Raw genomic sequence first — 144,179 nt, 5'->3', positions numbered from 1 at the left:
GCAGGAGACAGGAGAAACCATAAACCCAAGGAATTTGCATTTCAATCCCAGTTTGCACACTGGCTTTCTTACAATTTTGGCACACCAGTCCATTCTGACCTCTCACCACCTTTCAGAAGTCCCTGTGTGCACCACAGGCAGATTCCAGAGCAGGAAATGCATCGGGGCTCTGGCTGGAAAGGCAGTGTGCTTTCTTATGGCAGATCTCTGGACTGGCTTGTGAGATCAGCAGGTATTCTATTGCCATCTGTTGGAGGTTGGGAAGTTTTCTTATCTCTTCCAAGAACAATGTCTCCCTCCAGGAAGATCTCTTCTGTTAATGGGCCATGGAATGACTCACTGCATGACTGGTAAAGTTCCATCATCCCCTTGTGAGATCCTCCACCCAGAGGGAGGAGCCAAGCATTCCTACCTGCATAAAATCAGCATTTTTGGGACACCAGGGCAGCCCTTTGCTGGATACCCAGAGGAGCAGCTTCTTCTCTACTGGATCCCCAGAAGAAGACAAGGCCCATCTACTCCATCTCCAGACCTTCAGAGGAAACTCCACCCTTCTCCAGATCCCCGCTCCAGCAGCATTTCACCTGCCACTTCAGGAGGAGCAGCCACCATTTCACTGGACTATTATCAACACCCTGACTCCTCAGGGTGTCAGCTTTCTGACTCCATCACTAGTCTTGTTTGTACTAATTACATTTTTTAAATTTTTTATTCAGTTTTTTCTTAGTAAAGAACTGTTATTCCCATTCCCATATCTTTGCCTGAGAGCCTTTTAATTTTAAAATTGTGGTAATTTGGAGGGAGGAGGTTTACCTTTTCCATTTCACAGGAGGCTCCTGCCTTCCTTCACAGACTCCTGTCTTTTCAAACCAAGACAATCTCTTTGTAGCCTTTGACATTCAGGGCTGACAAGTGATTTTGGAGCAGATGAGGCTTCACTTGGCTCAGTCTGCTGGTTCTGCTGTTTGGCTCTTTATCCCAGTGACTTCCAGCTGATCTTTTCCCGAGGGTGAGTAGAAATCCCCTCTGCTCTCTGCTGGAGCAGAGCGCTGGGCTCTGCCTTCTAAGGGCACTTCGGTGTGTGCAGGAAACTTCCCGAGATGAGGAAATTCTAAAGACACTCCCAGGATCTCTCACAGCAGGAAAAGCAAGCACTGATAGCCTATGATTTATCACAGGACAAGAAATGACCTTTGAATATTGGTCTCATTAGGTACAGGCTTGTTGTTATGGAAATATTATCGTCCCAGCTGATGCAGAAAACTGAATAGGGTCACAGAGCAGTAATTAGAAGACATGTCAGAATGAAAGAATTGGGTAAGAAATAGCCTTTCAGGAAGGGGTTGTTGGCAGGTTTCCCAGGAATCTTCCAACACGGAGTTGCCTGATCCACCCAACTACTTGATGCAGTCCACACAGCACAGCAATAATGTGTAATAATAATAATAATAAATAAAATAAATATATAAGGTGGTCTTTAAAATTATAATACATTTTATATTGAATTTTATACATTTATACATAAATAAAACTAATAAAAGTAAAATTATTAATTAAAACATTGCCTGCTTTCTTGAAGGAGGATCTTGGGATCAAGAGCATTCACTAAATCCTGAATGCACCACATTCAGCTAGGAAAATCTTTTCTCTACCTGTCCCATTTAGGAACAGGTAGACTTTATTCTGCAGGCTCTTGAGGCTCTAATTATGATAAAGAAACCTTTCAAAATGTTCAGAGTTTATGAATGAGGTGGTCATACTGCGTGTATTGAGTTTTTAATGCATGCAGAAAGATGGTTGCAAAAGGGAAGATTTCAAAGTTTGTGCTTTTGAAAAGCTTAACAGAAGGCATTGAAAAGCAAAAAATAGTTTTTAAAGAGATGGAAGATTAGGGTTGTTAGCACAGGGAAAATCCTTTGCTATGCTAAGAGCTTTGTTAAACGAAGTAATTTCTTAACCTCATTTAATGAGCAAAGAGAGTGTTTAATTAAAACAACAAGATTTAATTGTTGAGAGTAAAATTTATCTGGAAGTTAAATAATATCAGTGGGCTGAAACTTGCTGAATGGTCTTGCTCCAGCCCATTTATGAGCTGATTTATCTGCTGTTGCAAGAGGCTGTAATGGAATCAGATCTCAGAGTTGTGTGAGAGTTTGGAGAGCATTACAGGTACTCGTTTCAAAGGCAGAGGTGAAGAAGCATTTCATGGTTGTGAGGATATCTCATAAAGCTCAGTGCATTAGTTTTGAAAGTCTACAGCTGGATCCTGGTTAGGTTTGTAGGTAGCCAAAATTAAGAAGCAGCATCCCATTTTCTTCCTGTCCCATTCAGCCTTTCTTCCTTAGAGCAGGCACAAGCAGCATTCACAGCTTTTGCAAAGGGCTAAGTAATAAAATATTTTCCTGACCTTCAGTGAACAAGGAAAATACTTCTACAATTTAAAACCGGACTTAGGACTTTCTTCTTAGGCTAAAAGAGCATCATGCCTTGTCTTTCATGCCATTCAAAAGACACAATGATTTACAATGAGAACTGTTGTGGCAAGCACATTTCTCTCCCTCTCAAGATTTTTTTATAGAGATGCACAGAGAGAAATGAAAGAGAAAACAATTTTTATTTCTGCTCTTTGTTTTTCTCATGTGGAATGTATTTGGAGAATTGTTTACCTGGGGTGATGCTTGGTTGGATTCAGGTGAGGATTGTTTGAGCCTGGTGGCCAATCCAACCCACCTGGGACTGGGCTCTCAGAGAGGGTCACAAGTTGTGTTAGAGTCAGAGAAAGTAGTATGTAGTTTTAGTATCCTCCTTTTATATAGTATATTGATGTATTTTAGCATAGTTGTAATAAAGAAATAATTCAGCCTTCTGAACTGAGTCAGACATTGTCATTTCTTCCCATTGGGTTTGCCTGCATTTACAATAAGCTGGTACAGCAATTTTGGTGCTCTTAACTGACTGTTTCCTCATTCCCTTAAAAATACCTTCACAAAACTCTTATGTGAGGAATCCAAGTAGGAGAACTTCTGTGTTGCCACTGTCCCTTTTCCAAGCTTTCCTTATGACACAGGATGTTTAAAATGAAATTTTTAGGCCCCTGTAGTCCCAGACTGATTGAGTCATTGGTACCTATGCAACTTCTATTTCAATTAGCAGTGCTTAAATATGTATAGAACACCTGTCATTGGTGTGCAAGGTACAGGTATTTATCTACAAAGAACCATTTTTTTTCAGTTCAAGAGCACTCAGAATATGTTTATTCTCATAAATTAAACAGTGCCAGGGAACTTTAGTCTTTATCAGAATATTATTTTTTCTATTGTCACAATTTTCAAAAGGTGTCTACTCCCGTTTGGCCTGAGCTCAGTGACAATTTCCCAAACAGGAGCTAGGCAGGATTCAGGCATCAGTGTTGGTCAGGAGCCTTCCCAATCTGCCATCTGAATGGAGCCTGGCTGGCAGGGAAGGGAGTTTATTAGTGTGACATGAGCCATTCCATGCCAGGTGGCCTGAGGGCCAACCAGCAGGCATATTAATTTATTAGCATAAAAAAGACACACATAAAGGTTTTTTCATTTTCTTTTCTTCTTCTTCTTCTTCTTCTTCTTCTTCTTCTTCTTCTTTTTTTTTTTTTTTTTTTTGTAAAATTAATTGTAATGAAATTCAGTTCCAAATTTTCATTAAAAAAAATGTCAATGCCTTCAGTTTCAAAATGCCAAAATTAGATGTTCTGGCATTAATACACAGCAGCTGTCTGTTCTTTGATAAAATCACTCAAAAATTCATTTGTGTGTAAATAAAAACTCATTTTCTCTGAAATGGTTTGGAAAAAAGTTTTAGTGCTCAAAATTCTTCCGAAGTGTGGAAGTGCTTTGGCTCCCACAATTCTTCATGTTCATAATTTGTTGTATGGAGCAAGGAAAAGAACAGAACTTTTTTTGATTTTCTGTGACATTGATCCTTAGTAAAATGAGAAATTCAGAAAGATATTAAATGGTGAAAATGTTGCAGGGGGGAGCAGAAAACCCAGGTCTACTGAAAGAACACGACAGAGACAGAGCCTGCACGTGGTTAAAGCAATGTCAGTGAGGGGGAATGACTTGAAAAGCCTGGAATTCTGCCAGCCCCTCTCAGGATGCCCAGGGATGGAGTCAGTGTGTGCTCTTATCTGTCAGCCAGGGGTTGACAGAAAGATGTGATGGGTTAGGTAAGGTGAAACTCATTCATTTACATCTTTTATTACAACAGCCAGGGAGTCCCTTTGCTCTTAGAATTTGAGGATCTTTAGTGAGCCAGATCCTAAAGTGTGGCAGAGCCTCCCTCTCCAGGGAGCAGAGCAGAGTCCTAAATATAGCTGAGTCTGGAAAGTGTTTGGATGTCACTGGGGTAGGGAATGTTTTATGAGTTTTCCATGTATAAATAAAAGATGAATGCAATTAGTCCTCACCATAGGATATTTCCTTCTATGTGACCCATATTTATTTTTTTCCATGTCTTTCAGCAGGAGATGTGCCATCAAATGCCTTTTGAATATCAAAAGGTTTGAAAGAGCTGCCATAAGCAGCTCCATAACCTTTCACAAGCATCTTGGTGCAGAAAAATTTTCCATTTGAAATCCATATTGGCCATTCTCTTTCAGGTTATTACTTCAAACATGTTTTGTAACTCTCTCCTAATTAGTGATTTGTGATTTTTTGGTAAGCTGCAGATGAACAGTGCTATTTTGGTCCCTCCATGTCAGGGCTGTAGGCACATTACAAACACTGTGGCCTCATCTTTTGGACTCTCCACACTTGATTTGTGCCAGTGATGTTCTCATGGGGATTGCCACAGCCTCTGAATTCACCCTGGCTTGAATCTCGACCATCAGGTTAATTCAGAGCCCAAGATTTTCATTAAGCTCCTGGTAGCCAGATCTGCTCAATCCCTCCAGTGTCCACACCTCATTTTCTCCAAAACTAGAATAGGATCAGCAGAGTTTTTAACATTATTAAACTACTCATGTGAATTCCTACTTTTACTGCTGTTTAATAATGAAATCAATGGCATTAATTAGAATTGCTAAAGTCCATGTGCAAGCCCAATATTTTCTCTAGGAGGTAACAATTTGAATGAACACTGAGGGATAATGAGAGCAGTTTGGGACAGGTTCTTACAATTGTGTTCCTCTGTAACCAATCTGTTTTAGTAAAATTGTGCACCATCACCCTTCCAGAAGTTCCAAAAGCCCCACTCGTGTTATTATTGTGCATGAAGTAAAGGACAGCTGTTGGTACCAGCAGGGACACTGACTTCCCTGAAAAGAGCTGGCCTTCCCACCCAATTGCAGAGCTTTGAAATCCATCTTTCTTTGCAATTTCTCTCTTCCTGATCCTAATTCCTTACTAGAAACAATCGTTGCCTGTTTCTCGTATTGCCATCTCTGAAGCCTTAAGTAATTATGAGAAGGAAATAAAGAGGCAAGGGAGCGTCATATTAAGGAATATTTTTTTTCCTCTGGATTTATATTTCCCTATAACAGATTGAAGACAGAAATAGCAAGTCAAAACTCAAGCTATCACACGAAAAATAAAGTGGGACATGAATGATTAAGATCCAAAATTCTAGACATTTCAGTGAAAGAATGTTCGGAATGAGAGCTTTGAAGGAAAATGATGCTGGGTACTGCTGACCCTAGGTGTGGGTTTTGGAATGCCATTATTCAATTTTACAGAGGAAACACAGAGTTTTATACTATTTTTTGGTAAGAAGCAATCTCCATAGAAGCATTCCTTGGTTGTGCAGTGCAATAGAAATGCACCACACTGTTTCAGATTTGCAGTAATTGTGCTGCAGCAGTGGAGCAGCTCAGTCTTCATGTCTGTAAATAGTGTTGTCCAGTTAATAATCTCAGTAGCTGTGATCCTCCAAAATCCCTCAGGCTGATGGAGAACCAAGCAGAAAAGAATTCCCCCTGTAGTGCTGAATAAAAGAGACTTAAATGGAGGAAATGAAAAAGACTTTACATAAGTGGATTCATCATCAAGTGCAGAAAGAACATTTGTCACAATGGAAAAATTTGTATGTGCTGAAGCTTTCAGCCTCTTTCACTCATTGTGTCTCACCAGTGCTGCAAACCCTTAGATACTGCTGAGTAAATTATGAAATTTTATTTGATTTTGCATTTGCATACCATGCTTTACATTCTATATCTCAGTCACAACAATAAAAGTGTTTCTGAGTATCCACTGGGTTTTTTGAGAAAAGGCAAGAGAGTGGTAGGTTGACACCACTGAACACAGATGAAAAACTCCAAGTATTTAGACAGAGTGTAAATCAGATCAGGACATGCCTTGTGCTTTTTGTGAAGAAAAAGAGGAGAAACTGATTATGCAGTCTATGACTTGCTGAGACAAACTAGTGCTTGTTGTAGAAATAAACAACAAATAAGCCTAAAAACATGGAAATTGGAGGTTTCTTTAGAAGTAAAATCAATTTCCTTTACATAATAACAGTGCTAGCTTGAAAGTACTTGTAGATGACTGAATTTCAATTATCTAATAGAGTAGCAAAATATTTGTATCTTGATTTTTCATAAGTAAAATGGTGCTATATTGAGACAGAAATTCTCAGCTGAGTGAGATTTTAGCTCAACTTTGGAGCATAAAGTGTTAAAGGTTCCACAATCACTTATTATCTTCATAGAATGTCATATAAATAATTTCATTTGATTTATCCAATTTATATGTATCATCATATGTGCTATGGTCCTGTCACAGCGGTGCTTAAAATTCTGTTTTGTTTCATTAGAACATTTTGGCAGCCTTTGAGAAAAGATTTATTTGGAGCAAAGGGAAAGCTTTTTCTTTTTTTGACAAATATTTTGTGAATACATTCAGGCATTGGCTCTTCACTCTCTTGTGGATGAAGCTGGAATTTTGCACAAGTGATTCTCACTGTCTTTGTTTTCCCTTTTTTAAAATAAGTGTAAAGCATTAAATACTTGGAAGCTTCTGGCTTTTTAGATAAGCTGCTGATTCAAAACTAATTTCTGCTTCCCTGCTTTAGGTTCAGATTTTGGATTTCCCTTTGACTCTAATAGAGAGATTGCTTTTGCATTTGACTCTGCTTGTAAATCTGTGTCCAGAGGTGAGTAGGACTCCCAGCATTTTCACAGATGTCTGTAATCATTGTATGTTTATGGTAGTCCTTGCAAAATAACCCACCATCAAAACAAAAATAATTTTACATGAGAAGTTCATGTATTTTCCCTTTTGGATTTTGAACTGAGTGATTGTAATAAAGCTTACTTTGCAGTGCTAAAATTTGTGTTATCATTCCAGTCATTAAAAATGCCATTCCAGCTATTAGGAATTTGATGTTTATTTCAGGGCAGAACAAGTGAAAGCTTTAGTACTGTTTGACAAGCAGAGATCCAGGCAGGCTGGATGATACAGTGCCGTGAGCTCTCTTATGGCTTTCAGGACTTCCTCTAAAGAACCACCAAGATGGGTATGGGGATGCTCTTAAAATGTAAATTTTAAGGAATTTAGAGATTTTAGAGGAGCTAAGATTTTAGTTAGAGATAAGCCTTACTAGAGTTAATTAAAGTAAATGAGTAGGCCTTGATGAAGTTAAGAGTTAGTAGTTAACTAATAATTGATTGCTTGTCAGCACAATGTTTAGTTAGCTGGGTTTATAATGAAGAATACACAAACTGACGAAGAGCTTTAGGAACATAAGACAATTGTGGGCCTCCTCTGTTCTGAAACCAATTGAAGACAAGGAATGGGAGTTCTACCAAGAGTTCATTTGTCACATTTGCATTGAAAAGGTAGAAAGGTCAGAAGGAGGAAGACTTCATTGACTTCCTCATCTTGGGACCCCTCCCCATGAGAGGGACACCGACCCATGTCAAGGAACAAACCACGCATGCTGAATGGCTTTTGGAGTGATTAGCATATAAACTAAGGAATGGGATGTACCAAAATTATGAATATGTATTTGTATTTTGGGTATTCAATACTTGTATGGATAAAAAGACTCTGTAATCACCTGGAAGCTGCGGTGTGGATTTGGGAGCGATCCCGCACACAATAAACACACACTTTCTAACTTTATATTCTTAGAGAGTTTTTGTCCATCACAGCTGGGTATCAGTACTAGATCAATATCCATATTTTTTAATAAATCACTCTGAACATCCCTGTCCCTGTGTGCTTCCAGCATCCCACGGAGATCTCTGGAGTGAGCTGGGAGCATGAGGCTGGATGGTGCAGCTGAAGTGGCATTTGAGATGCTGATTTGGAACTGCAGCAATCTGGTGCACTTCTGCAAGTTTGCAAGTGGCTTCCCAAATTCAATTCCCATCCCACATAAACCCCACAGTCTCTTTACAGAATAATTTTTTGGTGAGATTTTAAGAGAACTACTCCTCAGCAGCATTAAACTCTATTCCCATTTTTATTTAAATTAATCCTGATAAATCTAGCTATAATTCCTTCCTGCATCAAGGGGTTTTTTTTCCATTCAATTTATGGCAATTGCAAATTTATATAATTATCTCTATTTCTCTCCCTTAAGACTGTATTGGTGTTATTGCTGCATTGTAGTCAAATAATTTTGTAGTGTTTTAAGTACAAGTCAGCAAGAACTGAACATCCTTGATTTCCCCTATTTTTTAAAAAAATTTGCTTTCTCATTTGCTCTTTCACTACTTTTAAATTTGGGAAGATTCATCACTACCATCATGAGGTACCTGCCTTGATTTTTTTTTTTTTTTCAGTAAAAAGTTCCAGAATAATTTGCTAGTTGATGAGCAAGCTGTGTGTGTTACATGCATTAATTTTTCTGAGCAATGGTGTGACCATTCTCATTTTGCAAGGTAATGTGCAGTAGAATTCTTGCAGTGAGAGATGATTCTGTGTTTGACTGTTTGATGCAATCCTGCACATCTGGTCCCTGCAGAGCAGCTTTCTAAGCAATCTGGAAAACCTTTTTAAACCATTTTCCAACACAGGATTTCTACTGCTGGATCACACTACTGACCTTGAACTCGTAGATTGAATGATGTAAATGGGAAAACTGAAACACAGTGAGATAAATAAACTGCTATGATAGATATATATATGACACATATCTTAGATATATTACCAAAGCACTGTGTTTTTTCATCTGGCATGAATCTGCCACTGCCTTTGCTTTCCTGTACTATTTCTAGTATCCACTGCAGCTAATATGCCTTCCATACCACTAGATTCCACCAGTGCTCCTCCACTTCTGCCACAAAAAAAAAAAAAAAAAAAAAAACGAACAGAAGGAGAGCTCTAAGAATCAAAAATAAAATTAACTAAAATTCATGTAAATTAAAAAAGTTAGAAAGGTTCTTAATAACCTTCATATAAGAGGCAGAAACAAATGTCTTAAATTCTGTTCACCAGCGAGAACAGGAACGTAGTCAGCATTTCCCTGTTCTAGCTGTTCTTGAGGCTGTCATAAATTAAGGGGCTTTTTTTGGTCTTTTAAGTGTATATTTAAAAAAAAGACAGAGGAGGTTTTGCTAGTTAAGTAACAGAAACACTGCTAGCTGTAAAAATTCTGGCACAGAACCTCCCAGGGATTTCAGAGACAGAGGGGCTGTGAAAACAGAGTCCGACCAAATATTTGAGTTATAAATTCGCAGATTTTGGGGCACAAAATCAATAGCTTGAAGGGCTGAGGTGTGGTCAGAACAGTTGCACAGAAATCACAGATAAGCAGCTTCATCTGTGAAATTCTTGACAGCTCCATCATAGCTGGCAGTATCCATTTGTCCATAAACCTTCTTGCTGGGCATTGTTCTTCAGCATGGAACCCAAACCCAGCCACACAGTTTACACAGAAGAGTTTGTTTCAAGTCATTTTAATGCCAAAGATGATCTGTGAAGTAATTGGAGAGTACACATGGAAGATCTTATTTGCCATAAACAGAAAAATTGAAATGATTGGAGGCTGCATTCTGCTTTTATCGAGAGCAACAGAGGAAAAAGGCTAAAATTAAAGGGTTCTGTGAAAAACCAATGAGCACGTGCCTGTGTGAGTTAGTCTCTGCCTGTGCACATCCCTTGAGATAACATGCCTCTGGGCACAAAAGAATAGCTGCCTTTGTGGCAGGGTCCTGAGAAAAGATTTCCCATTTAAAAATTCATCAGCTGAAAGTAATAGAACATTACATAATCAGATTATTTTCATAAACTATTGATATTTTAGAGATTATTTAGCTTTTAATGCTGGCTGGCTTTTGTTTACCAAAAACCTGTTAGAAATGCATAGTTCACACCAACTTCTTTAGTGGCCACAATGATTTACCCTATGTATATTCTGTCTCAATGATGATTAGTAAATGTATTCTCAGTAATGAGCCTCTGCTGAGGATTGAGATATCACAGAATAATCTTCTGCAATTCTGGATGATGATCTCAGCATTTTCAGAGCTGTGAATTCCTTGTCTTTCCCTGCACAACTGTGCTATCATCTCTGTTCTGGTGAGATAAGGGGAAAAATCAAAGAACATGTCGATGAAGAGACAGGAAAACTGCAAGCTAACAAGTTTCTTCCCATGGGCCTTTTACCTCAAGCCCCCTTTTCCAGCTGACTTCCCCAACACTCACCTGCATCCCTGAGTCCAGGGCTCTGAGATGCTGCACGCATCTGTTTGCACATTATCCCACAAGGAGAAGGTGCAGGTTGGCAAATTTTATGTCATTTGCTGAGAACTTCATGGTGGCTAAGCATGAACCTGTGCAAAACATTGTTAGCATTCAGGAACACACATAATCACAGCATATGATTATATGCAGGTGTTTTTATTGAGACCTCTGGGAATCAGGGGTTCAGACCCAAATCTGAATCCAACATGGCTTTTGAGCTGAATGTATTTTATATTCTATCGTTATATAACTTAACATATTAATTATTAAAATCATATTGTTCTATTGTATACATTGACATGAGTTTCTCATTATCTTTCTTAGGTCCCTGACCACAGTCTCTCATTATTATTCTTACAATTAAACAGTAATTATATTTAGTTACTAAACAATCATCACATCTAACAATTATATCGTTTATCATGTACTAGCTACACAGGTGCAGTTCTAGCAAGGTACAAAGTCTTCCTGTACTTAGGGTATTTATTTTCTTTTCAGTGCCTACTAAACTTAATTTTCCTTTTAACCCTAAATCCCCATGATTTAAAACCCTTTTACTATCAACATCCCCACTGGTCATGTTGGCATCACTGACAGACTGCTCTGGACACATGAGGTCTTCTGGGGGAATGGATACAAGGGCAGGTGTGCTGCTGCAATCACTCAAAAACTGATCAGGCTTTTTTTGTGGGTGGCCAGAGCAAAGAGAGCAGTGGTATTTCCACTGCCTGAGCTTGGCTCTGTGTTGCAGAAAACAGGTAATTAAATTCTGGGACTGTTCAGCACTCTGGGTTTCTCAGTTGCCCTGGAAGAGATTGGTAGCAGATTGCTATTAGGAGACTTGCTCCTAAAAATCAATTAGCTGGCCACTGAAAGTGATAGTAAGAGAAAGTGAGCTTTCTTTTCCCAAAGGCTGTGGATGAAAAGGCTTGGGAATGGCTGTGTTTCTGCAGGTGTCTATCTGGGGAAAACTAAGGGAAATTGAATTTGGAATTGAGTGCAGGAAACAAGGTCTGGGGTTCAATGTGGTTTCTGAGTATTTTGCAGAAAAGCTAACAAAGAGTGGCTTTTAGAGACCTTCCTGAGATCAGATGGAAGGTGACAGCTGTGGTTAGGAGGTGTGATAGATGGTGCCTGGGGAGCTGGAGCCTTGGCACCTTCAGAGAACACTGAGGTTTTTGTTCCACACATGCCTGTGAAGTCTAAGGCAGCTGTAGCTGGGATTGCAGACCTCTCCTAGACGTGGTCTGAGCTCCACCAGAGTTGCAGGAGTGGCTGAAGTGAGCCAAACCTATGTGACTGAGAAAAGTGATATCTGAAATAATAAAGTGCTCTCCAAAAGTGCTCGTGGGTAGATAATGAAGCCAACACAGCCAATTCCTCTGGAATACTTCTTGCACTTGATGGGAATTTATATCAGATACTCCAGGCATAAATGAACAGATGATTTTGATTCCAAATTTAAAGAATGCTTTATTTAATGACTGGAATTCATATGGCCTCTCAATATTTTGGAGGCTATAAAAATGCTGGGATATTCAGCTTTACAAGTACTACTGAACCTGTTGCAATCAATAGCAATGATTTTTGGCTTGGTGTTTGTTGTCCCTGTCTAAATGTGCTAAAAGTGAAAATTATATTAGAATTCCAAAATCTCTGCCAAAAATATGCCTCTAAATGTTTAATTTGCATTTGTTGCTGTGTTGTCTCTTTCTGTACATAATTTGCTACGGATTTCCTTAAAAACAAAATTTAAAAATAAATTACCTTTATGTCAGAAAGGTTTTGGGGACTAAATCTCATAAGATAGTTGAAAGTTAGTTCTACAGAAAGGTCTTTTATGGGTATTAGCCTTGTATTTGGGAAATCAGTGCCTGTATTTGGGAAATCAGTGCCTGGGACTGGGACCCCAAAAGCAATTTTTATCATTTAGAAATAACTCTGGTAAACAGTAGTGGCTGTCAGAAAAAGAGGCTGGGCAGGGCTTGGGGAAGGAAGTATGCACAGGAGCTGTGTGCCAGGAATGTTCAGCTTGGTCTCTTCCCTAGGCTGGCTTTATATTTCTACTAGAACAGAGACTTCTGTGTCAGAAATAAATTTCACAAAATAAATAAAATTATAAAACGAATCTTATAAGATGCTAAACTTTTTTTTTTTTGGGCAGCTGAACAAACATTTTGTAATGCATGTTTTCAGTGTGGTCAGACTCTCCTGGAACTTTTGTTGGATCAGGACTAACCAGCACCTTCTAGGATCAGCCCCTGAGTTTGCACAGGGAATTCCTGAGCAACTAAAGCAACAAAAACACTGATGCCAGCCTGCAGCAAGTAAATTAATAATACCCATAAAACAGTCACATCTATTCATATGTCATGTCTTCTAAAGGTTTCTGGTACTATTGATGACAAAGTGACTGGGACAAGAGAATGAGAGCCGTGCCCACGTGAATCCTGAACTCCTGGTGTGCTGCAGACTTTAATGCTGCAGCTCTGAATCATGGTGTAAAAAAATCCACTTTCAAGAAGACAGTGAGGTACTTGCAGTCTCCTGTTCCTGTAGCCTCTTCCCCTCTGTGAAAGCACTTAGAAAATGACCCTATGAAGGGTTGTGAGGTGCTCAGAAACCATTGTAATAAGGGTTATCTAAGCACACCCCCCTGAAAACATTCCAGATCAAAACCATGTGGAATATGGGGATGATTTAGATACCCACACAAAAAGTTTCATATTGATGCAATATGACCTGAAGGGTCCATGTTTTGGCTGGCTCAAAACTGCTGTGTGCTCTGAAGTTTTCTCTAGTTTGTGTTTTATCTACTTAGAGGCTGATAAGATCTTTCCATCCTCTGGACCATGAGGGTTCATACACAGCCCTGCCTTTTGTTGCTGAATTTACAGACCAAAATCTGCTTTATGAAATCTTGTTGTGAGGGAGCATGTGGATGGAAACAGTGAGAAATTAATCAAATGGGAAGCTTATTTTAAAGATAAGGGAATGTGTACCTGACTAAATGCGTAGAGTAAATAATTAATGCTATATCCATAGAATAAACAATACTAATGTACATCAGACTGAGCCTGCCTGGGGGTCCTGTAAGAGCTGTGCTCTGTGTGTGTGCCCCATGGGAGCAGTAAACCAGGAGAGGTTCTGCATTTCATTAGAGCTTTTTAACAATTGAGTAGACCTCAGGCCTGCTGGGATAAGAGATTGGCCTTACATGACTTTCTCAGACGAGATGTAGTGTAAACACGTTTCTTTGGCTGGAGTTTTCTCAATGTTTTCCATGATACTGGCTGTTCCTGTGCGGATGAGCAGGCAGCTGGAAACTCGTGTGTGCTTTGAGCAAATGCACTGTCAGGCATCCTCAGCCCTGCTGTAAACTGATATAGGTCAGGTGTAACAATGGGTCTGGGGCTGAACAGCCAGGTGTCTGCTAAGGAAGGCAGGAGCCTCCCTTGAAATGGAAAATGCAAACCCCCTCCCCCTGAATTATTATCATTTTGAAATTAAGGGATTCTCAGGTAAAGATATGGGAGTAGGAATAACAGTTCCTTACTAGGAAAAACAAAAAAAAATAATTAAAATAAAATAAAAATGCAGTAATAAAAACAACCCTGACAGAGTCAGGTCCTGTCCCCCTGTGTGTCAGGGAGGTGGCTCAGCCCCATCCCAGGGTGGCTCAGCCCTCCTGTAGTGCCAGCTGTGCTTCTGCTGGAGCAGGATCCTGCACAAGGGGGGAGTTTTCCTCTGGAGCTCCAGGGCTGGGAGAGATGGGCCTGGGCTCCTCTGGGAATGCAGTGGGAAGAAAGCTGCTCCCCTGGGAATGCAGGGGGAAGAAAGCTGCTCCTCTGGGAATGCAGGGGGAAGAAAGCTGTTCCTCTGGGAATTCAGTGGGGAGAAAGCTGCTCTTCTTGGAATGCAGTGGGCAAAGGCTGCTGTGCTGTTCCCAGGTCAGATTGGATCCAGGTAGGAATGCTTGGCTCCTCTCCTGGGCAGAGCATCTCCCCATGGGATGATGGAATTTTCTCAGCCATGCAGGGACACTCACTGGCCATGAACAGGAGATAATTAATAATTAATGGCCCATGAACAACAGAGATCTCCTGGAGGGGGATTGGCTGTGGGACAGATAAAGAAAACTGCCCCATGAACAGCAGAGAACTGCCCCAGCTCTGACAGATAGGAATAGAACACACACTCCGGCCACATCTTGCATTTGAAACCTAAGACACAATGGTAATATTCTGAGGGAAGTGGATGGAAACTTTATTTTTTGTTTGTTTTGTTTATTTCTATCCGCCCAAAATGCTACAGAGATTATGCCCTGCATTTAGGCAGTTGATGAAATATTTAATTTAATACATGTTCTGAAAACCTGTCAAGCATTGCAGGATCCAGAATCTGGTGCCCTCCTTTTGCTCTTTAACTTACCTGTATATCTAATCACTATAACTTTAATTTTTCATTGTCCTGTGTTAGCAGGACCTGCTGTGCTAAGAAGAGCTGAGCAAGATCAGAAACTCAGGATTAGTTTAGCTAATTTCTCTAGTTATTTCATATAGGAATCAAAACAATTATTTTTTTTTTTTCCCAGCAGCAAGAGGAATACAGTGTCAACTCCTATCAGAATTTCATTTTAGTATCAGACAGATGTAGAGGAAACTTTGCTATAGCTGCTGAACATGTTTAAGCTGAAATCTTTGGTTATCTTTTATTTTAGTTTTCACTCACTCAAAGCCATGTAGTGAATGTTTCCACCACTGAGGATGTCCACAGTGTTAAAGTATTCAGCACTGAATAAAGCTAAAATCTTCTTTATGTCTCTCCTTTAGGTGTCTGTAACTGCTTTGCTCATTCTGAGGGAAAGATTCTGTGATTATGAAATAATTTTTTCATTCTGCTTGTACACTGTCTTTGGGTTTCCTATTCCTCAAAAGTATGGAATTATTCTGTAGTGTTTTTAAATTATTGTATCATCCTTCTTTTTTTTAAAAGAGATGGTAATAGAGGAATAATTTAAAATGCATTCATATATATAAATAACACCATTTTAGGTGTTACAACACTCCTTTAAACTTTCTACCAGTGACATACATGTTGGCTTTATTGCTCTGCTTCCTTCCTATATGAATTCCCTACGCTTTCAAGGTTCAGAGGGTGGAATTATGCACTAACAGTGCTCAAGGGATCCCTGCTAGTCTTTGATTATGTTCTTTTCTGGGTCAGATTAATAATTCATACAATATTTCTCTTGAAAAAAGTATGTTGCCTGTCATCTCCCGTCACCTTTTTAAGGTTTGTTTCAAGCCTCTAACAGGGCTGAGGCTGGTGTAAGTTCACTACAGGATTAAATTTCATGAAAAGGATAAATTCTATGTTATACAAGCACCAAGTAAAGAACATTCTTAAGTTGGATGTGCTTTCTTGATCCTCAGCTATCAGACTGCAAAGCATCTTCTCATGGAATATCCATTACATGAGGCACTTAAAATGCAATTGATAACTTCTGATGAGAAAAAAAAATATCACTGCAGGGAATAAATTTGCCCAGTGAAAGAGCTGTAGAGACAAATAAAATTTGCAACATATTTGAGGGAAGCAATGAATTTTTCATGCATCTTTTATCTGGCTGCTTTAGGCCATTTCATTACGCATAAGATCTTGTTCATGTTCTTTGGGGTACAAAAGTAATTTGATGTAGATTCTGTATGTTTTAGTTTTAAAAGATGGTGTTTGATTTAAGGAAAAAAAAAAAAAAGAATCAGTTTACCCCAAATTGTAACTAAGTGAGGACATCTATTTTCAGGAGAGAAATTAATGTCATAAGCAAGGATTTGAACTGAACACTTTAAATCAAAAAATGATGCCCAGGGATCCTGATTAGCTTTACATTGGCTCATGGTGCTTTTGGGGTTTTGGGGTTTTTTTGATTTTTTCCCCCAGTTAAGCTCAGTTTGCTTGTAGTACCTGGGACAGAGTGTTTGCTGTGCCCTTGCCTGTTCCTTCTTCCTCAATGTCATGGTTTGACACTGGCACAATGCCAGTGCCCCCATGAAAATGCAACCTCTCAATTGAATGCTGTGAAACGCAATCGAGACCAGAGCAAAACAGGCCCAAGCTTAATAACAAGGGAAAAAACTTTTTTAAGCTACTACTACACTACTATAAAAGAAAAAAAGAAAGAAAAAAACACACACAAAATTCAAAATGAAAACCTTTCAAAACATTCTCCTCCCACAGCCCAACTCCAACAAACCACAGTGAGACACAACCTGGACCCCAGTCAGGTTCCCACCCTCCAGAAAATCAATACTCAGCCCATTGAGGGAGAGAGGAGTCTCTCCTGTGCCACAGACCCCCCATGAAACACAGATGCCACTTCTTGTGTTTCCATGTCACACATGGATCTGCCCAGAGAAAATCTGCCAGTGTGACACTTTCCATGGACAGTGCTCTCACCACCAATGCATGGACGGACAGACTGCTCTTAGGATTTTTCCTGTCAAGGGTGCTCTGCCAAGAGGGAAAAATAACAGTTCAGTTTTTTTCATTTTTGGGACCACAGTCCCCCCAATTTTCCCCTGGGGCTGAGGGTCCAAGAACAGAGATCTTCTTCTCTTCTTCTTCTCTGAAGACAGGGGGCACCACCACAAACGTCCCCGACTTTTCTCTGTTCGCTCCACTCCTGTCTTTTCTCAGCTGCTGAAGCAGGTCTCTTGGCTCACCGGCATCCTCCTAAAATACAGTCTATCCTGGAGGTGAAAAATCAGTTCAGACTGTAGCTAACAAGAAAAAGTCCAGGCAAAAAGTCACTCCATCATCTCCTCCCACCTAGAATTTCTCCTTCTAACATTCCAGGTCCCAGGCTGTCTCTCTTCCTCTCTTTCAAACTGAGGAGGAGTAAAATTTCACAAAGCTTTAATTTCTCAAGGAAGGGTTAAAAGTCCCGACTCCCAGGATGGCTCACTGCCCGGATTGCCAGCTCCCACGGCTGGGCACCTTGTGGCCTTGTGGCCCCCCCCGCTCTTCTCCTTCCCCGCGGCGTACTGCTGATAAACCACCGCTGTCTCTTTCTCTCTCTCGACTTTGGGGGAGAAGGCAGACATCCCAGATTTCTCCACCCTTCCATCTGCAGGGGGCCAGCCTGGTTCCAGTCCCTCCACCCTTGGGCCTACCTCAAGCTGGGCTGCATGGGTCCCCTCCATCCAGCCGTGGGCCGGGCAGGAGAGAGTCCTGCACTGAACCCTGACTGGAACCAAAGAGCGAGAGTTCTCCTGGGAATTCTGCCTTTAACCCCTCTGTGTTCTCAGAGGCGTGTCCACTTTCAATTGGTCAATATCCAAACTGACCTCTTCCTTCCGAAAAAATTCTTTTTCCGTGTCAAACCACGACACTCAAGCAAAAGAGGCCAAGCGTGGCTTGGCAGTTTCATTGGGCTCCTTATGCTCTGAGGTGATGCTCAAAGGATGAGATAATCTTGTGTAGATAAAATCCATGGCTGGGGCAGCCATTCCTGCAGGGAACAGAGGAAAGGAGAGGGTTGTCCAACCCCAGATGTGGCAATGCTTGCTGAAATCCTCGTCAAATGATGGAATTTGGTATGACTCTGGTAAAGTCACCACTGTTTTATATCCCTGCCGATGTGCTACAGTCGGAGGAGAAGCCTGTTAACCTGATTAATAGCACCTAAAAACCTGTTAATCTATTTATAGCACGTAAAAACATAAAGAAATAAAAGATTCAAAATAATATCAAGCAAAAACCTCCATACCAAAATAGACAGATGTTAAAATAACTAATGATCCTATGAGAAGTCTAAGCAGAAAAAAAAGTGATGAAAACCCTATATTTAAAAAAAAAAAAAAAATATCTTTATTCCCAGAGATATAGTATTAAATACAAATAATAAACAAATAAAATAATTGACCTTTAAACAACTCATCTTTAAAACAATACCCCATAAGTTAACCCATCGACACAACTATGAGTAAAACTTATAAAAAATAAGAAAAACTTCACAATTACAATTTTCCCTCAAAAAACTACTATTCATAAAAAATTAAAAACCACAAGAAAACTATTTTTTTCCTTGTAGGGAAGTGTCCATAACATTAGCAAGAGAGATTTCTCTTCCTCAGTAAACTGAAGAAAAACTATTCTAAAATAGTAAACTAACTAAAATTTTAAGTTTTGTTTCATTGCATTATCATTAAGAAAAAAAATTATCAAGAGAAAAAAGTATTCTAAAAATTTTAATCTGATTCTTATTACTCTGTCTTTTAGTTACTCTTAATAAAATTTTCTTTATACCCTTTCAAAATTTTAAACGTATTTTATCTTTCTCCCAATCCTACCTCACAGCAAAAAATAAATACACTAATAATTAACCAACACTAAACCCACCACATTCTTAAACACATTAACCAAAAAAATAACAAAATTAATGAAATCTCAATTTAACAAACCAAAACCACTACAACTCTCTGGTAGAAAAATTGGACTGTATGTGTTCTTCTTCTCCTAGAACCATGGCCCTGGCATGGAAAGAGGCTTCTGCTTCACTCTTTAGCCAAAGAATATGGTAATTTAGCTTCACCTTAAACCTCAGTACCCAAGTCTAAAATTATTTGGAGCTCTTTACATTAAATTGAATCAAATGACTGGAGTATGAAGAATATTGCAGTACCAAGATAAAGTCTTGATGCCTCTTGTTTAAAGACAAATGAATGTATGGAGGGTAATAATATTTTCTGCATAGGTAGTTGATGGGAACTGTGCTTTTCTTTTACATTCAAACAGCCTGGGAGAGATTAATTCCTAAAATATCAGCAGGGATTGCAGCATAAAAAATACTGACCTAGGAGGGGCATAGAATTCCTCTCTTTTTGAACAGTATGGATATGGTTAAATTGCAGATGAGGGACTGAAACATTTTAACTAGCAGTGAGAAAAGGCAGATAGGGCAAAATTATTCTTTGACGCTCTGATTTCACACAATCACACTGGGAGAATGGCAGTAGAACTTGCAAGGAAAGTATTAAGCACAAAGAAATTTCAGTGGAAATAGAAAGTATTTGATCTGTGACAGAGCTTGAGACAGCTTAGACTGCATCTGGAAGAAAAGGAAGTGACTTTGAGATTATTTGTGTTACATTTTCTAAGGAGAACCCAGGACTTTTTTTTTTTTTTTTTTTTTTTTGAGCACTAAAAGCAGGAACTGGAATTAAAGGTATCCTTAACCACAGCCTCTAAAGAATTGATCTGGGGAGAACTGCCAGTGTTTGCTGTGATCCTGGCTCCAAATGCTTCACCCTGCTCTTAAATTCTCACTGTGCTGGGAGGGTGAGGAACAGCTGCCAAGAGATTTGCTCTGCCAGTGTTGGATCCTCTGAGGATCACTCTGGGCTGGGAGAATTCCATTTCTCAGCCAGCTTTGAAGCTTTCTGGAGGTGTTTAACCCACATATCTCTGCCTCACACCAAGCAAAACTGTGCCTTGCTGTTCCTTGCTGTCTGCCTGGACTAGATGCAGAAGGCTCATGTTGGAAACTGTAAAGGATGCTGTGGATGAAATCTCTAGTGATTCATCAAAATGCATGTGTGGTATGGAAAAATGAGAGTTTTTTTCACTATGACCCCCTGTATCTTTCTTAATTCCTTTAGTGCTTGCCTAGAACTACAATTACCATCACTTTACTGTCAACAAGCACACTGGAAAAGGATAAAACTCTCCCTCTCCCTCCTGTTCTTTGTTCTGTCTTATTCAAGTATTTTGTGTTTTATACCATATATTATAACACTGTTTAGAAGATAGCAATCTAATGATGATTACATGGCTGTCTTGTAGTCAATAAATCTTCTGAATAGATTAGTACCATGTCTTCTATAAAAATGTAACAGGAGCAAAATAAAGTCAAACCTTTTTACTTTTCTCAGAAGGCAGCCAGTATATTACTGAAATCAAGTACCTTGACATTACATAAAAGAGGTAGTTCAGATCACGACTTTCTCCAGTGCATTTTATTCGAAGAAGAATATTTCAATGAAATGCACAAAACTATTTACCAGAACTTCAATTTGTAAAGCTGTATTGTCAAAAAGCTCTGAGCTAACAAATCAATCTTAGGTACAATGGCTGAGATGCCTTCACTCTTTAGAATGTAGAATCCATTTCAGGAGAGTTCTAATGGTGGTCACTACACCACCAATTCACGTTTCAGGAGATAAATGAAACCCACAGGATTTCCACCCTGCTGCAACATTTTTTATGCACCATTCTGTGCATTTGCTGTGCTTCAAGAAGGTTTTGCCATGTGGCTAATACATAATTTCAAAGTTTCACAGAGTAACCCACAAGGGTCAAATAGTAAATTCACCCCTTGAGCTATTGTAATGTAGTTTCTCTGGAATAAGCTGCCTTGCTGTGATGTTTAACAGAACTCAGACCATAGAAACAAATAAGCCAAAATAGGTAAAAATAAAAAAGCATTGAGGGTCTGGAGGTGGTTAGAGTTATTTCACAGTTATTTCACCTATCATTTGTGGTTTTGAGTGGAGAATCAATAATCTTTCCTTGGTAGCAGTTAAAAAGCAGGTATCTTTAATGAGAGAACATGATTTTATTTCTAATTCTAAAGACTGTCACTCAAAACTATGGCTTGTTACATTCTAAAATCTAGTCTCAGCTTTCACTTGCTTGAAAAAGTGAAAATAAATAAAACTGATGAGATATTCATACCCAACCTTGTTTTGCAGTTTGTTCTCACGGTTATTGGTGCTTCTGCTTTAGGCTGAGATTCTGGGGTGAGATTTTGGGAAAAAGGAATAAACTGTGTCTGCAGCATTGCAGGACAGAGAGAGGCCTGATGGATGGCAGAATTAATTCCATGTGGACCTTCTGTGCTGTAGGAGATTTTGCCTAGTAAAGATATGTTGTTCAAGATCAGTGGATATTACCTACTCTGCAGAAGAGGAAGAAATGGAATTCTTGCCTCTCAACTCTGTCTAGTCTTTGATAAAATTATTGGTGGCACATATTTATGCTTAGACATAAACCAGGTTTTCCTACCACTCATGATTCAGAAATCCTTGACATTTAGGTTCTATTTGCAAAATCTGATATGATCCTACCAGAAGAGTAAGTTTAGAGAATCCCAAAATAATTAAAAAGTCAAGAAGTTCTGTGCACTTGAATTATTAACAAGGAGTAGTACATTTGGTAGGTGATGTGCTGTCATAGGTGAACAAAGAATGCTATTTATTTGGTTACTATTACTGTGCTCTAAGGACTGGTCTATGCTCAAAAATTAATTCCTGTTAGAATTTGCAGGTTTTGGGTTTTAATTCACTTGCTTAGGATGTTGCTTTTTGAAATTAATTATATTTAATGCTTGCTATCTATATTTGCACACTATTTTCTTTGCAAAATATTCTCTGTTTGGACTCACAAATTGTCTTTTCACAGCTGTGAAAATGATTTAATAGACTTAGACACACGAAAATAAGCTACGAATACCTTAAACGCACTTTTAAATTATCTGACACTCTTCATCTCTCCTGGTTTCATTTATAACTAGGTCTGAAAATTTAGTAGATACATCTTAAAAAGGATTTGAAATTGCCTTTTAGTTCACATTCTAAAATTATCAGAACATTTCCTGGTTTTATGAAGAGCATGTTCAAATGGCAGCAAATTGTAACTGAATTTTAATTATACATTTTTAAAACTGAACTAACCAATAAAGTAAAACAAAATAAGTTAAATGGACTAAGAAGGAAGACAGCTTTCCCATCTAACTGCTAAGGATGAAAATGTGTATTTTAAAGTGCTGGATATAATTTACCTTTATATATGTCAGTTGAGACGAGATGACACATCTGTTAAAGAGAATATCCAAATTACTGCTCACAATATTAAAGTGACAGTTCTGTTCCAGCAGATCTTTTTAAGAACTTCCACAAATTATATTTCAAGAAATATTATGCCATTATTGATAGTGAAGGTTCTGGTGTATAACTCTGGTGTCCAGACACTTGGCTTTCATTGAGAAAATTTGTTTTGATCAGGTATTTCCTGTCAAAAAAGAAAATATTTGGTCTCTGACTTCCTCCATGTTTCTGATATGGATAGGCAAGAAGAAAGTTGTGATCTTAAAGTTATATATTTTTATTCTTTACTGAATTTTTCATAAACCTCTACTTTTCTGCCTTCCTGAGCTGCTTATTAGCTATTTGGTACCATACTGAAACTTTCTGCAGCTTATTCTAGTAAGTAGAATAATGTTGAAATTGCAGATTTTGGCATGATTGTGATTGTCAGCAAGCTGCACTTCAGTGCTATTTGGGGTACCAGAAGTGGGTAAGTCACAGCAGCTAAGGCAGATTGTTTGATCATTAAATAACACACACTCTGATGTGTGTGGTGAACTGTTTTCTAGTTTTTAAATAATCCTTACTGTTAAACAAACACTGCTAATCATCTTTTGAAATTCTATTTGCACTTCACAATTAACTGTAGTAGAATCAGGGCTGTTTTTCTGCACATGATCTCAAAACCTTTTGTTACATGACATTTTTTTGCAGTGTCCAAATAGAAATTTTATCTGCATTTGTCCTAATTAGAATTATTTTTGGAGGGACACCCGTTCTTTGTGTATTCAAATCAGAGCAACATGACCTACTAGCCTGTTTTAAAGAAAAGAAAACAAGGTGGAGTTGCCATTAGAGTAAAAACCTATTGAGAAATACGGGTTTCTTTTATTTATATGCAATGATATGCAAAGGTGCATTGAAGCTTCCTTTGAGAAGTGGGCTTGGATGATTAAAGGAAGGTGTAAATTATCAGAAATACAAAGACTTTTGGTAGATCTGACAATCATGCATAGCTCATTTCATCTGGAGTGTTAAAAGCACATAACAGCTTTTAGCCTGAGTGATTAATCCCTTGAGGTTCCCCTTTGGAAGCCCAGATTCTTTCTGAAGACCTTGCTGATAACAACATCCCGTTCAATCCTCACAGGGATGGGGATTAAAAAGTTATTAGAATTATTTCCCTTCACCCCTTAATAAATGCAAGCTGCACAGAAGGCAGAGAAGGCTTCAGAAATTCAGGATTCAGCTTCAGCCTGTATAATCAAGCAGAGAGTAATGTCAAATCAGAAGCAGAGTGTTTATCTGATGAAACATACTCCTCTCCACAAATCGTTGATTACTCTTTTCTAATGAGAGCTGGCTTGGGATAATAGCCAAGAAAAAACACTGTTTCCTTCACTGGAAGTTTAAAGAAAAGCAAATGTCTTCATTCAAACCCATTTACGGTGCAGGAAAAATCAATCCTTGTCGTTGCAAAATCAGAAAGATTGAAAGAGGAAAAAAAGATTTCTGCACTAACTGATGGTATTTTTTAATCTAGTGATAAAAAGTCAAATCTGAAGATTTCCCTTCTATAAAGTAAATTTAAAATATCCAAATGAGAGCTATTCCTCCATAATCATTACTTTTGGACACACAGTAATATATATTGGCTGAAAAACTGCAGAGAGCATGAAGAACTATTTCACCAGATAACTGCATTGTTGAAACTCCAAAAGGTTCAAACTGAAGTGTTTGAAAACCATCCTGTAGGCTAATTGTGTTTCCTCAAACCCCAAAGGAACATATGATGTCTCCATGGCAACTGCTTCTTACTTTTTTATTTAGAAAAGTGTTTATGCATCATACTTCACATATTGTCAGGTATAGGGAAAATGTAATACTGGAGGATTTTAATAGTCAGCAGCTTTTATTTTTCCAGTATTGCCCTTTGTGTGGATATTATAGTTGTGTTTTCTGACCCTAACTGCCTTTTCTTAATGAAGTGTTCATTACAATTTATTTTTGCATTGCAAGACACATTACCTGATAATAACAACAACAAAAAGTCTCATTTCCCTGCGCTATTGCAGTGACAATTCAGCAGGTTTGAATGCCCTTCCCACGTGTGCAAGTTTCCTGTTATTTTAACAGAGGTTCCAGAGCTGTGGCAGGGATTGATATCAACACCAGATCTGAGCACAATGAACCAGATTCTTTTTGATTTTTTAAATCCATGCCTTCTGATTGGTACCTGGCTACTGCACTGACTACAGACTGATGCAGAATGAGGTCTAATATACTGAAAAGGGAACCCAAGCTCCTGGGAGTGAACAGGAAGCTGCTCTCTGTGCTGCTCAGGCTGGCATATTCAGGAGATGAACACCTAGAGTCTGTATTTGCCTTTCAAATGAACTCTCAAATGCAAACAACTCATTTTACCTCTGTAACTCAGCTCCTGCATCCACAGGTGGCATAAATTATTTGTTTTTCCAAAACACTGCAACATCTGCACTTTTGCAAGGAGATGAACTACAGCTCAAGGCTTTTGCCTCTTGCTGAACTGGTTTTCTGGAAATATTTTGCCATCATCAGTCCTTGCCTGTTTATTTACACTGATGATCCCAGGGCTCTGTGGACATTTCAGTCACCTGCACAGCTCTTGTAGTTGCAGTCATTCTAGAGACTAACTCCCCCCTCTTTTTTCTACAGCTACAGAATTTTATATCTTTGTGTTTGACTCAGACCAGGTTGGAGAGCTCAGTACCTGTGCTTTAACTCACAGCTAAAATTGTGCCAGAACAGGCAAGAGATATATTTAACCTGTTGAGGTCCCCTCCAAAACTATTTCTACAGTTTTCTGGTACTTTTCAATAAGATATTTTCTAATTTTTAATTTTTGCTTTACCGACAAATTTTTTTCCCTACAAACATCTGAACAAAGTTTGTGTGCATAAACTCCACATAATGGCATGCTCTAAAGCCAGAATTGTCAGTGTCCCATTCTGATTCTTACTCCTCTCCTTGAGGAATATGATTCCAACATGGTGATGACTACACTGCTGCTGTTTGTTTGTGGTATTTGAATGCACCAGTGTGCATTCAAATACCACAATGTTTTAAGAACATTTCCTATTGTTTCAAAAAATCAAGGAACAGCAAAACTGCTGACCTTGACCAAAAATAACACACTTCAAGGAGGGGGCAGCTGGGGTCTGGACATATCCTTTCATTTCCAGATTTTTTACAGTCAGCCTCACCCTAAGTCCCAGGGGGCTCTGGGCAGAAACACAGGCCATTTTCCCTGGGAAAGAAAATTCACCAGTGCAGGTTCCTGATGTCAGTTTGTAGGGCTCCTTTGGGACTGTAGGGGCAGCACAAGTTTGAGGTGGGGGCAGGTGGGGACTGGCATACATCCTTTGATGTTTGGATTTTCTGCAGTCAGGCTCCAGTCCAGGGCCAGGGGCTCTTCGACACATACTCTGGCCCTTTTCCCTGGGAAAGAAAATCACCAGTCCAGGTTCCTGATGTCAGTTTGTAGGGCTCCCTTGGGACTGTCACTGTAGCACAAGTTTGAGGTTGGGGCAGATGGTGTCTGGGATACATCCTTTGATGTTTGTATTTGGTGCAGTCAGCCACCCGCCCAGGGCCACAGGGTCCTGTTCGCAAATTCCAGCCCTTTTCCCTGGGAAAGAAAACTCGCCAGTCCAGGTTCCTGATGTCAATTTGTAGGGCTCCCTTGGGACTGTCAGCTACCCAAGGGAGCCCTACAAACTGACATCAGGAACCTGCACTGGAGAGTTTTCTTTCCCAGGGAAAAGCAATGGAGGTCTTCAAGGAACTAACATAGACAAAGCAGTTCTTAGACAGTTTGGAGAGTATAATTGCTGGTCCACAATAATCATCCAGTAATGATCACATCTATAAAGAATTTATAATTGTTTTTTATGGAAAATCTACTAACAACATCCTTGCCCCAACTATGCCAGAGTAATAATTAATTTATCAATGGTGTCTATGCAATCACAAGCTGCCAGCCCAAGTTCTTGCTTGTCCTGAGAAGAACTTTCAGACTCCTGTGCTACAGGAAATATTGGAAGGTAGATTTAGACATTCATTTTGTGCCAGCTGATCCAGGCATTTAAGCTGCCTCAATTGAAAGAGGTGAAAAACTTGCTTGTGTTTTTCATTTGCACAAAAAGCACAGCCATAAATCTGTGCATGGTCATTAAACTGAGCACCAACTGCTTGTTACAAGTTGGTAGAAAAGCACTGGCTTCTAATGTGTTTGTTGTGGTATTTTGGATTTATTTTTCCCAACAGCAGTAATAAACAAGAAGCTGCTGTAGACTGGCTGTATCCCATTGACAATGGCACTGCCTCTCCCAAAACTTAATAGCAACAACATTGTTGGCATTTATTGAGTGTTTACCTTTAATATCACCAAAGACATGAGCTATAATCTTCCAGGAATATTACAAACACGTAGTAACAGTCCCTGCTTGAGACTCTCAGACTTTTTAATCTTATTTTGATTTGTTCATATGCCTGATTATTGCAGAAGGCATTTCTTAATATTTAACATCTCCATTTATGAGGTCTTCCTTTAGATCAGAAGCATTCAGAGCTAAGGCTTCAGCTTTTGGTGTTTTTTTATTAAAAAAATAAAGTATAATGTGCTGTAGGAGCTTTTGGGGCTCCTAAAGAAGCCCAAAGAGAAGAGGGAAGTTGCACACTCTTTGTCAGACGGGTAATTGTAAAAACCATGATGCTGACTGCACAACCTCCTTGTTGTCTTGTGTCTTGTGTCTGCAGGCAGAAAACCTGGTAGGAAAAATCTGGCTGCCTTCTGGTGCATTCTCAGTGCAGAATAACAATGGTGCAAGATAATAAGAGAGAATCTGCTTTCAGAATTAATAGTCATATCCACTTCAGGTAATTTTAGTGATCCTAATGGGTTCTACATCTACAGAAATGCTGGTGCTTGGACTTTATATCATAGAGGATGTTTCCAAAATGAAAGAAAAAAATTGTGTAGAAAAGAGGTGAAAATGTGAAGCATTCCAGAATGCATAATCCTCTCCCAGTAGCAATTTTAACTCTTTTGGTGAAAATCCAGTCCCAGAGACACAAACGTTGACTTCAGCAAGCATTTCAAGCCAGGCTCTTACACTGTGCTGAGCCCTCTAGGCTTAACCTGAAACAAAAAGAAGCTGATGGAAATTTCTTGAGTAATATTTTTATCAGGTAGGATTTTTCAAATTATGAATTTAGATACGAATTAAAACATTAGTATGCAAAATACAAGGAAAAATGATCATTAATGTAAATATGAATTGAAAGGATTTGAGTTAGAGATACCGAAAAAAAAATCAAAATTTTAATAAATAGGAATGTAACCTTTTTTCTAAGCAAAAACTTCTGTGGATTGCAAATAAACAGCACTAAATTTTGGGTCAGTCCTTGTAAGAAAGTTGTGAAAGATGGTGGCAGAAAAATGCAGAAAATGGAGAACAAAGGGTTACAGTTTCTTTTCTCTATCACTTTATTAGTTTTCTATTCCTTTTGTCCAGGTATCAAAATTATAAGTTAATTTCTGTGATTTCCATTCATTAACAAATAGCCTTAAAGAGACTTGTTAACGTTAGGTTTAAGAGAAGGTTTATGGAAGAAATGTAATTATGTGTTAACATCTGGATCTTAACTCGGAAACAGAACCCCTGAAGGACCTTAAATATTCCTGCCATTATCCCACACAATTAATGGGTGCAGAAATACCAGGGATTGCAATTCATAAGGAAAAAAAATAATATCCTTTCCATAAATACATATTCATTTAAAAAAATGGCAGGAAAGGAAACACAGAACTCAAAGAAACAGATTGCTTTTTATGACTGTATTTTTAGCACTTTTCACTGGTGACAATTACTGTAGAAAAACAGCTCCTCTAGTACACTTCTTCTCAATATTATGTGTGTGTGAGTACAAATATACATACAGGGCTAATGGTGAAAGATTTTTAGTGTGGCATCAGTCATTTAGTGCATACATTATTTCCCATTTAAACTTTATTTGATTGTGTCTTTTAAAGCTACGTTTCTCTAGAAAGTTAATGAAAGTTTGTTTTTTCACTAGTCACAAATATCATCTGCTAATTTAAACCTGCCTGAGGTTGTTTATTCTGTACCATAGACGCACATAAAAGCTGATATTTCCCATTCTCCTCTTTGGTAGAGAAACAAGGATATTTCTCCTGGTGTGCCTGGAGATGAAGTGGAGAATCAGAAGATCCAGCTGATCCCAAATTCCTTTGAAGATGTCACAACATCCTGATGCAGGTCAGGGTTTAGGGACCAGCAGAGTCCTCAGTGCACATTTCACTTCTGGAATATTCTCCTTTGCTACTGTAGGTATATTATTTAAACTGGGAACATTAAGAAAACTTGTTCCTCCTGTTTACCAGCCCAGGAAGAAGCCACTCACATGCACACACATTAATTGTATGTAGTCCAGTTAAACCAAGTAAATAATGAATTTGATTAAATCAAGGATAATGGAAACCATAACATCATGGTTTCTTAGCATCAGAGAGTATGGAAGCTAAGGGAATTTTCCAGGAGAAACAGACTGGAGATTTTGATGCAGATTAATCTTTAGAACCAGTACAGGCTGCATATGTCATAAACTAAAGTAGCATTTCATAAACAGCAATTTTAGTTTATTAGGTAGAGTAGTTTAATTTTAGCATCCTGAGATAACAGATGAGACACTTTGCTCCATTTCATTTTTATATGTATTTATATGTCTCTGCTTTTTTATTTGTTTCATTTGTTTTGGAGCATTTGCAGATCTTCTTTGACAACCCAGTAAAGCTGTCAGGAATTTTTCTACATCATTGCCTTTAATTCCAGTCCTGTCTCATTTTTTCCCATCACATTTTCCTCTCCTCTCCATCTCCCTTGCTGTTGTCTACTTTTTTTCCTTTATGTCCCTCTTGCTGCTTTGCTTTCTGATTCATTATTTGAAGTAAAACTTTCTCCATATGATGAAGGATCACAGGCATGAATAACATGATATATTCTTTCTTCCAATACAGGCATTTATCCCAAATGGCAGCCAGGAGCTTCTGAGTAATGTGGTTTCAGAGTATCTGTTGAACCCCTGTAGCTCCAGCAGAACACTGATTACTTCTCTGATAATGTTGTTCAAACTCAAAAAGACTGTCAGTAATGGAGGAAAGATAAGATAAATGGAAGACCACCCTGAATTTGATGTGAGGGGAAAGTACACTGGAACAAAATAAAATCCCTTAAAAGCAAAGCCTTGTAAAAATAAACAAGGCTAAAACTGGGGGTGTATTTAATATGGAATGTGTTGCAGAGGCTAAAAGCTTTGATATTTTTGCTCATGCTCTCTTGAATAGCTGGGAAATACATAAAATCAGAGCTGCTTATATCTGATATAGACAGACAGATAAATAGATTTCAAATGTCTAGAGCAATGGGAGCAGTTTGCAATCATGCCCCTGAATTTGTTGCACTTAGATGGGACAAGATTTTCAGAAATAATGAGTAATCTTGAGTGTCTACATTCTGATGTCACAAGGGGACTTGCTCTAAGGTCTTGCTGTAAATTATATTTGTCTCTTTCCCTCCTGTAATCCCAGCTAGGCATCAAAAACAGAAGCCAGCTGAATCAGTGAAACCTGTTAATTTGGCTTTAAAAGGAATTCTTATGGAGAAAATTCTTGGCCTCCTCAGCTGGGGCCTTTTGATGGATAAAGGGTTTGATAACAAAACAATGGGGCTGGTGAGAAGAACCAGCAGCAGGATTAATTGCCATTCCTTCAGTGGTGTCCCTGCGCCACCTCAGCGCAGTGACACCACTTCTCAGGGACAATTTTCTCAGGGACAGAAAATTGTGCAGTGCAGTTTCCACAGGTATTATTGTTGCTTCTAGTGAAGGAATGGGACCATTGTTGGCTAAAGAACGATTCATTGCTTAGATAAACATTAGTTATAGAGGTTGTGAGATTTTAAAGGAGTAAGTAGTTGGTTATAGTTTAAAGTAGTTATAAGTTTTTTGTTATAAGATAATAGATAGATGTTATAACATTTACTTTGATTTTAATTTATCGCTTTTGCTTAATTTTGCTATATTGCAGATACTTTTATTTAATAGGTTGTTGTATACATATATGTTTCTATTATAACTTTTAAACACAGCTTACTTTATAAGATTGCAATTCTACATTATAAACTTTTTACTATCTTATTAATATAGTATTTTACTTATTTAAGGTATAATTTTAATTGCAATTATAGAAACAAAAGTTTATGATTTTTTTACTGGATGTTTGTGCATTTTATTTTTACATCAATCTAAATTTTTTCCTAAGGCTGTAGATCAAGCTCTTTGACGTCTGTGGAAGTTTCTGTTTTTCTGATTCCCACACACAGGACTGTAGAGCAAGTTGTCTGAAAACACGAGGGAGTCAATGAATAATGCCAGAGCTGCTCCCATCAGGCTGCCTGGTGAGTCCCCTCTGCTGGCTCAGGGGTGATAAGCCTTTTGGAAAGTTATTAACTCAGAACTGAGCACTGCCATTCCAGCTAAAAAAAAAACCCAAACTCCAGGGAGACCTCCCAGCAACCCTCCAGTGGCTAAATGGGTACAAGAAGGGTGGAGAGGGGCCCTTTGCAAGGGTTTATAGTGACAGGACAAGCAGTAATGGCTTTAAACTGACAGAGGGCAAGTGTAGGAATCCAGAGCTTCCCTCTGGCTGCCCTGGCAGGTCTGGGACCCTGGCAGGGGTCAGGAACCCCCCTGGACAGAGCCCCCAGAGACACTGGCTGTGATCTCTGTCCATGGAAAAGAGTTTTCAATCTTACAGGATGAATTACCAGCTCTGAGTGTTTGATATGAGTAATAATTAAGTGTGGCATGGGTGCAAAAGTAAAATTTTAGGATTCTAGATGAGGGGTCCAAAGGGGACAAGCTGGAGGAAATTGGGTGTGCCTTGTCCTTTTTCTCCTTCTTCATGCCCTCCATGTCTCACTGTGGTGTTGGCATTTTTCTGTTGGTTCAGGCTGGGGACACACTGTCCAACGTAGGTGACAGATATTGGCACGTTATTGTAAATGCAGCCCAGGGAGTTTCTGGTATTTAATGTTTGTAACATCCCACTGAGGGCAGAGCCCCACACGCTGCCCTGCAGGACAGAGCTGGGCAGGGCAGCAGAACATGTGAGAGATAAACAGAATAAACAACCTTGGAACCAGCACAGACCAATTATGGCTTCTGCTTTGGCAGGGGGCTGAGAGACAGAGACTTTCTACAATCTCAGAATCATCAATACCTCAGATTCTGACAGGCAAGGTTGGATTGGATATTAGGAAGAAATTCTTACAGTGAGGGTGGTGAGACCCTGGCACAGGCTGCCCAGAGAAGCTGTGGCTGCCCCTTCCATCCCTGGAAGTGTCCAAGGCCAGGCTGGACAGGGCTCTGAGCAGCCTGGTCTGGTGGAACGATGGAATTAGTTGATCTTCCAGGCCCCTTCCCACACAAACTACTCCATAATTCTATAACTTCTATGATTCTATGATTCTGATACAGATGTTGAAAGTTTAAAATTGTGAGGTGGCAGAAATTCCCTGTGGTTCGTAATAGACCTGACAGAAAACATTAATTTTTTGCTACCATCCAGTCACTCTATGTCTTCCCATGGCTGTAACATATCCCTCCATAAGGATGATTCACACGAGTTAATAATATCCTTAAACGAAGATTTAGTTTTTTAATACTGAACAAAAAGAAGTACTACAGTCGTTTGTTTATTTCCTATATGTTCTGGACCTTGTATTTTAGGTATGAAAATAAATGAACAGGTTAAGCAAAACCATGTTAAGCAACTTGTTGAGTTGTTATTTTATAAGCTGAGGCATATACTAAACCAGGTTTTATTTTTCCTCATTGTAGTCAATGACAATATTCCCAGTAGTGGTATTAAACACAAGAGCAGGCCAGAAAACTGGTTTTGCCTGAATTAAAAGAAGGTACAATAGATTATTCTTTCAAGAATTTGAAGCCTATTTAAAACATTTTTTTTATTTGGGATTTCGTAGCTGGTTTCTGATTTCATTTTGTTTTGTTTTTACTGAGATAGCATCGTGCAGTCAGTCTTTGAATGAAAAGTGCACCAAAAATTGATTAAAATATTTTAATGAGTCACTGAGGGACTGTACTGCTGCCTTCCTGTGTTAGATTATATGCAAAAGGAGGGACTGTGCCATGCAAACTCAGTGCTTAAATCACAATGTGAAGCTGTAACAGGAATTGTTTGCTGCAATTAGGGAGCAGCAGCAGTTTGAAAGAGACTCCAGGTTAGCCTGGAATAAGAACCTTCTAGCAAGCCCAATGGAAAGCTTCCCTCAGAGACTGGATGGAGTCAGCAGCACCTTGTGGTTTCTCAGCAAAATTAAAAAAAAATTATATATATTTATTTATATTTATATTTATATTTATATTTATATTTATATTTATATTTATATTTACATTTACATTTACATTTAAATTTATATTTACATTTACATTTATATTTAAATTTATATTTATAATATACATTAAAAAAATTTAAAAATAAAAAAATTAAATCTGAAGCAAAGGCTCTAATTTTTCCACTTCAGAGTCATGGCTGAGACCAGGTTACAGCACTGCCTGAGAGCACCATGGAATCTGCCACTTGAGCTTCACCAGACACCCAAAACTAAAATTATAAATATAACAACAGAAAAGGCAAAGTTTCTTAGAAGACACAAATTCAAAAATCACAGATAACATGAAGGTCACATGAAAAATCTTGTGAAGTCTAAACATAACTAATATGGATAAGTTAATTCACTCTCTCTCATCCTGAACATTCTGAATTTTCCAGATAATTTCTTAGAAACTAAGTGAAAGCTCACTTAGAGATGCTCACCCAGTGTCTTGGTTCTACCTTGACTGTAAGGACAAATCATGAAGACATAACTCTGATGAACAAAAAACGTGATGTTTTGTGTCACTAAAAACCAGAATGCATTTAAAGGCATAACAAAAGCATTTGGATGGAATTTAGGTGCCCAAATCCAAATCCAGTTTTGAATCTTTCAGTGCTACTGATATCTTTTTGTGAGATTTGGGAAAGGATTAGATCTGTGAGATTATAAGGATTTAAGTAACTTATCAGAACTGGATGTGGAGAATCAGTGTCTGAAGAAGACCTGGGTACCCAGTTATATTTTACCTGAAAAAGACAATGAATAGAATAAAGAAAAAGCCTTGGATTTCAGCAGACCAGCTATCTGCTGGAAATATAAGAGAGAGGAAACAGTCCTGGACATTCCTGACTGTACACTGGCAGATCTTGCTCAAATAATGACACCTTATGCAGCAAATATCATAAAATGACATAAATTCTCTAAAAAAAGCGGCATTTAGTTTTATAAGTTTCCAAGTATTTTTAGGATTTCTTTTATTACTGTTCTTTGTCAGTAATTTAGATAATCATACTTGTACAAAATTTTGAAGATTATAACCTCTTAAATGATGCTTATTATGTTATGTAAATGTTCCCTTTTCTAATGTTTTTTGAAATTTTATATTGGCTTATTTACAATTGGGAAAACATAATGATGGGTTATTGGAAATAGCTCCATTTTCTCTGAATTTGTTTCGGGAGTAATTTACATTAATATGGCAAAGACAGCATTTTTAAAATTAGTTATAAAATGAACTCTCACTCAAATACTCTAGACTTTCTTTACCATTGCTGGCACCCTGTGCACGTTAGAATCTTGACAGAAACAAAACCATCTGATTGGATTCCAGCTGAAGTTGTGGACACCAGCTTGCACCTGTGAGGCAGCACAGGGTGTGACCTCAGTACAAATACCTAGGAACTTTCATGGACAGGCTTGGATCATGAACTAAACTTAATCTTGAATTGCATCTAAAGTCCTTTTTGAGGGCTAGGAAGCACTAGAAACAGCCCCAGAGCTGTGCCACTTGGAAACGATCTCTGCTTGATCTTCATTTCCCTGGTTTTGTTTAAGGCTTAGAGCTTCAAAGCTACTCATGTGAATTTGTATGAATATTCACATTTTCATGCAAAATTCATCCTGCACAGGTGTCATGCTGGGGGACGTCTCCTGATGCATTGGGCAGGAGCAAGGGCAATGATGCTTCTTGCTGAGAAAAGGAAATAAATCGTTGATCATTTGAAATACATTTTTCTAGAGAAGATATGATTAGTGGGACACACTTTGAATAAATTCTATGTGTCTGAAGGAGAAATGTACTTCTAATGAAAAATATAAATCCCAGGGAAAACCTTCTATGTATGTGCAGTAACTCCTTCTTAGGAGTTACAGGAAGGCAGAGGTAGGAGGAAATTACTTGTAAAAGGATGTATGAAGTAAGATTATTTTGGAGATGAGAAATAGATCTACACTGTACTTTCCTAAGCATTTCTCAGGATTTTTTTTTTCATTTTATTGGCTTAAGGGAAATGCTTTTACTTCCAGAACACAAACCAAGGCATACAAGAGGAATGCCCAGAGTAGGCAGTGCAGAAGGAAATGTCAGAGACTGAAGGCAAAATACACATATCAGATTGCATTCTTTTGTCTACAGTGATACTGGAATTCATTCATCCATCTCAGTAAAACCCAAACCTTCATCTTTCTAAGGCTACCACAGGGCTTTTTCCAGAGACCCAGTGAATGATGTGAGGATTTATGATAGAAGAAGGTCATCTTCCTTGGCTGGGTTTGTTCAACATCCTCTACATAATCAGGAGCGATGCCCACCACTCACGACACCAGGATGTAGGAAAATGTGTTTATGACTTTATTTAATTCAAAAATACAACACGAAGGAGAATTTGTTCAGAGGATTACCTGGGTTGTGATTTATAGTTAAAGATAGATCAAAAAAGAAATACTGCAAAGCTCACTTCATTTTTAAAGATAATAGTTCTTTGTCAGGTAGCCTCAAATTAAATACTGCAAAGTCTCACCATTTTGCTGTATAGAAGACACCACTCTAGATGGGTTTCTATCTTGTCTAGATTTCTCATCCTTATATTTCTGGTGTGTTTACATGAGGGTGTTTTTAGGACTTTATATTTTCCTAGTTGAGTAGCATCAGAGTGCTGTGAATAGCTTAACAATTCACTGGAACTTTACAGTATCTTAAGCTGAGAGAGCAGATTCTTAATTATAAACTAAGTACAAACTGAGCCCTGCTGGTGCTTACTGGAAATGGGGCATTCCTTTACATCCATCCAATTACTCAGAATTACTGTAACATAAACACAGCCATCAGTAGGGGGATGCAGAAATCTTTACATTGGTGGAAAAGAAGTCTTTGTGTCAGAGATGATCTGCATTAAAGGCAGGTAAAGGAAATTTTACCAGCAGCAGAAGGGAAAACACTTGAAACTCAAGGTCTCACAGAGCTTGTCCAAAGGCCCATCAGGGGACGATGAGTTCCTCCTGCTCTCACTCTGCTGCTTCTTTCCCCAGGATCCCCAAAAGGGAACGCTGAGTTCTCCCAGCAGAGCATCCCTGGCACAGCACTGCTTCAGAGCTGTCACACTTGGCACAGGAATTGTGTCAGTAGGTGGAAGGAGATCAAGAGGATACAAAGCATTTGTTTTAAGCTCTTGAAATACACACCAGTCCTTTGGTTTTGCCCGACACACAGCCCTGGGTAGCACAAAAATGTGTGTTTATGCACCCCCTCTCCTGTCCTGGTCCTTTGGTGAGCAGATAGGATGGAGAAAGCTCAGAAGTTTAGTGAGTGTCTGATGTGTGTGTCTGGTTGCAGGGGAAAAAAAATATTATTGAATGTCAAAACCGGGCAAAATTCTGGAACAAAAAGGCTGTGGTGCCAGACTGAAGTTTTGATGGCAGATGCAGACTGGTACCCACAGAATAGGTTTGGGATCAATTAGTTTTTATCCCATGTACCTGCAGTGGATAAACCAGACTTGATTTTACCCCTCAATAAACAACTTGGTGATTGTATAGCCCTCCATGAGGAAAAGAGATAAAAGGCTCTGCTTGGAGCTCCAATCTCCATGGAGGAATTATGCTTTCCTTTAGTCATTCAATAAACATGGTAATTTTTCACTTGGAAACAAATTTCTGTAGGTTCAGGAATTTGGGAATCTGTGCAATTCCATTTATATGAGCAGGATTAGATGGTAATGACTTAATTGATGGTTGAGCATGCAGACAAACCATGCGTAAAAGATCTTTTCAATAATTATATCTTTTCATGGAGCAACAGGTTTTTGTAATTTAGGTTCCAGACAGTAATTACAAGCCAGATGCTATTTTAGGCACAGTCTGCAGCACACCCTTGGTACTTACTAGGAAATTCAAAGCAAACACAAAACCATTGCTGGAACACTTGAGGCAGAAAGGTGAATTAAACTGAGGTAATGTGATATCACACATGAATTGCTATGACAGTATTGTGTGTATTATTATGATAACCTCTATATGGGGTCACTGTCATGGAGCATGAATGGTTTGGATGGAATAACTATTTTTTATAATATTTATATATAATATTATATTTTCTATTTATAATATTTTAATTTTTATATATAATATTATATTGATAATATTATGATTTCTATGTTTATATTTATTATAATTTTTTAATAATTGCTTTGAATCTTCTGTGTCAAGAAGTTCAGGTTTTATTTGCAGATACTAAGTGCTTGGAAAGAAGGGATGAATTGTCTCCTGATTTGGATGTTTGACCCTGGTGGGAGCTCAGGCACGCACCAGAGCAAACAGAATACACAGGAGCTTTTACACTGGGGCTTTTTAGCAAACTGTGAAAGCCATTCACATAACAGGATGTTTTGCACACTGGGGTGCTGCTGACTTGTCCCAAACCCTGAAATTCAGCAGCCAAAACAATTAGTGATTTAGAGCTTTTTTTTTTTTTTTTTTTTTTGCTTTGTCACAAGTCAATTACCCTTCTTGAAAGAGTTCTCAGCAGGTGCCAAAGGAGAAAGGAAATTAATACAGAAATGTAAATGCAAATCTCATTTCTTTAGACATCCTTTCTCTTAAGGACAGCAACATTAGAATTTGCTGTGCCTTTGGTTTAAATAAAACTTCCAGGAGATAGTTCTTATTTTATTGTTGTCATTTGGACAGCTGGGTAGTTGTGTCTGCTCCCCTGAATCCTCTGGTAACTCTTTTGATCAACACAGTTCTCTCATGTGTCTATTTGCTCTCTGTGTGGCTGAATAGTACATTAGACAGGTGTCAGAATGTTCTGACATCTCAGGCTGTGTTATGGCCTCAAACATTTTATTAAGATACTTATTCAAACACCTGGAGACACCAAATGTTTGATGTCTTTAGGAACAGACATGACTAGCTATTGATTTTGTGATTTGCTGTCACCTTGGATTTTGCAGCATTCATCAAAAGCGTTTCAGGCCTGGCCATTACTATTAACTCATTAAATTGAAAACTGACAACTTAATTCTATCATGTCCTCACATTCTGCAGCAGTCCTTATGTCCCTACAATTTTGGACTGTTACCTGAAGAGCAAATGAACACCTTTGAAATGAAGATGTTATTGCTGTGAGGTGAGTGGCAGGGGAAATGTGAATAAAGGTTGAAGCAGCTCATTACCAGCCTTGTCTGCTGGGCCTGGGCTCGCTGGGAGAACTCGTATGTGAAGAATGAGAACAGCTGGACACATCTGTCCAGTAAAAAGCACTGAGGGAAAGAAGATGAGGGAATGATTTTGAGGATAGGAGGAGGCAAAACAGCAGGGATCAGAAGTAAAAAAAAAACAAATAACAATAATTATACCAGTCAACAGTTAAAATGAAAATCCGTCAGGCATATATCTAGATGCAACTCGGAAATTATTTCTACTGGCAATGGAATTTCCAAGGCAAATGGTCTCAGATCTTCTGAAAAGCTACAGAACCTTTGAAGGTTTAGTTGGAATGTGTGGTTCTGCCTTGGCAGGGCAAGGGCAGAAAAGGGAGTGGGGCAGAGTGGGGCTCCAGCTCTCAGGCAGATGGGAGGAAATGGAAAAGCAATTCAGCCCCACACCCAATCTTAAAGATGCTCCTGATGAAATGAATGTTTTTTTTTTTTTTTTTCTGAGAAATCTCAATCTATTATTTGGAACAATGAATTTTTATTTAAGATGGATTTATAGTAAGAGTAGGAGGAAGTAACTTTCTGTCCTTCCTCATCAAGAGATGATACAGCTCCAGTTTCGTATTGGAAATTGCTCCTTCTCTTTCAATCCACTTTAACTTTTCAAGTAGTAGAAAGGGAAGAAGTCTTGGGGCATTTACAATTAGGTAAAGAAGCAAGAAATTAATTAATCTGGGGAAATCTGACAGAAAACCTTAGCTCCTGATAAGAACAGCAAAGCTTATTTTATTTATTGACCAAAATTGTATTTCTAATTGATTCACGGCCAGACTTAGAAAAATGTTCTGAGGACTTATTGTTCTTTTCCTGAGATGTGGTCAGTATTAAACCCATTTGAACTGAGAGGAAAATGCCAACATGTTTGGGGAGCTGAGGTTTTTTTAGTGAGGAAATACCAATATAGAAGGTTGTTTTCTGGCAAATGGAAGAAATATTTCCACTGGAACAGCAAATATTTGGACTTGAGTTTCACTAAAATACAAAAACTGATTGATGAGTTTGGATTTTTTTCTAAGCTATGTGATTATTCAGGGTTTTTTTTCAAATACTATTTTATGTTGGGAACAATATATAATTTTTTCTAGGAAGGCAAAAGTTTTTGAAAAGGGTCCTAACTGTTGCATTTTGAAAATATGGTTATTAAAACTATATTCCATTTTTGGGATGGAATGGCTAACATAGCTGAAGTCTATTTAATATATTGCTTTAAAACTACTTTTGTCAGTTACCAGGATATAAATGATAGGATTATAGTAACATTCTTGAAACAGAATTTTCCCTGCTAAATTGAAAATTACAAAGTAAGGGTTCAGTATTGAATTTGTTGTTACTATTAAGAATGGTTTCTCTAAGAAAAATATTTTTATTGACAGTTTTATCTTTGGGTGAGGATTTAACACTAGTTAGCTTATTGACATTTCTGACACTTCTAAATCATTCTTTAATATTAGACAGCTTTAATCAAGCTCTTTGAACCAGACTGTTTGGGCACTTCTGATGTCTTGGAACATTTACAGATGTCCCTACATGTGCTGGTGTTGGAACATGAATTCACTGAATGTTTTTTGATGAGTTATTAAGTGGTTTAAAGCCACGACCTTTTGGATGGTGTGGTGGGCTAGACTGTGTGGTTAATTAGGATGACAATGGTAAATGCATAAGTGCACCCAGAGAATTATGTGATTCTATTTAAATGGCAATATATACCAGTCAGGGAGAAAAAAAACACGTGCTGCTTACATGAGAAATCTCTGCTGGGGACCACTGTGACAAATTTCAGTGATAATATTGTCAGAGGTGAATGGAATTCGTTCTCAGGACACGACACTCTGTGATTTCCTTCCCTGGAAAGGTTACTTTTGGAGTCCCCAAGTTTCCTTGAGGATGCTGACTTTGGAAGCAGAGCTTGCAGCCCTGTTCTGTGCCTCTGCCCCTCGCTGAGGCACGGATTTCTCTGTGTCCCTGCACTCCCTGCTGTCACTTCAGGCACTTGCCAGGCTCTGCTGTGTCCCCACCAGGCATTCATTCCCCCGTGGGGAAGGCACAGGCAGCCGCCGGCAGAGCTCCTCACTAACGAGGCACCTCCCTGAATTTTCATCTCACTGCTGGTTAGCTGGGCAGCAATTAGGGGCTCCTCAGGTTTAAGGCCATGTGGGATGCTTTGCTATTGATCAGGCTTTTTCCAGGGAGGATTTTCAAACTTTGGCTTGCAGCCATTAGCAGCCTGTTGCAACCACTGTCCCTTTTCCTTTCAAGTCTCTAGGCTACATATAAAAGGATGATTCTGCTGGAAAAGTGTCTGGGAAGGAGAGATGTGTGGGCCTGTTTTGACAGAGGAAGAGGCATTTGCTTGCTTATTAACAAAGAAACAGAGATGTGCAAACCAGTATTACTGAAAGACATTAAAAACAATTTGCAAGTTCATACACTTGCTCTGCTGAGGTGCATTTTATGGTGGCTTATGGGACAGAGAGGGATAATTAGCACTGCATTCACTGCCAGGGACAAAATGCCTATAGATGTGTCCCTTGCCAATCTTCCATCTCCCAGTAACCCAGCAGGAATCTACCCAGGGACTAAAGGTGCTCCCATTATTAAGGACAGTATCAACTTCAAAACTACAGGCCTGTTGCTATCTCTTTCCCATGTGTCTGTGATAGCAAATATTCCCAAAAAGAGAGCAGAAACGAAATTAATTCCTGAGTGTCATGATATATTGTTTTGGGCCTTATGTCACTTGTTTATTAACAGCCCTTTATTGATATGGTGTGTGCAAGCAGGCCAGATCTTCCAAATGAGGAGAGATTGAGCTTATCCCAAAAGACACAGAGAGGCTCTTGCTTAATTAGAGTCATGCACAAGCAAATGCACTCTTGTGGATGGACGTGTAAATTCAGTTTGTGTAAAAGAGAAGGGAAAAGGACAACAGGACAACTGCACCTTTTTGGGTGCAGTTTGTGTGGTCATACAAGATATATTTTTGCTCTTTTCTGTTTGTTTCTGGGCTCTGTCAGGGAACCTCTCAGAATTTCCTGGAGCTACATGTCAGGTGTTGACAGCAGGATGGTTAATTTTGCCAGCATGTCATGCTAAATACTAATTTTGGTAATTTAACACAATATCACTTGATAGACGCACTTCTGTAGCTTCTTGATTTTCTTCTTAATATGAAACATAGATGAGATTCACCACTGACATGTCAAATAATCTTTCTGCCATGATGACTGTGGACATGGGATGAAATACGAGGAGGTTTCAATATCCAAACTCCTAAATTATGTGTGAGTGCTGTAAAGTTAAAGCTTTTTCTCTCTGGCCTCATGTACCTTATCAAAACACACTATCTGTCAAGAAAAAACAAGCAAAAATATTTCCAAAGTGTTTACTGGCTTTCTGAATAATGAATTGAACTTTAATATTTATTAAATACAAAATAGTAATAAATTACAATTGCACAATTTCTTACAGTTTTTATTAAGATCAAAACTTATTTGTTCAGACTAGATTTATATAAATAAATGACAGTACATTTTTTACTTGTGTTCAGAAGGTTGTAATACATATTACAAAATTAAGAATTTTTTTGTCCCTCAAACCATCACTGCGAAAAGAATCATGCATTATTTCTACTAAACAAACAAAATGCCCACCTAATTGAGAGAGCCTTGATACAGGTATGGCCCTACTCTCCAAAATTAGACATGAAACAAAGAGATACCAGGACTATTTATTGAACAAGAAATAATAAAGTATAGTACAATGTTGATGTGCTACCAAAACCAAAAGTATACCAAAACAACACAGCTCTCCTCACGCGCCTTCGCGATGGGTATCGAGGACGGCAGCTGGCCGGCATGCAACCGAGTAAAACGCTCAGTTTTGCAATGTCTGTGTTCGAGCACAAAGGAGGAGGAACTAAAGAGCCCAGACAAAACAAAGGAACAAACAAAGAGCCCAGATGTTTGCAAGTCCTCCCGTCGCCTCCCGCTCCGCACCGCACGCGCTGCCTTCGCTCCGCGCTCCTGTGCCACCGCCGCCCTTTGTGCTCCTCCGAGGAGATGGATGGGCTCCCAGAGAGCTGCAGGGCCCTGGAGAACTTCCAGCTGTGGTTCCTTGCCCAACCCACTGTGTTACAAAAGAACTGTAAGCACAACTCTTGGAACCAGCCAGCCTTGGGCGCCGCGGTGCCGCTGGAACGCAGCTGGCGCCTGGCACGGCTTGGCTCGCGTGCTGCTGTCACCAAGTCTGTCCTGCTGCCCTTTTCTGCAGCACAGGGGGCTTCTATTAAATTCTACAGTATTGTGGATTACTTTCCCTACATGATAAGAAATCCATTGTTTTCTCCCTTGTTACCGAGACACAATCATTTGGCAATGCAGTGTTCTAAGGGGAAAACAGCATTTCATCATTGACACTTCAGATGGAGTCACCTGATCCAATTTTTCTACTTCCCTCTGTTCAAACTACATATATTAACAGTGAAGTAATTTCAGATGGATTTCTAGCTGGATCAAACAGATTTTCCAACTGAATTTACTGGTCCTTGTTTATTGTTTGTTGCTTTTAAATCAAAAGAATTTTCAGTTATTTTTTATTTCACTTGCAGACACATCCCCTCAGTGCTTGAGTGTTGCTAGGTGATAAGCATGTAAATCAATATATCTCTTGTGTCTCTGGCTTTGGGTGCTCATGTTAATATAGCTACATACACATGCTTGGTGTTCAAAGCACATGAATGGAACAAAACTAAACCAAACCAAACCAAAACAAAGAATAAAAACAACCTAAAAGCCCCCTCAGCAACCATCCCCCCAAGCCAAGAAGTGTGGACTAAAATAACCTCTTTTTTTTTAAATTCCTTTGCACTGCCCTTTGCTGTTGTTTCATTTTGTACTGATCCAGGAGGTCCCCTACCAGCAGTTAAATTGTACCTCTATGTAAAAAATGTCTCACACGTGCTGCTTTTGCATTTTGTGGATCTGCTAGCATGGAAAACTGAGCCATGCAATGACTGGGAAAAACAGTTTTAACACTGGATCTTTTATGCTACGTATTGGTTTTCTCTTCTGGTAGTCCCCACTTCCCCAGATTGAGATTAATTGTTGCTTATCCACTGCCAGGGCTATTTGCAGGGAAAAGTGAAAAAAAAAGAAAACAGCAATGCTCTTAATGTCTTGTGAATTCAGTGGAAACAGATAAAGAAATATTTGAGCACTCAGATGCAAAGGAGTTACACTTTTGAGTGTTTTGTCGTGGGACTATCAGGCCACTGTCCATGGTACTTGCCTCACAGTCAGGAACTCAGAAGATTTTCCCATTGCCACTCACTGCTTTTTCACAGAACAGCACCTGACACCGAGGCTTTTTAGGGAAAACTAAAAGTAACAATTGAATAGCATATTGTTAAAGAGCAAAATGGGATTAAAATCCTGCTGAAATGCATTTTTAAGTGATTTTCTTTTCTATCTTAGAGTCACGATACTTGTCATACAATGTAATAATGCATTCACAGCAAATAAGAAAATAAATGAGGGTTTCAGCTTTGAAAACATTCTTCAGTCTACTCCTAATTCACCACTGAGAATCATAGTTCAGAAAAGAAAGACTGAGCAGCATTGGGACCTTACTTTTCCCTGGGTTTCCAGTTGAGTGTGTAGCAGAATTATCTATCCTCTGGTCCTTCCAGCAGGCTGTGGTATTATTGTAATTCAGTCCAAAGACAGCAGCAGTCTACTGGCCAACCAGAGCCAGAACAGAAAAATATTTAGGGTCTAGGGAATATCACCAGTTGAGTGGAGTATAAAGATGAAGAGAGAAGTATCCTAATATAGAAAATATCTATCACTCCATAGATGCACCACTATGATAAGGCAGGTATTTGTAAAAAGCACATAGTAATGCCACAGCCTGAGTAATAGTTTCTACGTCATGAGCAAAAATTAGAATTCAATAAATTTAGGGCTTTTTCCTTATCCTTTGAAGTCTGCTGGATTCCACTTTAAATGCTCACTGTCACAGAGATTTCTTTCCCTGTTTTAGTAGAACTCTATTCAAAATAATTATTTTTATGCCGGACCCGTGGGCATTAAATAAACTGAGCATGGTGATAAAATAGAAGAACTGCAGCCCACTGGCAATTATACCACTTTTCAGCTGATGTCCCTTTGAGCTGCTGGGGACAAATCCTAGAAAGGCTCCTGCACTTTTCCATGGACACAAATTGAGCCTGCTGTGTAGGTGTTTTCCCCTTCCCAGCAGTTCCTGTTGCTAATGTTGCAGTGGGAAGCGTGCCCGCTCTGCATTCCAGACAGAGATGACATGTAGAGTGATTTGTCCAGGAAATCAGACAACACCACTCCAAGGAAGAGCTCCTCCTCCTTTGCTCAGGCCCATCTCCCCTTGGCAACTCCTGGGTAAAGAGCACAGGATTCTGCCCGAGGGGAGGCTGATGCATGAGCAGAAATGCACATTGTCATGTACCACTGGCCTCCTGAGAGAACGCTGATGGTGCAGAGAAACAGTTTTGCCATGGCAACATTATTTTTACTCTTTTGGAAATGCCCAGTGGTTGCCCTCCTGAAATTGTGCTTAGGCAGGTTTGGAAGTGCTGTTTAGTTTGCCAGGTATACCCTTGCCTGTGGTAGCTGTATTCTCCATGGCATGGCAAGAGATTTTTGAAAACAGCTGTGCTTACAGGAGTTCTTATTTATACCTGCAGCATACATTTACAACAGATCCAAGATCTCCTGCAAGTTCCAAGATATTCTTTACCCACAAGTAATTCTGATTTTATGGAAGATCCTCATTGATCCCCTGAAACTAAGTTTTCAGACTTGAGGTCAAAATTTTAGATATTTCTTCAAATCTGTGCATGCATATTTGTGTCAGAAGAGTTGCAGATCCAAAATGCTTGGTGAACACTCATCACATACAAGATGTGAAGCAATGTGAGTACACATAAACTTATCTGAGCTCTATGTAAGGACCAGGGCTCCTTCTCTGTAAGTACACAGCAGACAGCTGTATTGTATAAACCATCCATACTTTGCATTTGCATCTTTTAAACAAAAAATTCCCATGTAAAGACGTGAGTCAAGTTCTCTGAAGACACTGGAGGATGAGAGAACTCCATGCGTGGCTAAATAAGTGCTGAAAAATTTATCCCAGGGTCTCCTGCTTTGGGGCACAAATTTCATTACGTGACAAAATGCAGCGCTTTGATTAATTTTCTTTTAATGGTCAGAATTTGCCAGAATTTACAATATATCATCATGTAAAACAGCCCTGCTAACTCTACCACAAATAATAAAGGAAGTTTTCACAGGCACTATATATTTGGAACAGCATTTTCAGACGACATGGGGGGTGTGTGTTTGTTTGTATGATCCAGCATTGCCACCTGGGACACGCTTCCAACAGTCTGCAGTGTCGTGGACACGACTCAGAAATGTTGACTGGAAAATCATCCACAAAGGTTGAGGGTTAACAACCTCCATGTTACACAGATGGTTATCTCCTTTCTCAAAGAACATGCTGTCATTACAAATACCATATGCATCTTGTTCTCACCCAGCAGAACTTTTTTTACAGTTTTTCAGATTTGAAGGATAACCATATTAATTTGTTTTCACGTCAGGTGAAAGGACGCACCAGCTGAGACTGAGGACGCAACTTGTCATCAAAAAATAAGTACCTGATGGCAATCATTCTTGAAAAAAAAAATACTTAGAAAGCTAATCATTCACAATACTGCACCTTTTTTCAAATACAAGGACAATATTTGTTGCTGCTTCCCATATTTGTTGGTTTACACTGCTATAATTTTGCTTGTAAACCTGGGTTATTCTACTGAACAGAAATGATGACTTGAATTTGGGTAATGCTTACGACCATACAAATAATCTATCAGTAGCAGTAGTGTCAGCTGGAGAATTAATGCTACAGGTGGATAACATCACACTATTTGAAACCAATAGCTCTTCACACAGTTGAAGACTGAGGGTCCTATTCAGCAAATATTCGGGGTCCTATGGCTGTGGCCACAGAGGTTCCAGAAGCTCTCGCTGAGTCTAATCCTGATTCAGGAACCAAAATGATATGCTGTGTATATATTTCTCTGCACAGCCTGGGTGTGCTGGACACCCTCCCCCACTTGATTCCTGGGAAGGAAAAAAATATGTCTCTGTTTAGCTTTCAGTGACATGAAAACCATTCCGCAGTAATGAAATCTAAAGAAGTTAGCCAGGCATGTATGAAAAGAACAGGATGCCTGTGGAAAGGGAAGAGCTGTCAAAACCTAATTGTGGGCTCTGGCTGCAATGAAATTTATCAAAGAGGGAAGACAGTTTGGATATAAGGATGTAGACAACTTCTGCTAAGAGACACTTGTTGTGCTCTGGGCAGCAGTAACCCTTGCGCCACACCTTGTGTGCTGTGTCAGGATACTCCTGTCAACACTTGGCTACAGCTGAGAGCTCCCAAATGCCCAGGTCAGCACTTCAAGTGTGGCATTTCAGCCAGCATCTACCCTGTCACTGGGGGCACAAACACCTGGGCAGAGCTGCCCCACTGCTGGCAGCACACCTGTGCTGAGAAGGCGTCGAGCCTTCCTCCTGCCACACAGCCTGTGGGCACTCCCTGCTCAGACTGTGCTGCTGTGGCACCAGGAAACACAACTCCTTATGGACACAGGACAAGACTGTGGGATTCTTCCCAGCTTGCAGTATCTTCATAATGCCTGATAATCTTTTCTGGAGTTGCCCATGGCCAGTGCTCACAACCAAGCAGGGAAATCTTCGGTGGCACTGTGGTAACACAGCTGCACTCTGGTGCAGAAAGTAAACTCAGAGGGGCTGTGAACTGCCTGCCTCCAAGTATTAGTGCCCACAGCATCACTCCTAGCTCCATATGGGTACTGTGCTCTTTCCTGTCTTTCAACATTGAGGATAACTCTGGGGCTGCTCATAAATAAACAAGACACTTCCCTTTGACTGGGAGTACTGCCTGACTCAGCCAGTGAGAGCAACAATGGGAGCAGGTCATGGTAACTTTAGGAAGCGGTTTAGTTTGATCTTTGATGAATTTCTGTGTCTCATGGATCAGGATTAGTGTTCCCTGCATTGGGGAGAGGATTAGACAGAGGGATTAAAAGGACATCTTTACCCCACTGGACTCTGTGGAATAGCCCCTGAGGATATGGCTAAGAAAGAGTTCAACAGGAATGCCAAATTTCTGCTGAATAGGTTAAAAGGGTGAGGAAGCCTCTTCGGCAGCCATCCAAGCGCAGAAGACCTGCATAACATTCCTGCTGAATAGGGCCCTAAAGACAAAAAACAAAACAAAACAAAACAAAAAAAAACCATAGGAACCTTGAAAAGCTTTTCTGATTGTGTCGCTTCTTATGAGCACCTCAGATCTTCAAAGATACTTAAGCATATTTTTGTCAGTGCAGTTAGGCATCCTTTGAGATGTGCTAGTGGCATGGATGATATATTGTTACAAGAAAAGAAGTCAAATTAGGTTGTTGTACATAAAAAAAAAATAGGTCTTGATTGTTCTGTAAACAAGGTCCATTTCTTTGCATCAATTAATAGTGAAAGTTACCCAAGATCTTATTTAAAAAGCAAAACTAAACCCTCAATCAAATAATGTTTGGTGTTTTCATGTCTGTATTTTATAGACAACAATTACCTTCTATCTCCTTAAAATTGAGAGGAGCAGACTTAACTTGTGTGTCACATTTCAACTTTAATGCGTTTCCAAACCCTTTTCTAGGATTTACCTCATGCACGCGGATCTTGGGTTTGCTCATAAAATTTTATCCAACTTCTAATGCCGTGTGGGAGAATATTCAGGATTATTGCAAGGGGGAAGCAGTAAATGAAAGCCTTACCTCCACAAGAGGATGCCAGTGGGCGATGGGCTTCCGAGGGTACGAGAGCATTTCGTTCCAGTGGTCGCGCCCTAGACTCTCTGCATCGTTGCCTACTTGACAAACTCCAATGACCTCATTGTGACCTACACTGTGAAAATGGTCCATAATATTTTTTTCTTAAAATTTTACCTTTGTAACCACACCAGTTGCATATTTCATCAGAAACATTAATCGTGGATTTTTAGGATTAATTCTTGCCTGGAGAACATAACACACTCGGCAATATGTATGCTTGCTCTTTGTGTTTCCCACAGCTCAGAACAATTTGTTATTTCCCCCCTTGTAGCACACAAAAGATTCTTTCCCTGTGTTCTGTAATTAGCTGCAAAGGCAAACAGGCTCTAAGACACAACTTTATAAATGGAGAGTGTGTATGTAAAAAGGCTTAGCATAAATGTGCAAAGTGAACATCAGTGCTTTAATGCCCAGTTACCTCATTCTGCTAAACACCTCTGCAGCTTACTGATGTCAGTTATGGATCCAGATCTACATTTTAAAATTTAGTAAGGAAGTTCTGCCTGGCAAAACAAAAAATGTGCAGACTTTTACCAAGCTCAACCTGACATTAATTCCCTGCTTATAGGGAAGAAAGTAGTAACTTTCTTTCTGGGTGTGAACCTAGCGTGCAAGACTTTATCAGCCAATATTTGACAGCTACAGGCATCTCACCGGTCATAATCCATAACAGCTATCGACAAGTTAATTTGGTCAATGTTTTCTGGAGGGACGTCAAAGACTATGGCTTCATTGTAAACAGGATTTAGGGTGTTCCTCTTGGTGGAAGTTTTCCTTTTCTTTAGCCGCCTTCCTTCACACATTAAAGAAACCTTCACGTAGGGATCTGTGTGGGTCATAAGAACAACGTTGATTTTTGACAAATGCAAGTGGAAAGTGAAGGGAGACTTCCTGTGTGCCCATTTCTGCTTGCTGGATTAATCTCCTGGACCTGACTGGAATTTGAGCTTCTCTGTCACCATGATATGCACAGGAGGCAGTGCAGCTTTGAAAGCTTTACCGGGGTCACTGCTTATAATGACCTTTTTAGGTTCAAGAAGCTCCTTGCTGTGTACCAACTTCTCAAAGGGTATTAAAATATCCACTGAAGCGTGTTATACATGACTATTTTATACAATAGCCTGTGTATCAGCCTATTTATAGCAGCCTAATTACTTGTTAGATTTGTAGGACAGACAGAAGATGACAATGCTTTTCACAACGGGATTTACTGATGTATGGTTAAATACAATTCAAAGTGCAACAATTATTAGCTTATATTTCTCAAGAGAACGATAATTATTTTTGAACTCCTGAATGTAGCAAAAAAGAAAGTTATTTCTTTGTATCTCCTTTCTGAGAGCTCTACAGCTCTCTGCTAGTATTTAAAAGACATCTCTAAAACCTTATTTATGTTTCTAATATTTATTGTGGGCTTTTGAAAGGGTTGCTGAAAGGATTGGGGGATGATCACTACTTTCTCCATATGCCAGCAAGAGCAGAAGTGGCTCAGTGGCTCTTGGGGACTGTCAGAGAGGGCCAGTCTGCCTCTGTGTCATAGCTGCAGCAGTCTGCTGCACAAACAATTCCCAGTGCTGGGAATGCATTTTGGCCAGCTTGTTTTACTCTGAATTACAGTGGCATTGGAAAGAATAATCTTGCACTCTTTTTAAGAGAGCAATTTGTTTTAAACTGTTCCTTGGATCTAAGCTAACTAAAATGTGTTGTTTATTTCTCATCAACTCCTGCACTCAAGTAGAGTTCACAGTGTAAAAACCCCCCTCTCAAAAATCATTCTGGGATTTGACAGTGTTGAATTCTGTGTCTTGGGAGGAAAAGGGGACAGAAATCCACTCTGAGCATTAAATTCATTCCTACCTGATGCTCCTGTGATATCCATTGCCTTTAGATTTCTTGCCTTTATTATTGTAATAGTTAGTCTACCAGCTGTTGGAAGGTAGCAGAGCGAAAACATAAGGTCACCAAGATCCACGTTATCCTGTTCCAAGAAAAGAAAGATCATGTGAAGCAATAATAACAATTTTTCTACTCCTAGCAGGATTTAAAGATGAAAATATACCTTTGGGGATCTACAGTTATGCAGTAAAAGCTGAATTCTTATTCTGAAATATATCTGAAAAAAACAGCTATCCATGTGCATACAAAATTCAAGTCACTCTGTTGCTAGCCCACCAAAGTTCTCCAGGATAACTGAGGTTATAGTTTCTAGCACTCAGTCCTTGGAGATGGCACACATTTAAATGATAAGCTGCCTTGTGAGGGACTGGAAAATCTTTCTTCTATTTTATGTTTTTTACTGATTTGCCTGTTTCGTTGACAAGCAGCCATAAATGTCTGTGCCTTTCTTTCTGGTCTGCAGGAGGAAACCCACAGAGACAGTCACATTAAAAAAAAAAACAAAAAACAAAAAAAACCCCAAAACAACATGGTTTGGGCAGAGCTTTTTCCAGCTCTTAAGTTTGCATGAATTCTGGTGTGACAGGTTAGAAGTATCTTTGGTAATGGGACAGGATCTACCAGAAGAAGAGTAAGGGTAATTATTAATTTTTGATCATAATAATTACAATAATAACAACAACAACTTCCTGTGCCTCACACAGACAAGCTCCCTTAAGTAGATTTATCCATCTGTTTTATTGATAATTTGCAACCCTTTCTTGCACTGATGGCATCAGAGTTCCAGAAAAGTAATAGAAAATTTGCAAACTCTGTTCGCAGTTACAAAGCATCACTATTTTTTTAAGAGGGAAATCCAGCTGTTTCATTTAAAAAATAGCAAAGGAAGGTTTGCATTAAATGATTTCTTTGATTTGATTTGCATTCTTTGGACTGAGCAGTGAATTCACACTTTCATAGACTTGCTTCCTGTAACTTAACGTTTCATTCTTGACTGAAAAAAAAATATAAAAAAATTGCCTGATCCTTGAAATTAGCAGTTTCAAGGACATGTTCCATGTTTTTTAGGGAAGACAAATGCAGCTGCTGTGGAGTATGTTTATCTTGCTTACCTAGCTTTGTGTAATAAGTTCTCATCTTTCCCACGCTGGTTCCTTCTCTGTCAGTCACCAACAGCTGAAGGGTGGTGGATGACAGAGAAGGAGAGGGAAATTACCTGGAAAAAGCTCCTAGCACAGGTTTGTCTCTGAGGCAGCTGCTGCTCAGACTGATGCCCAGAGCCTGTGCAGTCCCTTTGTGTCACTTCATGAGCTAGCAGGGGACATAAGCAGGACAGAAAGCATTGCTGGCACGGAGCTGTAGAAAAATGTTGTGTCAGAAGGGAATTGTGGAGGTCACTTGGTTCAACCCCTTGCTCAGGAGAAACATCTTTGCTTTAGCTCACAGATCATTCAAAGAAAAAAACAAACAGGTGCAGTCATTCAAAAGCAGGTCCTTTCATTGTGCTGTTATTTAAGAGATGCAGTCAGAGAAGGAAAAGGCTTATATTATGGGCCATTTGTCAGGAATAACCAGCTTTTAACCCTGTCACCTTTTCCACTCTGAAGATCAGTGTTTCAGGGTGGCTGAAAAGCTAATAAAGGCTGGGAAAATATCGAGGTGGCTGCTATGACTCAGACTGTTTAGTGCCTCTTGATAATTTCCACTTGGAAGTAAACCTGCTGCAACAAATTGTGTCCCTGACTCACTTGGTGGGAGGATCAAAGTGCTGCTTGGGATGCTGTGAGAAATCCTACAGGTTAAGGAAGTGTCAGCACATCCAGGAGAAATGTCTCTTGGCTAACACTTGCCCTTAACATTACAGGAAAATAACTGACCTCTGAGATTTTCCCAGTGATCAGCTGGAGCTTGATACTGATAGTAAAAGGGTTTTAAAATCATGGGGATTTAGGGTTAACAGGAAAATAAGCTTAGGAGGCCCTGGAAAAATAAATACCTTAAGCACATGAAGAACTAGTACTTGCTAGAACTGCACTGTGTAGCTAGTACATGATAAATAAGATAATTGTTAGATGTGATGACTGTTTAGTAATTAAATATAATTACTGTTTAATCATAAGAATAATCATGAGAAACTGTGGTCAGGGGCCTAAGAAAGATCACTAGAAACTCATGTCAATGTATAAAACAGAACAATGTAAGTTTAATAATTAATATGTAAGTTATATAACGATAGAATATAAAATACGTTCAGCTCGAAAGCCATGTCGGAGTCAGATTTGGGTCTGTACCCCTGACTCCCAGAGCTCTTAATAAAAGCACATGCAGATAATCATATCTGTGATTCTGTGTGCTCTGAAGGCTAATAATACCAATGACCAGAAAAACAGGAAGCAAAGTTTTCACTTGTCCTTCCCACTGTGAGAGCAACTTCCAAGGTGTAAATGTAAATGTACTTCCCCAGCTCCAAGGTGCTGAGATTCATAGCTGTGAAGTTCTCACTCGTGCTGCAGCTCTCAGGGGGCCAGAATTCCAAAAGCCATTTAAAGATATTATTGACTGAAGCCATCTTTTGGGAATTTGTCACTCTTGCAACTATTGATAGGTTTAGAAGGCAGTGTTGTTGAATCAGTCAGGTTTTCCCTGACCACAGAGAGCCCATCAGGAATCTGTTATTTTACCTGTGTATTTTGGCATACTTTAACATTGTCAGCTGTGGCATATTTATATGCATAAATACAGACAGTTATTGATTGGGGATTTTACATCATTTTTTTGTCATTTATTTTGTAGCACTTTACAGTTCATCTTTATCGGATAGAGGTAGGTTTGACTTCAAATGTATTAGAATGTACTGTCAGTATTTTGGATTTTATGTAATCATGGAGGTACTTCAGTAAGCAAAAACTGATCTATGCACCACTGATATATATATATATATATCTGTATTGTAGAATGTCCTTCTTACATATTTTGTACTATATTATGTTAGACACTAGTACATTAGTACTTGATGCAGATATTTCCAACTGTTTTGTGTCTCTGAATACAAAATTCAGAGCCATAGTCCATATTGAATACTCAATATTCAACCCCAGTGCTCCACGTGCTGACTAGGAATTCATTCTGGGAGTACTGTAAATTTACTGCCTCTACCAAATACAGGAGCTTCCACTCCAGAGTTGATCACCCTGAATGAACATTTAGAAAAATTTATCCAATTTTTATCAAGAAGTTTATAGGTAAATGAATTATTATACAATTGTTTTAGGAATTGAATTCAGATACCAAGAAAAATCAGAGAATCACAGAATGTCCTGATTTGGAGGGGATCCACAAGGATCAGGCAGTCCAACTCCCATCCCTGCACAGCCTGAAGAGTCACACCCTGCATATATAACTGCACAAATGGACTGCATAGATGAACTGCTTAGGAAAAGAATGGATCACATCTGTTGAATGCAGTATTAGGAATTAGGCCATAATATACTTACACACAAGCTTTGCCTTACAACTGAAAAATAATTGTCACCTGCACTGTGATGGGTTTTTTGTAGCAAATACTGTGACATACATAATATACATATGTGTGATATATATACATAATATATAATAACACTTTATCAATGCTTCTTGAAAAACTGCAGTAGGCATTATATGGGAAAAAAACAGAGTTACACTGGAAACAGAGCTTGTGATTTCTTTAGTCTTTTCCAGTTGTAAAAGTTGTAGGTGTTGTAGCAATAGGTCACAGATGATTGTGAGATTGTCTGTTCACAAGCCAATGCCTGAGAATGTGACTGAAGGGCAGCTTGCAGGCAGCAGCAGGGAAGAGACACCTTTTGCCATGCAAATCCTTCTCCCTGTCTGAAAAAGAGTCCCTGTTTTCTCATACTTACATTTTAAATTGTAGAGAATTAATGACTACTCCATCATACTAGCTATTTCTAAAGATTGGAAAGGATTTTTATAACAGAGAGCCTTTCCCCTTGCCCTGGCTATTCCTCCCTGTCTTACCTCTATTTTCTCTAATCAAAGGGCAACACTGAAAATTGCTGCAAGCAATGGGCCCTCAAGGTTCAGTTAGAAAGGTTTAATGAGGGAATGTTCTTCAGAAAGTCCCACAAACTTTGACTACCCCCTGTGGTGGTGAAACAGCAGCCAAAGGCCTAAAAACTGAATCCTGCCGATGTCGCTATAGGACACGTGAAAGCACGACGCGAGCCACCTGCTATTTGCAAGGTAAAGAAGGAAGTTTATTCTCTGACTCCAACTTTTATACTTTCCTAAAGGTGAGATTGGATTGGAGAGTGAATGGGCCACCTCTCCAAAGACATTGGACAAACCACTAGTACATCAAGTTTCTCCACCCCCATAAAAGAATGCAAAGCAATATATTGTTTATAGAAATAGTGTGGGAAAGTTCTCCAACAGAATGTAAACTCAGAAGGCTTTAGAAAATCTTAAGAATCAGAGTGACATGCCTCGAGCCAACAGAAGCCATGAGAAAGCTGACAGCTCTTCATCAGCATGATCTCTGCCTGATTGATGCACTATTTGCTCTTTGGTTTCTTTATTTACTATTTGTTTTTCTAATGCATCTTGCCAACGCTCTTTGAACTGCAAATATGGCTCTGCAGCACCCTGGTTTATGGCTGTGTAGCTTTGAGATGGTCTGGGTGTGTTACTGACTTTTAATATTGCTAACAATCCCACATCTTTGGCTTGATGTTTCACGACCACAACCCCCCAGAATCTGCACATGTGTGTTCATCCCTCTGTGGGGGGGACAGGCACCAAGCTGTGGCTGGAGACCAGTGCTGTCACAGGCATGACCCTCACATCCAGCAAACACAGGGCTTTTCTACAAATGAAGCTTCCTAGCAGAACCAAAGCCAATGTATCTCTAGCCTGGAGAAGAGGAGGCTTAGGGGTGACCTTATTGCTCTCCACAACTCCCTGAAGGGAGGTTGTGCACAGGTGGGGTTGGTCTCTTCCACCAGGCAGCACTGACAGAACAAGAGGACACAGCCTCAGCTACGTCAGGGAAGGTTTAGGTTGGATACTAGGAAAATATTTTTCACTGAAAGAATAATAAAGTACTGGAATTGTCTTCCCAGGGAGGTGGTGGAATCACCATCTCTGGGTATGTTTATAAAAAGACTGGACTTGGCACTGGGTGCTATAGTCTAGTTGTGGTGTTAGGGCATAGGTTGGACTTGATGATCTCAAAGGTCTCTTCAAATCTCATTATTCTGTGATTCTGTGTGATTCTGTATCAGAGCACAGAGGGGATTAGTGTGCATCTTCACGAGTTTAACATCACTGAGCTACACAGCTTAAGCCACGGATTGTCACTAAAGGTGTGCTGTATTAGCAAGAAATCACTTCCAGGAACAGAATTAACAAGCAGAGAGGGCAGGATCTTCTGCAAGGATTAGTTCCTGTTTCAATTGAGTCCTAAGGCATTACCATGTAGGCTACACAAAACGTGGCACTACAGGATTACACTGCCAGAGGAATTTTGAAATTCCTGCTTAGGAGAAGATTTCATAAATAATGTGGGCTATCATGTCATGCATGTGGTACTTTTCCAAATTTGTGCCTAACCTGATTCAGTGTGGTCGTAATACCATACTGGGCATGTTAGAGTGCAACCATGAGAGCACTAATATAATCTGACCTAAAGGCCGGTCAGTTTTATCAGTAACTCAAAAGAAAATAATCAGAAGATAAGTAAATTGAAATTCTAATTTACTCACATGTCCATGCCCTATATTATTTTTCTTTTGGTCCCATTCAGCAGGAAGCATAACTGAATAAATATCCTCTAACAAACATACCACTCTCCCGTTGTCCTCAAAGCCTGCCTAGGTTCAGAGGTAGAAACACAGCCTTTATTTTTAATCTGTAACCTGCCTGCTCCTGTATTCTAAAAAAAAAAGCAAAACAAGATTGGGATCAGCTTTGCTTTTCCAGTGCCCCAGGCTTGGGCCCCAGGCTCAGGCTGAGTGCCTTGGTGTCCTGAGCTGTGCCTCTGATAATCCCACCTGGATTTGTCTCTGAGCCCTTGCAGTGTTCATGCAGTTCTTTATTCAACAAAGCAAGAGCATGAAGATTCTCCCTTGAAAATAGCTCAGTGTTACGTGGAAGAGTTCAAACCAGAGGTGTAAGTCACAAGGTTTGCCTGAAAACTGCAAACAGGATGAATCTCATAATCCATGAAACCTCAAGGTAAATAAAATTGCTGTTAGGAGCATGGAGACATGCCCCCCTGTCATATTATGCTTCCTTCTTGCTCTGTTCCTGGTGAAAATACTTGATACATTATAAAAATAATTTTTAACAATTTTCAGTGGCTTCTACTGAAAGGGTTATCGTTCCTGCTTTTCCCAGAAAACATTTTGGGTTTCCTCCGCTGTGAAACTAACCCAAAATAAATACACCTTTGAAAATGCTGAATTTGAATAGTAACATTAGTAGGCTTTTAGTCTATAATCACACATTACTTATAGTTTTAAAAAATGATTCAGTTTTGCTGGAGATTAGCCTGCAGGAGAAATGATTCCCCAGTACTGTGTCAGCAGCTCCATGCTGTTGCTTAGTGAGTATAACTCAGCATATTAAACAGGGAGATGTGCAACCTCAAAGAGGATGGTGACTAAGGGCCCCGAAATGGCCTCACCTTTGATGCCTTTGAGGCTGCATTAAGCAGCTCAGGCTGGATGAAACCTTCCCAGTGAAACCTCCAAGTCACCTGGTTGTTAGGGACATTCTGACAAATGGGAATGACATTTGGGATCAGAGCTCTCCTCTTCCTTCTCATAAATACATTAGAGTGCAGAAAATGGGTATGGAAAGCAGGCAGCAGGGGATGGAAGAAAACAAGACAATTTATATAATTTTGCTTTCTGCCTCGGATCTGGAAGGAGATTTGCTGTCCCCGAGTTAGGCATTCATAGGGTTTGTGCTCATTTCTTTGGCAACTTGAGTTTTGTATTTCTGGAGCAGAGAAGCTGTGATGGGCCTGCACCACGCAGTGCCTGTGCCACTCTAATTAAAGCATATGTCTCAATTATACCAGGTTCCTCCGTTCTCCAGCTATAAAAAGACAGACACCACTTTTTCACTTTTCTGCTATGTTGCAAAACTAATTATGGGTTGTGAGGTGCCCACATGTATTTTTATGCATCTCACCAACATAACATTAACTGGAGCACTTAGCAGGCACTGATGCCCTTGCTTATTTCCTATTAAGTCAGTAATTCTTGAGAGAGGTTTTGGAGGCAGAAGTGGTTTGAGATGTGCTGAATTCCTGCTGCTGTGGCAGAGCTGTACAGCTCAGGCCATGGTAGCTCTGCATGCTGCCTGCTGTAGCAGTGGGACGTGTCTCTGCACAGGAAAACAGGAACACAGCAGAGGTGTTGTGGAATGAGAAGGCATCATTTGAATCTCACAGAAAAGACGGAGTGCCACCATTTTATTTAAGTCTCTCTTTCTTATCCCCTCCAAGCTGAGGAGCATTAGTTGAATTTTAAACAACAAAAAAAGTATTCCTAGCTACTTCCAAATCTTTCCTGGAATTAAGGGAATTATGCTGCTACGGTGCAAGAGAAGTTCCACTGTACATCATTCTAATATTTGCTAATGAGGGGATTTGAATTTTGCAAGGATTTATTTCAGAGGAGGTTCACTCAGCTAAGACAAGGATGAGTTTAGTACGACTTACACATGCTTTAAGTAGTGTTATCTGCTTTTTGGAATATGCATTTATTAAATTGCTTATCTGTGTTGAGAAGCCTGGAATAAGATTTGAGTGATAAAATACAAATTCTGCTGAGGAACATGTCCAGGACACAAATACTATACAAATCCCAAAGACTGTAATCTCCTTGGGAATGACAGTAATGCTAAAGTATCTAACATGAGGAATTTGTGAAGTTAGCACTTCATTTTTTATAATTTCATCATAGAGTCATTTTGAGTTATATCTATAAGAAATATATACCGATAAAAACTCTTTTGAAATATTGGATTTTAATTGAATTTGCATGTGACTAGAAGAGTGTCAGTTGCTTCTCATTACACATCTTGAGATGAATAGAAAAGATATGACTGGAAAATTCTATTTTCATGACATCTTAAATCAAAGAAATGAACTCTAGCAAAGGAGATATTTATTAATGCCTGAATCAATCCATATCTACAGATATGTTATTAAGTAAAGTAAGTGGAAAATGGGAATGGCCTATCTTTTAGAATTATTCTTTCAATACATCAATGTCAGGCTGTATTTCATGTTTTAAGTTAATTTTCAAGGGGTACCATTTTCTCGCTGTGATTTCATTTAAAAATTTTTATTTAATTGTCTCGATCTCTTTTCTTTATGCTTTTCTTAAAAAATGAAAGCAAATAAGCAAAGCAGCCTTTTGAGCTTGGTATGTCTGATTTCACTTACTGGGAAAGAACATGAACAAAAAATTCAGGAGTTTCCTTCACTGCAGTGAAGGAATACAAGAAAGCTGAAGTGTTTGCATGTAATTCACTCTGGATTTTGCACTCACAGTTTCCTGAGCATTTTGGCAACTTCTCCATAAAGACATTATCAAAAACAAAGCCAATACCATATCCTCTGTCTTCAGTATGTGAAGATTTTTAACATGGATTGTTAGACGTTGTGTTTTGGGGTTTTTTTGGGTTTTTTCCTCTCCTGATTCCATTTTCCTTGTGTCATGACTACTTTTCTTTAATTCAAGCCACATAAGGATTCTCCAGCCACAACTCTGTGCTGTGCCCAGTCATTCAAGATGCCTCTGAAATGAGGGTAGTGGGAGCCAAAGCAGGAGCCTTTCACTTCGTGAAAGTTCCAGAACAAATCCAGTCAGTGTCCTTGAGGAGAACATACTCATAACTTTCTCCTGCCGCAATGTCCTCAGCAGAATCAAGGACAGAGACCTTTTCTTGTAGGTAATCAATGTACTTATCTCTCAAAAGACCCAACAACTCCACTGTCATCTTATATCCTATAAATAAGATGGCAATGATTACTGAAACTTTCCAATTGGTGAGCTGCATATGATTCTTGGGATGCATTTGTTCTTAAAATAATTTAAGATTTTATTTATAAATTATTCTGCATTAAGATCCTTTTTAAAAAAGCCTCCATTCAGTACAGATAAACTTAATCCCATACCTGTTCTTAAACATATGCTTAAATCCTATAGATTTTACTGGCTTTGAATCCTGCGGATTTTCAGTTCTCTACAACTACAGTGGTTTGCTGAATCTGGGCCTAACAGTGAATCTAATGAATTATCCTGTAGCTATTCAGATAGAAAAAAAATGTCTCCATTTGTTCCAAACGAAATTGATGAACTGCAGAGATAGTCTGAATTGAGCTAATGAAAATTAGCAGGGACACGACAGCAAAGGCTGGAGCACTTGTCCTGTTTATGTGTGTGTGCCTATGTCAGAAATTGATTTCATGGGAGAAACAGAAATGAGGCCTTCTGAAAGTGAAACTTCTGTAGAAAAGTTAACAGAAGTAATTTTTAACTCCCTCATCAATTAAGGAAACAGTGACTACAGAATTGGCTCTGAAGGTTTGCTAGATGGCATTACTGGCCAGACACTGTACCTCTGAAAGTTATGTTAGTTTCTTGAATTGTTAGTGCCTTTTTTTTTTAATTGTTTGATGACTTGTCACTGTCTAGAAAATGGAAAATTCAGTATAGATTTAATAATACAAAAAAAAAAAAAATCTGCCCTGGCCCTTGTTTTCCAGGCTGCCTTGGATAATTTTGGTTGGTGCTGGGAGGCAAGGGGTGCATGTATGTTTGTGGTGGGTGGGTGTAGGACAGGCAAGGCTTGAGAAGTAGAGGAAATAACGGCACCTTCCTGATGGAATTATATAAAATGTATACATATACATTTTTAAATGTATACACATACATTTTATATGTATAAAAAATGTCATAACCTCCGAGATGTGAGTTCACAAGCACGATGCTGTGGATAAATTGCCTTCTCCTTTTCTCCCACCTCCAGGTATCCCACCTCGTCAGTGTTCACACTTTTGGAAGGACACTTCCAGAGCCTCGTGAGGGTGGGTTTGGTTTCCCACTGCTAAAGCTTTAAGGGGGAGCACTCTGGCACAGAGCTGAGTCAGACCCTTCCCTCTGCAGGGAAGGCAGCGCTTGCTTCAGAAATGTTGACAAGTTTGGGAATAGCAATGAAATGCAAATTGCCCTAGACAGGAGTATGTGTTTGGAGGGCATGTGCTTTCTTGAAAAGAAATGAGGAGGGAGCTTCAGCTGGGAAAAAGAAGAGTTTTGATGTCAGGTGGAGGTTGAAGAAATGGAAGGACAGGTAGGTCAGGCAGACGGGGAATGTTTCACAGAGGGCAGTGTCAGAAGCCAGTCGAACGGTGCAATCCGGAAAATTAGGACAGTGATGGGATTTGTTCTGAAGCATTCCTTGCCTAAATTAAGGACAAAAGTTTTTATGAATGTCCATCAGCATCTGTCATATGAAACCCAGCAATTTTTCCACAGACTGTTACTGATTTGGATTAGACCTCTGCTTTTTGTGAAAGAATGGGACTGAAAAGACCAAAGTGACAAAGAGGTTAATGGCATTGTAGTATGCACTACCTTAAACCAGTTTAACCTGAGGGGGGGCCAACCTTGCAGATTAAAAAGAAAACTTTTAGTGAACATCACAGAGATGGAAAGAGATGAGAAAATAAACCCCTGTGGTTTCAAGGCTAAAGGCTGGTTCATTGTATGAAGGAGAGGCCAAATTATGTGTTAAGTGTTCAGTATCTCTAGGCAAACACCAGCTTGAAGAAAATGAAGCAGCAAATCCATTCTAATGCATTAAATTATTTCTAGCACGAATTATTTTCCAGTTACCCTTTGCTTCCATTCTGACATAAGTTGAAAGATATGTTCAATTATCTCCATATACCAGTAATAATGAAAATTTCAAATACATCCAGGAAAAATTGCAAGGGAGGAAGCTGGTTTTAAAAGGAAGTTAACTAATCAAAATGTTTTAATCCAGAATGTCTTGCCTGTTAATTTTTTCCCCCCTAGTGTGTTAAAATGAAAATGTCAATTTAAACTAGATCTGTATGCAAATGAATGGACTGGCCTTTCACTCTACCTTGAGTTACAATGGCTGCACGTGAACTTACAGCTCCACTAAAATATGAATTTCTTTCTCAGTGCGGGCATTTTGTGTTGTGCAAAGCAGCTGACTGTTAAATCATGTATTCTGAGCACATCACTCTCAGAAGGAGAGAAACTAAGTATCTGGGTAATGCTGCAAAAAGATGGAGAAAGTCACAGTATCAGGAAAAAAAAAAAAGTTCTTTTCAGTCTGCAGAAGCACTTATAATGTGTTGTGGATGTACACATGTTCATTACACTCACATTTGGTGCTCTGCACTGACTTTGCTCCTCAGGCTTAGCACAGAGCATTCACAAAATGTGTAGCAAGGAAAGGCCATTTTCACAAATCTGGATCTACTATTAGTCTAACTTTTCTCTACAATTTTGCAGAAATCAATACAAAAAAAGAGAGGAGTCCAAATAGCATAATTTCAGAAAAATAGAAAGTTAATGCCAAACTCTATGCTGCAGTAGCCTGCCATTCTAGAAATTTTCTCTGTGTATTGTAAATGCTGGCGAACCCAATGGGAAGAAATGACAATGTCTGACTCAATTCAAAAGGCTGAATGATTTCTTTATTATATCTATGCTAAAATACATCAATATACTATATAAAAGGAGGATACTAAAACTACATACTACTTTCTCTGACTCTAACCCAACTCGTGACCCTCTCTGAGAGCCCAGCCCCAGGTGGGTTGGATTGGCCATCAGGCTCAAACAATCCTCACCAGAATCCAACCAAGCACTCACTCCAGGTAAACAATTCTCCAAACACATTCCACATGGGAAAAACAAGGAACAGAAATAGAAAATGTTTCCTCTTTCATTTCTCTCTGTGCGCCTCCATGAAAAATCCTGAGAGGGAGAGAAATGTGCTTGCCACATCTGAGATATGTTTAATTTTTTTATTTAATCAGATGTCTCTTGGTAGATCTTTCCATCTGCAGTGGAATTCCACTCCAGGTGGGATTTCAGGGGGTAAAATTTGGTGGCCAGTGTAAAGAATGCAGAAGCTGGAGAAGCACATGTGCCTTGTTCCCTGCAAACAGGCAGCAAAGCTGCACTTTGCCCCTAAATCCTGACCCCTTGGATATACAGTGCTCCCTTCACAGCCCACGAAAATAACTTTAGTGCCATTAATGCAAACCCTGTCTGGTCATTTAAAATTTCTGCTGAGTGGAACAGGCTGCCCAGGGAAGTGGTGGAGTCACCCATCCCTGGAAGGACTTAGAAGACAAGGAGATGTGGCACTGAGACAGGGTTTAGTGGTGGCCTTGGCAGTGCTGGGTTAATGGCTGGACTACTTGATCTGCAGGGTCTTTTCCAACCTAAACAATTCTGTGATTCCATGATATCAGGATATCAAATCCCCATTCAATGAAATCCCTGGTGTGCCTTTTCTCTGTCTCTCTCTGATCCTTTTTGGCTTCTCATCCCACTAAAAAAGTAATGTCAGAGTTACTACCTAAGTTGGACTTTTCAAAAGCAATACTTTCTGTGAGCAGCTCTTTTTAAGTTCAGTGTCAATTTAACATGTGGGGAAAGCAGCATTGGTTTATGAAGCTATTTCTCCTAATTTTTTTTTTTTTCCTATGAGCTACAAAGGGATTTTCTTACTTGCTATTAAAAGGTTTTATTTTGTTTATTTTTTTTTCTTTTCCTAGGCATCCTTGTGATTCTAAAGCCAAAAATCAACTGTCTTTCTGCTGAAATTTCTCCATGTGTTCTGTTTCTCTGGAGTCAATTCTGTTATGTTGTGCCATGCATGCCCTCTGGTCAGGCAACAGTGAAGATATTTCACCTGAAGAAGTAGTTTTTTGCTGCCAAAAAGCAACTTCATTTCTAGAGTTCCCTGATGCTGAAATTCTGTTACCTTTGACTTGAATGTTATTAAGTGATGCCACTAAATAAAAAAAAAAAAAAACCAACCAAAAAAAGCCAAAAAAACCCACTTTGTGATCTGTCACCTGTGTAACAGTAACCTAAATAACAGTGACAATTGTATAACAGTAACAGAGCCAGACTCCAGTGCATCATCCACAGAAAGTTTCCTCCACCAGAGAAAAGGTGAAAAGGGATCATTATGACTCAAAACCAACTCTGAAAGCACTCCATGTAACCTTCCATTGGAACAAAAGCACAACAAAATTTCACAACATGCACTGTACTAATAACATTCATATATAAAATTGCCTACTTTTAAAGACAGAGAAAACAATTTCCGTAGAAGTTTCATTAACTCCTTTTTACAGGTAATATAGAAAAGAAAATATCTGCAAATTTCAAAGTGAAGCAGCCAAGGTAAAGAGAATACTTCACTGCTGGCATTATTCTACTAATGGATGGGGTGCAAAGGTGTGCAGTTGTAGTGCTTTGAGTGTCCTTGCACAGCCATTCTATTTTAAATGCAACTTAAATGGAAGGATAGAATCAAGGACTTTAATCCTATAAAACCCAGTTATTAAATATGTCAATATGGATGAAACTCCTACATCTTCAATACTGCAAAATGATCTAATTTTATAACTTAGAATCTCTCTGGTTTCCAAATGCAAAAGGAATTAAAGCAGTAGTGGGAGGAAGAAAGAGGATGACAATAAAATTAATGACAACCAGACAGCATCATTCCAGTGTGGACAAGAGGACAGTTTTCATCCTTTGGTTCTCAAACCATGCTAAAAAGAAAATTACACATTTGAATCAGGGGAGATGTTGGGGTTTTGGTGATGGTTTTTTTGAGGCATGGAGGGGGAAACATGGGAGAAAAGGCTCTTCTGTTTCCTCCTGGAGGTGCCACTGAGGATTTCATAACAGTCTGCAAAACCTGCTGACTGCATGTCATACTGAGATGCTGTTGGTATCTAACTCTGCCAGGGCAAACCTCCCTACCTCACCTCTCAAACCAACTCATGGAATCCATGGTGCTCCACCTCTCTCAGGCACTATCAGGAATATTCTCTGTTTCTTGGTCTCTTCATTGCTGGTGCTGCCCAGAAGTTCATGCAAATCCAGCTGCCTGCTTTTCTTCAGAGTCAGCTCTGGACTATTGTCATTAGGACACAAATTGACACACATTGGCATATGTGGATCTGGTCATGGAGAATTTATGCTGTTGCTGTGTATCATCCACCTACCTCACAAATAAACAGAATATTTTAATCATGAAGCTGCCAAGCTGTTTACCAATCCAGCACTACATCAACTTAGCAGTATACAGAAAAAAAAAAAAGGAGTTTTAAAGCGAAACAAAAGACTGTGAGGAAGCTGAAGGAAGGTGAAGAGAGAAGACAGGAATCCATTTTAGAAAATGCAGACTCTGAAATTGAGTGTATCATCCATCCAGGTGTCTACAGCCTGAGCAGAAGATGTGATTGTGCAGAGTGTGATAACAGTTCTTTTTCTGTAACACTTGCTCTCGATCAGATGTGTTCCTGCCTCCCTATTATATTTAGACGTGCACTGGAGGCAATTTTAGGGCCACTTCAGTGAGCATGTTTTTTCTCCCAGAGAATGCACAGAGGGTAGTGTAAGATGTGAGATAAAAAGAGCACTAAATATAGAAGTGCTTTAGTGCTTTAAGTCCATAAAGATGAGTCAACAGAACTCTCTCCTCCTAGCAGATTTTTCTACTAACTTGTTTTACCTTACACATGCTACATGTGAAACACACCTAGAAAGGAAAATGAGTGTTTTCTGCAGCTTGTTCTGCTCTTCCTCATGGAATTGAGATGAGTGTGGTGAGCTGCCCAGACTTAGAGCTGGTTATGACTATATTCAGAATAAATGGTATGATTCAGAACATATTAATTTATAGGTAGGGAAAAAAAAATAGCACTGTTAGGCAGGTTGTGACTTAAAATCTCTTGGTCACTTAAATGCCTTCTCAATTTTTCAGTTTAGTCAAATCAATTTGATTAGTTTTGCAGTTTAAATAATTTGATGGTTTTAGATGAGAGTTGTGAACTGGCTTGTCCTAAATTATGAATATACTTTAGAACTCTGTTAATCTGATTTTGGAGACTTGATCTGATACCTTAAAAGGGCCAAACTTCAGTTTTTTTGAAGTATGATTTTGAAAGAACTTAGTGTACTTACCTCTGACTGTCCTGACTCAAAACTGTCAGAAAAGAAGGGTGTGTGTGCTGATTTAGCACTGAAACGTTTCCCAGAATAAGTAACTTTTGACATGATGATGGGGATGAAGACAGTGAGCATAGATACATATGTTTTTAAAAATAACTGTATAGATACATATGTTTTTAAAAATACCTGTATTGTAATGAAGAAAGCATTACTGTTACAGATGGGATAAGAAGGTTTTTCTATGTCCTTTTATGATAAAAGCTTGGTGTCAAATCAAATGTTTTTCATGGCTTTTTCATGAATGCTGCTGCTCTAAATATTAAGTGAAGGATTTGGAAAAGGCGCTGAAAAATGAGAAACAATGCTGAGTTACCAAAAGGCATGGATCAGGGTGCTCACAGCAGAAACCTTGGGGGAAAATAATCTGTCATTGAACTCAGGTAACTTCTGATGGAGTGAACCCTATCTGCTTTCTTCAAAACCAAAGTTGATAGCTCACTCCCACTTTAATAATCAGATTTTGGGGGAGGAGGGCTACCTTCAAATCTTTGTTGAGTAAGTCATTGTCAGGTTTTGTAGAGAGGAATAGAAGGGGGGTATTTTGCTTATTCTTGAGTTCTATTGCATTTCCTGATGTATAGCTCAGGCTGCCTGTTTCCATGATTTCATTTGTCTTTTGGTACTGATATTTTACAAGATACTATTTCCACACCATGGCAAGAGGACGTGCAAACAATCTGAGCTTCAGTGGGAATTCTTTCCCTGAGTTTACAGTAGAGTCAGGATCTAATCCTAAGCACTACTCATTTCTACCTGCATAAGATGTGGTGGCCCCAAGAGAGTGAAGTTTATAGTTAAATTAGCATTTACTGTAAAATTCTGTGCTCAGTGAAGTGCAGATATTGAAAGGTTTTCATTATTTTTAAGTGATTCCTTTATTCCTGATGATCATAAATATCTCGCTAGGGTGCTTGAAACCAAAGTCTGCTGGTTTTTTCTATCATTTTTGTACACACTTTTGTTTCACTTTACTGCATACATATTTATTTTGTTGTTGGGGTTATTCAGAAGTTATCATAATGCAGATCAGATGGTTGATTAAATCACAGCTGGCTTTTAAAAATACTTATAAAACCCCAGCATGCTTTTAAAGAGAAAACACATATAGAGTTCAATGAATTCTGAAAACAGATGTGCAAAATACAGTATGGAGAATTGTTCTTTTGTTCTTTGGAGTTAACCTGCAAAGTGTTTCTCCTATTCACTGCTCCTTTCCAAATAATTTTACTGCAGGAAACAGGAGGAGATGTTAGGTAGGGGGGCAATGACTTTAAACACACATTCTGAGGATGACAGTAAAGCAAGAAAGGTAATGCTGATGTTGTGATAAACTGCTATTTTCTTAGATGCCAGGTTTACCCCAAATATCTGAGTGGGGGATTTTCCCCCAATAGTTCATATAATCCACTGTAAAAACCTCCAGCTGTCAGTTGTTTTCTACTTCCCTGCCCATCACAAGCAAGATCCCACCACTAGTGAGGAATCCTCTTCCAGACATGTACGTAGCTTTAATTTGAAGTTTGCCTGGAGAAGGGAGGAGTGAATGATTGAGCACTCACCAAGGTAAGAGGTAGCTTGTGACTCCTGTTTTCTTGAGTAAATAGAGCAAGGTGTTTAATCAAGCAATGAAGGGCCAGGAGAATGTAGCTACACAAATCTCAAATGTCATGATAGCACAGACATTGCTAATGCATTCCCATCATTTGAGCCTGTCACTTTCCCACAGTACGTGGTGTGAAATGCTCACTAAATCTGTTTGGGAGCCACAGGAAGGCTCAGACACTGCAAAAGCTTCTCTGCCTCATTTACCCCTGTGAATACTTCCAGTAACTTCAGCAAGACTAGCTACAGGGGTCATAATATCCATGATTTTAGAATTGGAGTGTGCACTGAGCATGCATTGCCTTTGTGAGAACCAGTGCAGAATTCAGAGATTTGTGTGTCTGTCATTTAATGATCCCCAGGCAAGCACAAAGTGATGTTGCCGTGGCCTGCTGGATTTTTTGCAGGGAACAACACACTTTTTATGTTGTTCCTGACACACATGCATTCAGAATGTTTAGAGAAATGAGCATACATGCCAGGAAATGAAACAAAACTGAATTAAAATGAAATTCTCTGCTGCAAAGGCGTCATAAAGTCGGGGCTGATAAATCTCGATGGAAAAGCTCTCAGTCAGGTCCTCAGTTCTGCTGCTGTTTTTTCAGCTCAGCTCTCAGAAAAATAGCTCACTTAGCTTGAAAGAGTGATGCCTTCTGCCCCTCTTCCCCTGGGTGGTTTGGCTGCCTATTTTTCACAAAGTGAAAGAATAGAGGAGCAGAACTGTGAATCTTTCTGCAATGACCTGGGCAAGGTTCTCTACACAGAGAGCCCTCGTGCTCTTGAGAAAAGAGCTGCCACACACCTCAACCTCCACAGCCACCCAGGGACAAACAGGGCCTCCACAATACCTCCACAATATCTGGAATGATACTTCTCACAGCATGAGAGTAGTCTGAAATATTCTGTCTGAACCCACAAGCATCACCTGGCCCCACCCTTCAGTGAACAGCCCTTACAGGGATTGACTCCACAGCCTTGGCACCGTTTTTCTTAGGAAAAATTGTTTGTGAGTTCTTTGTAGTTCCTACTGTCATTTACAGCAGTTCAAAGTTTCCTGGATGAGGAGCAAACCTAGAGAATCTATAGATATATATATATAGATAGATACCATGGGAATAATATGTCCTTCTCCACAGGTTAGCTCCCACTTCAGCTGCAGCTCCTAATGTTTTCCTCCTACTAGGGCATTGGAGAGGTCTGAAGACAGCCCTCACGTGATTATTTAGAAAATGGTATAGCCTCATCTTAATTTTGGCAAGACCTACTATTTAATCTCATGCCTCCTAGCAGTAGTTATGATCCAGCAATTCGTCCCTTCTGTACAGATGATATTTTGTCCTCTGGAATCCTGAAAGGTTTAAATGTGACACAGCTGACGTCCTCTAACAAGATCTTGAAGGGGGCCAGACAAATCTTTTGGTGAGAGAAGAGCCTGGGTGTCGTGGCACTTGCTCTTACACCTGGCTCACAGATGTGCTAGAGAAGATGAAGACAGGACTGTGCTTCCCAAACAGCTCTGCTGTCCCCTGCCCCAACTCCCAGGATTTCCTGCTGTGATTCAGGGCACATTTACAGTGAATCCCTGAGGAAGCTGGAACAGAAAAATCCACTTACTCTTAAATAAAAGGCCCTGCCAAAATAACACGAGGACTGGGTAAACAGACTGCACGGAGAGGGAACTGTAAAACTCTGAAATACCCTGTTTGGTGGAGAAAGATGCCTGATGGCTGTGATATCTAGTGGGGATTAAAGGCTAAAAATGGCTTGAGGCTTTTCACATAAGCACAGTATGTTCAGAGGGAAGAATACTTTCAAGTTTGGCTCCAAATATTGAAACTTAATTTAAAAAGTAGGATTTTGCAGAAATTTTGATAAATCCATAAGCTATTGAAATGCTTTTTGTGACCTCTGTTAGAAAAAAAAAGATGGAGTAAGCATTCCCAAAACTGTTCAATAATTAAATGCGTGTTTGAAGTGATTTTTTTCCCCTGCCTGGATAAATACATGTTTAAATTGAAAGTTATGTAACACTGTAGAAAAAAAGGCTATGGCACAGTCTAATCCTGAATTATGAGCAGAATGGTTACAACCAAGATTCCTTTAATACAGCTATTTTAGTCCTAGCACTGTGCAAATGCTCTTTGCTTGTCTTCAAGAATTGCTGCCTATGAATTGTAAAATACTGGAGCAGGATTTTTCTGGTATTTGCAGCTCCCACTGACAATTTTGGATGGTATAATTGAAGGACGGGCTTGGCTGACCGGGATCACATTTTGACTTTGGTTTCTGTGCAGTCAGTGTTGCTGGGAGCTTTTTCTCTCCCAGAGCCTCGCTTGGGAGAGATTTCTGGGGGAAAAAAGGGATTGGCAGAGGAGGGTGAGAAGAAAGGAGAAGGGGGACGTGTGGAACAGGGACACTTAGAGACACGTCCACCAACAAGGAAGCAGGAATTTAGGATGGTGTCTGACCTTTTTCAGCATGCAGCTAATGTGTGGAGGAAAATATTCTTCATATACCACTGCTGTTCTGGGGCTGTTGTACCAGGGAAACATGGAGCATACAGGGACCACGGGGAACTCAAGAAGATGCAGCACTGATGGGCAGGGAAAGTATCAGTTTAGAAAGCAGCATTCTCATTTGATAAGGAATTTTGAGTTAATTCCATTTTGAAGCAGAATACCCATCACTTGACTCGAAACAATTTGCTTTCAAAATATTTTAAAATATGGTCGTAGAAGGGCATTCCAAATGAGAAATCAAATTATGTTATTTTGAAATTTCAGTTTGCTCAAAATACTAACTTTGACATACTTTTTTTCTATTAAATTTTTTAACTGGAATGATGCCATGATGCCGTTTCTACTACATAGGTTTTGTTTTTATTCTTTGGCTGCTTCAGTTTATTTTGTTTGGTTGGGTTTTTTGTATGTAGGGTATTTTTTGTTGTGGTTTTTTTTTTGTTTGTTTGTTTGTTATATTTTTTTTTTTTTTTTTTCTTTTGTAGAAAAATATCCATCTTGAAAAAGCTCCCTTGGAAATTTTGATGGCCACACTCCCAGGCTCTGTAAACTTCACATGGTGCATACACACGGACACAGCTCTCTGAATTATTATTTCCTTAAACTGTTCCCAAACCCCCAGTAAATGGTAGCTGAAGCCTCAGTGATATTACAGGATCCATCCTGTTTCTGGCCATGCCTGTGGAATTACAAGGCCGTTGGGAAATCCCTTGCATGAAACAGTCTGCACTCCTTTTAGAGCCAAGCTTGCAGTGCTTGTACCACTCACCAACAGAAAAAAATTCCTTATCAAACCACTGCTCTCCAAGGCACTTGGGTTTTTTTTCACTCCTGACCCTTCCTAAGTTTTGTTGTTTATTACTCTCACCATTACCCAGTTGCTCCAGTAGAATTAAGCATATATGCTGCCTTTAACTTTCTGAAAACCTGTGAATATTTTATCTCTACCCTGTGTGATTGTACATAGCCCTGTCTGTCCTTTGTTTAGCCATGCTGAGTGCTGGCTCCTAACCATTTAAATGCATGACATTCCTGACAAATGTTCCACATAGTAATTGTTACAATCATTACACTTACAAAGAAAAAAAAAAACCCAAAAGACAAAAGGAAAAGTTTTGAAAATTAATGCATTTAAATAGTAGTTAAACATGTATTTGAAAGGAAAAACATGGGCTGCAGCTGTTCTCTACTGTACACTAAGTACTATACCTGTTGTGCTGATGCTGAAGCCTAATTAATTTCTACTTCCTTCTTACTGTGGTAACCCTTAGGAATTGGAAGGATTAAAGATCTATGACTTCCCAGCACCTTTTGGCTATGAAATGATTCATTACACATGCACTTTCAGTTTTTTTTCTGTATAGTTGATTAAGAATAGACAGAAGAAATCATGCAACAAAGGGTAACCTTGCATCTCAGGAGAAGATGAATACCCACTGATCTGCCTCTCAAAGGCAATTATGCTTTCCAGTTTTGGGTTTTTTTGAGTACTTCTGGTTTTGTTTGTGGCCTTTTTTTTGGTTTTGTTTTTAATTTTAAGTTTTAAACAAATTAATTAAACAAGGTGAATCTTACCCCTTGTGTTTACTGCCTTAAAATAGCCATCAAATAGATGTTGTTGCTGCTAAGCCTTGTGCCATGATTTTAAACAGGGAGGATTCATGGGTTTGCAAACCTGTCTTTTCTAAAGAGACTTGCATTTGCAAATCAATTAAATAGGTACATCTCCACAACCATAACTGGTTGCTTCCCTGATGCCAAAGCCTAAAGAAATAGAACACCAGGTTAATAGAGGATAGGTCTTCTGTATTAAAAATAATAATTAAAAAAACCTTCAATTTTTGTTTCTCTTTTACTGACATAAAAAAAAGTAGATATGGCACTTGACATTGATGGGTTAGATTTGAATTCATAACCAGACACTTGGTTTGTTTCTGTTCTTCCTCAAATTCAAAAGCTTTGTTAACCACTGTAAATATTTTAAAGGCTTCTCTGAGCCCTTGCTCACTGCCATCACTTCTCCAAACCCTGCAAGTTGCCAGAACAGGGATTTCAGAAACACTAGCTAAAACATCTTGACAAGCGAAACAGTTTTTAGAACTGGAGTAGGTGGACTTAGCTGACTTCCTGCCAGCTCCAGAGTCTGCACACTGTCGAGGGAGATAAGCAGTGCAAGCGGAGTGGATTAAAGCTGGAGCCAGGAATCTGCAGATCCTGGACCTGCTCTCTCTCTGCCATGCCCTGAGCAAGTCCTGTCCTTGTTGGCCAAGCCTGTTCCTCTGGAGGTGAGCTAGGGGCAGGATTTACCTACTTCTTTCAAAGGATGCTTATTTTACTCAGTTTTTGAGGGTTTAAGCCCTCAGTTTTTGAGCTGCACCTATTCCTGTGCATTTGGCAGATGCTGAACTGCTCAAAGCTCTTAGGAATGGACCTGAGCAATGAGGCCTTTGAGGAAGCTCTTTTCAGTTCAGTCAGATTTCAGTATTTTATACTTTTATTATGCTTTCCATAAACAACTGACTGAAAATTTTAGCCTCTTTTCATCTCTCTTCCACACATACTGTGGTTGGCATTAACATCTCCAAAACAGGGAACTTGAAACTTCCTTCTGGTGATGTTATTCCAGTTGCATCTCAGTTATACAACATAAATGCCTAAAAATACAAATTCTCAATTCTTTCTTGCTTGGGCAAACTCAAGAACAACAACCATGAACAATTAGCATTTTTAGAATGCAGAATTTCAAATACGTATAGCCACCCTAATTTTTAACTCTCTCCTTGCCTAAACACTAACACGCATTTCAACATGAATATTATTTTTTTAAAATATACTTTTATTTCCTGAATCTGTGCAAAAGGAATTCAGCATTATCTCATACGCTGTTGTGTTTTAACTAACAGAGTTTGAAGATTCCTACAAACAGATGAAATCAATTTTTTGGCTTTGAAATTTCTGGCACATCCTGGCTCTTTCTGGATGTCAAAATGAACAACTTGATATACAGCTCATGTCTCTTCATAGCTTTCAACTATCCATAACTCTCTTTTGGGTTTAGTAAACACATTCCTTAAAGTCTGTAGCAAGTTACGTCTCAAATTCTATCTGTATTACCCAAGGTCTTGTTTCTGTAATCTCTTGTCTCTTAGATCCAGAAATATTTCCCTATGTTTCCATTTCTATCTGCACCTTGATATATTGGGGTTTTTTGAGATGAGAGAAAGCTGCCAATTGGGTGTTAGGAATAGGATTTTTTAAGTGTATATATGAACTTAAACATTCAGAAAAAAGAGCAGTTTTTGTTGTTGCATGCCTAGATTTTAAACATAACTGTATTTGACAGCTGAAAAAATAGCATCAGTGGCAGATGCTATTACACTCTAAGACCAAAGCCAGAAATCTACCTGCTAAAATGACTTCCTCACTCCAGTTATTCCTCTCATCTAAGCTGAGAAAACTCCTCAAGAAAGTTTACCCTCTTATTAAGTGCTCAGCACTTTGAGAATCCCAAGAGCCAGGAGGAGCCAGAGCTGTATTTGCAGCTGGCAGAAACGCTCTCTGTGCCCTGCACTGGCTAGTGATGTTTAGCAAGCAACTTTTGACAAAGTATTTTCCTTTCTAGGGGCACAGCAAGTTATGTAAGATGACACTTGGCACCTTCTGAAAGAGAAGGCTTTCCTTTATCTGAAATGGACCATCTGACACCTTCCTGTTTCATATCTGACACCTTCTTCTTTCATGGTTTTCCATTTTATCTTGTGACAAAGCCATGTGTTTTTGCTTGATCCCACTTGAGTTTGAAGACGGCAACCAAGGCAATATCAACCACTTGTTTTTTCTCTTCAAACATACCATCACTTTGTGAACAAATGCAACCAAAAACCCCACCCCAAACCCTGACCATGTTTTAGATGCTACTAAACAAAACATGACAACAAAAGAAGCCCAGCCCAAAAATAAAAACTATCTTTTTTTCTTGATAAGGCAGAAACCAGTGTAATCTGACTGGTAGATAAAAGAAAAAAAGCTTATCTAGTTCACTTCATGCTCATGCTAAAGCTGATCCACTTCATTATTTCTACCATTGTACATCCCACTGTTGCTTTTCTTCCTGCTTGGAAAAAGTGTCAGTGTTACAGGAGAGAGATTTTATGCTCAGAGGACCTGGGACTAGAAGAACAATAATTTTGATTTAGGAGATTCATCTTTGGCACCAGACTGCTTTTAAGCACGTAAAAAGATTTTATGCTGAAATATTGTCTGTGTTACAAAATAATTTCAAGCTCTGGGATGGCAACTGATCTTATAGTCTAAAGAATGAAAACTGCTGGTTTAGGATAAAAAAATCTACCACTGTTATTAGAAAACAGAAGAAAGCACATAGCATAATAGGTCAGTTTAATGGCATTGTTTGCAGTAAAGCTGACATTTCAGGCATAATCTGCAGTGCTCACTTGAAGTAGGACATTTTGCTGGGCAGAGAAGGATTTGATACATTCTTTTATATTGCTGTGTCAAATTGGATTAGAACACAATAAAATGGAGAATGTAAAATAAAGGCCTTTGGGCTCGCTGGTTAGGCAGTGTAATAAGATGCACAAGGAATTAAAATGAATTGTACTCTTCAGAAGTATGACAAACCTGTCATGTGCAGTTTGTGTGGAGCTTCCCTTTTTCTCATTCATTTCCTAGGAATATCTTTCCTGTGTGCACTTTCTGCTGACCTACATAAAGTCAATTCCCTTCTGTGGCTTTGCCCAGCATTTTTCTGTTCTCTAATTACAATCTGAAACAAGACGATGCTTGAATATAAATTATTGAAAATCTGTTACAGTTGATACAGTTTTGGTTGCCAACCATAAACTTCCCAATGGGGCTCAAAACTTTGCCAAAACTTCTTTCTGAGTTTCACTAAAGCTGTCTGCTGGCCTGGAGAGAAGCCACAGGAGGATTCAGAGCAGCAGCCTCACCAAGCAACCCTGGATCAGGATCCAGCTTCTGCTGTTAGGCTGAGAGATATCTCAGCTGCACAGACAAGAAAATGGGCTGAAACTTGGTTTCTTAAATGATGCATGGAGTATTTCTCATAACCCCATGGAATGAATTCTAACCTTTGAAATTTTGGAAATGTTAATTGGTAAGCCGGGTACTCCACACTTTCATTTATCTGATACTCTTATCTCAGAATTCACATTACCCAAAATTGAATGTGTCTCCTATGTGCCATGAGTCACTTGCTTTGAAAAGGCCTCTGTTAGTTGGAAAGCCAGTGACAAGCCATCTAGGCAGGTCGTGTGTTCTGTTTGGATAAACAGGGTTACACTTCATGGGAGAATTGGTATCAGGAGGAATTAATAAATGACTCATGTTTCAGTACTGAATTTAATTTCATATATTACAGAAAATCTGAATACAAATGATATGCTGCATCACTTTTGAAATTTGAAAGAAGTGATTAAAAAAGAAAATACTAGAGCCAATCTTCTGCCTAAGTTAAAGCAGGGAAAAATGACCCGTTCATATCAAAGCAGCTCCAGTGTGTGTGCACATTCAGCTTTCAGTTGACTGTGAAAAATGTAGTTGATCTTTGGACACTTAATGCTGTATGAAGGCAGCCTTTCACTTGGAATGACTGTCATCTGCTCTGTCACATCCTTACTTTTCCCTTGCAGCTGAAAAGCAGTAACTTCCCCTACAAAAGCCAGACACCACTTCCATGCCCCTGCCTGTACCGCAAGTGAGGAACTGCTTGTGCTGCTGCTGCACTTCTATCCTCATGTGGGACAGGATTGTGCAGAGAATTCTCCTTAAAGCCATTTCCATAAAGAATTTTCCAACAAAAAAAAAAAAAATGCATTTGGTCTGTAATATATATAAGACCACAGAGGTATAAGGTGAGGGTCTGCGTTCAGGAAAGTTATTTGTCTCAGAACATCCTTTACTTTTCAATGATTTCTTATTCTCAGCTAAACAGATGTTTCTGTGCTTTCCTGAACCGAGGTCTAACGAACTTACCCTTTGATCTTACTGCTAATGATGTCTGGTTTATTTGACTCTAAAATGTGCACTCCACTGGAGTATGGTTTGACATTGCAAATGAAATGTTTCCTGACACTTGGCACTGGTGCCTTCACCCCTGTGGATTTCTGCAATGTATCATTCTCACCGAAGGTCTGTCCTCCCGAGGATGCGTGGGATTCATCTCTAATGGCATTACAAGGAGGTTGGCTCCTGCTCTGAGTAGAAAGCTCCGTCTTTTTTGGAAGTAATTTCCATGATTTTATACCTAATCCCTGTTTGGGTTCCTGCATAGAACTTGATATCCCAGAGCTTCTGGGATAACTGAAATGCAGACTTCTAAAATACATTCCTCATTTCCCTGGGAACACAGCAATGCCAAACAAAGGGTTAAACCAATTCAGTTCACTGCTTTCATGGAACAGAATTGTCTGAACTCTGTTTGGCTGGATTATAGCTGTGGGGTTTTCTGACTTTATGAGAATAGTCTTCAGCCTTTTGAAGAACTGAAGATTGCTACATAAGAAATGTTGAATCTGCAGTTCTGGCTGATTAGTGTGCTGTAAGTTACATAAAGAATCATGCAAAACAGGAAGAGAGGCAAAAAAAGAAAAGTAGTATTTCCTTAAGTAAATTTCATATTAAGTAAGATTAACATTCTCTAGCATTTCTGCCCTATCAGCAGGGCAATGACTAAACCCACTGTCTCCTACATAAAACATTCTTTAATATATCCAAAGAACAAGAATTGAGGACTGAAAATGTACTGTCAGTTTCCTTGGATTAAGGTCAAAGCTTGAGAAAGATAAAATAGAGTATTTTGCTTCACAAATTCAACAGACAATTTCAGTTTTAATCAGATTAGGGAAATAAAGTCAGAAAAAAATAAAATTCAAAAAGAAGAATTGTAGTACTTACATTGGTGACATATTCAATATCCTTCCAAATATTACATTCCCTGGGAAAATCTGCCAAATCTAAAAAATTATCCACTACCACTTGGCCAATCAAGTCGTGCCTGGAGAATCTGTCAAAGTCATACACAGAGAAATGGAGTTTCCTTGTGTTGAGATCATTGTAGGGGACAGTAAATAAAAAAACTTCATCAAACACTGGATTTAGGGTCTTTCTGTGCACTTTAGTCTGGTGTTTTGTTTTCCTGTCAGGGAGCAGGTATATCTTCACGTAGGGATCTGAAGTTCCAGAGAAGTCCTTTGCTGGCAGGTTGACGGCCTTGTGAATCTTCACTATCAGCTGCTCCAGATCGCAGTCGTACTTGAGGATGAAGTTGAGTTTTCCACAGGCCTTGCTGTTACTCCTCCGGCCGTCGTCCGTGTCCAGCGATCTCTGCTTGTACAGCTCCGGCTTGATGCGGCCGATGCCCGTCAGCTGCTCCTGCTTCTGGACCTGCTGGATGTTGAAGTCAGGGTTGGACAGGTTGAGCTGTCTCCGGAGCGAGTTGTGCCTTAAAGCCAAAGAGAAAGAAGTGAAACAGGCTGTGCATGCACGCTGAAGGTGCCGGTCACGCCGGGCGCGTTCCCGTACCCTGCGACGGGCTCGGGTTTTTAACAAAGGGATAAAAAACCCTGAGACCCAGCGTGGGTGAGAACTGACCTTCAGCACCAGACTGCTAATGCCAATCAGTGCCTGCTCCCATGTCTCAAGCTGGGCTGAAACGGTTTGCTGATCACCCCAACAATTGTTTTCCTTTTTCTCTCACACCTATGTAATAAACTCTGAGGTACCTTGACTGAAAAGCTCCTTTACTTTCATTAGCTGAAGATAAGAAAGTTGCTTTTAGCTTAGGTCCAGTGAAATTTAATTGTCGCCCTGATTCTTAAGATTTTCTAAAGCCTCCTGAGTTTACATTCTGTTAGAGAACTTTCTCACACAACTTTCTGTAAACAACCTATTGTTTTGCATTCCTTCACAGAGGTAGAGAAACTTGATGTACTAGTAGTTTGTCCAATGTCATTGGAGAGGTGGCTCCTTCACCCTCCAATCCACTGCCACTTTTGAGAAAGTATAAATGCTGGAGTCAGAAAATAAACTCTCTTTTTTCACCTTTGCAATAGCAGCGCCTTGTGTCATGCTTTCACGTGTCCCACAGTTACATTTAATAATTCACACTTACTGTGACTGAAATTTCTCCTTCATGGATGTTAACAAAAATCGAATTTTCAATCCCTGTTGAGTCAGGGAGATGTGAAAGTGAAAGCTGAATTAGGTAAAGCCCTAATCTTTTATAGCTCCATTTTATTGTCCTCCTCATATGCAGCAATCAGTGTATTGGAGCACCAGGAGCTCAGGTTGAACACAGAAAGACAATGTGGATAATGCCAGCACAGGATTAATTCAAAGCTATCTATATTGAATGTAATCAGCAAGAGTTCCTCTGCTATAATTGTTCATTCATTCCTGGTAAATATCTGTTTACCCATGCTTAAAGCAGAAACAGACTCTTATGTGCTATCATAATGTTTTTTCTCTTGTTGCATAATAAATACATAATCTTGTGGCTCTACATTAGTCATTTCCAACATAAAAAATTATCATGTCACCAAAGGAAAAAAAAAAATTCAACCCTTAAGCACCTCATGGCAGTGAGAGGACTAGAATATCCTGTGGAGGAATAAAAAGAGGCTAGCAAAGAGCCACTGGGCTAGTGCTGTACTTTCTCCAACTGAAGTGCATCTGTTTTGACTCAGATATTTACTGGCTCTTCACATGCTGATCCTTATTCTCGCTGTATGAAACATAATCCTTTTTTCACCTGCCCCTGCACACGCTCTCAGCCTCCCCCTTTCCTCTCCCCTCGTGTACTGGTTTTCCAGTTCCCTTGGAGACTTCACTGACTCTTGTTCAGTCACTCTTCCCCCCACAGTCATGACTGTGGCTAAAACCTGAGATTTTTTAAATCCAATTTCTAACTCTTGCAAGAGTTTCATTAGCTTGCCCTACTTTTCTTCTTTGGAAAAAATCTTTGAGGAGATATTACTGAGTGTTCAGCACTAGTGCTAAGTGCAAATGAATATGCTTTACAAGCTAAATCTAGGCTGCCCTGGTACTTTTAAGGGATGCAGGGCTCTGTGTTATCCAGCTCCTGAGGGAAAAGCACCAATGAGACAGTAGTTGTAATGTCTTAGGATTCTAGCTTTTATATTTTTCATATATTTGTAATCCTGCAATTCTTTAGTGTGTAACTCTAAACTCCATATACAGTGTGAGCTGCTGTTCTCCCATTTTGGGCAGACAAAACAATTCCTGTCCAGGCCTGGCAATCAAAGACACCTCACTGCCTCAGGCCCCAAGAGATGTAAACAAAAGTGAGCTGGGGAGGGGCAAACGGAGGGTAAATGACTTCATTACCTGAAACTGTAATTGGAAGACCAACCCCCATTTTGCAAATGAACCAAACTTAAAAAGTATGAAACCCGTGATGTGTCCCCCATTTTAGGTGCAGCACCTGGGTGGGCTTCGCCCGCCCAAAATGTACCTGAAGGCCCTTCAATAAATCTGTAACTGCATTTAATTCCCTTAATTTTGTCTGGCCTCTGGTTTTAGGTAGTCCCAACATTACATCAGTTGAGAGAAGAGTGGAATAGGATTGCGATCCTGTTGCTTCAACCGATAAGGTTTGTGCACCTCATATATATATATATATGTGCATGTTGGAACTCAAAATGTTTCAGACATTTTTGGAGGTTCCAGGCCCTGGTCAGAGGCATTTGAGACCCTGGCAGGCAGCTGGAAACAGCTGTGATTTTGAGTTTGAGCCATGGAATGAGTTATCAACTTTTCAGGTAGAACAAGAAGTCACAAAAGTTTAGATATAAGAGTAGAAGTAGTTACAAAGTAGAGGGAAGAATTTTTTAGTGTTGTACAAGGGGGTTTTAACACCTGTACAGGGAGGGTTTTACTTTGTACATGGGGGTCAGAGGTTTTAAGATGGAGGAATGTAGGCTGGTCCTATTTCTCCTCTTTCTTCTTCCTTACCTCCATGTTCTTGATGGTATTGGCACTTATAGATTGGTTTAGAGTAGAAAAGCACCATTTAATATAGGTAGTAGGTACTGGGGAAAAACTGTAACCATGTAACACGTAATGTACCATATAAAAGATAGAAAAGCACCATTTAATATAGGTAATAGCCATTGGGGAAAAACTGTAACCATGTAATGCACCATATAAAAGAGATGTACCATATAAAAGAGAGCAGCAGCCCTGGGCGGGGAGAGAAGAAGCAGTTGGAGTCAGAGAGGATGTCAGGGTGTGTGTGTGCCTCTGCCTGAGCTGTGAGCAAACCACAGCAGCCCAAGAAGAAAATCTTTTAGATAATTTGCAATAAACTGCCTTGAGACCAAACAACAAGAGGCTGCTGAGTTTTCTTTGGAAGCATGGGCTGGAGGAGAGACTTTCCCACCACATGGAACCCTGGAACCAGGCCAGGGTTCCAACATGTGCGCACACACACACACACACACACACACACACATACACACACACATACACACACACACACACACACACACACACACACACACACATATATATATATGTATATAGGTGAATAACATATATATTTATATATTTTTTTTTTTTTAAGGAATGTGGCAAGAAAATGATACCCTTTTTTAAGATCACTGTGCTTTTTGCGCTGCATCCAGGAAGAACAGAGAGAAATTGGAGCTACTGACCGGGCAGACGAGGTGGGCTCGGTGGTCTGGCGCTGCATCCGCACGTTGGGCACGCAGTTCTCCTTGGCTCCCTCCTGGGTGTCCAGCGGGAGGTCAGGGGACGTGTGGCTGATCTTCATGGAGGCCTCAGGGTAGGCGGCGGGCTGGCCCAGGTAGTCCTCGCTGTAGTCGCGCTCATTGGCGTCCGCGTCCGCGTAGTGCAGCGGCTCCTGCTTGCTGTCCTTGTTCCCGAAGGGCAAACCCCGCTCCCGCCACGGGATCCAGCACAGCTTCCAGGACACGAACAGGGACACGCCGAACAGAGCCAGCCCGCAGGCGGTGACAACCAGGGACAGCAGGCTTATGGAAATGTCTGTGAACGACAGAAGAGCGTCCGTGTCACCCGGAGTGCCAACACAGCAGCCAAACGCCTCTAGACCACAAACTCAATTCTGGTCCCTGCAACACTCATAAAATTATTAAAAGTTTGTATTTCTTTCCCCCTCAAGGGAAAAGAAAAAGTTGGGAATTCAGCATAAAACTCGAACCCAGCTTATAATTTCCCTACAAAAGATGGGTGGGATGAAAGGTCGTTCTAAATGTGAAAAGGGTTTTTAGCTTGCTCACTCGGCTTCCTGCAGTACATTTTATCTTTTTGGTTTTCTTTTTCTTTTCATGTAGTGCAGCTTCCTCCACCTGTTTTACCCATTCTTATTACCTTCTCTTCCAGAGCCTGTATTAGGCTTAAACACCATGAAAATATGCACACAAGCACCTCTGTGACATGAATTTTTAAAGTATTGCACTGCTGTATCCTGGTTTATTATTTTAATTCCATTCCATCTAATTTTAGACTCATTCCTATATTTGCAAATTATTTTTGACTATCAATGCACGCCTTGCTCTTCGTAATTTAATCAGGACACCAATAACTCTTCAAAACTGAGGTTTTACTGGGTTTTTTAACTCCAAAGGCTCTTCCTTTTCTTTTTCCAAACTTCTGGTATAAAAAAGAATGTGAAGATGAGTTTTCTGTTGTTTTTCCCCACATTTCCAGCATTATCCTACTCCATCAACAGAAATAAGTTATGGGAGTGGGTTTTGCTATGTTTTGTTTTAAGTTGCACGTTGGTAAAATGACTCAGTGGAACAGCTGGTTTTGTGGTTACAATGTTTTGGAAATGAATCTCTCTGTGGATTACACAATACATCATGCCTCGAACACAATTAGTGAGGATTCTATTTTACTGCCTTAAATTATAAACACAAGCTGATCAAAGCAATTTTTCACACTGTGTGTAGGTTCAGAGTGTCAGGCTGTATCCCTCTAAGCAAACAGCCAGCCTGAATTCTCAAAGGATGACAGAAGGTTGAAATGCACTGCTTCTACTAAGACAATTATTTTAAAATGACAATTCAGATGAAACAGCCTGGTCCATTCCAAAATAAAAATAACATTTTTTTTAAAAAGTCGGAAAGCCAATACCTTCTGCCCCTGCTGTGAGTCTCATTCTCACCAGCCAGCCAGATTAAATTTCCACAGTGGGGGGAGTGACACTGCAATCCATTTCACACAGGAGCTGTCCAGTTTATTTTGCATGCTGCAAACCAATTTCAAACAATTTTAGCCAGAACGGCCCTTTCTGTCCTTCTCCGAGTCATAGCAAGATAAAGCTCATGAACGGTGGGGACAGCATAGCAGCTGCTTGGAGTTACAGCAAAGAGTTTTTCAGAGCTAAAATTAATTAAAGAAATCCCTCCCATGCATAAAAGGGAATTTGGGAGAGAGTGGAATGGTAGTTCTTGATAATTTCTGAATATTTATTGGTAAACAAATCTGGCAGTGGAGGCAAAGCACAACCTCTTTTTGATTAAAAAGCTGAGGATCAAGGATATAGAAGTGAGAGAAGGCCTTTAGAATAAAGTAATTTGTCTTGGATTCCCTGGAGAAGAAACAAGAAATACATGAGAAGTCTGCAAAAAGGCCATTTCCTTCAAAGAACTGATACAAGCAAATGACCCAGCATTGAAAGAAATGAGAAATTTGGAGCTATCAGAAGCAGCCAGAAGATTACAAGGTGAGAACAGAAGACTGGCCAATGATAAGGGTGTGTGAATATAAAGGTGAGGAACAATTTGAAAAGCAGATCAGCAGTCCCCTACCCTACCATGAAGATGACTAAAGAAGAGGAAGTTTTCTAGTGAACAAACACTGTGAGAAAAAACACATGAGGGCAATATGAACTGTTTTTCATTTGGAGAGTTTGGGGGGCTTTAATAACATATATAACACCTTCCTCCACAGCTTGCTTGCAGAGAAGCTGGGCAGCAAACACTGCAGGTCACAGCATGAGAGAGGAGTTTTTATCCATCATCTTGGTTTTACTTCTTCCCGACTCCTTTGTGGCAGGAAGTTTTTGTATGAATTTTTTGTTTCTGTGGGTGGAAAAGAGACCACCACGTATCTGTCTGGCTTCTGAGGAAGACGGCAGACTAAAGGGTAGTACTCTGAGCTTTTCCCTTTCATCAGTCAGTAATTTTCACATCCTGTGTGCCTGGCAGGCAATTTTCAACAACAGTGCAGATCCATGGTGAACATCTGAGGTGAGCACAGTCCCACGTGAAGAGATTTTTGGCTGCATCCCTGAGCTGCTTTTCTATTAGCCACTTGTACAGTTACATACAGTACTTTTCTGTATATTTTTTACTCCATCTTTCCAGATGTCTCAGTTTTTCTAAGCCTGTTTATCTGTATTCTCCTGTGGTAGCAGTACTCATCTGATGCCAGTGATTTCCTCTGCTTTGTAATGAGAGCAGGGTAAGTCTACACTACTTTGTCCTCACAGAAATGAGATCTGCAGCACAGAAAGTGTTCCTCAGAAATCCAGCTGCTTCTGAATTCCCTCTGTGAATGCCGTGACACCAGCCAAGCGTCTTGATACAAATCCAAGTCAAAATTTCATAATTCTACCTTTGTCATCATGGCTGCACTAAGAGCTGAGCTCCCAAATTCCAGCATGTCAGAATACTTGGATTACAGCACATTGATTACAGCATGCGTTCCCCACTAGTAAAAGAGGCCTTTGGATAGACAGAAAACAAAACAGACCTTTAGGGTGGCCCAAATATTCTTGAGACCTGGTAGGTGCCTTTAATTCTTTGTCTATTGAGACTGTGACTTCACTGTTAAGAGGACTGGGGAGGCACTGCCATTATTTCCATGCAGCTCCAACAACCAGAAATTCAGCTATGGTTTCCAGGAAGGACACAGGCTCTCTGAACATCTTGCTCATGGCACTGTCTTACAGATATTCTGATGCAATAGTAAATTTTTGACCAGGTTTCCATGCCTTTTATTCTACTGACTTCAACCTCATTTATCTACTATGCTTATTAGCATAATATTTTCTGGGTTTTTTTTCTTTTTTTTTTTTTTTTTTTAGTTTTTGTGGGTTTTTTTTGCTGTTCTTGTTTTGTTGGTTTTGGGGTTTTTTTTTGTTTGTTTGTTTGTTTTTTTCTTGTAGCAATCACAAGGTTAAAAATGATGTGGAAATAGCAAGTTGAGTTTTCTACCTTTGGATCACACCATCAGTTCTTACCACAGACTGGAGAGATAAATGCGGCCTTTCTGTCTGTGACAGATTTTATTACAGTCAGTGAGATAAAAAACCCGCAGCCCTTTTATCAAAAAGACTCAGTTTGGTCATTGCTGAATGCTGAATCTTTCTACATTTTTTTTTACTTACATTTTAATGTAGATCTGTTACGCAGAAAAGAAAAATCCCACTTTTTGTATCAAGAGATTGTATGATAGGAATATAAATTATCTTATCTTCAGATTCTCCTATTAAAGGGAATCAGAACTTTTGGGGAAGGGACCCTTCAGATCATTTCTGCCCAAGCAAGGTCACCTCACACAGAATCCACCCAGACGAAATTTCTCCAAATGATGGACACCTCCCCAGCCACTCTGGGCAACCTATTCCAGTGTTTGAGAGCCACCAAGTAGGTTGATAGGATAATGTCACTTTGGCCCGGATAAAATACTAACTGGGTAACATTTTTTAGATCACAATAACCAAAATTTCAGTAACGTTTTAAGACATAACTTTGCTTTGTAGATTATCTAGTAAAAAAGGAAATGAAATTATGCTTCTATTTATATTTCAAAGGTTTTTAGTATAGATTCACTGAACATAACCTTTTTTATTGACTTTGAATAAAATCATGTTTTTCTAGGAGAATTTGAATTGTCTTGAGCTTTTGCATACAAGGTGCATGAGTGTTGTTCAGTATGACAGGCTGTAAGACCAAAGACAATTGTATAATAATTCCATTCAGACAGAGCACCACATTGCAGGCCTCTGACTTGTTTTTTCTGGAGTAAATCATTATGCTTTATCCTCTAAAAACTCTGATGCTGAAAAATCCCACCAAAAAATCAGACCAGCAAATATAGAAATGTGGTGGCTCTGCCTTTTCATATGTGAAACAACGACTGAAGTTTTTGGGGTTTTTGTCCTTCTTGTATTTATTAAGTTACCATTTGGATTGCTAAATTTTATACAAAATAAAATATCTAAATTAGCCAGCAATGGGAAAGGTCAATAGCTAATGCAGATCAATTTATGTGTCTAGACATGCAATTGGAGTTGTGGAGTCAAAAAGCACAAATTACACTGTTTGGATTCGTCTGTCTCCAAAAGATTCAAATAAGAGCCAACATATGAGAAATAAAAAAACAACTGAGCAGGCAATTTCTCATCATCCAGGCACAAAGAGGACATTTAATCAAAGGAACTGCTGATCAATAATGTAATTATTTAGACAATCAAGTTGTTGGTTGCCTGGATGTGACTGGTGTTCTACCAAATGAACTCCTTTCCCAACAAACTGGCTGTAATTTGGTTTAACTTGAGGCTGAAGGAGTTTGACTAGAAATCCTAACTGGGAGAGTTTTTACACATTCTTATCAAAGTACAACAATGATGAATTACTCTCCTGCTATTAAAATGACTATTCCAATGTTGCAGGTATTGTAATATACAGTCAATCTTTTGGGCAAAGTTTGGCTACCAAGTAATGAAACAAATCTCAGCAAGTCAAAATCTGCAATACAGATATTTTTAGTTCAAGAGATGCAATCTTTTCCTGCTTACACCCAATAAATTTCAAAAGGCATTAAAATAAAATAATGAAGTAAATTATTTTCTGAATAATCGTATTACTAGGATATAAGCTATACTGGGACAGATCAATCTTTGCAAATATTATTCTGTCTAAATTAAGTGAAAATTTCAAGCTGTCATTTCCTGAGGGAAAAAAAAATTGTCTTTTCATTACTTTTTTTGTTGTTTGGGGAGAGATTTTAAGGAATATGTTAAGAAGTCCGGTTTCTTGAAAAACATCAGTGCCTATTGCTCAAATCCTAGCTGTGCTTTTGACAATCTGAATTGCTTTTCTTTTTTGCAAATACATCCATGGAGGGTTAGCAGCCATCAGTAGTTGTATTGCAGGAGCAAATGGAAGGTTTTTTTTAAACCTAAAATCCTAAAACCCTAAGATTTTAAACCTAAAACCCTAAGTTTTCCAGAGGAGAAGTGTTGGGGTCAAGTATCTGAAGCAGTTTTAACCTGGCACTGCACTGTAGTTTCCTCTGTGCTTCACAAGATTTCCTTAATTAACATAACTGGCACTTGTTCAGGATGGAAGGTGTCCCTTGGCAAAGACTCCTGGGACAGAGGAATAATTCTCAGCTAATGTATTCTTCTCTGAAATGCTGTTAATTATCCTTAATACCTTGTTTAGAAACTTTCAGTGCAATTCTTTAAAGGAAGGCAGCTGAAAACCAAGGGAATGAATCTCAAATTATATTCATTTTATAACACATACATGCTCCAGCTGTGTCTGACCCTGACATTTATGGGTGTGGACCAAAAAATAAGCCTAAATGAGATCAGTGGCAGGGCTTCACATGGTAGTAACATTCTCTGAAAAGATATTTGTAGCTGGCTCTCACTGGTATTTGAGGCTGTTATTAGCTTTTAGTGATTTTTTTTTTATTCCCTGGTTGTGTGTTCTACATCTTCTAGGTAGGCTTTAGGGTATGTAAAGCTCTTCTGTTGGCTAAAACACTGTTCTAATCCTCTGAGTGGCTTGCATGTCTTTTTATTCCCAAAAAGTGTTACAAATTCCAGTTTATCAGTGTGTGCTTTCTCTTCATCTGCTTCGCTACGGTTACAAATTTGTTGAATGTGTTTTCCAGATATTGCTCAACATTAACTAAGTCTCATAAACGTAATCCCAGGACTTCAGCAAGGTACTTGTCAATTAGTTTAAATCTACATAAATTTCACAGCACAATTTCCATATGAAATCAGAATTACTAAATGCCCATAAAAATAGTCACAATAACAAGTGCAAAAGCAGTAAGAGATTTGATTGTGCAGAGTATTTTTCTAGCAGAAATCACTGTGATACAACTCAAAACTGACAGAAGAGTGACATAATAGTTTATTGACAAAATCAAAAAACTAAAGCTTAAGGCAAAAAAAAAACCAACAAACCAAAAACCCAAAACAAACAATCTAAGAAAATCTAAAGCAAATTGTTCATGGACATTAAACAACAAGAAAAAAAGTATTCAGAACATAGAAAATTGCACCTTTTTTTGTTTTGCAACAAGAAAGTTTAGCTTATGAAGAAGAAAAGTTATGTAAGCACAATGTCTTGTTTGTAATTCAGGTAAGGTCATTTCATACTTAGATAGTTGATTAATTACAACTGAAATTGTATGTGAACTTGTTCTAAGAAGAATTTATTACTGTTTGCAGAGCGGATCTCTAATATATTTAGTCTGCATTAATGTGAATATCTTTGACAACTTAGCTGACACATAATACTGTGCTACAGTTTGTAAGTGACAAAAAAGCCTTCACTAATCAGACAGCAGGCTGCATGAGCAGTGATTTTTAAAGACAGAGTTGAGAGGAGTCGTATGTCCAAGGGCTTGCATTTTTCCCTGCCATCCTGCAGCAGTACCTACTGACAAAGAATGATGCTGTTCCTCTGGTGAAACAAAAGCTTCTGCTCCACAAGTGACACGGACACCAAGTACAGTAGAAAAAAAGAATTTTTCATGCCTGCATATACAGTGCTGCAGTAAAATTTCCCCCAGGTTCCTATGCCTCATTCTTGGCTTTTTTTGCTTATTATTGATTTCTCTTTCAATACACACTTCATGCAACTGTATACCTTTGGTTTTCTAATGCCAAGTGTAAAAAATTGTAAACTGGGGGAAAAAAATCATAAATTAAAATAGAACAGAAGAGAGGACAGCAGTTCTAAAGATACCACGCCAGATTTTCAAGTACTCTGTGTATGGAGATGGCTTTAATGGTTCTATTTCACCCTGCTGGGAAGAATCATGGGGAGTGACACATTTGCAGGACAGGAAATGTAGCTGGAGCAAAGGAAGACAAAATCTTCTAAAAGCCATTTGGCATTTGAGGCATGCTTGTGTCTTCTTAGCTAAAAGGGAAAGCTGGTGATTTTACAAGTGGGAAAGGAATTTTGGGGGTAGACACAGACTGCAAATTCCTGTGACCATCAGTCCTGTAAGGTCCTTCACAGTGAGCAGTTGTGTTTTGTAGGATTAAAGTTTCTGTGACATTTTCTGCATCTTTGCGTGTGTTAAATCACAGAATCAGATTATTTATTCCAAGAAAACAATTAATATGATACATTCTGACTTTTCTTTATCTTGCAGGATCCTTCACAAAGTGAATGGAGCTGTTAATTAATGTTTTGCAAGTGTTTATCCTGGCTTTTTTTCCGGTATGCAAAATAGAACTTCATGCAGTAATTGAAGGATTTAACTTCTCATCTAGTCAAACAAAATGACTAGTCACTTTTGGCAAATACTGTGTATGTTCCCTCATTAGCAGAATGAAAGGTTTTAATAGCAAAATGAATGATGGAGAATGAATAAAGAATAACCTAAGAGAAATTTTCCAGGAGAAATTTTTTTGGACAAACTGCATCTGTTAAAAATTATGAAACTGTCAAGATTTGTGAATATTTTAATGACTAAGCAATCTGAGCACGCATTAATCTTGAATATTATGACCCTATGAATAATAATGGAGAGAAATTGCCATTTATTTCTGCAGTGCATAGCCAGCAGCAGGAAGTCCCCAGGTTATGGAAGAGCAAACAGCTCATTTGAACCATGCCAATAAGCTCCAAGTTCCATTATAGTCCTTGAAAGCCCAGTAAGCTGCAATAACAGTAAAGTGTTTTAAAGTATTAAAGGAAATGACAGAGCAGCATTTCATTTCCCATTTGTATAAAACTGTACAGGAATATTCTCCCAATGTGCTCAAAACGACAGCTAGAGAGACCATAAAATTGTAGGATGGTTTGGGTTGGAAGGGACCTTAAAGATCATCTCATTCCAGTCCCTCTGCCATGGGCAGGGACACCTTCCAAAATCTGTGAAATTAAATTAATACAAAGGACTGGGAGATGTGGACAGAGCACTAAAGAGTATGAAGGGCTGTTTGAGCCTCAATGAAATTTAAGTTTCACGTTAATACCTAAAGACTAAATATGTACTCACAAATCTATAACAGGATGAATATGATAAACAGATACTTTCACAGAGACAGCCACAGTTAACAGGAGTTGTGTTGCTCATATAGTTCTAGTCAAAATCTGTATTTTTCTTTCAAACTTCCAATCTTTTTCCTACTAGAAGCACTGAATTTCATATTCCACTGGTCTCTCCTTCTCTATAATTGTATTAAGTCTAGTGGAAACCTTAGCCTTTCTGATTTTGAATAACCTAACAAAAAATATCTATTTTTGAACCTTTCTTAATTTTTTGGTGTATTTTGGTTTTGAAGTTTTTTTTTTTTAATAAATATTTAAGAAATAAGAATATAGTATTACTTTTCTGGACAATTTACATAGAGTAGAAGTGCACTTCTCTTTAAAGTCAGATGGTTTCCAATGGAAAAGAGGTCAATTATTTCATTAACTTCCTTTTCACAATCAATGACTCTAAGCCTACATTATGGGAGTCTGGCACTTGACAGTGGTTCAATATTTACAATGCTTGCTTTACATTTAAGGAAGAGCCAAAATTCATTTTCTTTCTCTATATTGGCAGATCATAAAAAGGTTGTCACAAGTGTTGAAACCTCACAAGGGACTTCAAGAAAGTTGTCTGCATAGACTGATATGGATAAAGAGGAAAATTATTGCATATTACCATCACAAATCACTAACATCTTAAGCTGATTAAATAGCCTGATTTTTCTTTTAGAAGGGACTTGCTGGAACAAAGGTAAGTAAAGTCAGCCTTGAAAGCATTTATCTTCCCCAGATGAGGAGCCACATACACTGCAACACTCACATTGACTTTTGTTAAAAATATTTTAGCCACAGCTAATGTATTCTGTAATGTCTGTTGTTCTTTGTGAACTTAGGGCTCCCACTTCATAAAAGGAAGATTTCTGGGCTGATCCATAAGTATTAGGGTGTGTTGAAAGCCTTACTGGCAGGGATATTTGCAACTAGAAAAGAAAATGAATTAATAATTTACCATCAGATCATGTCTACTATGAATTCACTGTTAGGAAAAAAAATGGAATATATATTTTTTCCATTCATACTCCGTTGGTAGAGAGCAAAAGAAATAGCTTAAGACTATGAGTGGGTAATTCTGGAAGTCATAAACTCATAGAATCATTTGGCTTGGAAAAGATCCTTAAGATCAAGTCCAAATGTCTTGTCTGTCAACAGCACTGTCTAAGAGAAAGCTGCAGAACAGATATGAAAACAGAGAAAATCAAGAGAAATCTGAAGTGAAACATCTTAGGAATGCAGCAGCTAAAGAACAGAACTGAGAAACAGATTTGATAATATTATCATTCAGACTGCTCTTCTGCTTTTTCATTCCTAGACATGGATTATTTTAAAGCCAAGATGGTCTTGGAAGCCTTCCTAATTTAGGTAAATCTGAAGACAGAAAAGAACTTCAGCTTGCTTATTTTTGCAAAGCACATACTAAAGGATGTATGCTTTGAGTAAGATCTGAATATATCTGGATTGCTGTTTTCTTGGGTTTAATTGTACAGCCATGCAAGACATTTTATTAAAAGCAATCTGTAGAAAGAACAAGTAGCAACAACTCTTGTAAATTGAACAATTTCTTAGGAACTGAATCATTTCATGTTGTATTTAGTCGTGAATATAAAATTGAAACTGGGCAGCTTGAAGGGTTTTTCTTATTGCATTTCTGACTCCACAATGGGCAGGAGGCATCCAATTCTGCAGCTTTCTCAGGGAACAGCAAACTGGAGCTACTGTAGTTCACCAAGGATGAATTCAGAGTTTTACTCTCCACAGCTGCTGATTTAAGCACTTTGATTGAGCTGTGACAGATTAAAAAGAGGGGAAAAAAAATCAAGATGATAATAAATCTGAGCCATGCACTTCAGCATCAGTGAAGCAACCATGGGATTCCTGCTCTCCAACATAAATGTCAGAGTTGAAGGATGGGATGCAAAACTCCTGTCAGTGACTCAGGAAGATTGGAGTATTAATATGCCCTTAAATTCCCTGAGTCAAACTGGGCACCTCTACCTGGAGAAACGTGGCCCTGCCACGCAGCCAAAGGGGCACACTCAACAAATCTCTTACTGTGAAAGGGTCAGGCTGCTGGGAACCTGCTGGATTTGTAAGGAAAACAAATCTTTAGGAGGAGACAGGCTGGGGACAAGAGACAGAGATGAGACTTGATATAACCATGCTGTCAACCCTGATCCCTCTGGTACCTTTCTGTTAACAACACCCATAGTTTGTACCCATAGAATAACAAACTAGAAATTCCACAGAACAGTATCAATAGCTATTTCTTTAAGGCTAGAAATTCTGACAACCATCAAGATTAAGGTATTTCAGCATTTATGAAAAACTGCCTATTTTGGCCCTTCCGCCTCTATGAAAAACCAGGTATTTTCAAACAAATGCAGTCCTGCAGTCCTAGAAGTTAATTTATTTTTCATTCATTTTGACATAAAAGTCAAGATAGCAATGTTTCAGCATTTCAGGATTTAAAGGCTGATAGTAACTTCACAACCACATTAGCCTTGCATCTGCCTGGGGGTTTCAAAAGCTGCAAGGGGCTTCGTGGTGGATTTTGCACGTAAGAAAAGCAGGAGGTATTTTTATTTTAGATATCTGAAATCACTGTGAGCCACAACTCAAGAAACCTCAGAACTCTAGAGACTAAGGCCAGAGAGAGGATCAGAAGCTCTTATACAAAAAGTCATTTATAGCAATGGCTGCATGCTGAACCCTATTTAAGGGTATCCACCACTTTAAAGAAGTGCGTTAATCTGATGCATGTAAAATATCCAGCAATTAAAATATAAATGGCTAATATTTTAAAACCATTCTGAAGATTTTAATCTATTTCTCCCTACAAGGAAGAACAGGCACACTTCATACATTCCATTTTTCCAACACTGCAGAAGGATCCACAGCCATTTATTCTGGTTTGTACTCTGGTCTGTATGTTTCCTTTCTCCTTTGCTCCTGTGTTCTTCTCCCTCTCTGCATCTCTCCCCTCTGACATACACACTCACACAAAACCATCCCAAGTCTAAGATACATCAGCATAGGTGGAAATATAAGATTCTGACATATGTATTAAATACACATAAAATGATCGCTGACATGAGCTTCATAAATGCTATTGCCTGTAGGGCTTGGTGGTCTAAAAAATTCCTAATGCTGAGAATGATAGATGTGTATGGCTGGAATCACAGCTCCTTGCTCTGTTCTGATGGAGCTGTGAGAGCTGAGAGAGAAAGCCAATGACTTTCAAGAAAACTTGACTGAGTCATCCTCCCTGGAGGCATTTAAAAGGTGTCCAGACATGGCACCTTGGCACTCAGGGCCTTGGTTTTTGTGGCATTCCCAGGACTGGGTTATGAGTTGGACTCAACGAGCCTAAAGGAGCTTTTCCACCCTTAAAGATTCCATGCTGTGATTCAATGAAGGTGTCATCAGTTATCAGTCACAGTGAGCTCAGAATTCCAAAGCTAAACCATCCAAGCACCTCTGAGACCCTGATTTAAGGAGTCATTTAATTACTCTTCAGGAGTGATTAAGAGAAGGAGGTGACACTTTCTTGTCCAAGTCTCCAGACCACCTCTCTGATGCACATACAATTAATGTCCATCAATTTGCAATATGCCTCTTGACCTCCTGGACTATGACATGAAGGTCTATTAAAAATATTTTTCTCCGGTGCTTTCAAATATCATACGAACAGGAAAAGATATGAAAATTCAGATTTTTAATTGAAAAGATGTACTGTTTAGTGTCTTAAAGAGCAATTTGCAAGCTCTTTTTTTCAGTCTTTATTTAAGTATAGTGACCTCTGCTATATATCTGAGACATAAGTGACAGCCTTCTATCCTTGTTTATTTCTTTTTTTATGATATATATTCTTTTTTTAATAATTCTTTTTATTATATATATATAAAATAAAGTAATTTTTTTTTTTTAAATCAAGATTTACTCATGAAAGCTGTGAGAAAGCATTAAAATGTGTCTGGACAGACACAGTTAAAACCACTGTGAGTAAATCTGTATCAGCAAAATGTTAATCGAATGTAAACAGCACAGAAATGTGCCCAGAAACCCAAGTGGATATTTGAAGAATTGTTTGTTTTTCTATTCACAAGACCAAGTAGACCATAGGAAAAAAGCTGTTAAATTAACTCAGTGATTAAAGTGTTTATCACTAAGTAGCTTTTCCCTTTATAAATGTCATAGTTACTTAAGTGTCTTCTTAGAAATAGGAGCAGAAAACCAAAACGCAGCACAGTTCTCAAGGTGAGCCTTTGTAAAAGAGTTTGGAAAGTTAAAAAGGGAACTTGGATCTTCTCACTCCTCACTGTGAGTCTAGCAACCTTCCAGCTGCTTCTAGAGAAGCGTGACACAACTGAAGAGAAGGGATGCAGGGAGTTTGACAATCACACAAGCAAGGTACTGACTACCAGACAGCTGGGATAGCTTTTCCAAAGAATCCAGCTAAAAAGGAGTTAATGAAATAACTGAGCCCTGAGAAAGCTGTCATTTCCCCAAATGCACCTGCTTTCAGCAGGCACACGGCCAACACGTGAAGGACTGAGAGGATGAACAGATTTTGGAGAAGGAAAGTGATACAGGCAGCTGAAAAGCCACGTCACCAACCCTGCAGAGTAGAAAAATTCATGCTGAGCATCAGTTCTTAGGTTGTAAAGCAGAAGGATTTCTTTTTTTTTCCAGAGTAGATTCTAGGAAGACAGAAATACCTATGAATCTATGAATCATAGAATGGTTTGGGTTGGAAGGGACCTAAAAAATCATCTACTTCCAAACCATCTGCCAAGGGCAGGGACACTTTCCAACAGACCAGGTTGCTCAGAGCTCCATCCAACCTGGCCTGGGACACTTCCAGGGATGAGTCACCCACAACTTCTCAGGGCCTCACCACCCTCACAGCAAAGAAATTTTCCCGAATATTTAATCTAATCTAATCTAAATCCACCCTCTTTCAGTGTGAAGCCATTTCCCTTTGTCTTGTCACCTTTGTAAAAAGTCCCTCTCCCTCTTTCTTGTGGGCTCCCTTCAGGTACTGGAAGGCCCCATTCAGGTCACCTCCTCTTTCCTGGGCTGAACAAACCCAATTTTCTCAGCTTTTCCTTGCAGGAGAGATGCTCCATCTCTCTAGTCATCTCGTTGGCCTTTCTCTGGTTAAAATCCTTCCTGTGCAACTATAAAGTTCCAAATCAATTATAATCAACATCTGTAATTAAAAAAAAAAAACTGAAATAGAGGTTTTTATAAATGTAGCAATTCTGGAAGATCTAAGCAGAAAATCCAAGGAATGGTATTTATGTGCAATCTTTAATGACTCCTGAAGTAAAGATTTGCAGTTGTCTTCCATGCCCCAAGTGATGCACCCCATTTTCTTGTGGAACATGAAATTTTAATGGTACATGCAATTGCTAGCAAAGTTAATAGCCTCTTTCAAGTTAGAATTCTGCAGATTTCAATCTTGCTGTGCTTTCTTGTGAAGCAAACTCTGCAGCATTTCTTTTATAATCTTTTATTATCAAAAGACCATTTTGCATATTACATAAGAACCTTAATCTGATAATTAATTGAATGGAGACTAGAAAAATAATGAACTGGATTAAAAGTAAGATCTAAACTAGTTTGAATATCCTGAAAACCAGTTCATGGTCTTAAGGCTTGTTTTTTTAATTTGCAAGAGTTAAAAAAAAAAAAAATCCTTCTTTCATCCAGCCTTCTGATAGAAGATATTTTCAATGTTTTAGATGTACAATTATTGCCACAATTTGTCAAATCCAGATTCTTGGAGATTTTTTGTGCTTGCAGCAAGTAGAATCTACACTCACTGCTAGAAAATGTATTCAGCTGCATCTGCATTTTCTTTAATTAAGTTAATTTAGCTCGATCTGTATCTTACCTCCTGAAATTATTTTATCCAGAAAAAAAATAGAACATCTAGTTTCTTAACACGAGGAACTGAAGAGTTCTGCTTCAGCAAGGATAGCAATGAAATTTCTGATTATGTCTTCCTTGACCAATCCACTACCACATGAAAAAAGCAGATACCCTCATCCTAAACTTGAGAACCAGATCTGTCCTCCAGCATCCAACCCCTGCATGACAGCAGGAGAAAATACAGCTCTTCATTCCTGGGAAGGAAAATTTTGCAGATTCCTGTTGTTGATCTGTGAGAAGGGCTTCACTTTTTTTGGTTTTTTTTTTTTTTTCTGTCCTAGACTATTTCTTGGCAAAGCTCTTCATTTTATTGAGGTTTCTAGACGACAGCCCATGCTAATTCTGGAGCCTTGGCTGTTTAAATAGAAAATATTGCCAGGATAAACTGGCAGAGGAATTCATGAGAGCCATTCAGTGCTGCTTCTACCTTGTGACCTAGAGGATGTGGAGCAAATACATTCCTTTAAAGGATTCCTGCCCAGTTCCACATGCAGAAGGAATTGCTCTGTCTTACAGAAAGCACAAGAACTTTTTCACTTCAGTCCTGGTGTGCAGAGAATCCAGCTCCTCTTGCTGTGTCCCACAGTTTGGTAATGGAGATTGACTTTTCATGCCTTTATGCACAAGTTCCTGTCCCTGAGGCTAGGGAGATTTCAAGCACAGGAGGGCCATGAGTTTGGAACATGGATGATATTAAAATCTCCATAATTTTCTACTCTGAAGAAAAATCCCCCAACACAAAGGTCTTCTTATTTTGAGTTGCTTTTTTGTAAGCAATTAACTCACCATTTTTGAGAACCAAACAACAAACCAGCAATGTGCTGTGTGCTTCAGAATAAATACAGTATAGCAATTATGGCTAATTGCATATGAGATTCTCAATGAGACCGGGGATGAAACAAGGGTGACAAGCAATTTACCAGACGGCACTTTCAATGCCAAAATCAATTACCACATTCCAAATCCTGTAAACATTAATAGCAAACTATGTGTCATTGTGCATCTCTGAGTGATGTCCAGGATGTACAGTCTGCTTGTGTCTAGCTATGGGGAACATAAAGCATTAACAGCTCCTTTAAAAGATAGTCTACAGTACTTACTTATAGAGGGAGAACAAAATATCTGCATGTACATATATTGCTGCTGCTGCCAGCTGCTCCAGAGAGTTTAGGCCAGCCTCTGTATGCCATTGATAGCATAACTGCAGAGTAATAATTCATTAATTTCTAAGCAATGCTACCCCATGCAGAAGGAGGCTGAGTATGAGGCTGAATTCATAGCACCGAGCTCATTATTCAATTTGGTTCACTATTGGATGATAGCGCCAGGGGATTACAAATCCCTCTGGGGTTATTCTGCAGTGAAATACCACCAGTTGCAGAGTATCCCCCTTCTTCTGAAACAGAATTTCAAATGTGCTAGCTTCACTCAAGCAATAAACGAGAAAGAGAAGATAAACAACCCTAGCAGAGAGAGAAATTATAATCACGGGGTACGGCACAGTTTTTTTAAGATGAGTTCAATTATAATCAGCGATACACTTTCCACATGATGCAAGCACCAGCCTCTCCAGGTGGCACACAAACAAATGGGATGTAGAGAAGGGACCATCAGCCTTGAAACCTTCTTCTTGCAGACTCATGACTGCTCTTCCTTGGGCCTATTCCAAGGGGGGAACCACTGCTCTCCTCATCTCCCTCCCAGAATTACAAGAGTGTGAAGGAGATGTTGGTGTCAGCCCCTTGTTCCTAAAAACTAGAACACCACTGCTGAGGGATATTTCAGAGAGCAGTGTGCAAACACTGAGCTTTCATGTCTTCTCTCCTCCTCCAAGACTTGCTCTCAAATCTGGGGTTTTCCTTGGCTTTGAAGAAATTAAAAAGTTCTGCTACTTCTAAGGGAAAAACAAATACAATGGATGGCAAATTTATAGCCACAGTTTTTTCATCTTCTGCTTTCTAAAATAGTAATGGGGGTTCTCATTTCTGCAGAGACAGCTACACCCCACTTTTCTTGCTAGCTCGAATACACTGATGGGATTTGTTAACTTTTCAGCCATTTCAGTGGAATGACTTTAGGATAATTTTTGAGAACTTGGTTCTTTTTCCTTTGTCATCCAACACAGGTAGATATGGCATCCACCAATATCTACTTATTATCCTTGTTCCACATGGCCCCTCAAAATAAATAAAGAAATTAGGTTGAAAGAAGAAAATAAAATCCATTATATTAGGGAAAAAATACCTAAAACTGAATTATATGAACAGTACTTTAGATATTTTCTTTAGACTCAGGTGCTCGTATGCATCCTTCTCTTAGGAAGACCCTGTGATCCCTTAAAATCAAAACAGTTTCCACCATTGGGTAGACTGAGATAATTGTAGGGAAAAAAAGGAATAATTTTTTTAATGACTAAATTGTGAATATTAAGAAAATAGAAAACTTTTCACTTATAGGCATGACATTTACATTCATTAAGAAAAAAACTGACAAAAAAATAAGGAAAAAGGGCCCTTCCAAGCACTTCCAAGAACTGCATGTTCCAAACTTCCAGACTTGTTAAAGTTGTGTTGCTATTGGGTTGTTGAGTACCCACTGTGAGTTACCCACTGTAATTTCTCTGAAGAACTTTCATGTAAGGGGTGGGCAATTAATTCTGTAAGTTTCCTAAACATGAGCGCAGCATACATTGAGGCATACTGAAATGAATAAACAGATATCCTTAAGAACAAGTAAATAGAGCCAGTAAAAATACACTCTTTAATCCCAAATGTGAGTGGGACACAAGCTGGAAATGGGGCATATTAGAAACAGCCTTTCTCCAAGAAAAATATGTTTTATTCTGCATTTCTGCTGCAAAAGTGAACAGGATTAGCATGACCATATTCCTTTCAGTTTCAGTCTCAAGTGGTATCACAGCAAGATGTGCATTTGTAATCCAAGCCAGGCCATGAAAACAAATGCTCAAAACTCTGAAATTATGCTGAAAATGGGGCAGTAAACAGCAAAATGCTGGGATATGCAAAAGATTACCTAAAGTTACCCTGTTAGAGCTGTTGCTGTGTCAGATACAGGCTGCAGTGAGTGGCATGATTTGTGTCTGAGAATGTAAATCCAAGCTTGCAAAAAGGTATCATGAATAAATTCCGTAGCTAAACATATGAAAGCTAGCATAGAAATAGAAGTTTTGAAATCCTCCTCATGCTTTTATTTAGTCCCATTTGAATGTGTATTCCACAAAATCACTGCCTCTCAATTATGGCTTCCTTGCTGATAACAGAGGCACATTTCTATTTGCTAACCCACACAGGAGGAAAATGTATTCTGTTTATTATTTATAAGAGTAAAGTGCTGAGAGGCCCCAGCAAAGCCCAGGCTCTTATTTTGTGTTTGCTATGAAAATAGAGTGAGCCATATTCAGGCTGGCTACTTTCCACCTAAATCCTTGGGCCCACAGTTTTCTCTTGGCTGCTTTTTAGGCTGTTTTCTGCTCAATGCTTTACTGACATCACACTTGAGACATGCCCTGCTTTCTCTGCTGATTACAGACACAGCATTAGATGGAATTTTTACTGTATATCACTACTGAAAAAGCAGCTGAAAGGGTAGGGAAAACCAGCACTGACAAATTTCTACAAGATCACATCTCAAGTTCACTATTCAAAAAACAGCCTTAGTTTTCACAGTCCCCAACTAGTAATGTATGGAAGCCAGCTAAAACATGACTCCTGTCTCTAAAAAACATCCCTGAGGCAAACACATTCGTAGTAACAAATTGTTGAGCAATATTTGGTCAGCAGGATTTACAGGCAGGCACCTCCTGTGCTGTTTTGTGTGTTCATAGTCCTCAGCTGGGGTGAAGTCCTTCCATTACCTTGAACCAAGTGCGTCAGCATCATCCCTTCCATTCAACTGCTGAGTCAGGAAATACTCTCTCAAAGCTTGCTTTTTCCCCTTATTTTTTTTTTCCCAGAGGCTAACAGGTACAAGAAAAAGCAACATTTGGGTTTTTGAAAACAGCAGTGTTAATATTTCTCTCAGGATGACCTAGGGATTTAGGATCTATCTGCTGTCATTTACTGGGAACAGAACTTCTTGAAATGCTGCAGAAGGGGAGCTTCCCTGCTCATGAAGGCTGGTTATGCAACACCTCTGTATCTAATGTTTTTTCTATTCCTGTCCTAATAAAACTATTTTTATTTATTAGCAACATCTGCAAATTTAACAACCCCAACACGTGCTATACTACGTACAAGGAATTCAAGATCTTACATGAATACCCACTGTGAGGTGTTTCTTTTAATGTAAATGACTCTATGATTGCAATTATTAGTTGCAAACTATGTTTCAAACCACTGGGACTGCCACAAAAGAGAAAGAATTGCTCCTCTTTTACAGCTTGGGAAGTGTGCTACTGCTGGAGTCCAAGGACTTACATATTTCCCAGATGCAGCTGGCTGTTCTTGATGTCATGCACTCCACTACACTCCTTTACTGATTGCTTTATCACATCCAGTTTGCTCACATATCTTTGAGAGAGCATTTTAAGGCACTAATTTTTCAGCTTTATGATCTGCTTTGCTTGGTGACAAAATAAAAAGGGATTTTCACCGGCCTTAATGCAGCAGTGAAGACTTGAGAAAGGAAAAGGGAAGCGGATGGAGGGACTGCACAGTTTCTCTGTCTCTCCATCTCCTCCTGTACAGCAGATGTCATAGCAGATACTGTCAACAGGACTGGAGAGAAGAAGCAGACAATGGAGAAAGAAAAGCAAAGGGAAGAGAGCTGTTAAATTTATCCTTGGCAAAAACACCTCACAAAGGCAGCAAGACCATCCTGAGAGGAAATCCAGTGTGGGAGAAAATTTGGGATGCTGCTCAAGAGAACAGGACCTGGCGAAATAAAAGGCAGTATACTGATTTGGGGTTTTGAATTCCCTAATTCCCCTCCTCCCTGGCTCTCATGATTTTGAATGAAACATTAATACTGCTTCAGATGCTTCTTCCCTCCAAGGCCAATCAGCTGCTCGGCAGGGCGTGAAGAGGTTGTTCATTTGAACAGCTAACGAGGGAGTGGAAGGACAGAGCTGATTCTGAGGCTTTTCCAGCACTGCTGAAGCTCACATTTGTCTTGACACACAGGGAATGACCTGAAGAGCCTCTCTTCACTTTGGAAGAAGAGGAGTGGTGTGTTAATTCTGTGTAAACAACCCTGAGTTGTCAGAAGGGATAATTTTTCGTGATACAGCCGTAAACATCCGGTTTTGAGACGGGAGTAGACACTTTGTCCTGCTTAGTGCCATGGCAACAACTACCACTGTAAATCTTCCACATAGAGAGGGGTACAGAAAAAAGGGACTAAAACTGCCAAACAACCAAAAATGTTAAATCCCAAGCCTTCCATTTTAACAAAATTACTTCATCTCTCAGTGGCCAAGCCTTCAGGATAAGAAGCGAATCCCAAGACTGAATTTTGGATCTTCCTGAAGGTGAAAAACTGTTTCCCCTTAATCTGGGAAGGAAAGAAAAGTTGAATTGGCTGAAGGTGCTGCTGGTCTTGTTGCTATTAAGGTCTGTTCTGGTTTCCAGCTCCCAAGAAAAGGAGAAAGAAATGAAGAAAAATCCATCAAAGGAAGCAAGAGCAGTTTTTGTTCACAGTGCTGGGTCTGACTTGTAACACTACAGAAGGACCTATAGAGTAATCACCATCCAATCATTCTGGCAAACCTATACCTGTGCACTGCTATTTTGGGAACTGCTTTTAGCTATTTTATCATCTCTGGCTCCTAGCAGCAGCAGGAAAGAAATCATCTTGACTAGTCAATTTGCTCTTTATAACACAATGACAACAGAACAAGAGACAGGTACAGAACGAATAAGGTAGGCAGGAACAAGACATTAACTTGAGAATGAGAGCAGATATAAAAATGTTTCACCTTCTGCAGCTAAGAGAAGCTGGCAGGAACAGTGATGCTGCTGCACAGGGAAGAGTCAAGGTGACAGCTTTTCCAGAATAAGGGAAGCCACAATGGCCAAGCCTTCTGTTTACTGATTAGACACAGCCCAAATGTCAGCATCAAATCCTGATTTCTCAGGCTGGCTTCGAAAGCTACTGAACCCACAAAAAAACCCACCAGTGAATGAACAAACCAGTGATAGGACCCCCAAGACAGACAAAGAATTTGGACAGGTCTGCTTTATCTATTTTTTCCTACAGCAAACTTCTCAAAGAAGCTCAAAAGGATTCAAAAATCAGGACAAAAAAGATAAGTTATAGTGTAATATAAAACAGAAATAGAAATTTTTACAACAGAGGTATAACACAGTATATCCACAACCTTTCCTGTCCACTGTGTCCCCACAGGCAGGTCGTCAGAACCCCAGGCTTCAGCTTTGCTAACTCTAATTTCCAGGTGACAGCAAGTCTGCTTGGTGCTCTTTGGTCCCTTAGGAATATGAGTTTTATCCCTCTTTTCAGAGGTCTGGCTGCCTGTTCTGCTCCTCAGGTCCATGTCCTGAGCAGAACAGGTGACAGGCACCCCGCTCATGCCTGCTGCGCCTCGAGCTTTCAGCACTCTTTGTTTGTGAAACACCCATGAACTTAGAACAAACAAAAAAAAATGGACACAACTGGGCCAGCCCCTCACCTTGTGTTTATCTGCTAAGCCTAATTTCTCACCTCTGCTTGTTTTTTAATTCACTAGTCATCTTCAGCGTTTGTCAACTTAAAATGAAAAGAAAAAGGAAGAAAAGTGTCCTTTTGTTATCACGGATGCCTTAGTGGTATCTGGAGAAATAATACCCTTTCTTGATGCATGATCTACTGCAGGAGAGTACACAATCACAGAAGAAAACAAAATTTGAGCAACTGGTTTAGATTTGTGTCTTGTATTACCCCAAGTAAATTAGTATAGCTTAAAAAAACCAGAAATGTACTGATAAGAGAATTTTCTCTTTAGAGCTTTATCTATTTTTGAAGTAACAGCAGATCTGTTTTCTCTTGTACTTAGTTGCTAATGGACCTAAAATCTCTTTACAGCAGGTAATGCCACTGTTACACATATCCTACATCAGCCCTACTAGAGGGAACAGGAGGGCACTCAGTGAGAACAACTCAACACCTGCTGCATTTCCCTGCAGCCAGGCTCAGGAAACTCTCTTTTCCTTTCTGCTGTGCAGAGAGAACTTAGCATAATGAACACTTGAGATCAGCCTATTTAGGGTAGGCTTCCCAAAAAGAGATGGAATAACTAGGCATTAATCTTATCCATTTCACTTCTCTAGGGGAAAAAAAAAACAAACTCCTCCTTCAAATGGATAAAACATCTGCTACAAATGGAAGCAGAAGATCATAAGACTGTTGGTCTCATTGATCATTTTCTAATTTGCATTGTACATTCCTTTCTGTAATAGTAGGGTAATTTGTACAGAATTACAAGTTGCAATTATTTATATAATTGGAAAGATGTGAGAAACAGCTTTTGGAATGTCTTAATCTGTACTGGTGAAACTATGAACTCCATAGCCATGAACCTCTTGCAAACAACAAAAGAAGCAGAAAGTTTTAAAAGGGAGCTCTAAAAGAATTTTAAATAGCTACAGATACCCAGTGAGACAAGTGTGTAAAATGGTTCCAACTTTATGTATTGACTGATTACACAGCTACTGAAACTCTCACTGCATTCCATAATTTCACTAAATGTGAGAAGAAAAACAAACTATATTACTGAAGTCAGGCAGCTAAAACAGAGATGAACTGAAGAGATTAAAATTAGGGCAGTAAATAAAATGAGATGCTGCTTGAGAAAAAGAGTGGGAACACCCCGATGGGCAAACACTGGTGTATATACACACATGATTTATAAAAGGGATGGAGAAGCCAGGCACAAAGTAACCTGGATGGAATGATGAAGATTGGTTTACCAGAACAAATTTTCAAAGATAAATATTAAGTGGTTTGTATACACACAAGAAAGGTCCATCACAGGGGGAAAGGAAGCATTTGGGGAGATTCACAGACTGTAACATAGAATTAGAATGTTCTAAACAAACTCCCTGATGGACATGTAATGAACTGAAGGAACTTATATACAAGGGAAGTCAGCAAGGCTTTCTTTTTGTGTGCATGTGAAACTCAGCAGGAAAACAAAGAAAGTGAGAAAGTATCCTGGCAGGAATTATCCTATTTCAAATCCTTGCTATTCTTATTTTAAAATGAAATTTGGAGTGTTTCCGAAAAAGCCCTTTGAAAGTTTTAACTCCAAAATCATTAGTGCCTTTTGTTTTATTGGTTTTTTTTTGTTTTGCTTTTTCGGGTTTGTTTTTTTTTTGGGGGGGAGGGGTTTTGTTAGCATGGTGGATTTACAGCAATAATCTGAAATCTTTTTCTGACAGATTATAGACTCTTGCAATACTTTGCTTTGGTAGACACACATCAACTGTAAATTAGCTTAAAACATGCACACACACATGCCAGTTTTGACTGCATCTCCTGCATTTATGAATTCCAGCTAACTTTGGGAGATGCACAGGACCAAATCCTGCAGTGTGCATGCCAGCCAAAGGAAGCCAAGCTGATCTCAATGCCTAAATCCAAAAAGAGAGAGGCAGCTGAACATCTTGAGCAGCTTAAGCCACACAATAATACCCAGCGTGACCACAACAGCAAATGTAAGAAATGTGCAAACCACCACCTGTTATACACAACACTTTATTTCTGGACTCTCCAAATAAATGGATCAAATACTCTCTACTTAACAGTACTACAAAGCATGCAAAAAAGATTGATCTTGTAAAACGATGAACTTTAAAAACTGCAGTTGCAACTGACAGCATCTGTAATTAATTATTCTAAATTTTTATCCCTTGGACTAAAATTTTGTAAGCAATATGAAAGAGACATAAAGCTTTAGGTCAAAATAATCTCTCTTTATCTCTTTGCTCTAAATAAAGCCACAGAAGAGCTTAAATGAATGAAAAAATATAGCGGAAAATGTACAGTGCAATGTTCTTAAGTACAGCTTTGCACTACATCAACAATGATCATTATTTTCAGTGGGGGAAGAGCTGAACCCTAGAAATGTGGCTTTAAACAAAAATACATAAATTGCAGTTTGTGCTCAGCTTCTACATATTGCACATCAAAGCTGGTACAGAGCTGCACAGCCTCGAGACTGAGTTTAAGCAGATCTGCTGTTATGACAGCAATAATTTTGGACTTACATTTCTAGGTCTCTGAATTGTCAGTGTAATTAAACTCACACAAATTAGTTTGGAAAGGAATTTTCCAGAAAAATATCTGGGGCAACATGTGGCTGATCATTTGAGTTGGGTCACTAAATGTGTAGGTCACAGAAATACCTAACAATTCAGTATTATACCATAATAAAATTTCTAAAATGTTGTTATTGTAACACAAGTTTGTGGGTTTTTTAGGCATTAATAACCCATAAATCTGTTACAGCAACACCTCTGCTTAAGCAATGAGAGCTTTTGGTGACAAATGTAAACTGTGGCCTGCACAAAGACTTTGGGTAACTTTAAAGAAAGCATAATTAGAAAATCATTTCCCCTCTCCTCCCATCTAGAAGGAATGTGCAAACCCACTGAAACAGGAGGTGTGACAAATGCAGTGATCAAGATTTAGTGGCAAAACCAGTTTGCATGTACAAGGGCTAAATTAACCTATTCCTCTTCATCAGCAAAACTGGCACTTAACCAGGAATTCAGGTGTAAGACTGTATGCTATCTAGGCATCCTAGTTTTCCAAGGTCATTACTCTTCAGGCTGTTTTCAATGATAGATATTTTTGTTACTTGCAGTTGAAAATAACTCGTTTTCCTTAATGCTCACTGCACATTTGGAAGAGACTTGCATAAACTGTGTGGCTGAAGAGATAACTGATTTCTAGTTAGCATGTTATTCTAACTTGTAGCATTACTTCACAAATGGGCTTGCAATGACTCCAGGAAATAAGTATTATTTTAATATATGTGTCATATTTGAGTAAACACATTTTTTCCTCTTAAATACAAAGAGGTGTAGTTGACATCAGTCTGTTTAACCCAGTGTTACACACTGTTGTAGCTTCAGGTTATAAGGGAGACCGTAAACAACAAACATTTGGTGAAATCCCCATTTTGTCAGAATCTGAGGTATTGATGATTCCCAGATTGTAGAAAGTCTCTGTCTCTCAGCCCCCTGCCAAAGCAGAAGCCATAATTGGTCTGTGCTGGTTTCCAGGTTGTTTATTCTGTTTATCTCTCACATGTTCTGCTGCCCTGCCCAGCTCTGTCCTGCAGGGCAGCGTGTGGGGCTCTGCCCTCAGTGGGATGTGACAAACATTAAATACCAGAAACTCCCTGGGCTGCATTTACAAGAACGTGCCAATATCTGTCACCTACGTTGGACAGTGTGTCCCCAGCCTGAACCAACAGAAAAATGCCAACACCACAGTGAAACATGGAGGGCATGAAGAAGGAAAAAAAGGACAAGGCAAACCCAATTTCCTCCATCTTGTCCCCTTTGGACCCCTCATCTAGAATCCTAAAATGCTACTTTTGCACCTGTGCCACCCTTAATTATTACTCATATCAAACACTCGGAGCTTGTCATTGATCCTGTAAGATTGAAAACTCTTTTCCATGGCCAGAGATCACAGCCAGTGTCTCTGGGGGCTCTATCCAGGGGGGTTCCTGACCCCTGCAGGGTCCCAGACCAGCCAGGGCAGCCAGAGGGAAGCCCTGGATTCCTACACCATATAAGAGAAGACTAAAACCAAAATGGAAATTGAAGTCCCTGCTTTCCACACCTGTACTGAATCTGGATGCAGAGGCCAAGAAGGGCTGGCAGCCACCTTCCTCTTGCCTTTTTCTTCTCGACTTGAAATATTTCTGCTCCCCACAGTGTCCAGGAGCAGTCGTGGGCCAGCAGTGCAGTGAGGTTTGGTCACAGGGACTACAGAAAACCTCCTCCTGTTTGGCTTCTCCAGTTAAAGTGCAGCTGCTCTGCATGTCTGGAAAATACAAAGTGATCTCAGAAGAGCAGGCTCTTTCATATCTGAAGAGTATTTAACATGACTGCGTTCCAGCTTGATCAAAGCTCAGTTTTATCATGAGGAAAATCTTTGTAGTCGTCCTTTTCTCTGGTTCTGAAGAGTAAGTCATAACTTAAACACCTCTAATTCTTTAGGTTGGCTGCTAAAGGAACAAAAATGCATTCCAGGAAAAGGTTATATGTGGTTATAATGAATTTAAATCTTTACTTTTATTTAAATGTATTTACCTTAATTATAGTTTCAAGCCATTGAGTGCACAGGTAGTCCCTTTCCTTTGAACATGATTTGCTCTTTTCTACAATTTGTTTCAAAATTCAGCTGTCTGTTTAAAACAGATTTCCAAGGAGAAAAACAATATTAAAATCCTCTAGTATGACAGGAAAGTCTCTGAGAGCCCCTTTGTTTAGTGGGAATTAAACTAGCAGAGCATTTTGGAATTCAAGCAACAGGAAGTAATTGTTTTTACCTTCTTCAAACTTGTTCCTGACTTTTCAAAAGAGAAAATGAATCCCTATTTTAAGTCTAAAATACACAACATGGTTGTATTTTTTTCAACTCTTGAAAGAGCACTTTGGTTCTTAAAACCCAAAGGAAATTGGACCTAACAGTGTTCATTCATTTGACCTTAAGACAGGAAATATGATTTACACTTGTTCTCTATCCTTTGATGTCTTGCACTAGAAGGACAAATTGAATACTATCACGAAAAGAAAAATAAAAAATATGGAAAGCAACAGCTCACAATGAGGAAAATAAAATGAAAAACCATACTGGAAGCTATTTCACCCACTCAAATGTTTTTCATCTGTTTAAAACTTGTAAATGCTTTTTGAATTTATCTAGATAAATCTAGATGTACTTAGCATCTTGATGAAAATCTACATCTTGATATGCTCCTGGAAGATTTGGGGGGTGAGGTGGGAATAAATCAGGAAGTAATTAAAGGTATAAAAATTTAAAAATACCTTTTAAAGGGATCTAACTACTTTCTGAAGACAGGTTTTGATTTTAGACTCAGTTCTGAATTAAAGTGAAGCTTTTTGAGGTACAATTTAATTGCAAGTATTAGCTTTCTAGGGAATGAGCATTCTACTGGAACAAAACTCTCCACAGAAAACCTTGGCTCTCACATTCCACCACAGGGCTGGCAGGCCACGGTTATGCCTCTTTGGCTTTCTCTTTCTTTGTGCTTTTCTCTGTCCTGAAGCTGAAAGCAAATATTAAAAAGTAAACTACTCATTCATAAAATGCTTAAATTCTACTGCAAGACCATAATTGCAGTTTCTCATACATTTTGTCTTCAATATCCATTGCATTTCCACTCCCAGATTTTTTAATTTTTAATTTCTTGACTGTCAACTATCTTTACCTCCATCAAGTGCTAAAATCTGTTTTTCTGTCACTGTGAAATATTGATCTCATACTTATGACCTGTAAAACACTTTATGCCTAATGGCCATTGCTATGCCCAAAGTAGTCATCATGTATTCTGTTGCAACATCTATTAGTCAATTTTAAAGAACAAAATTAAGAATATTATAAGACCTTGATGGCTCATCCTCAAGATGTGCAATCCAAAGCAACAGTAAACTTTACTTTTTATTTAGATTCATTTTTCCACTACAAAATTTATGAAAAATTCGCTATGATTAGTGGCCTGGACTGTTGTTAGAATCCTTATTTCATAAGCAGCTTTTTTGAGTTAATTCTTCTTTTAATGGTCAGTCTCTCTATCAAGATTTTCTGCTTTCATGATTTTGTTGTTTTTGTTTTGGTTTGCTGGATTTTTCTTTTTTTACACATTGAAGGAATTATTCTGTTCATTCCTGCACTACAATATTTGCTTTATCATGTATCATGGGGTGATAATCCATGATCTTCAGTGCTTGTTTTCAAATGCCCATAAGACAAACACTATTTTTACCTGAATATGTCTGAGAGGTCCATCTGACTCTCCTTTATGAATGCATTACATACTTGATGTGTTCAAATTTTGCAATTTACCCTCACAAAGCCCTTCAGTGATACAGAAATATTATTGACATTTTACAATGGAAGAGAAAACGAGTCAGCTTATTAAGGTATCTAAATGCTTAAGGATGCCTTTTGGGGATTTTCAAGGTTACTCTGACATATAATTCTTATTGAACTAATTGAAGATTTTTCACTAAATGCCTAATTTGCATTTCTATTTTTCTGAAAAGCTTTAAAATCTGACTCACCTGTGCCACCCTTGAAATCCAGTGGACCAGCATGTTAAACCCAGATCTCATTAGCCCTTAAACTCAACTCGTGTGCTCAAAGCACGTGCAGCACTCCCCACAACAGAGGAAAACTGCTGAAATATATGGAAAAACTGACAGATAAAGATGTGGCACACACCACAAGTAGCCAGTCCCCTCCTGGCCCGAGTCACACAACCAAGTGCATCCCATGTCAGGCAAGAGAGGAGTGGATCTCCAGGGAGCTGCTGCTCCGTGCTGGGGCTGAGAGCACCGGGAGGCTGAGCCTGGCCACAAACACTGGCACCAGCTCCCTCACTCCCCCAGTCAGGGCTGGGTTTCTCTAACCAGTCCTGACAGGGGACAGAGCCAGCATCCATGAATGGCTTCAGCCAGCGTGTGGGAGTCCAGGGCTTCCCTATGGCTGCCCTGGAAGGTCTGGGACCCTGGCAGGGGTCAGGAACCCCCCTGGACAGAGCCTCCAGAGACACTGGCTGTGATCTCTGGCCATGGAAAAGAGTTTGCAATCTTACAGGATCAATGACAAGCTCCGAGTGTTTGATATCAGTAATAATTAAGGGTGGCACAGGTGCAAAAGTAGAATTTTAGGATTCTAGATTAGGGGTCCAAACGGGACAAATGGAGGAAATTGGGTGTGCCTTGTCCTTTTTCTCCTTCTTCATGCCCTCCATGTTTCACTGTGCTGTTGGCATTTTTCTGTTGGTTCAGGCTGGGGACACACTGTCCAACGTAGGTGACAGATATTGGCACGTTATTGTAAATCCAGACCAGGGAGTTTCTGGTATTTAATGTTTGTAACATCCCACTGAGGGCAGAGCCCCACACGCTGCCCTGCAGGACAGAGCTGGGCAGGGCAGCAGAACATGTGAGAGATAAACAGAATAAACAACCTTGGAACCAGCACAGACCAATTATGGCTTCTGCTTTGGCAGGGGGCTGAGAGACAGAGACTTTCTACAATCTGGGAATCATCAATACCACAGATTCCGACACCAAAATTGCTGCAGAATTATCTGTACCCACCATGTCACTGGCCTTTAGGCAACGCTTCATTTCAGAAACACTTTTCAAAGCGTGTCCCTATGCACTAATTCCTGCACGATACCTAGTCATGTACCTCATCAGATATTTATTCATGCACTTTTCTCCACTCTGATGCTTTTTAGATTGCTGTTTTGGGTGGCCTAAGAGCCAGTTACTCAGTCTGACAAAAGCATATCGCCTTCGCACCTCGGGAGGCAGGAAGCTGGACAAGGACAGCTCCATCTTTCGCCCAGCTCTGGTAAGGAGACGCTGTCCTTCAGCTCCACTTTCCTCCACATCCCTGTTCAGGCCTCTAGTGGCTGCAAAGGGAACGGATCAGGGCTTTTTAAGGCCGTTTTGCCCTTGTTAAGTCAATGAAACTCACTACACACAGCAAGCTGGGTTTGGTCAGTGTATTTACTGCCCTCTCACTATGTATTGCTTCATTTTGGAAGTCATGTGCACCGTCCTCTTACAGCCCATAGCACCACAGCTAAAGACCAGCTAAACAAACCACGTGGACAGCCATACTAGGATAAGAAATACATTTTAATCAAAGAAATATGAGATCAGGTAAATGAACAAATTCCTGACATGACTACCTCACAGAACTATTTTCCAAGTCAGGGTTTATGGGTAACAAGTTGCCTGCTAGACCCTCTGAGACTGGCTGCAGCTGCAAAAAATAAAAACGCTCAGCTTGAGGCCAATGGGAAGATGCTGCCTGCAGCATAAATTGCTCAGTGTTGTTGCACATTGGCTGGCGAAGGTTAGGGACTGCTGCTCTGTGTAATCGAGCAGGTTTGCAACAACAGTGGAAGGCTGTTGTGTAATAACAGTTCAAGCAAAACAGGTAGAAATAAACACACTTTTTTTTTTTTATCTTTAGGTAGAGGCGATAAATTTTTACTGAGCACACCATGTTTTAAAATCAGTCCCAAACAGATGCCAGGTATTCTTTTTGCCTGAGGCTGATGAAAAAAAAAAAAAAAAAGAAGCAGGTAGCTTCTGAAAGAAATCTGAAAAGCTGTTATCCAACTGGCGAAGGTTAAAGTCTCCATATGCATTTCAAGTAGTTTCATATCCAAAGTGAGCACTGATATAAGCAGATGGCTTTGGAATCATGACCTGATATACAAAATACATAACTGATCCTTTAGTAAATTAAAATTACAGAAAATCACAGGTGTCTGTCCTAAAATTACTGCTTATATGAACAAAGCAATTAAATCTGCCTATATGAACCAAACAATTAAATTTGCCTACTTTTAAAGAAACCCTATCAAACATTGCATGAATCACTCCAATTTGAATATTTTAAAGTAGTGAAAAGCCAGAATGTCTGCAAATAGCTTTGGATACAAGCAAAGTGAATGATGGAAAATTCCTTATTCATTTATTGTGATAGCACATCTTTTTCCTCCATTGAGTATTTTTTTATTTAGTTTTACTTGTTTTCTCCAGGCCTCCACCATATCCAAGGATTTGTCAGGAAGTTGCACTCTGAGTGTTACTTCAGGCTACTAAATTACAGAAAAGAGTATCATTAGACTGCCCTATGCTAAATGGACTGATTTATTTCAGAGAATAATGAAGCAATGAAAACTGTGCTGCGATGACTGGCTGATCTAACAGCAAGGCTTCCCAGTACTGCAAACGTTTATCAACTTCTGTTTTAACTCAGTAAATTTCTCCCCATACCGAGCAACCTCAACTTGATGATGCAGAAATAAATCTAATAAGCTCCTACTCTAAACTGCAATTTGCCCTTCCCTTGTATCCAGAGACAAATCTTCAGTCTTTTCGTGCAGCTAGAGCGAAGCTTCCTGATGCGAAAGCTTCCCTAAGTCAAAGTTTTTAAGTAAGAGCGCTATGCCACGATGTGGAAGCCATAACCCTGACAAACACACAGAAACCGACCCCGTGTACATCCTGTCCGACCTGCAGCCCGCACATCTGCTAGGGGAATGCGAGGAACGCTCCTTTCAGCTTGTGACCCACGGAACCGGGGAGTCGCGTGTGCCGCGTTCGGCAAAGCCGGGCCGGGATGCGCCTGGCCGCTTGGCCGCGGGGGAGCGGCGGGGCAGCCCCGGGCGCTGCGGCGGCGGCGGGGCCGGGGCGGCTCCGGCCGCTCCGGGCGGCAGCGCCCGCGCGAAGTTGCGCGCCCGCGCCCCGCGCTGCCGCACCCGCCGCGGGCTCGCCGAGCGCTGCGGGCTCGCATCTCCCCCAGCGCCGGCCGCTAAAACACCGAGCCCCGACCGCCGTCCTCCCCCAGCCGGGCCGGGCGAAGCCGTCCGGCCCCGCGGCCCCGGAGCATCCCCCCGCCGCGCCGGCAGGCCTCTCTCTCCCCGCGGCAGCCCGGGGATGCTCGGGGCAGCTCGCCCTCCTCCCGCGGCCGGGGCCGGAGGCAGGCGGCCGGTGCCCGCGCCCCCGAGGGCGGCGGCCGTACCTGAGTCGCTGAGGCGGGGCCGGGCTCTGTCCCGCAGGTAGTAGATGAAATCGCGGCAGTTCTCGTTCTCCACCGCCCCGACGGAGCACAGCTCGGCCAGCAGCTGCAGCGCTTTCTGGCAGATCTCGTCCTCCCTGTCGCCGGGCATCGCCCCGCAGCATCCTCGGGAGCGGAGCGGAGCCCTGCGGTCAGGCGCCGCGCCGCTGCCCGCCGCCCGCCTGCGGCCGCCGCGCCGCCGCCCGCATCCTCCTCAGCCGGCGGCGCCCGCCCCGCCGGGCCGAGCCGGGCCGGGCCGGGCCGGGCCGGGCCGCCCGCCGCTCCCCGCGGTGCCGCACGGGGTCCCACCAGTTGAACGTGAGGGCGGGCAGCGCCGGCGCCGCGGCCGCCCCGCCGCGCTGGCGCAGCGCTGCCGGCGGGGGAGCGGGCGGCGGCCGCCGCGCCCCTCTCCGCCCCGGGGGCAGGAGCCGCGCACGCCGCTCGGGGAAACTTCGGAGGCGGCGCTGAGGCTGAAGGAGCGCGGGGCCGGGCGCGGTCCTGACGGGCAGCGCCCCGTCCCCCGCCTCCCCACGGCGGGCAGGGCAGGGCAGGGCAGGCCCGGCCCTCCCGCGGCTCGTCCCGGGCCGGGCGCCCTTGTGCCGCGGCGCCCGCCTGCCCCGAGCCCGCCCGGCTGGCCGCGAACGCCTCGCCGCCCGGAGGGGAACGCGTGCGAGATGCAGCCCGGGCGGAACGGCGACCTTCGCTCAGCGGATTCGCATTGCCGGGTTAAAAAGAGTTAAAGCGCGGCTGAGAAAGCTCGGGCACCTGAGAGCCAGGCATAGCCGGAGGGGAGGGCAGGAGAGCCTTCGCCGAGGGGGTGGCGGCTGAGGAGATGTCTGCCATTAGGCATGTTTATCCTGACAAGTGAGGGATTCGTAAGGTGCTGCTTCGCTTTCTGGGTTTGTAGGCTGGGAGGCTGGTGGGTGAAAAGCTGAGAACTGGCTGCTCCATTTAACTTCATTTTTTTTTTCTCTCTCTCTTCCTTTTATAATACTTTAGGCAAATATCAAAGGCCACGGTAAGCTCAGGAAGTTCAGACTGGTGTGGATGTTCAGCCTCCTGTTTAAAGACTGCTGATAACGGTTCTAGAAATAGCATCATCTTTTAGTAGAAGCTTTTTTCTTCATAAAGAGAAAAGTATATCATTGAAATTAGATGCATTTTGGGAGAGGATATTAATAAGAAAAGTTGTTTAACAATATAACTTGCCTCCTAGTGCTTTGGCAACATTAATTATGTCTGAAAGGCATTCTCCCCTCCACCCCCTCTTTTTAATACAAAAATGATATCTGTAAAACATGATTGTATAAGCCAGGCATAATTCCACCAGTAATCAGACGACTCGCTCAGGCTGGGTTGTCATTGTTAAAAATTAATAATAGATAACAAAAGAGTGTGTAGCTGTTACAGTTGTTACCATTGTAATCATATTTTTGAGGGCCAGAGGTTTTGATGACATCAGTGTATGTTTTCATATCTAACCGTGTGAAACTCCCTGCTAGTCTCAATAAATGCCGCACAAATGCTCATCTTGGTGCTGGAAAAACCAGTCCTTTGTTTGTTTCTCCAAGCATACAGGGAGAAAGACAACTCGTAAGAGGTACTGTCAGTCACAGCTCTTCCTCTGAAACTAAGGATCAGGCATCAGCAGTCCTGCTGCTTAACATACTGCAGTGAAGAAGGGGCATATTTTAAAGAGCTTCGTAGACCCAGAGGTACCAGAATGTCTTTTTAGGGAAAAACAGGTTCGAGCGGGCTATCAAGTTATTCATATGTATGTAACCTCTCTAGAGGCAGAAACTTTCTAATTTGTAACACAAAATCAAGACCAGGCCAATGCTAGTTATATGTCCAAGAGGAGGGAGGATAGTGGAGCTATCAAAGACCACTGACAGAGATATCTGTAAATACAAAGCCCAGTGATCATGTGTGACCAGATTTTGAATTACTGTATACAATTTGCCTATAACTTTTATATTATTTTACATATTACTTGGCTATAATTTGGTTGTTTGGCACTGACCAAGATGGATGTGGTGTTCTATAGCATGACCTCTTTCCAGGACAGACAAATACATCGACTGCAAAGTGATATAAATGCCAGGGTGTGGTTTTTATCCTGTGGGATCACAAGCCCATTTCTAGCTTGGGATTCAGGCTTGCTGCAGAGTGAGCTGTGGACAGCCTGCTGATGAAGCAGTAATTTGTTCATCCTTCTCCTTTAACAAAAATCGTGGTTCATTTTTTTGAATAGCAGCAATTTGAAGGTGCTGAGATGTTTGTAATACAGGTGCTTGGAGATGGAAATTTTTCAGTCTGGTGGAGGCGAGAAACTATTTGGACATCACTGCTTGTAAACAAAGGCATCTATTCTCCAAAGCTCTGAGCTCTAAGTGCACTGTGAGAGCAAATGCCCATGTCTCTGGAGATAACAGCAGTAAATGTAATCAACTGTGTCTCAAAGCAAGTGCAACATTTCCTTCTTGGTCTTGCCTATGAGAACTGGGTTATATCTGCCATTTTGTTATCATTTATTGCATGTTTGTCTTCTTGCAGGCACTCCTAGTTTACTCCTGTGTCAGCAGCAGATTTCCCCAGTTGTTGGGACCATGTTATGTTTGAAATCCCTAATGAATGCTGCACTAATTATCTTTGGTCCTAGAAGGTCATTGAATGATGCAGTGGGATGTTCTTATTAACCTTACCCTGAGAGTTACAATCTGTACTGACCACAGTAAATCTGTTTGGTTTTTTTTTTTTCTGTTTAGCTCAAGCTTCCCTCACACAATACAGTGTACTCAGAAGTCAGGAAAAAAAATCCCCAAGCCTGCTACACACAGAGTCAGAATAAGTTTAACTGTTTGACCTACAACAGTTCTGTCATCATGAATTGACACGTTCGTCTTTCTTTTCTTGAAATAAAGCTTTTCCCCAGTGTTCTGGCAGCAGCACAAGGATTGCTGGCAATGAAGTCACCTTCAAAGCTAAAGCATTCATGGAACAAATGCATTTCTGGAAGCAAGTAAGGCAGCTTGCATCAGAATTTTTGTTATGGCTATGCTGCAACCAGAATTTATCCAGTATTTGTGTTGAGTATTTTTAATTGCTTGTCTTATATTTGCCCATTCAAGCAGAGCTCATCATGGGAGTACCTTTTCCTTTAAAATTAAGGGAGGAAGGGAGGTCAGGGGTGTTTCAGGAAAACACATAGAACAACTAAGTCACTAATGGAACACAACAAGCAAGACTTTTTTTTTTTTTCCAAGCAATCAAAGTTTGTGAATGTGTAGTTAAATAGGAAGACAAAATGACTCAAAACAAGAATATTGATGTATTAAAGGAGGCCATTTCAACAAAGGCAGTCACCACCTGTAGTCCAGGGTGGAGAAGGGAAAAGTCATTGTAGGCTCAAGGATCATCTATCAAAAATCTTTCTGTTATTGGCTGTGCCAGATTTTCTGCCTCACTCTCCCTCCTTTATACAGCTACCCTTCTATTCTTCATGGATATATCTTCCTCTGCTGCTGAAAAGTAGAGAATGCCTAGGTAAACATAGAAGAGAATGGAAATCTGAGTAACTACAACTGGGTTTATTTAAGATGATGCTTTTCTGAGCAGTGTCATTTTTGAGATGAGTTAGTTATTCTTCACAGATGGTTTAAGGGAAGGTTTAAAGGGAAGTTAGTTAGAAAACAGGGGTATGCCCCCATTTGGGCTCTCCCACATCATTGACTTTTAGAGGTCATATGGAAACACCTTCTTAACTAAAAGGAAGGTGGTATCATCACTTTGATGATATTGGCATGAAAAAATAGCTCTCCTTGAGTATAATGGAGTCATTCAAAGATTTTGAGATCAGAATTACATACTCTGATGAAAGAAGGGATAGCAGTGTATTTTCATTATGGTTTTTATAAAATCTTAGGGCTTTTTGTTTGAATCCACATGTCATTTATTGATGTCTGCTCAGATTTTTAAAATGCAATGCATAAAACCAGTGTTAAATGCTTTGGATAGTACCAATCTTTGTATTTCCTCTGCAGGAGGCCCATGAGCTATTCCTGTGTCAGAACGAGTAAAATGTCATTTGGGGGTTTTCTGAATGATGGTAGCAGGCTTTCACCCAGCAGGTCCTGAAGGAAGAGCAAAGTGTCCCTCCTGAGCAGAGGAAAAGTGTGGCAAATGTCTGAGCTGCCATCAAGTGTCACTAGAAGCTGTACCAGTGGATGAGGAGTGTACGTCTGCCAGCCAGTGCTGGTACAGCTGAGACTCAGCTGCGTTCCACAGAGTGAGCTGAAGGGCTGTGGGTAATGAGTGAGTTGTCTGAATGGAGGTTATGAGCAATCATAATCAGTGGGATTTTTTTATGGTTCCTTTTTTTTTTTTTTTTTTTTTTTTTTTTTTTGTTCAGTTGTTCTTTTCCCCATGCTGCCATTGGACAAAACTTTACTGCCTAAGGAAAAGTTGCAAGCTCAACATGAACACAAGCTCTTTGGTATGATGGACCACTTTCATGGCATCTTTATAACAGATTACCATTTTTTTCTTGATCTTTTTACCATTCACACTGTTAACAGAGAGTACTCTGGGTGCTGTAGCATGTCACATGCAATTTTAATCTATCTTAAGAAAGCTTCCTTAAAACTTGAGAAAGAGGGAGGAAAACACATCTCTTCTGATTTACCTTCTAATTTGACAATCTCTTCCTTGACAGCTTTTGCAAACTCTACTGGGAGAACAAAAAGAAGTGTACTGAATAATTCAGCCTTGAGAGTGAATTGAGCTTGAGGAGAATTGTTGAATTCCCAAGTCTGTGGTTTGTGGTTTTTGTTATTGACTGCTCACATGGATTGAAAGTCCTGTCTCTGAAGTCAGTGGTTTTTATCTCCCCTTCAGATTCTGCAATTTTATCTGGCTTTTTCTCCCTGATCACCAGCTCTCTGTTATTGCTAATAAACACACAAGAAGCATTGAAGGACCTTCGTGATTCCAAGGAGAGCCATAGATAGACTGCTATGCTAATAAATCAGAATTTAACATTGGACCTGAATGTGGAAGATAGTCCAATGAAATTATGAGGCACTCTTCCTACTATCCTCCCCTCACATGCTGGAATATCCAAGTTTGATATCAGAAAAGAACCTCCTGAAAATGGGGTGTCTTAACTGACCCTGAAATTTGTTGTTTATATTAACATGCTGATGGGAGCCAGACAATAACAATAGGAGCTGGTCCTGCATTTTATACACTGGCAGCCAGTAAGTAAAAAAAAACAGGTTAATATAATTTGAGAATTTGTAAATGCATAAAATACAGAGCCCAGTGGAATGGGCTTTATATTATAAAATATAGAGCAAGGTGGAATGATGATCTGTTACTGAAAGTAGCTTGCCCAGAAAAATGTTATAATTGTAAGAGTCTAGCCAGTATTCAGGACTCTATAAAACCTGAACCATGCTCATTTCTTAAAGCCACTGAATAAAGTAAATGTTATTACCTCTAAAGCATTTTTTTCTCTAGTTCAAAAAGCAGAATTATCTGCAGAAAAAGAATATATAGTCTGAAAATTGTAATCACACTGTCTAATACAACTTTTATTTAACTCTTATTGACAAGGTCACTGAGTGGTATAGTTCCTATAAGTAAATATCTGAGCTCACTCACTATGTGGACTGCAGGAAGGCTCTGCTAATGTATTTCCACTCAGATGCTTGCAGCTACAAATTAACATTTCCTAGCCAAAGGAAAGAAATAAAAATGTTTGGTGGTTTTATGATGAATTTGTAAAAGAATGCTAAGGAAGTGACTTTCAGTGAGGTCCCTTATCCTTGAACTTAAAAAGATTACAGAACCTTAACCTAAAAAAGGAGAAAAACCCAAACCAAACCAAAGCCCAAATCAAATTCTTAATACCCAATGAAAAAAACCCTCATTTTTGATTCATGTTAAATTCATGCTTTGTAACTTACTGGTATCACCAGTGTTTCTGTAGTCATTGACTTCTTTGAAAGATAGCAAAATCTAGAAAACTTTTAAAATTAAATGACATGTCAGATGGGATCTGCTTGCAAGTGAACCAAATCCACAAGTCTCCTTGTGGAAGGATGAAAATTTTTATTCCTTAGTTCTGATTAACATCTAATCACATAAACTGGAGTCCATCCAGAAGGCAGTTCTTGATTTAAAATAGTCAGTTTACTGCATCAAGGATATGCTTTCTGCAAGGTATTCCTGAGGTGGGAAATGTAGAAATGGTGTTCTGGGCTAAAAATCCCTTTTGCCACAAGCAGGAATTCAAATCAGAGTTGTAGCACATGCATGCACACTGTTTCAAGTGCCAGAACACTTCTGGTTCTAGTTAAGGGGAACAGCCCATGTCCCTAAAGGCAGGTGGGTGTGAATCAGGGCTGCCCCTGCAGTGCTCCTCGAGTGCTGGTTTGAGCATCCTGAGGCAGAATCCTTCCCTCAAATCTCTGGCTAAGGATGAAAAACTTACCTTGAAACTGCCCGGATTTGTAACAGCTGACTTGGGCACAGCCTTGTTTCTGGGCAAAGGAATGATAGGAATAACAAATCCCTCTTACCCAGGTGAAGGAGGAGAAGAAGGAATCCCAAAGCAATAATAACAAATCCCTCTTACCCAGGTGAAGGAGGAGAGGGGGGAATCCCAGAGGAGCAATAACAAATCCCTCTTACCCAGGTGAAGGAGGAGAAGAAGGAATCCCAAAGCAATAATAACAAATCCCTCTTACCCAGGTGAAGGAGGAGAGGAAGGAATCCCAGAGGAACAATAACAGATCCCTCTTACCCAGGTGAAGGAGGAGAAGAAGGATTCCCAGAGGAACAGGGTGCTTTGCCCCCACTCTAACTCGTGGTACCTCGGTGAAATGTGTGCCAGGATCCTGTTCCTGTGCAGCCACAGGGCCCAGTGCTGGGCATCAATCTGGGCACAGGATGGGGGAGAGTTTTATGGGATCTTGGGCATCTCCCTTCTGTCCTACTGCAGATGAAACACTGGGGGAATAAATGAGCTGTGCTGCAGTGTGAGATACTTTTGAGGGAGAACCAGGTAAGCTGTTTCTTTGGCAGAGGCATAATTTAAACTTGTGACTGAGCCCCTTGTGTAAATGAGTTTTTTTCAACACAATATAAACACTTCCATCAGCAGAATCGTGTTTTTTTAGAAATGTATCTCTTTGTGATACTGAGGCAAAAGACACTGCAATTTGATTTATTTGTTGTAATAATTGTAACCTATACCTTAGAACAGCTTTTTCTTCCACCCTGTGATCATCTCCCCAAACAGCTAGGAGCTATTTTTCCTTCTCTGAGGATGTTCTGATGAAGCTGATGCTGTGTGGTAGGTCCTGGCCACCTGCTTTACTTGGTCATGTGAATGTTTTCCTGAGTCATACTCCCAAAATACATTGTTGCCTAAATCTAGGGGAAACTGACAATCGGTAGCAGCTGAACTTCATATTACAGCAGAATTCATGTTAAAAATAAATTCTCGCAAATGATTACTTTCTGGAATACAGGAGCTGCTTGCTAAGAAACTAGGTAAGCACCTAGTTCACTGTGTGGGGTTTCTTTTGCCATTAATTACTCCATGAACTAAAGTCCACGCCAAACACTACATAGGAAATTGAGATTCATGTTCCATACTTTTCTGGTTAAATATTGAAGCTGTCACAGAAATGTTCTCCAGCCTCTGTCAGCTGCTGTTAGCTTTCAGAGCCCTGTTCATTCTTCTTTGGGCACTGAGATTTTCAGCTCTTTTCCACACAGGAGCATCTCTGCAGCCAGAAGAGTTAAGGTTTCATTAGCAAAGCAGAGGTCACAGGCCATCTATAAGTTGTTCTGTGAGCCAGAACCTGTGGGAAAAAAATATTTTTCTGTGATGAAATGACTCCTGGCCTCATCTTTTCCAATGTGATCTATGTGAGGTTTTACTGTGATCTATGCTGTTTTACTGAAATCCTGCAGTTTTGGCTACTATGGCTTTGGATTTTAACCCTCCTGAGGCAGTGCCTGCCTTTGGGAGCGGATTCTAGACAGTATTCTGTGAGAATCCAGGTCTTCCCTCTGGCTGCCCTGGAAGGCCTGGGACCCTGGCAGGGGTCAGGAACCCCCTGGACAGAGCCCCCAGAGACACTGGCTGTGATCTCTGTCCATGGAAAAGAGTTTTCAATCTTACAGGATCAATTACAAGCTCCGAGTGTTTGATAGAAGTAATAACTAAGTGTGGCACGGGTGCAAAAGTAAAATTTTAGGATTCTAGATGAGGGGTCCAAAGGGGACAAGATGGAGGAAATTGGGTGTTTCTTGTCCTTTTTCTCCTTCTTCATGCCCTCCATGTCTCACTGTGGTGTTGGCATTTTTCTGTTGGTTCAGGCTGGGGACACACTGTCCAACGTAGGTGACAGATATTGGCACGTTCTTGTAAATGCAGCCCAGGGAGTTTCTGGTATTTAATGTTTGTCACATCCCACTGAGGGCAGAGCCCCACACGCTGCCCTGCAGGACAGAGCTGGGCAGGGCAGCAGAACATGTGAGAGATAAACAGAATAAACAACCTGGAAACCAGCACAGACCAATTATGGCTTCTGCTTTGGCAGCGTGGCTGAGAGACAGAGACTTTCTACAATCTCAGAATCATCAATACCACAGATTTCACCAGTATTCCAGGTGGCTGGTGCCCTTTTAGTCTGAAGGAAAGAGGGGAAATGTAAAGTATGGTGCTGGTCCCAGTATTTCCTGGGGCTGTCTCTACAGGGGTGTTTGAGTGGGTTGATGCCAGCAATCTCCTTAGCCAGTAACAGAGCTAGTTTGAATTTTGCTGAGGTGTGTGTCTGACTCCATGGATTGTGTGTGAAAGTCAGTGGCCTCTTTCCCCCATATCAGAAAATAAAAGGTGAAGAATGCATAATCCACCCTGTACTTGTGCTGGCTGCAGCAGGGTTTGGGACACAAACTTAGGCTCATGGGGAAAAACAAACTGAGCGAGTTGACAATGTGAAGCTACTTCAAAAAGCGACAAATGTGACTCTGCAGCTTATAGTGAGAAATATTGCATGAAAGACAAAGGACATAATTGTTCTGATTTGAAATTGCTGATGCTTCATCTAACGCGAGTTTTGGGTACTGCAATTTCAGATATAGACAAGTTGAAGAGTCTCCAGAAAAAAAGAAACAAAAAATAATCTTACAAAACAATGTTTTGTAAGCATTTCCTGTGAGAAAAAGCTAAAAGAAACAGGTTTCGTAAGCTTTTCTAAAAGAGAATGATATTATGACTGTGGAAAAAATTGTTGGTTTTGTGGCCAGGTTTTCTGGCTTCTTCAAATAGAAATTGAGTATGATTACACAGAAAAATGGGGCAAATATAATCAACACAACATACAGGAAAGTAAATGCAATTTTCTATTCAATAGAAGGTGATCTAACCAAATAAGAAAATAATTTAAGTGAGAATGTATTTTTGTCTCAAATGAAAATCCTGCAAAAGCATTTTACATCAATGCCTTAAAAGTGGTTTAGTTTAGCCAAAATTTATTATGATTTAAAATATTTTTCTTGAGTGAATAAGCATGCCTTTGCAGTTGCTGTTGAATGTGTATTAAGTTCAGAGAAAACATAAAAGGTTTCCTTAATTGTTCCAAATGCAGCCCATCTCAGGCCATTCAATATTCAGTGCAACTCCCAACAAATTCTTTGTGAGGACTGTGGTGACTTTTCCCACACTGCCAAGCAGCTTTTACTCCCAAAGTTGGGTAAAAGCAAAGTGATCTGTGAGGGTGCCTGTGTTTGGGGTATTTCAGTACATGGCAGCAGTCAGTTCTGAGATTTGTTTGTCTGTGTGGGGTGTGGGGATTTTAGTTTGAGGTCAATCTCATCTTGTCCTCTACATCTGAAGTTCCCACTGTAAATTGTGGGCTCACTTCAGCACTGCAGAGTTGCACAGAACCAAAGGATTGGGACATGAAACCTTTATAGTTCTTTCTTCTGAATCACACAGTGGACTTAACTTTTCACACTTTCTCTACCCCAAAACCACAAAATGATTAAACAAGACAAGTATGTCTACTTCTCAGTGTATACTTTATCAAAGTACAGATGTGAGCAAACTAAGGAATGTGTGGTATGATTTTTATTGGTAGTTCTCCTCACTGAACTGTCAATGGTGACTTAAATCTCTCCACATTACATAACAAAGATGTTATTGCTAATAATTTTGCTCTTCCTTGGCAGACATGCCAAATATCAAGGGTACAGGAATTTAATCTTGTTATTGATAGCAACGAGATGTTTTTTAAGATATCCATCAAAAAAATCTTTGAACTTTTTGTTCTGTCCAACAACTTTATACTCATAAAACAAGGAGAAATTATAATAAAATATGATCATTGTGTTTTTTCCAAATACTCATCTGTTTCTCACAGGAGATTTTAACCTTTGATCAAAGTATCTAAAACTACACAGTAAAGACCTTGATAATTAACAGGTCAAGACTTACACTCAGTTATGTCACAAAATAAGCCATCTCTGTGTGATTGTAGAAACAGTCTCTTCTGACTGGATTTTCTGCTTTTCACATTAAAACCAACATTGATTAATAATTTTTAATTAACTTACTATAGCCTTACATAATCAGAGTGTAATTTCTTAAACTGAGAGTTTCTGACCTGAAAGTTTTATTTACAGTTTGTATCTGAACTTAAACCCTCATGCAACCAGAGATGAATAAGAAATATCTGTCTGACTATTTAAAATTTGGAGAACTTTCATGATAGCTCCTGTTCTAGCAAAGGGCAGAAGACAAGGCTTTTTTTTCCAAGTGTTTTGGAGTTTTTTGGTTTTTCTGATAAAAGTGGAACTGTCTTGATTGAACCAAAGACTGTCATCTTGGGAAGAGAGCACCCTGAAGCAAATGCCTGATGCCTCCTTCCATGTGAGTCTCCTCCGATTGCCACATCCAGCTGGGAGGAAGGAACAAAGACTCACCTTTTAAATTCTTTTCTCCTTGACTCTCTCAGGAAGTTTATTTTTCTTACTAGCATTCCTGAACCAAATGAACACCCTGGCATTTCTTTACAGAAACCTGTTCAGTTAAAGCCTTCCTGGCAGTTTGTGTTGTTGTATCTCGAAGGCTTTGGCAGAGTGAGCGGTGAGTGGGATTCTCTATTTTAGTCCCAGCATCTGGATTAGGGTTGGCTAACAAAATTCTTATTCCTCCCTTGAGACCTCAGATGACATCCCATTTATCTTTTGTTCTTTTGTTCTTTTCTTTCTGTGTTGTTTTTTTTTTTTCACCCCATGGTTGTTTTCTTTTTTTTTCCTCTTATGTAGCTCATAAAGTCTTTACTCACAGACATGCAGGGTTGGATTACCTGCTTTCCACAGGAGTCTGAACTCTTCAGTCCAGACTCCTTGCTGCCATTAGGTCAGCAGGCTGGTACCAGCCTGCTTATTGCAGGTTGTGTGCACCCAGTGCTGACAGCTATTTTTCCCTCAAACCATGTGGAAAAGGAGAAATGATCCATAGCCAGCCAGCCACAGTCTTTGTTTTTTCCCTGCTGTTCTGTTTCTGTTCATGTGTAGGCTTTTCAATTTTATGAAGCAGCTTTACATGAAAGCTGAAATGTAATTGCATCCTCCTGAGTAAAATGGACAATTTCTGTGCTAACCATGTTTTTAAAGAATAAGATTACAGCATTCACTCTGCTGCATGCTTTCTCTGCAAGCGAATCCCTTTGCTGATGTAAAGGGATTAAATATTCTAAGACACTAGCCAGACCAATTCTTTATAATTCTGTAAGTGTGAAGTATAATTCCATCACCTTCATTATTTTTGTCAGGAGAAGAAATAAGACATAACAGGGAGGCCTCTTTCAATACACCTTGCTTTACTCTAGCAAATACAAGTGAGGATTCATTTCAGCCTACATTGTGCTTGCTGTTCATCTCAGCTCTCCATGTTAACTTACACTATAATTTCCTCATGGAATTTTTGGCTTTCTGGTATCCCTTGTAGATCTAAGGCAACAAAATAAATATTGTGCAGTTTTCAGTTTTTGCTTCTTTGTTTTAAAATGAGGCCCTGGGGTGTGACAACATTTGTTACCCTAGGGAAAAAAAAGTAAAAGGGTGCAGGGTAGCAAATGAAACAGTTTTCAAATATCTTTTTATGCCCTGCTTTTATAGTTTCTAGTAGTCTTTGTCTTGCTCATAATATCTTCATAGGGCTGTAGGAAGTGGGTGGTTTTCAGTATTTTGTCTTTCATTGATTGCACTTGGTAAGATTTCCAGGCTCTACTCATGCATTTTATGTTTGACTATGGACAACCATAAAATAATTTTCTTATAGTTATGTTGTAGGCATAACAGTGGCACTGTATCTTTCTTTCTTGGAATAATGTATGGACTTCTCCCTGGCAGATTGTTTCAGACTTACCAGAAAGAATGCTTGATATCAAGATTATGCAATGTAGTCCTTGTTACCAAAATTGTGCTTGCCCATCTCAAATCTGTACAATCCTGCCCTCAACATTTAAAATTATTCTCTCAAAGCCATCTCTGATATCTCCCAGAGTGGTGCCAACAGCCTAATGAAGAAATGTTAGGAAAACAGCACTCTGGCTGTTTTAGGAGGGGTTGTATTTGCAAAGGTGGGAGAGATTCCTAAACTCAGAACAACCTGAACTGGAGAGAGGCTGGGCTATCTGGGGCAATACAGTTCTACTTTGGACACAGCAAAGATAGTTGGAGGTATGGGTAAATTGTTAAGTCTTGTAGTTTCCTTCTGGGAGCTGCTGAAGGGCTAATTCCCATTGATGTACAGTCCAGCAGATGTTCTGTGTCATGAGGTGAAGGGGGTGACAATCTGCTTCTCCTCTGGTTCTTGTCATCCCTCCTCACTGCTGATGGCAGCTGCTGCAGGACAGAGCCCATGGTGCCACGTCAGTGACTTTGGGAGCACTGCATGCTCTTCCCAGGCCAACAGCAATATCCAGACAAACCCTAAGGAGCCATTAGAGTCCATGTCTATAAAAAAAGATTATGTCCTGAAAGATGCTGAGCATCAAATCCAAATAAAACCAGGAAAGAACAGAGTGTGCAGGGTGACACAGAGAAATACAGAGGAGGCACTGTGAGTCTGAAAGCATTGGAACTATGAAAGAAACATGAAATTAAAAACAGCAAGATGTTTTTAACTACACTGCAGCAGACGGGATTATAAACCAATATGAACACCGCTACTTAGGAGCTTGGGGGAAGAGAATTTGGGTGGATCATCAGAACTGAAAATGCCAAGCAAAAGGATTAAAACATCCTAATACTGTAATATCCTCATGTGAGGTCAGATTAATGAGTGAAACTTTAGGATGGGATTGTCACCATTGTGTGTCTGCTTCTGTATGTGGAAACCTAAAGGGTTCTGACAGGCTTCTTTTTAAGGAAATTCTGTAATTCCTTCTTTTTCTCCATGAATAATTGTAGAAATTTACTTCCTGATATATAAGGTGCTACAAACACCATGATTTTTTTTCTCATTGCAAAGCACAAAAAAGTCTGCATTTTCAGAGAACAGCTGGCTATTACTGTATGTTTGCTTATTGTTAACCTTACTAAATCATGAGAGAGGTAACCATGACTAACCTAATTTTAGCCAGATTGAAGGTAATTTACTCTTCAGTCTCTAGCTGAACAAAAGCATGCATCAATCATCTTCATGAGTTCTCAGAACCCCAAGATTACAGACAGCTCTGGTGTTGTGTAACCACCTGCAGATCCTAATGCCAGACATCCTTTAACAGTGTCCCCTGTCTAAAATGAAAATGGTTCAAAGCTGTTGTGGGAGAGAACGGAGGGGTTTTCCTTTCCAAGGCAAGCAGTTCCCTTCTTTCTTCTTAGTCCAAGCCCATAACTACTTCAACCTCACAAGGTCTGCCTTTCAAGAGATGCTTAAAAATTCCAGAGAGGTAGTACTTGAAAGCTGAAGCCAACGATTTTCCACCATCTGCACTGCTTATGATGTACAAAGACCTCTCTTAGCTGGTAAAAAGAAAAGTACTTTGTTGGAGACTGCTGGTGATTACTAGCTCTTTTAGAAGCACTGGTTTTGGGTGATATTTGTGTGGAGCATTACTTGAGTCTTAAGTTTAGTCTTTGATAGCAGATATTTCTGTCAGGCTTTTAGACCTTTCCCATTGTACTTGATTTTTGAGAAGGCAGAGCCTATGCTGTTGGACAAGTACAAACTAAATTGGCTGTGCTCAGCACTCAAAGAGCAATAGCAGCCTTCTGGGGGCTCTTATGTCTAATACAGCCCTTTTTTTGCTGCTATAAATTGGTATCTGTCTTAAACAGAATGATAGATAAATCCCCTCTCCTCCCTCCAGTCTTCATTTTTTCCATGTGAGGTTTTAAACAGTCACCATCAATTTCAGCTTTCCAGCTCTGCCTTCCTAACTTTAAACCAGCCTAACCTCTCTGGATTATTGCCAGAGGCTCTGTGCTTGCTGTAGCAGGAGTAGTAATTCTTCTGTGGTTTCAGTCCTGTGTCCTTATTTCCCACCTTTGACAGTCCATGGCTGTTTCCACCTCTAGGGTTTCCCTGTACCTGCCCAGCCACAGCCCAGCTGTGGGTCATGCCAGTCTCATGCCAGCTTTAGGAGTGACATGACATTGCTTCCTGCTCCCTCAAGCTCTCATTTTAGCTGCGTGAGCGTGTCAAGCTCCATCACTCAGCTGCATATGCTCTCCTTTTCCAAACTCTGTCCTTAACCTAAATTCCACCTTTCAGCCTGGCGGGGGGACTTGCTTGTCTACACCTCTGTCCACCAGGTCACCTGGGAGGCTCTCAGCCTGCAGCACCCATCTCACTGCTGCTTCTCTGCTCTCCTGGAAGCTGCCTCCCAGTGCAGTTGTAGGGCTGGCTGGTACTTGCCTGAATTGCAGTGACAGCTCATTTAGCCCTGCTTCCTCCAGCTCTCATTTCAGGAGCATCTGCCAGCCTGAGAGTAGGGCTGAGTCTTGAAGGGTTTGCAGGGATGAAGTAAGTGCTATGGACAGGATAGGAAGGCACAGTCCATTCTGCAGGGTTTCAAGTGCCTGCTGGATTTTTTTAAGAGCCACAGAGCTAAAATGTGGCAGGTACAAGTCACATTTTAGGCATAGCTTCTACCTTACTTATATATTTTTATCATACTTTTACCTGTGGTTTTGCTTGTCTTTTATGATTTAATGCCTGCTTCAGCTTCATGAGTTCTCCTTTCTTGAGCCATCCCTGACTACAGTCTCAGCTGTCACCATTGGGCTGTTATTTGTCTTCCCATGCTAGAAGCTCTTTTAAGATTTAGTCCTGTGGATTTTCTCCCTCATCTCTTAATGTATCCCTGGCCATGTGACTTGCACTTCCCATTTAAATTATAAATCATTAATAAATCATTAACTTGTGCTTACTCCATAATTGTATGAGATAAAAAAGATACATCTGAATTCATCCTCAGGTTGAAACTAAGAAATTTGAGTTACATTTTAGAAGACATCTGTAAGATGTCCAGCTGGAGCAGAGTCCAGATTAAATATGCTCTGAATTCCTATATAAAGAGAGCTTTTTTCTCATTTATCATCACTAGAATCAAGCATCATCTTAGGCTTTAGCCCCTGCCTTCCTGATCCCTGTTCACAGTCTGAGCCTCCTTATTCCAAGTAATAAACCTAGCCAAGTGATACCAGCCTGATTCTCTAGGTAGCCAGTCAAGTAATTTTTGTCCAAAATAGAGGTCTAATCCAAAACCAGTTGTAGGTTTATAGGCCTTCCTATGGTGATCCTTAGGACTATTTAGTCCACCTTCTCTTCCTCCTAACCTCCAGCCAGTATGGATTACTGAATTTAGTTCCTTATTCCGTTTTCTGGGCTTCAGACTTTCTGCTTGACACCTCTAGCCTAGAAATAGATAACTGTTAATTTCTCTGCTGTGTTTACTTTGGTAGATAAATAGAGTTTATACCTGTGCAGGAGAAATCATAAGTAAAATTTTGATTGGAAAGCCTGTTGAAATAATGAATTTACATAACCAGTTTAGTACACATCCACACATTTTCACTCTCAGAGATGGCTATTCTTCCACAGAAAGCTGTCCTATTCACTAAGAGCACTAGCAGTGTTCATGTTCAGCCTTTCTCTCTGCAATTGCGTCACATTTTCAGGGTGTAAGGAGAAAGGCTCAAACCACCCCCCTTTGGGCTAGATTTTTCCAAGGAAAGCCTCACTCCAGGAGAATCACAGGGAGTACTTTGTGTGCTGTGCTCTCTTGAAAAATGTGTCAACTTGCTATGATCTCTCCATGGCAGCAGATCTCTTGGAAAGCCTGGCTCCTATACAGGGGAGCCAGCACGGATGTGTGTGGTGAAGCCTTCCTCACCATGAGACTATCAAAAAAGCTGTACACATGATTCTTCAGATAGATTAAATGCAGTCCAAGCACATTTTCTCTGATGCATTCCAGTGCTTCTCAGCTTGGCAGCTGCCAAAGTGTGTTTTTTCAACCTTTTGAATGGTAGAATTTTTTAAATATTTATTCCTTTTGATGATGGGTACTTATAAAATATATTCTCTCTTGGAAAAAAATCAAGTTTATCAATTTTACAAAGGAATCACCATGAATTTAATGCAATATCCTACCTGTAAATAGCAGAATTTAGGTTGGAAGGCTGATGTCAGAGTAGATTGGGAGCAGAAAACCCAGATTAGAATGAATCTGTAAACACAGTTTGCTAGTACAACATCAGGAATGGAAAAAACAGTTTTCAGGTCTTAAATTTACAGCATCATATTTAAGATCTTGAGTTTTCAGGCTGAATGAAATCTCATCAGAAATGAATGAAAACTGTTGATTTATATTTGCTTTCTTAAGAGATTTCAGGAAATGTTTTATAGCAAGGCTAACTGCGTGCATGCATTTACTGTCAGCTTTAAACTCTTTTTCCAAAAAGTATGAGGAGAAGAGTAAGAGAAGGCTGGCAACACCTAAGATTGCTGGAGTGCTCCAGATGTTCTGAGTGCTGAGGCCTTGCCAGCATCCTGCTGCCTTGAAAGATCAGCAGGCTGGTGGTCGAAGACAATGATGTTCTGTGATGTTAAGTTAAGTGCTTCCACTCAGCAGCTGGGAGTCACTGGAAGACTCTCTGCTGCAGGGATCCTGTGCTCTCCTATGATGAATTAGAGGTAAAATAGCCAATTCCATAATAAATTTACATGATGGCAGGTAAAGTAGATCCTTTACTTCCCTCAAATTAAGATTGAACAACAGCAAATATTACTCACCTTTTTATCGATAAATCACAAAGGGCACAGACTTGAAGAGCTTTGATTGTAGTAAAAAAATGAAACTCATGCACTCAGCCAAATTATACTGCAGCTTTTTTATTTCTAGCTCTTTGACATACTTGTGGTTTTGAACCTGTTACTTTGCTTTTAGCTGAGGACTTTTGAACACAGTCTGAAGCTTTGTTGTTTGCCAGTGGGAGAGAGAAGACCTTTTGTAAAAACAGCAGTTTCAGTGAGAATTCCATGGCTAAGGTTCATAATAGCCAGACCTTTCTTTAAATTGCAAGGAGCAGTCTTTTTTTTTTTATATAGATTTTTTTATTTGTGATGAAAAGAGAAGGTTTGATAAGCCTGCTTAGCCTTTCTCCATGCTTTGTGATTTACTTTAATAAAATACTACTTTGCCTTGGGCTTTTTGCTGACTGCGCTGTAAGACTTGTACCCCAAAATGTGTTTGTCAATCTCTGTCACGTCTTTTCTTATCTACCTTCATCTCTCTGTCGATTTATGCAGCCTTCAGTATCATCAAATGCTTATCAGCACAGGAATTCTGGCAGACACCCTGTCACAGAGCTCCCTGTGTGAGAGGTCTGTGTTTCCCACCTTGCTTCTGAAAGGATGCTGCACGCCTGTGTCACACTGTACTACACAGCTGGGAGTGTAATTAGGTGAGGCTGTGCTTCCAAGGAGAAGGAGGAGCAAGCACAGGGCACTGTGAATGCTCAGCACTTGATTTCTGATTCATTTTCTTTTCTATCCCTGTAATGAGAGCTTGCAGCACTGGGGAGATGCTCTAAGAATGAGCTACACTAATTTCTGAGAACCTCTGAGACAGAGAAGAACAAAAGCGGTAACTTCAGCACTTTTTCTCTAAAAATAAGTTTCTCTGAGTACTTATTCTATTTGTCCCATTTTCTATTTGTCCCATATTTTCCCACAAAGTGAAGGACCATCCTTTATGCAAACAAGGAGAGAATTACAAACCAAATGAGTGTAAGACATGCCTGACTGGTCAAGGGGTAGAATGTGAAAGAGCAGTATGTATATGGCAACAAAAGGTGTGAAAATGTAGAAATCTGTAGGAGAAAGAAGCCTGGGTTACAGCTGGTTGCCTGTAAAACTCATCACCAATAGCAGTGAATAAAAAACCTGAGTGACAGTTCTGCTGTTGAGTTGGTAGTGGACTAAAGCCCTGTATCTGAGCATTCACCAGGCCCTTGCTTGTGGGTTTTCTTATGTTACTTTCTCTTCTTTCTGTGTTTTTTCAGCTGCAGGATCAAGGGGAATAGAACCACTAGATCAATCCTCCAGCAAGATGCCCTTATCATTGTGTATTCTGTGGTGTTGGGATTTTGCTGGTTTTATTTCAAACTCTTTTCCTTATTCTATTATCTCTTATCACCAGCTGTGCTCAATATCTGGTCTCTTGGTCTTCTTTGAAGATTAAGCAAAACAGGTATTGAAAGTGTCTGGGGAGTTTTGCATTTGCAATTTGTCTTATTGGAGAAATCCTGGACTTGTATTTGTCTAGGTCTAGTTTTTTATGTTTCTTATTGCTATTTGTGTCTTTCCACAAATCCATTTCACACTGCAGCCCCCAATTCTGGCATTACATGGCAATGTTTCTTCCTCCCGTGTTTGTCAGCATTGTGCTTCATCTGATGCACCTGTGAGTTTGACCTAGAGCTGTGAGTTGTCTTGCTCCTGTTCAGCTTTTCTCACTTCTTATTTTCTGCAGAATCATTGGTGCTGTCTCTCATGATCTCACTCAAAACACCTTCACACATTTATATTCTCAAACGCTTCATTAGTCAGGTCTAAAATAACAGTTTCTTCCACCTGATTTTTTTTTTTTTCTGTCTCCTGAATCAAAACTTTTCCTCATAGCTTTTCCTGACTTTTTGGTTAGCCTGTGCCCAGGTAGATGCTTAGGATGCAGGAACGTGCCACCAACAGTTGTGAATCTCTCAGGGGCACTTTCCCAGCCCTACCTCATGAGTAATAAAGGGCTCTAAAGCTGATCTTGGAATTACCACAGAGAACCCATTAATCTGCTGCACAATTACAGTGTAGAACTGCTGTCTAGGGTTTTCATATATTTTAATGTTTTTGGGGTTTTTTTCATTTCCTTTTGTTGCTGTCAGCTGAGCTAGATCAGGACAGACTGAAATTAGCCATAAGTTTCCCCAGGCATGCTCTTTGCTCCCAGCAGCACCCCAGAGTCCTGCAGCATCTCCATGACAGCTCTGCAGCACTCTGCCTGAAGTGAATTCATGGAGGAACACCAGCAGGAAAATGGGGGTGAGCTACACAAAACATGTGCAAGTACTTGGGTGTGGAGTCCAGGGCTTCCCTCTGGCTGCCCTGGCAGGTCTGGGACCCTGGCAGGGGTCAGGAACCCCCCTGGACAGAGCCCCCAGAGACACTGGCTGTGATCTCTGTCCATGGAAAAGAGTTTGCAATCTTACAGGATCAATTACAAGCTCTGAGTGTTTGATATCAGTAATAATTAAGTGTGGCACAGGTGCAAAAGTAAAATTTTAGGATTCTAGATGAGGGGTCCAAAGGGGACAAGATGGAGGAAATTGGGTGTGCCGTGTCCTTTTTCTCCTTCTTCATGCCCTCCATGTGTCACTGTGGTGTTGGCATTTTTCTGTTGGTTCAGGCTGGGGACACACTGTCCAACGTAGGTGACAGATCTTGGCACGTTCTTGTAAATCCAGCCCAGGGAGTTTCTGGTATTTAATGTTTGTCACATCCCACTGAGGGCAGAGCCCCACACGCTGCCCTGCAGGACAGAGCTGGGCAGGGCAGCAGAACATGTGAGAGATAAACAGAATAAACAGCCTTGGAACCAGCACAGACCAATTATGGCTTCTGCTTTGGCAGGGGGCTGACAGACAGAGACTTTCTACAATCTGGGAATCATCAATAGCTCAGATTCTGACTTGGGGATGGATGGAGTAACTTTAACTTCATTAACTGGAGAAGCTTGAAACACTTTCTCCAAGAAAAAGCTGCTTCAATGTTTCCCTAGTGTGTTGAGAACGTGTGAGTGACAATAGAGACATGGGGAAAGACAGTGAATCTCTTTAACCGTGCACTTTGCCAAAACAAATCTGCTTTTTGTAGATTAGGAAGGCATTGAAAATGTGATTATACAATCCTGTGGGCTCCAGTAGGTTTCCTGAGCTTGGCTGAGGAAGAAAGCAGAATCCTCCAGAGAATCCAGAAAACTAAAATAGAGAACTGCTGATCCAACATAAATGCTGGCTTCAAGGCGTTGCTGACGGGCTGTGAAAGGATGGATTTTGGGTCTCAGGAAGGTGTGCCCCATGAGTGCTAAAGCTAGATTATTGCCCCTGCTGTTGGTTGCTGTCTGTGCTGCCATGCTGGAGCTTTTCCTGCCTGTTATTTTGCCTTGAAGTAAAGGTTGGTAATACCTGTTACAGAGAATTCTCTGTTAAAAAGAATCTTGGGAAGTGACACCAGTGGCGGAGCTGTGCTGGCAAACTACCCAAGCTGTTAAACTTCAGCAGATTTTCTCTGCATTGAGCTACTCTCTTATGGCTTTCATGGCTTTACTTGCTTTGATATGACTTTGATACACTTGTTAAGAGAAGTCTATAGAGGTCACTTGTCTCCTTGGAAACCAGAAGATAAAATTACTCTAGTCGTATCTGTATTTTGATAAAAATAAGGTTTTTCTTCTCCAAAGGATAGCTGCATAGGCACTGAAGCATTCATGATTTTGTAATGATTTTCTGTCTTTTGCAAGGTTGAGGGGGTCTTACAGTAGAAGAACAATCGCAGCACTCTTAATTGACCATCTCAGTTGTACTATTTGCTTCAAGCCCCTTGCATTGTAATTAGAAATCAAAGCATTGCAAGATGTTCCCTTCACTTCTTACTCTTAACAACTTGTGGAGTTTCTCTGTCTTTTGTCCAGTCTTTAGTGCAAGGTTATTTCCACGCAAATGCTTTAAATAAAAGCTTTGTGGAATATGTTCTTTCTATAAACCTTAGACTTCTGTTGGCAAAGAGATCATTTACAGTCCCTGCCACTGAAGCAGCTGTTATTATGGAGTTACTAGTGCTGTGCTGAAAGGAGAAAGAGCAGAGGAAAGTGCTAAGAGTCTACTAACTGTAGGTCAGAAACACTTTTAGCAGATAAAATAGAAGTATATTTACTTTAAAAGACAGATATAGTGTGACAAGTGATTTTTTACCTAAGGGAGTTGGGGTAAAAGCAACTAGACAGATGTGCTCTTAGGAGATTTAGTCTCCAAGCATCTTTATTTACTAGACTATTTCTTGTACATTGCAATGTTTAATGCAGGGAAAATGACCACCTGCAGGGAGCCTAATTGGGTTTGATCTGTTTCACAACTATTGACCTTATGATTTGGTTTCAGGCATTAGAAAGATGACAGTGTAATAGGAATTTTCTTCATGTACAGATACATACAGTGTATTTGAGGCGTAATGTATTCTAAGACACATAATTATTCCTGCCATGCTAAAAATTTACTTTTTCATCTTGTGATGCATCTCTGATTCCTCTCCAGATGACACTTATGGGGTATCACATAGGTTACAGCTAAAGCCTGAGCTTCTTGACTCATTTCCTCTAAACCCTACTTTGCTTATAAAGGGGAAACCACAAGGTTTGCTTCTGTACTTGACTATTAAGAGAACTAGAACAAATCCATTTTTGGGACTGAGCAAAGCAGTGCATTGGGTATGGATTTTGACTTGAGAAGATTCCAGACAACAAAAAAATCTAGTATCAAATTAATCTGCTCAGAGGAATCACATGCTAAGACAGTCTGAAAATCCTTATATTGAACAACTCACATAGCACCTGTGAATCTCTGTGGGAAAGGATATATATTTTTTTTCTGTTTCTTTTTTTTTTTTTTTTTTTTTCAGATGCATTGCTGAATGTTTTCTCTAGCAGCAGGCAGTTTAATTGCCAGGAGTGTGTTGCACCATTCCAGAACAGCAGCTATGTTTTCCCTGTCCCATGTGCCTCTAAAGCTGACTCTTTCCCACGTTGCACTTTATTGTGGGCTTAGGCTGTCCAGCTGGCAGATTATTTCTCCACTACTAATAACAGCTTTGTAATTAGTGTAACATGCAGTCCAAATTATCTCTTGTGAAAATTCTGTCTCCAAGGCTGCTTTGTTCTGTTAAATTTTTGAGCTGCTAAAAACTAGGAAGAATTGCCTTGCTGGTACAGTGTGTGTTTCCTTTCTGCCCTTGTCGTATGCCCATATTTTTACTGGGCTCTTGGAGGCTCTTGGTGATGACAGAGTTGGAGACACAGTGCTCCCACAGCATTCTCATTCTCGTTTCCTGATTTTTGCTGGTCAGCAGACTTTCTCCTGTCCTCATGCCAACCAACAGCAGTTCATCAAACACCTTGTGACCTTGTCCATTGGATTTTAGAAGTTCTGCTGTGTTCTGCTTGGAGCAGGTTGGTTAGAGCTAGAAATGATTTGATGGAAAACTGGATCTGGAAGTGTGTTTGGGTATTTGGGCAAATTGTGTAGCACATGTTAGATGGCAAGTAATTGTTTTGGCATTGGAATAGTTTGTATATATGTTCTTTCTCTGACTTCCCAGCTCAGGACCTGATTTTTGGTTAGTTTTGTGTGTCCTGATGAACAATGCCTGAAGCCCAACTTCCAGTGCTATATTGATTCTCCTGAAGTGAAGCTTTTTGTAATCTGATACAAAAATATGAAAGAACTACTTTGTGTCTTCTTGTGCAAAGAAAAGCTTGTTAAGGGATTTCTGTGTGGTCAGGTAAATTTATCCATGGAGAGATGGACATGAGTTTCTATTAGCATTTAATGTTCTGCAGTATTTTTCTGTGGTTAACCATTAGTGAGTTTCAAAAGGGCATGATGACTAAAATATGCACAGGGGTGGTCTTTTATAGTTTATATTAAAAAGTTACTACTGCTTCTTCTTCCTGACTTATAATGTAACAAGGGACAACAAACTGAGTAGCACTAAACGTAGAAAGATATGGCTGTCTAAAAAAGCCATATTCTCACAAAATTTTTATTGTCACAGAATATTCTGAGTTGGAAGGGACCTACAAGTATCTCCAAAGAGAAAGTCCTGGCCCTGCACAGGACACCTCAGGAGTCACACCCTGTGCCTGAGAGCAGTGTCCAAACCCTGAGCTCTGTCACGCTTGGTGCTGTGACCACTGCCCTGTGGATCCTGTTCCAGTGCCCAGCCACCCTCTGGGCAAAGAACCTTTTCCTGATATCCAACCTAAACCTCCTGTGACACAACTTCAGGCCATTCCCTTGGGTCCTGTCACTGTCACCACAAGGCAGAGATCAACGTCTGTCCCTCCTCTTCCACTTACGAGGAAGTTGTAACTGCGGTGAGCTCCAGCCTCAGTCTCCTCCAGGATGAGCAGACCCAGTGTCCTCAGCAGCTCCTCACACGGCTTCCCCTCCAAAACCATCCCCATTCTCAAGGCTCCTCTGGGTGTTCCCTAATACCTTTATATCTTTTTTTCCATCCTGGCACCCAAAATTGCCCCCAGCACTCAAGGTGGGGCTGCCCCAGCTCAGGGCAGAGTGGGACAATCCCTCTCTTGCCCAGCTGGAGATGCTGTGCCTGATGTCCCCAGGACAGGGATGTCCATTCTGGCTCCAGGGCACTGCTGGCTCATATTCAGCTTACCAAGAACCCTTTTCCTGGCTCTGCTTTCCAGCCTCTCATTCCCCAGTCTGTCTGTACATCCAGGGTTGCCCCATCCCAGGTGCTGAAGCCAGCACTTGTCCCTGTTAAAATTCATGCAGTGGTTGTTGCCCAGGCCTCTGGTTTATCAAGGTCTCTATGCAGGACTCCTCTGGCTCAAGGGAGACAACAATTCCTCCCAATGTTTTATCAGCTCTTCACTTAGTGTCTCCCAAAATCCTGTGTCCAAGTCATTCAGGATGTTGCAGAGCACAGGACCAAGGATGGAGCTCTGGGGATCCCCATTAGGGGCAGCTAATGTGGTATTTGGGGATTGTTAGGTCATATTTTGGCGTTCAGATCTGAGGAACTGTCAGGGGATACTTTCAAGAGTGACAAATCCAAAGGCAGCCAAGCACACAGCTGCTGGAAAATGACATGGAATCTTACAATGAAAAAGCAATATTAATCAGAAGATTGCATGTAAATTGCACGCGGCCCAAATAAAGTTGAAATGGCCACAGATGAAGTCTTACATGCAGAATTTAAAGGCCCAAGATAGAGTCTTATCTTTTTAGGTGACTCTGGAAAGGAAGGTCAAAAACCTTATTTTTTTTCACTAAATGCTTCCCATAAATAAAACAGAAAAAAAATCTCTGCAAACTACTATCATGGCACCTAGATGCCTGTATTAGTTGGATTTTTCTCTATGGAAACAGGAAAAGACTGTTGTAGGAAGTGGAGATTAGAGAATTTTTTTTTCTTTAAAAAGCACACAGCATTGACTTGTTGCCCTTTTTGAACTAGACATATAACTCCATGTAATTTAATTTAGCTTGCATGGAAATCAATTGTGAATTGTCTCACTCTTTCCCAGTCAGTACTAAAGCATTTTAATGGTTCAGGATTGATCTAATAAGCCTGGGAATAACTTATATCAAAGTGATTTGGTAAAGACTAATTTAATTTTTCTGACTAATACTGTCAGGATTTTAGCCTATTGGGAATAATCCTGAAAGCTGAACGAGTGTACTAAGTGGAGCTGAGATGGGCTAATAAAGCCTTCACTGGCTGTAGGTAGTGTGCTGTTCTTTCACTTCCAGATAAAACTCTAGTTTTATGCTTCTAAGTTTTTTTGCAAAATTTTCAGTTTGTGTCCATGGTTCTAGTGTGAGTATTCAACAACAGAAAGAAAGCAGGATCAATAATAGAATTAAAAAGTGTTCCATACTAGAAGAGTATGGAACTGATAATTTGAATTTCAGCTGAAGATAAAGTTTGTGTAATGCTGCTCTGCTTTCATTTTGCAGTCAGCTCTTTATGACTGGTGAAAGGTGTTTGCTTTGTGGAGGATCTCTACAGCTAGATGTATTTTAATGAATCTGTTTTTCTTTGGTATGCACAGTTATATTAGTAACTAACTGCAGCTTGGCTTGAAATATTTTTATCCCACCCAGAGGGAACTGGGAAAAGAAGCTGAAAAATGAAAGCAAACATTTTGTTCTAATACTAATGCATGGTTTTCTTTGGAGTTTATAAAAACCCTGGAACTTTTAAACTATTTCCTGCATAATGCTGTGGATTATTGACATGAGTCAAGTTGACATGAAGCTATTTATCAGCAAGGTGGAATTTTCAACATGAAACATTTTTGAATAGCTGGGTTGCTTTGGGCGTTTTATTGGATTAGCCTAACACTCGGGTTTTGAGAGATTTTGCATATCTCTAAAAAGGTTTTCCAGGAGACTGCAAGTGAGCTCGCTTTCCAAAATGCTTGAGGTGAATACAGTTGAAATTAATTAGAATGTAAAATGTGTTGCAGAACATCTCATGTTTCCTATGTAATAGGTATAATATGTAGGAAAGGCAGATTGAGAAGCCCTCGTTCTATGGAAAGGTTTTTACTCTGTTAAAACTTGGTGACTTTGATAAACTGTTCATAGATTAAAGGGCTCCTCAGCATATATGCATTATTTATATGGCTCTAAGGGATACATATGAAGTTTTAATATTGTCTGAAAGAAATAGATTTATGTTATTTCAGTCATCCCCTCTTACTCAATTTCATCCCTTGATGCTGTACAGTCTGTTAAATTCTAAACTGAACAAAACTTCTGGGTTTTTTTAAACAATGCCTTTGTACAAATAGTATTTTGTTAGATTACTGGGGAAAACAGGACTCCAGTGGAGTGCTGTTCAAACAAAGCAATTAATTTCATAATTCCTTCATTTTGTTGCTGCTACTGTAGTATCAGAAGATAATTTACTAACTGTTGCATATCCTATTGACCTATTGATTCTGTAAGTTTTACAGAAACTTATAAAATATTCTAGTTCTTGGAAATATTAGATTTATCTTTCTGATTGGTTTAAAAAGAGAAATAAGAATGTTGGCTGCATTAGGATATGGGGGCTGTCTGCTGGAATTCATTTTTGGGTAATAAAAGTGCCAGATTAAGTTGCTATGTAAGAGGCAATGGAAGTGCTGATTCTACTTCCATTTTTATAGGGGAAAGATACAACAGATGTTCAAGAGGATGTTGGGAAACAGCCAGTGCATTAACTTAGCATCCAGCTACTTCTTTTGCCTTGCCATGTGAAAATAAATGTGGCAACAAGTGCAGTTATTTTTGCTATTTAACACCAATCTCCTAGGCTAAGTTTGTTTGTGACTTTTTATAATTCATCATGACTAGTCAAGAATTATTATATGAGAAATGTTATTTGGATAATGTTATTTGGATTTTACTTAGACCAAATCTGAGCAGTGCATTCCTGGAACATGATAGAAGACCTTGAGTAGAGCTGTTATATGCACATAAACCACCATTAGGCAAACATAAATATGAAAAGTAATTAAATATTAGAGCATTTGCTGAAGAGTCAGGAGAAATATTGAAAATACTTGGACAACTTCCTCTTTTTTAATTAATAAAGAAAAGACCTTCCTAAGACATGCTGTAATATCAAGTTCAAACCTCCCCATGCAGACAGTTGGGTGCAGTGTGCAGTAAAGAGGCATCAAAAGTTGAAAGTCATCAGAATAAAGCACAGCTCTCCATTACAATGAAATTAGTTTCTTTTTTATTTTTCTATTTTTTTTTCCCATTTCTTTAAGGCAATTTCTGAATCAAACAGAAGTGGCTGCTCCCAGACATTCAAAAAGCAGGAATTAAAACATAGAATATGATAGCTATCTTGACTTCAAAGAACAGAAGTCCTTGGAAAAATTTTGTCTTGCCCAACTCCCTCTTGTGCTGTTGGCACCAGCTGTGTGGGATGCAAACTGAAAAATCCTACTGGGAGATAAATACATAATGCTGACTGATTTTATTTTTTTTTAAATTTCTTTATATTGCTCTTAATTCTATAATTTTTAATCTGTACTGCAATATATTGAGTCATGGGATGAGAAGCATTGCAAGGGTCCTTAAAAGTTTTTAAGTGTGGAAAGGTTTATTTTTAATGCGTCAGTGCTGTGTGCTGGACGCTTATGGCATTGTGTTTTAGAAATATGCATAATTTGAGAGCATGTGGGAAAAAATACAATTAAAATTGGAAAATAGCAAAACTTTTCAGCTCTAGCTACAAAACATCTACCTCTGGAGTTAATATCTAGAGTTTTTTTGTCTTCTACACAAGGCCATGCTGAAGTAGTTCTCTATAGATGTGCAGTGTAAATGTGGAACATAACCAAGCTTTGCCAGAATTCAGAGAGTGTCTGGACTTCTCTTAATCTTATGGTTTAGTTTTATGCAGCCCATAGAGCAGCAGGGAACTGGTCTTGATGATCCTTGTAGGACCCTTCTAATCTGAGATATTCTGTGTTAATTTATGATGCTTATTATTTTTGTTTGGCAGTGCTGCTTTTCCTGGGGCTTTGATATGAAATTCCTGGGCAATACTGTCACCACAAAAATTTTAAGCTCTTGAGGATGTTTTGTTTTGGTTTTCCTCTAAAGTAGTAAATTAAGCAGTGAGATTTACTTTTACAGGATGCAATAAGGTGCAAAACTAAGAGTTCAGAAAGGAAATTTGATGGAGTTATGGAGAAAAAAAATCCCCAGGCTGATGTTCAAGAGGCTCCAAAGAGCAGATTGCCAGAAGCAAATTATCTTAGACAAGAAAACCCACCTTGGTTTTTGTAATTTCTTTTTTTTTTTTCTTTTTTTTTTTTTTTTTTTCCTCAAAGATGCTCTTGGTCTCTGTTGGAAAGCATCTGATGGAAGTATGTAAGTCTGTGCTGAGGCATTTACCTGTCCTTAGCTGGACTGCCTGGCTGGGTCTGAATATCCTTTTTTCATACCTTAATCTTTTTAACACTTTCTGGATTTGGATGTAGAAGGTGTAAAGAGAAAAGGAGGGTGGGGGGAAGGCAGTAGTGGTCACCTGCCACGCCTCCCAAGGCTGTCCTCTCCAGATGAAGCCATGGATCTGGCAGGCTCCAGACATCCTGCATCCTGCCATCTGCCACAACTGGTTGAGTTAGAACAGTTTGTCCGTTGCTCTGGCTTATTTTGAAACATACTGACGTGTTTAGGGGATAATTTGCATAAAGTGACATCCGTGTGCAAAACCTGGTAACTCCAAGCCAGATGCTTTTCAAAATTATTTACATATCTGCTGAATAATTTTGGCAAGGGAAATTCTGCGCAACCCACTTGTAAATAACTCGTGACGGTATTTTTTATTGCGAATTTGAACTACCTGGATTAGAAAGAAATAAAATCCTGCTGTTCTCCTCCTTGAGAGGGTGAGGCATACCTCTTCTTAATAGCAAGCAAAAGATGAAAGATGCTGTTGCTTTTTTTGCAACCATTTTAAGACTGTTCTTTGCAACTGTCCACAGCATCTCTGTCTTGTTGGTGGTGAATTCATGATTCCACATCCCTGACTTCAAAAATGCAATCATATTAATGTTAATAATTCATCTTGGGAAAGAACACTGCAATAGCTATGGAAACGCTTTTTGCAATGTACTGCCTTGGTAATTTTATTATCACTCTAAATACCTACATTTTTTCTGAGTAAATATAATTAGAAGTATGTCATGGAGTCTTGTTACATAAAAATCTACTGGTTTTTTTTTCCTTCTATTCTACATTGAAAGCTTTTTTCTCTTCTTACACCTCATTGTTTTCTCTTGCATGTGCAAGAAAGATTTGGCAAATGTATGTCTGAGGATGACTTGCACAGGAATCTTCACTGCCTTTAGAGTCCAACGACGACCTGCTGGACCATAAAAAACCACCAAAACGTGCCTGCAGGTGAGCAGTGCTTTATAATGTGACTAGGAATAATTTAGTAGTTAACATTTTCTGTACAATTTTCATTGGCATGTGGGCAGCCCACTTCTGGTACTGAAACTGGTGAGGACACTGGGCCCACATATCTCTAAAAGATGAGATTATTGTGGTGGGGCAGATTGTTTTAATGATCAACAAATACTAACTGTTGTTAAACCACATTCTACACTGCTTCTGTCTTAAGGCAGTAAAATTTTCTCTGAGGTGTGTGTGAAATCCCATTCGGTTGGATATGCATTGCAAAAACTACCATTGTGTTTCAAACCTCTTTGAGTCATTGTAAGAACATAAAATCTGTTACCTGTATTAACACAGGCAGGGATTTCAACAGGGGAGGTGAGAGAATAATGCACAGAGCATCTCGTTCCAGTCCTTGCAGCTCAAGGCTTATAAGGCATCTGTTAAATGTTGGATGGAGATATGAATGCTTTGGAAATGCTCTTTTTTTTTTTTTTTACGTTTTCCAGACTCCATCATCCTAAATTTCCTGGAGACATGTTCTGTTTGTCCTGATAGCAGAATTTCAAAGAATGATTGACTGATTCTCTTATTAAAGTCTATGCCCAAGAGGAAAAAGCTGCTCAGTCTTTTGTCTGTCAGAATTTTTTCATTGCCTTCCATGTGTCTTTGTTAATGTAACTGCTCATATTAATTACAAACTGTAGCTTTATTTCAAATAGTGTTTTTTTTGAAGGTTTTGCAAGGATGTGTGTTTGTACTGTAGTACTAATGTAGGATCTTGATGTATGTTCTAGTTTCTTCCTGCTGTTCAGCTGTGACCTGGGCTGTGTTAAGCAGAGTGAAGCTGGCACCCTTTCCCACCCTTCCCCTCTGTTCAGGGCTTGCAAGATGTGGAGTACAGTTTCCACTTGAGAAGTGGGATTGAGCCAGGGGAGTGTAGAAGTCAGTCCCTGTTGGAACTCAAAATGTTTCAGACATTTTTGGAGGTTCTGGGCCCAGGTCAGAAGCATTTTAGACCCTGGCAGGCAGCTGGAAACAGCTGTGATTTTGGGTTTGAACCATGGAATGATTGACCAACCTTGCAGGGAGAACAAGAAGTCACAAAAGTTTAGATATTAGAGTAGAAGTAGTCACAAAGTAAAGGGAAGAATTTTTGAGTGCTGTACAGGGGGGTTTTAGTTTTGTACATGGGGGTCAGAGGTTTTAAGATGGAGGGATTTGGGCCTGCCCTATCCTCCCTCTTTCTCCTTCCTCACCTCCATGTTCTTGGTGATGTTGGCACTCACAGATTGGTTTAGAGTAGAAAGGCACCATTTAATATAGGTAATAGGCATTGGGGAAAACTGTAACCATGTAACATGTAATGTACCATATAAAAGATAGAAAAGCACCATTTAATACAGGTAATAGGCATTGGGGGAAAACTGTAACCATGTCACACGTAATGTACCATATAAAAGAGAGCAGCAGCCCTGGAGGGGAGAGAAGAAGCAGTCGGGGTCAGAGAGGATGTCAGGGTGTGTGTGTGCCTCTGCCTGAGCTGTGAGCAAACCACAGCAGCCCCAGAAGAAAATCTTTTAGATAATTTGCAATAAACTGCCTTGAGACCAAACAACAGAGACTGCTGAGCCTTTCTTTGGAAGCACGGGCTGGAGGAGAGACTTTGCCACCACACGGAGCCACCCCCGACCCAGGGTGAGCTCCGGCAACTCCCTGTGCCAAGGCTGAGCCTTCAGCCTAGAGAAGAGCAAGTTCTGGGGATACCTGAGGGGCAGCTGAAAGGTGGGCACAGACATTTTAGGGTTGCACATTGTGATGGGACAAGGGTGATGGTTTCAGACTGAAAGAGGACAATTCAGGTTAGATATAAATAAGGAGGTTTTTGCAATGAGGGTGGTGAAACACAGAAGCAAGAAGATGGGGCTCTGAGCAACCTGGTCTAGGGGATGTTGGACTTGCCAACCCAAACCACTCCACGATAAGTGATGGGTTTGGGACTCTGTCATTGTACAAAGTGGTTTGAAATATTGTAGTTCTAAAACTTAAACTCAGAGCTCTCCCAACAAGGATAACTGGGGTTTGTTGCCTTTCTTTCCTGGATGGCATGGAGCAGGATAGCTGATTGTACTTTCCAGCTGAATATTACCCTGAACTGGGGCATCTTGGAGTGGTTTGGGGCTGTCAGGATCATGCTAAGAGTGCACTTCAATCTGTTAAACTCAATGCCTTGGGGACTTTAATCAGCTGTGTTGGGTCAGACAAGGCCTCGTGGCTGGTCCAAAACATCTGGAAGAAATGACAAACCCTTTCTAAATCTTTCTTGTGGTGTTTATTTTTTGTCTTTTTTACTATTCTCTTCCATTTACTCGATTAATTGGGGCCTAATCTTTGAAAGCAGATTAGTTTTATTAGAATGAATTAATAATACACTTCCTTGTTGCTATGTTTTAAAGAGTCTGATTTATAGAAATGAAAGAATCATTTGGTTCTAAACATGGATAGCTTAAAAATTGGTGTGGGTGACTGATTCTCTTGTAGCAATATTATGTCAAAACATGAGTTGAAGAAAGCACAAATAATGTAAAGTGTTGACTGCATCTTGTAAAACTCTTCTGGTGAAACCCTGGCATCTTTTTTGGTGCAAGCTTAGTTTAGCTTAATGTTCTGTGCTCTGAAAGGCAAAGATGTTCAAGATGACTAACTTACTAAATAGCACATCCTGTTGTGCTGGATCTGCCAGGGAAGAGTCAAACATGGCAAAAACATTCACCAGCATCTTGCAAAAGATGTTTAGTGAATTAAATATACAGGCAACTTCTGAAACTCCCAGAAAGAATATCCACAACATAAACAACCTCACTAAATTGCTAACAGCTACTTCTGAAAGATGTAGCTGTTAGCAATTTGGCACTTTGAAGAGGGTACATAAATCAAAGTTTCATCAAGCAAAATAAGTTTAAAAAGAGGAATTTTGAAATATTCCAATTCTTTCAAATATTGCTTCATGTGTTTGGTAACTGCTTTGAAAATTCTGTGGCTAGTAAAGGAGACGTAGCCATTAAACTCCAAACAAAACTGTGTTATTAAAATTCCTGCTTCTATTAATAGCAAACCTACAGTGCAACTGAAAGAATTCATACTTAAATGATTTACAAAACATTAGTAAATGCACCTTGAGTTGTACTTTTTCAAGAACACTTTATATACTATTAATTATGCAGATGGAA

General features: G+C 39.8%; 1 protein-coding gene and 2 long non-coding RNA genes across 6 annotated transcripts; 1 reads left to right on the top strand and 2 right to left on the bottom strand.

The window, feature by feature from the left end:
* Positions 1 to 41,654: 41,654 nt before the first annotated feature.
* SYT9 (synaptotagmin 9) lies at positions 41,655 to 111,851 on the bottom strand. 3 transcript variants are annotated; one of them, XM_021527581.3, is made up of 8 exons: positions 111,607 to 111,851; positions 80,266 to 80,617; positions 76,487 to 77,033; positions 50,071 to 50,191; positions 48,868 to 49,039; positions 48,157 to 48,286; positions 47,427 to 47,583; positions 41,655 to 46,423 (listed from the first exon to the last, which is right to left on the bottom strand). In XM_021527581.3, the coding sequence occupies exons 1-7, from the start codon at positions 111,752 to 111,754 to the stop codon at positions 47,476 to 47,478; spliced, it is 1,578 nt and encodes a 525-aa protein (XP_021383256.1). In that variant the 5' UTR covers positions 111,755 to 111,851; the 3' UTR covers positions 41,655 to 46,423; positions 47,427 to 47,475. The 3 variants fall into 3 exon arrangements, with proteins under 3 accessions (XP_021383256.1, XP_021383257.1, XP_077640517.1); XM_021527582.3 differs by lacking the exon at positions 47,427 to 47,583 and having other exon boundaries at positions 111,607 to 111,843; XM_077784391.2 differs by lacking the exons at positions 41,655 to 46,423; positions 47,427 to 47,583 and having other exon boundaries at positions 48,151 to 48,281; positions 111,607 to 111,843.
* Positions 62,833 to 76,480, bottom strand: LOC146767236 (uncharacterized). Its single transcript, XR_014955318.1, has 2 exons — positions 65,556 to 76,480; positions 62,833 to 65,525 (listed from the first exon to the last, which is right to left on the bottom strand). It is a non-coding gene; the product is annotated as an uncharacterized LOC146767236 (long non-coding RNA).
* A 198-nt stretch (positions 111,852 to 112,049) lies between the features above and the next one.
* On the top strand, positions 112,050 to 141,575 carry LOC144246513 (uncharacterized). 2 transcript variants are annotated; one of them, XR_014955317.1, is made up of 3 exons: positions 112,050 to 115,930; positions 116,054 to 140,952; positions 141,459 to 141,575. It is a non-coding gene; the product is annotated as an uncharacterized LOC144246513 (long non-coding RNA). The 2 variants fall into 2 exon arrangements; XR_014955316.1 differs by having other exon boundaries at positions 112,050 to 140,952.
* The last annotated feature ends 2,604 nt before the right edge of the window (positions 141,576 to 144,179 follow it).

This window comes from Lonchura striata, chromosome 5 (genome assembly GCF_050655825.1).
Source record: "Lonchura striata isolate lonStrDom1 chromosome 5, ASM5065582v1, whole genome shotgun sequence".
In the NCBI taxonomy this organism is placed as follows: Eukaryota; Metazoa; Chordata; class Aves; order Passeriformes; family Estrildidae; genus Lonchura; species Lonchura striata.
This window is presented reverse-complemented; position numbering and strand designations above follow the sequence as displayed.

Bases quoted from the DNA above. Each gene is read 5' to 3' on its own strand.
- SYT9 (XM_021527581.3), bottom strand. From the start codon at position 111,754: ATGCCCGGCGACAGGGAGGACGAGATCTGCCAGAAAGCGCTGCAGCTG. The intron at 77,034-80,265 runs GTCAGTAGCTCC...TTTGGCTTTAAG, and splicing joins GAGCCCACCTCGTCTGCCCG to GCACAACTCGCTCCGGAGAC. The intron at 47,584-48,156 runs GTAAGGCTTTCA...TTTTGTCTTTAG, and splicing joins ACTGGCATCCTCTTGTGGAG to GGCCCTATTCAGCAGGAATG.